At 40.7% G+C, this 141,752-nt stretch overlaps 13 protein-coding genes and 1 non-coding gene across 15 annotated transcripts; 8 read left to right on the top strand and 6 right to left on the bottom strand.

The window, feature by feature from the left end:
* Positions 1 to 21,324: 21,324 nt before the first annotated feature.
* tbcd (tubulin folding cofactor D) lies at positions 21,325 to 52,301 on the bottom strand. The gene is made up of 39 exons (XM_034089108.2): positions 51,761 to 52,301; positions 51,620 to 51,670; positions 51,072 to 51,169; positions 48,214 to 48,315; positions 47,929 to 48,075; positions 46,580 to 46,635; positions 45,450 to 45,582; positions 44,676 to 44,721; positions 43,479 to 43,611; positions 43,085 to 43,218; positions 42,945 to 43,005; positions 42,718 to 42,792; positions 42,446 to 42,540; positions 36,887 to 37,043; positions 33,721 to 33,778; positions 33,571 to 33,600; positions 33,199 to 33,284; positions 32,495 to 32,575; positions 32,324 to 32,397; positions 32,068 to 32,185; positions 31,667 to 31,727; positions 31,558 to 31,580; positions 31,451 to 31,482; positions 31,240 to 31,302; positions 31,080 to 31,147; positions 30,802 to 30,883; positions 30,600 to 30,718; positions 30,419 to 30,510; positions 29,739 to 29,879; positions 28,436 to 28,519; positions 27,875 to 28,033; positions 27,607 to 27,745; positions 24,129 to 24,250; positions 23,358 to 23,435; positions 23,190 to 23,276; positions 23,005 to 23,092; positions 21,933 to 22,042; positions 21,752 to 21,836; positions 21,325 to 21,500 (listed from the first exon to the last, which is right to left on the bottom strand). Exons 1-39 carry the CDS (start codon positions 51,927 to 51,929, stop codon positions 21,483 to 21,485), a joined length of 3,555 nt encoding a protein of 1,184 aa, XP_033944999.1. The 5' UTR covers positions 51,930 to 52,301; the 3' UTR covers positions 21,325 to 21,482.
* Positions 39,780 to 41,717, top strand: znf750 (zinc finger protein 750). The gene is made up of 2 exons (XM_034089109.1): positions 39,780 to 41,044; positions 41,159 to 41,717. The coding sequence occupies exons 1-2, from the start codon at positions 39,780 to 39,782 to the stop codon at positions 41,700 to 41,702; spliced, it is 1,809 nt and encodes a 602-aa protein (XP_033945000.1). The 3' UTR covers positions 41,703 to 41,717.
* A 456-nt stretch (positions 52,302 to 52,757) lies between the features above and the next one.
* On the bottom strand, positions 52,758 to 56,958 carry fn3krp (fructosamine 3 kinase related protein). Its single transcript, XM_034089670.2, has 6 exons — positions 56,731 to 56,958; positions 56,345 to 56,496; positions 55,839 to 55,930; positions 55,603 to 55,682; positions 55,363 to 55,485; positions 52,758 to 55,259 (listed from the first exon to the last, which is right to left on the bottom strand). The coding sequence occupies exons 1-6, from the start codon at positions 56,869 to 56,871 to the stop codon at positions 54,918 to 54,920; spliced, it is 930 nt and encodes a 309-aa protein (XP_033945561.1). The 5' UTR covers positions 56,872 to 56,958; the 3' UTR covers positions 52,758 to 54,917.
* Positions 56,959 to 57,087: 129 nt separating this feature from the next.
* On the top strand, positions 57,088 to 59,053 carry arl16 (ADP-ribosylation factor-like 16). Its single transcript, XM_071204033.1, has 5 exons — positions 57,088 to 57,255; positions 57,752 to 57,806; positions 57,901 to 58,017; positions 58,102 to 58,217; positions 58,390 to 59,053. Exons 1-5 carry the CDS (start codon positions 57,179 to 57,181, stop codon positions 58,553 to 58,555), a joined length of 531 nt encoding a protein of 176 aa, XP_071060134.1. The 5' UTR covers positions 57,088 to 57,178; the 3' UTR covers positions 58,556 to 59,053.
* A 106-nt stretch (positions 59,054 to 59,159) lies between these two features.
* epn3a (epsin 3a) lies at positions 59,160 to 69,989 on the bottom strand. 2 transcript variants are annotated; one of them, XM_034089244.1, is made up of 12 exons: positions 69,923 to 69,986; positions 69,706 to 69,794; positions 66,611 to 67,320; positions 64,458 to 64,576; positions 63,914 to 63,991; positions 63,350 to 63,445; positions 62,354 to 62,437; positions 61,936 to 62,065; positions 61,275 to 61,430; positions 61,084 to 61,161; positions 60,761 to 60,997; positions 59,160 to 60,147 (listed from the first exon to the last, which is right to left on the bottom strand). In XM_034089244.1, exons 3-12 carry the CDS (start codon positions 67,200 to 67,202, stop codon positions 59,852 to 59,854), a joined length of 1,866 nt encoding a protein of 621 aa, XP_033945135.1. In that variant the 5' UTR covers positions 67,203 to 67,320; positions 69,706 to 69,794; positions 69,923 to 69,986; the 3' UTR covers positions 59,160 to 59,851. The 2 variants fall into 2 exon arrangements, with proteins under 2 accessions (XP_033945135.1, XP_033945136.1); XM_034089245.1 differs by lacking the exon at positions 63,914 to 63,991 and having other exon boundaries at positions 69,706 to 69,989.
* A 3,841-nt stretch (positions 69,990 to 73,830) lies between these two features.
* Positions 73,831 to 76,608, top strand: rasd2a (RASD family member 2a). Its single transcript, XM_034088504.2, has 2 exons — positions 73,831 to 74,994; positions 75,111 to 76,608. The coding sequence occupies exons 1-2, from the start codon at positions 74,472 to 74,474 to the stop codon at positions 75,623 to 75,625; spliced, it is 1,038 nt and encodes a 345-aa protein (XP_033944395.1). The 5' UTR covers positions 73,831 to 74,471; the 3' UTR covers positions 75,626 to 76,608.
* An 837-nt stretch (positions 76,609 to 77,445) lies between these two features.
* On the bottom strand, positions 77,446 to 86,520 carry rsad1 (radical S-adenosyl methionine domain containing 1). Its single transcript, XM_034089451.2, has 9 exons — positions 86,200 to 86,520; positions 85,155 to 85,288; positions 84,865 to 85,069; positions 84,154 to 84,519; positions 82,189 to 82,252; positions 81,961 to 82,108; positions 81,657 to 81,711; positions 81,403 to 81,506; positions 77,446 to 79,294 (listed from the first exon to the last, which is right to left on the bottom strand). Exons 1-9 carry the CDS (start codon positions 86,347 to 86,349, stop codon positions 79,150 to 79,152), a joined length of 1,371 nt encoding a protein of 456 aa, XP_033945342.1. The 5' UTR covers positions 86,350 to 86,520; the 3' UTR covers positions 77,446 to 79,149.
* Positions 86,521 to 87,633: 1,113 nt separating this feature from the next.
* On the top strand, positions 87,634 to 89,947 carry LOC117451274 (GTPase IMAP family member 4). The gene is made up of 2 exons (XM_034089492.2): positions 87,634 to 87,807; positions 88,524 to 89,947. The coding sequence occupies exons 1-2, from the start codon at positions 87,789 to 87,791 to the stop codon at positions 89,549 to 89,551; spliced, it is 1,047 nt and encodes a 348-aa protein (XP_033945383.1). The 5' UTR covers positions 87,634 to 87,788; the 3' UTR covers positions 89,552 to 89,947.
* A 598-nt stretch (positions 89,948 to 90,545) lies between these two features.
* Positions 90,546 to 93,673, top strand: btr02 (bloodthirsty-related gene family, member 2). Its single transcript, XM_034089491.2, has 7 exons — positions 90,546 to 90,621; positions 91,464 to 91,736; positions 92,020 to 92,097; positions 92,185 to 92,436; positions 92,520 to 92,667; positions 92,771 to 92,797; positions 93,109 to 93,673. Exons 2-7 carry the CDS (start codon positions 91,467 to 91,469, stop codon positions 93,651 to 93,653), a joined length of 1,320 nt encoding a protein of 439 aa, XP_033945382.1. The 5' UTR covers positions 90,546 to 90,621; positions 91,464 to 91,466; the 3' UTR covers positions 93,654 to 93,673.
* A 1,655-nt stretch (positions 93,674 to 95,328) lies between these two features.
* Positions 95,329 to 96,227, top strand: cldnk (claudin k). Its single transcript, XM_034089493.2, has one exon. The coding sequence runs from the start codon at positions 95,329 to 95,331 to the stop codon at positions 95,974 to 95,976; it is 648 nt and encodes a 215-aa protein (XP_033945384.1). The 3' UTR covers positions 95,977 to 96,227.
* Positions 96,228 to 98,168: 1,941 nt separating this feature from the next.
* On the top strand, positions 98,169 to 108,674 carry hgs (hepatocyte growth factor-regulated tyrosine kinase substrate). The gene is given in 21 exon segments (XM_034089071.2): positions 98,169 to 98,349; positions 100,192 to 100,276; positions 100,433 to 100,508; positions 100,894 to 100,986; positions 101,904 to 102,027; positions 102,540 to 102,592; positions 102,774 to 102,842; positions 102,974 to 103,098; positions 103,757 to 103,868; positions 104,050 to 104,133; positions 104,135 to 104,149; positions 104,235 to 104,330; positions 104,430 to 104,468; positions 104,574 to 104,738; positions 105,183 to 105,396; positions 105,489 to 105,661; positions 105,749 to 105,889; positions 106,058 to 106,241; positions 106,390 to 106,526; positions 106,830 to 107,009; positions 107,310 to 108,674. Coding segments are annotated over 21 exon segments (2,328 nt in total). The 5' UTR covers positions 98,169 to 98,312; the 3' UTR covers positions 107,436 to 108,674.
* Positions 108,675 to 108,773: 99 nt separating this feature from the next.
* LOC117451003 (methyltransferase-like 26 B) lies at positions 108,774 to 110,460 on the bottom strand. Its single transcript, XM_034089073.2, has 7 exons — positions 110,414 to 110,460; positions 110,016 to 110,218; positions 109,447 to 109,609; positions 109,296 to 109,355; positions 109,120 to 109,187; positions 108,962 to 109,040; positions 108,774 to 108,872 (listed from the first exon to the last, which is right to left on the bottom strand). Exons 2-7 carry the CDS (start codon positions 110,213 to 110,215, stop codon positions 108,807 to 108,809), a joined length of 636 nt encoding a protein of 211 aa, XP_033944964.1. The 5' UTR covers positions 110,216 to 110,218; positions 110,414 to 110,460; the 3' UTR covers positions 108,774 to 108,806.
* Positions 110,461 to 111,258: 798 nt separating this feature from the next.
* mrpl12 (mitochondrial ribosomal protein L12) lies at positions 111,259 to 119,286 on the top strand. The gene is made up of 5 exons (XM_034089309.2): positions 111,259 to 111,459; positions 117,213 to 117,411; positions 117,522 to 117,593; positions 117,786 to 117,923; positions 118,682 to 119,286. The coding sequence occupies exons 1-5, from the start codon at positions 111,401 to 111,403 to the stop codon at positions 118,796 to 118,798; spliced, it is 585 nt and encodes a 194-aa protein (XP_033945200.1). The 5' UTR covers positions 111,259 to 111,400; the 3' UTR covers positions 118,799 to 119,286.
* A 9,500-nt stretch (positions 119,287 to 128,786) lies between these two features.
* On the bottom strand, positions 128,787 to 128,858 carry trnae-cuc (transfer RNA glutamic acid (anticodon CUC)). The gene has a single exon. It is a non-coding gene; the product is annotated as a tRNA-Glu (tRNA).
* Positions 128,859 to 141,752: the final 12,894 nt, after the last annotated feature.

Below are 141,752 nucleotides of genomic sequence, written 5' to 3'. Positions count from 1 at the left end.
CAGAGAGAGAGGGGGGGGGGGGGGTATATCCAGTCTCTGATTGTGTTACGTTATTATGAGAGTGCTCTCATACTTTAAATTGCATATATTTATATAAATATATTTGTGTGTGTGTGTCCGCATCTGTAGCCTGTTATTGTCTCATTATACCGCACTCTCAATGAATTCAAGGTAAATATGTGGGGGAACAATGTTCAGCTGATCTAACAGAGATTATAAAATATGACAAAACACTCGACAGCTGATGCAGCTGTTGCCACGTAATAATGAACGGACGTCGCTTTAATATGACCGCTCAGAGGAGAGGAGTTCTAATTTCTTTAAACGTCTGCTGCTTCCCCTCCTCTTTCCCCGGTTCCCCTCCTCGGTCCTCCGCTCGCATCTCCTGTGGGCGGGACTAAGTCTCGAGGAGGGGAGTCGAGGAGGGGAGTCGAGGAGGGGAAATTTGAGTATTGAGAAGCCTCTATGGTGTTCTTTTTAACCAAATATCTCTGAGGGGCGTGGGGAGTGGCTCCTTATTTTCATCTAAAGTAACAGACAGAGAATCAGCACTTTTGAAACAGGTCTGAAAACAGATATATGGGATGTTACAATGCATGATCTGTTTGGTATTTCGAGCCAAACATTTCAGAGACATGTTTTGTATATATCTGAGACCTATAATACATTGATGAAAAACAGTTTAATAGGGGACCTTTCAATTCCAATTTCTTTATCTAATAAAGTACAACTTGTACAAATGCATAATGTTTTTGGTAAGGAGTCTTCGGGTTTGGTAAGCACCGCAGCTCGTCCGACCTGAAGGACCAGATATCAGCACAAACATTTGGAAACGTTAAATATGTGACACCTGTTTGCATACAGTCGCAAGCCAGGCATGCTTTGTGTTGCTCTGACATTTCAAGGGTTGTTGTCTGTGTTTACCTTTGCTGATATGTATGCATTAGACATAAGAACACCCAGTTGTCTTGTTCTAGACCCAAGGTTTTGTGTATCTTTATTTCCTCATGGAGATTATGAAGGGAATAAGACCCTGACTGTTACCAACACTGCTCCTATCTGTGGCTGGGACTATTTGGATTATAAGACATGCACTTCCTTGTCGATCTAACAAGTGGAGAAACTTGTGATCTGGGCTTCAAAGCCTATTTGCCTATTTACGAAACGTTAATCACTTATAAATTAGTTAATATATAAGTCAATATAAGTTACAAATGGAAAAGACATGTAGACGAGGTAGAGGAAAAACTAAATAAAAGAAAGGAAGAGAAGAAGAATGAACCAATGTTAGGGGATATCACGACCCACAGTTTCACTGTGATTTCAGCAATTATATATATATTTCCTTCAAATGCAATAAACCAGTGCCAGTGATTAACATGTTTAAACCATGGCTGTATAAAACAATGATTTAGTTTCTGTGACACACCTTGTTTTCTGAAGAACCATTATAAAGCCCTAAGTCTCCTGCATCGCTATTTTGGTAGAACAGATTCCAGTTACATAACCTGCCTGCCTCAAGAAATGGGCAAAGTGGGCGATCGTCCAAAAGGCTGAGGCAGGCCTGAATGCTGTGAAGGCACCCACTAGCAAAGCAGTCTCACCTTTAATCATGCATAATTCAAGAGGGTGAGTTATACATACATTAAATCACCCACTGTTGTCATGAACGGGAAAATCTATCCCAGTGACCAAAAGTGTTTTTTGAACCAGGCAGTTTTTTTTTGGGCACTTTATAATGGGAGTCTAGGGAGATTCACTTGCTTTTGGAGCTAGCATCAAGAAGCCATTCCAGGATCTGCAGTTTTTTTTACACGTTGGCCCAATTTATTTTGCACAATAGGTTGTCACTTGTTTAAAATTGGCGATATCAGTGACACTGGCCGGGAGATTATATTCAATCTAACTATGAAATACTCTGCAGGATATGGAGCACAAATCTGCCCCAAAACTGCCATGGACTCTGCCAAAAAGACAATATAAAGGAACCATGGCTTCCAAAATAAAACATATCTTCAAATCATCTCATGGTGCTTTTTCTCTCTGGGAAAACATGTTAAAACATATTTAAAAAGTTAATACCAAAGCAAGTGTGAAGATGATATACTTTTGCCAAAACTGAGCCCAAAAATGATCTCAGCAAAGAGCAACGCAGCCTGTCCCATCCTCTACATCTGGTTCACTTTAGCTGTAGCATCAACAAGTGCCTCCACCTCCAGAGTGCATATACACACAGAGCACATATGAATCATGGAGGATGATGTGCTACAAAGCCTGAGAGCAAAGCACCCAATGTATATTTCATGAGGCATTAGACGCCGTATTATTCATGCTGCTCTGTTTTGTTTGGGAGACAGAGAGCGAACAATAGATGCATGGCATAGTGATGGGGGATTAGAATATCTAGAGTCCACAAAAGCCTGCAAGCACTCTTTATCCACTAGACAGGTCTATTCATAATTGTATTATGTGATTTTGTGTGTAAGAATTTTTGTTAATAATTTAAAGGAATTTTTCTACTTAAAAAACGAGTTGTATTTTGAAGGCGGGTATGATGAGGCGACTGGAAAGAGAGGAAGTTCTGGACTCTGGAAGATATCGTGGCTTGATAAAATGACAAACATGAGCATCAAACGTCCTCCAGAGACAAGGAAGTGTTTCGAAATCATCTTTGAACATAAAAAAAAAATGATATTCACTTTTGACGTTCAGAAGAAAAGAACACATTCGCTAAACCACCTTAACATTGATCTAACCCAATCCATAAACCTGCTTCTACTATGCTCTCCGTGTCCCGAACAACGCTCCCTTTGTTCCTCGTGTGAGGAGTGGAAAATGAAGGAGATCAATGCTGTAAATCATTTGAAACAGACAGGGTCACAGGTTTTGGTTGTACTTTATAACAGTTAGGCTTACGGAGCGCTCTCTGCTCGGCCAGCTGCTGCTTTCTGTGGAGCTGACTGCAGGTAGCTCGGCAGGAAGCAGCCGCTCGCTCCTGTGACATGTCAAAGGTATTTATTTGAACACACAAAATAGTTCCCTAAGGAGGATTCAGAGCTGCCTACATCTCCTGCTACATTCCAGTCTATGCATGGATGATGACAAATTGAGCGTAAGGCAGATTTCAGGGGGAATATTTACATCTTCAAAAAAAGTCAATTTAAAAGATGATGCTATGTCAGTGCTGTGTTCACAGTTTATGCTGCACCCTAATAATCATAAAACAAACTAAAGTAAAAAAAGAAATGGTGTTATTACTGGATTCACATCTCTCAGTTATCTTTTTTATTAACCGTTTTTGGTAGAGAAAAGACTAATTATGAATTGAATAAATCAAAAGTGTGATCTTACCCTGGTGATGCCCAAGAAGCAATTACATTTACATCTCACATTTTCTTTTCTATAAACACATGTAAAAACCTTAACATAAACACATCAACCATCATAATATTAATAATAATACATTTGATCTATCAAGCACTTTATCAAGTGCTCAAAGACACTTTACAGAGGTAAAAAAACAATAAGAAAAGTTTAAAAGTCTAATTAACCATCTACATGTTCCTGTATATCATTTTAAACTACACTTCAGAGCATCTTTTACTTTTTTAAACAGACAATACTGCATCTGATTTTAATGTATCCATCTATTATTAGACCCCCAATTTCTTGTATTTACTTAAAAAAATGATATGTTCCATATTCCAAGTATGTGTAACCGTTTTATTTCAGTGTTTTAGGAAGCAAGTAACACAGTTGGAGGTCTCAGAGCAAACTATGTATCTCTTGATACATTCCAGTGGATGAGTGCTTAGTGAGAAATAGTGCTTGGGGCAGATTCTTCCTATGTGTTTATAGCTTCATGTATAAATACGTTCTTTGTTACCTTCAATATCAATGTCACTTTTGTTTCTGTAGGATACAATTTGTTAGAGTTCCCGTTAGCCGGTGTTATGCCGTAGGTTGAAGCCTTGCCGTGGATTGAAGCCCTGTACGCGAGGACGCGCAAAGGTGACGTCATCGCCTGTATTGAGCGTTTGCCGTTTTCTAAGCTTTTTTCACCCTTTTCTAAGCTCTTTTCTCTCTTTCGAATGATATATCAGATTAAACCGCAAACGGCTGAATAAATAATGTGCATACAATTGCGAGGAGGCTTCCTACAGAACAGACAATGACAGGATAATAAGGTGATTTGTCAGTATAGTCCTATTTCTTAAAACCTTCTCTGTTGTTTAAGTGTCTGATAACCACGAATAGTAAGCAATGATATAACAGTAATCACATATATGATCATGTCAGACACTGTGTTATTTTCAATCAAGCCTAAAAGATAATGTGTTCAAACTGGCTTCACTCACTTGAATTGCTCCTTTGAATATCATTTTTATATACAACACATGTTTGTATTGTAATGCCACTCATATTTTTTTTAATTGTATTTTAAAGTGACATTGCAGGGCCCAGAGTTAAATGCTTTTGTGAGCACAAACTAGAGGGGGACAGCAAGCACCAGTGTGATTTTGGTGAAGTGACTATCCTGGACAAAGATATAGGGGGGGTTCCAAATCCGGCAAGAGAAATACCTGCTCTGAACATGTTATGTAGAGAACAGTGCAGATCTTCCCTATTGACACCAGGATTAAGCTAGTCTAAAATAAGGAACATTAATAGTGTGATAGAAAATGAAATGTAATATAATAGAGGCACAGATATAAGATCAATAATACACTTTATTTTAGGGCACCTTTCAAAGCATTCAATGTCACTTTAAAATACAATTAAAAAAATATGAGTGGCATTACAATACAAACATGTGTTGAGTAGGAATATATAAAAATGATATTCAAAGGAGCAATTCAAGTGAGTGAAGCCAGTTTGAACACACACTTGATTGAAAATAACACAGTGTCTGACATGATCATATTTGTGATTACTGTTATATCATTGCTTACTATTCGTGGTTATCAGACACTTAAACAACAGAGAAGGTTTTAAGAAATAGGACTATTGACAAATCACCTTATTATCCTGTCATTGTCTGTTCTGTAGGAAGGAGGAATATAACAGAGTGGGACTGTACACACAAAAACGAAGATCAATACGAAGATTGTGACAGATCTGAAAAACGTGTCCTTAAAACGAGCCTCCTCACAATTGTATGCACATTATTTATTCAGCCGTTTGCTGTTTAATCTGATATATCATTCAAAAGAGAGAAAAAAGCTTAGAAAAGGGTGAAAAAGGCTTAGAAAACGGCGAACGCTCAATACAGGCGATGACGTCACCTTTGCGCGTCCCCGCGAACAGGGCTTCAATCTACGGCAAGGCTTCAACCTACGGCATAACACCGGGTCCGGTACCACTATGACCGGTAAAATATGCTGAAGACCGGCAAATCTAAATCTCTCCGGTCAAAGTGTCCGGTCAAAAATAATTTCACTTTAGCGCAATACCGTATCAGTTGCGCAATTTGGGCCACTTATGTGACAGACAAAAGAGTATGTGACAGACAAGAATAGTCAATTATAATGTCTAACACTTAAAGGTGGGGTAGGTAAGTTTCAGAAACCGGCTCGAGTGCACTACAATTTGAAAGTACACAGCCGAAAAGTATCCGCCCCTTTCTTCAGACTTCCTTACAGAGCACCTCCTCCAACACACATGAACGCGCACATGACGTCAGCAGACTGGTGAAAGTGGCCGCCTGTTGCTGGCGAGTCATTAGGCTTGTTTGAGACACATTGCGGCTCGCCTCGAAAGTAGACGAGAGTAGCCGATCGCAGCCGGGGGAGGTGTCAAAAAGCTCGCCTGAAGTCGGACAGCTCCGAGTCGGCTTCTTCTTCTTCTTCTTCTTCTTCGCATTCTTCTTCTTCTTCTCTCGGTTTTTTGGCGGATTGCAAACAACTTTAAGGTGCATACCGCCACCTCCGGAGTCGGCTTGACTCGGTTTGCATTTATAAAGAATGCACACATGTGTTTAATCGTTAATGTCAGATATGTACTAAGTAAATACATTTGTTCCTGCTCAAGATTAGATTCAACTTTATTGTTATTGCACATATTACAGGTACTGAGACAACGAAATGCAGTTTAGCTTTTAACCAGGTGCAACAAGCAGTAAAGTGAAAAGTAATGTACACAATCTACAGAATAAAATATAGAATGAATTGAATGATGAATAAACAGTGAGGGGTATGAATACACTAGATATCAGCCTGTGAGCAGTATGAACAGTGTGTATGAATATGCTAAGATATATAAAGTATGAAAACGGTAAGCAGTATAGTATAAAATATATAGATATTAATTTCATGATGATAAACATTGTGGAACAATGATGAAAAATGGGAATGGATGTGGCGACGTAAAACTGACACAAAACAACAACAAACTTTTGCCAGCCAATTGGAGAGTTTCATCAGCAGCACGTGGTAAACACCACCAATAAGCGCTCAGCTCGAGATACCAGCGAGCCGTTTCCCATCAAGCATTTCGCTTCCGCAGCTCGTGGAGAGCAACTGCGCCAACTCGCCTCGCCTCGCTCTCAAGGCTGCGGGCGTCTTTGTCCCGCGAGATTTCAAAGTCTCATGTGGGCGAGCCTCCAGAGCAAGTCGGACAAAATGACTAACCATCATGCAACGCACGAGCAAGACGTTGATCGCAACTGCGCAGGTCTGCGCAGGTCTTGCTTGTCTCAAACAAGCCTAGTGAAGTACTGCTGCAATGCACGCCCAATGACGGCACGCCCAATGAGGGCTCTACATTTGTGCATGCACGAGATGGAAGGCTGACAGAAAGGGCGGCAATCCTTTTGTTGTACTTTTTACAGTATTACGGCTTCCACAGATTTTTATGGATTTTTTGTCAAAGCACTTAAGATATTCATTGCTATCGGGATGTTAAGAGCATTCCATGAAATATAACAAAAAGTGTATCTCAAGCCGGTTTCTGAAACTTACCTACTCCACCTTTAATATGGAGAAAGAGATGTCCTGTATGGGTTGATTGTGCGTTGATCTGTTGGTAAAGCCTCGGGGTTCCGGTGTGGGCATGTAAAGAAATGCATAATGCTGCGCTATACTTTGCGGCCTCATCCGGTTACATAGCGACGGTTATTGTTTAGGTGTCTTTTAATAAGCAGGTAGTCCTATCATTAGCTAGAACTAGCTAGATCTGATCGATATGGACATAAACGCAAGTAAAGTCTAATCTGACGGGAGAGAGAGATCAGCTGCTGCTGACGAGTCGACACGCAGCTCTGCATAATCAAATGCAGCGGTGAGCGGAACAAAACACACACTTCAGGTTAGAATATCACACGTAGCTATTTTAATTACCTCTCAAACTACCTAAACTAGTTATAGATATGTTTAGTTTTACTGTCGGGTCACTCATTACTGATCCGCAAGCTGCATGATACTGACGGGCTGTCAGGAGAGGGAGAGAGCGCTCCGTTTATTATTCCCGTGTTATTGTAAATTACTGTACACTTTTGAATAGTTACTACTACAATTAGTTTGTTTAATATCGAATCATATCAATTAGTTTTAAAGCTCAATATATAACAAAGAAGACCTTTGACCGGCACTTTTCAAATTTAGTCCAGAAGATTTCAACTTTAACGGATATGTTGACCGGCGAAAAAATATTCTAACGGGAACTCTGATCTATGTATCACTTTAACTCATGGCAGGTGTTTGGAGCCCATGTTTGTCCTTTTAGTATTGCATAACAGTAGGTCAGATTTTAAAAAGCAACATTGAGAAAGGGAATAGGCAATGATAGAGGGACTAATAATATCTATTATCCAGGAACTGGGAAGAAAAAGTGAGCAAATCCAATTTAGCCATATGTGATCCTATCTCCACAGCAACTCATTGTGTTTACAGTTAGTGAGCTTTGGCACCTGACTCTTCTCCCCATGCTAGCGCCTTCTTAACTGCAATCCCTGAAAAGATGAGCACACAGATAGAAAAAGAGACGTGAAGAGGGAAAGACATAAAATGCGGAGCGATGTGGAGACAGAGATGGACATAAAGTGAGGGAGAAGAGGAAAACTAAAGAGTGAGTGGGGGATAGGGAGGTGATGAAGTGAGTGGAGAGTTGAGAGGGGAGTTGTGGGACATTCCTGAGCCAGCTGTGGGTTGGAGGGGGAATTCTCGCTGAATGCCTGACAAATAAAACAAGACACAGGCTATTTCAGTATTCCAGGCAAAAACCCACTGGCACATCGCAGCAGAATGAGGGGGAAAGAGAGATTTTGGAAGGAAAAAGACGCAGGCTAATGAAAAACCCAGCAGGCAGCTTGGTCCTGTAAGGCCGGCCTGAAACCGCAGCAGCCCAGCGGTTAACCTTTCGCTGCCTCTCCCTCTCCCTCTCCTCTCTCCTTCAAAATGGAGGCAGAAACTGGCAGAGGCAGTAGCGGTTTCTTGGGTCCTAACAGCACACACATTCCTCTTTCGCAAACAGGTGGTGGGGCTGTTTAATAAATACGGGATTTGATGGAGGGAGTCAGCGAAGGGGAGGGGGGGCGAGTCAAAGGCCATCACAGACTGTAAACAGCAGAGTCGAGAAACCATAATATGACTACTGCTCTTCAGGGGATGCAAAACCCCGGACTTTACTCATAACTCCTCGTTAATGACTCACCCATTCGAGTGAAATGCTGAGGACTATCTAAACACTTTTGTTCCTCGGGAATGAATGACTACAAATGGATGACTTTATTAAGTGGTAGGCTACTCCACTACACAGCTATAAGGCTCAAGAGTAAGAAGGTCAAGTGAAGTCCTGGGGAGCGGCTTAAAAGCTCCAAATTGTTGTTAGCTGTTTATAAATTACTTTTTTCATGACTTTAAACAAACTATTGTAACGTCTCTCCTCACCGCTAACTACGGTTCACACACTCAAATGCAACACGTGGGTTTCAGGTGTTACTGACTCAGGGATGTGGGAAAGTACGCAGTCAGCTTATTGTAAGGGGATGGTTATTATGAATTGATTAGACTATATCCAAGAAACAAATAAACCTTTCCAAAATACATTATGATGATATAAAATAAAGTGTTACATAATATATAAAATGTAGGCTGCTGCTACATTTTTACGGTTCTATTTTTTCAACAGTAATTGTTCTTATAAAATGTGATTATGTGTGTGACCAAAACCCCTCTAATGAATACATCCTATCTCTTGAAGATAAGTTGTTGCTGGCACTGTATCAGAGAGAAGTTGAATTGATGGTTGTTGGATTGCATATATTGAGTTGTTTATAATACAAACAAATAGCTTCGAGTCACTGATAACCCTAAACGATAAAGGTTTCCTTTCTATTGGCGCATTTCCACTGCAGCGGGTAGCCCCGTTTAAGCGTCCTCAAGCGGCCAGGCCAGTTTTTGGTGTCCTTTCCATATAGCGTAGCACCGGCTAGCGGGTACTTTTTCCCTCTTTTTCCGGCCCTATAAAATCGTGGTTCTATCAGGCCAGGGCCAGGGCTGAACTTGTGACGTCAAGACTCTCGACTGCTGATTGGTCAGAGAGAATCGTCACAAGATCGCTCGAGATCATCCCTAGCATCGCATATATATCTAGAAGCAAGCTTGCAGCATTTTTATACACAGCATTTCTGTAAACGGAGGAGCTACAAAAATGGCAACGTCAAAGAAAAGCACATCGTGGTCGACCGAGGAGGTGACGACGTTCCTACATCTCATTGGGGATGATAAAATCCAGCGGGAGCTCGACGGAACAACTCGAAATGTGAAAGTGTTCCAGGATGTCTCTGCACAGATGTCCGAACGCGGATTTTTTACCCAGCGCCGCACCGCCCAAAAAGCCCGCCAAAAAGCCCGCCAAAAAGCCGATTGCCCTGCCTACACTGCGTTGCTACCCCAGGTCCTAAACTGTAATGCGATGCGCCACGGCCTCGGACAGCGAGGACGCTTAGGGACGCTTAAACGGGGCTACCCTGCTGCAGTAGAAATGTGCCATAAAAAGCCTTAGCGTGAGTGGATCGATTCATAAGCACAAGTCTCACATACAGCCCAGAATAGCAATGAAAATCCCCTTTTTTTTTTATTTCACACTTACTCACTTTTAGAATAATTTGCTGTTGTTTTCTGTATACGATTACAAATTCACATTTCATGATCTAATTACCATACCTCATTAGTCAAGTGAACTTGTGTTGAACTCAAACTGCTGTCAGGATGTCAGCTGAAGAACGTGGATGTCAGAGTTTCTTCAACATACTTTAAGTAATGAATAACAGAAAACTGAAAGGACCACACAGTAGAACAAAGTACTTTTTTTAACAAGGACTGTTGTGCTTACTTTTATGGATATTTTGCCAACATGACAAACAATAGTTATTGTTCGGTCCGCATGCAGAGACTTGCCATTTACTACAACCAACACATCATATGTCAGCGAGTGCGTTGGTAGGGGGGTTGAACTGAGAGCCGGTAATAAGCAATGACAGACTGATTCGCTTGGATGAATGCCACAACAAAATGTGATTGGCCAACTTCATCCATATGACAGCAATGACTAATTTCACTCCTATGAACAATGTAGTTTAATCTTTGGTCATGGGACAACCTGTTTTGGCCTCTATGCGTCTCACGGCATATGTAATCTGGACTGCTCTGCATCACCAGTTATCCAGATTGGTACCAGATTCAGGGACCATCCACGCTGTCTTTGAGTAACTTTTTGTTTCATGCAGCAGAAGGCCGGGGCTGTCCTGTGAGCAGCATTCAACTGTTGCCACCCAGGGACAGAATTGGTGGCATTGTGTGTCAGCGGGCCGCCACATCACAGCCACCCTCCCGCCAAAGTCTTTGTGATCTTCCAGACAGTGAAGCTCGCCTGCACACTTTTGAGCTTTTCCCTTCCTTTGCCCCCCATTCCACCCCCTTAACCACATAAATGGGGGATGATCATTTCATAGGGGGAATCCCACATCCTGCAATTGTATCTTCTCCTCTGTCTGAGGAACATCAGACATTTTTTTTATAATGTTGCCTAAAGAGGGGGTGGGGAAAAACCATGGGATGAAGTAGAAAGTGACAATACTGCTACTTTGACACTGGGCACATTAGATATTAAGTGGAGAACAAAATAACTGATAAACAGTTCATTGTAGAGTAACGTGCACACTTCCTTTTTAGACTGTATGTCAAAAGCCACTTCCTAGAGTTGAGTCAGTCATTTAGGATGACAGCTGCTGGCTAACCGCTGCAACCGCATCCAGTGTCCATCCTTCGTCTACTCATCCCAAATCTCCCCTCTCTCTCTTTCCTCAGCACTAAAATGAGTCTGATCACGCCACACCGCTCAAAGCGTGAGTGACGCAAATGATGGACAGTTTCAAAACGTTTTTTATAGCAATGGTAGTTGTGCGGTGATCTCTGTTAAACCTATTGAGGCCATTACTGTGGATAGTGGACGTGCCTCATGGAAACAGCCTTGTAGCTCTGAGGGAAGGTTCAGTCCCTGCTCAGTATCCCACATCACTGATGGAAATGATTAAGTATATTGGAGTGTAATTCCACCCCCCTCAGTCTGGCTCTTAAAATAGAGAAATAGAGAGAGGAGGGAGGCTGGCCTGGGCGGATGTCTGAATTCCTCTGATTGGAGCAGAGCGGCACACTTGTTATTAGGCTGATGTCGACCCATGACCGCAGCAGCAGGCCTGCCATGTGGGGGAGAGGGGCATGGCATCACTCACTCAGAAGCCCCTTTCTCTGCTGAAACTCTCTTTGCTTTGCCCGCATGCAGCATATTATTGATTTCAAAGACATTCCTTACATTTCAATGTAAACACCAACATTTGCACATGTGCTTGCAGCATACACAGATGTATTGAGATTCCAATAACAGAAATCTACCTTGAGACACATGTGATCAGTATGGTGAAACTTTAGGGGAACATCAATATGATACTGATATCAGGCCCCAACTGAATCAAACAGCTGGATCAGGTTGGTGACAATGGGGCTAATCTATTCAATGTTGTGTTAACTTCTTATAATAAGTGCACATACTAGGTCTTGTGTCAGCCGCATGCCGATAGACTGCATAGCTGAGGAAGCTAGCTTTTTAGCTGATTGATGGTGATTCATTAGTCCAATGTGTTCTATGGACACATGCAATAACTTTAGAGCCAGTGTGTTCCAATAGTAGTAGCACTACTACATTTCGCTGGGGCACAATCCATTATTTTAATCCTAAACAACAATTCAGAGCAATATTATCTTTGTATTTATTTCTTACAGTTTGATTTAAAAAAGAGCTGGAAAGCAGTGTGTAAGTCAAGCCTGATGTATGTTGCCGTACACATAAAAGAATGATCACAGTCACTTCCACTCTAAAATCTATTTCCTAGGGGTGGTTTATATTAAACATATGTTTAAGTGCTCTATTCACAACTGTAGGTAAATGGCAGTTCTGTAGCTAGTGTGATATTTATCATGTTAATAACCCACACACGTCTGGCACGGTGCAACTACTCTGGTCATTGTGTTCACCGGAGGCTGGAGGGAAATGAGGCATGAACAGCTGAAAGATTTCAAAGGAAGCAGAGGTTACGCCGAGTATGTAAACTCCAACCACCTGAAAGTCACAGCTTCCAGCCCTGTAATTTGGAGCACAATTACTCCAATAACAGCAGAAATTGTTGTAAAGACTGAGTAAAGAAACGGGGCTTTGGTGTTTTTTGAAAGCGGAGGCTGTCAGGCTTACAGAGAGACAGGCTGCTGCTTTTGAACAACAAGACATGGATTTGTCCCGCTGAGGTTAACCAGACAAGACTAAGCAGTGGCTTCAACCACATTTTAGATGTTTAAAAAAAATCGTACATGGACAAACAGAAATGGTTATTGAAGTGAGAGGTGTTGAAAACATATCAAAGATCTCTCAAAAGTTAGCTGTTAAGTCAAATGTAAGTTTAGATGCTACCTCTAATATATTCTGTAGCAGATGCAGCTAACCACAAAAGCATTTAGCTTTTGAAGTGGCTTGGATCTGTCTGTGAGGTCCACAGAGAAGAGTGATATCAAGACTCCTTTACTCAACCTCTTTTGAACATGAACTCCAAAGCTCTAAAGAACAAATACATCCCAACCATAACTTATATAAAGAACAGGATGCAACAGTGTTTCCACTAAATCACATATTGAAAAATTACTGCCCTACAGAAATATGGTGCATCACATGACGGGCGAATGTAACTGTGAAGAAGCTGTCAACACAACACGAAAATACTCTAGCAGCCACCGTATCTTCTGATTTGAGGGTCTTGTGATGATCTTTGGGTCCCGCAGTTGTGAAGTGTCCGTCTGTTTGCAAGTCACAAGTTCAAGACCAACCACGGTTCATACTCATGCCCCCGGAGAGCCCAACTGTGGCTCATAAGATATACTCAGTGTTACAGCCTCATCACATGCCCCAACCACACACGACTGACTGCCTCTGACCCAGTTCACACTGCTAATTGGTTACTTTTAAATGTTCCAGAAAAAATTAGCAAACTCTGTGTTGCTCCATGCAATCTGATAATAATCGTCTGAGACCACATGGTTGAGTCCTGCAGATGTGCACACAGATATGGAGGATGTGTGAGTGGGAAATGAATCACCTGAAACTTGAACTGATGCTATCTGATATGACTCTTCTGTTTTTCTCACTAATTAAAAATAATCATCATGACAACACATTTCTCTCTTCTCTTTTCTTGCCTCTGACACATTTCTCTCCAGTACAAGTTTTCCACGTATACTTCATAATACATTATTTAGTTTCGACAGGGGTTTTATGTTACTTATGGCTGCCATCAGAGCTGTAGATTTGTATGATCATATAACGTGGGGTTGGAATAATGGCTGAAATTTGTATCGACTGGGAAAAGGGAAATGGAATGCAAATACCCAGTTTAGCCAGAACCTAAAACAAAAAGTGTTCGCTGTCAAACACAATTTTAGAGACGTATGATTAACTCAATCTGACCAAGGGCACCTCTGTTGGGATAGTTTTATGATATTGTAGCAATAAGCTGCAATCCAGAGTTTCTGACCTACATGTCAAGCAGCCAAACTCTGCAAGCGGATCCAATTGGGTCCAGAGTTGACCCCATGGACCCAGAATAGGACTTACACTACGTGACAGATGTTTTTGATAGCTTTTTTTTTTTTTTTAAACCACAGCTCTGGGCTTCTCCAAACTGTACCCCAGAAGGAAGCCTCTTCAACAGCCTCTTAAAGACCCTCCCTGCATCTGTAATCCTAGCAACTTAATATGTCTTGTCCAATTGAAGCACATGGCTCACCAACATCTACCTACCCCCCCCCCCACCCCAGGCCCTTTACTCCCAGCCCTAGAGTCTCCAGAGCTCCCACCCACCTCTCCGCTGTGTCAGCCCTCCAACAGGCTGAACCCAGGGAACAGCCGTTAATCTGAGGGGGAACGTCTCCTTTTCATTATCTGAAAACTCAGAGTGGGGTTGGATAATGGATTCCAAATGGTGAGTTCAGGCAGGAGTGGCTTGCAGGGTTGGAGGAGGTGGCCACAGTAGAGCACAAGATCAGGAGGAGGAGAAGGAGGAAGAGCAAAGAGATATGCTTCCTTCCGAGGTCCTGACCTTTGGCTGCCCCCACACGTGATCTATGCCGCAGATTGAGACCAGATTGACTGTGTTAGCTCTGAGTGACGGAATAATCTCGCTAACCGAATCTTCTTAGCCCAGTGGAGATATCTCTCCCCCCCGGGGGCTACCTATCTGGCTGTGGATACCTTATATGCTCCAGAGAGCTCTAAGTCAGGCTGATATTACTGATAGCGCGGCACCGCTCCACTCAGAATGGTCATGCAGTCATCTCTTTGTCATTTAAGGAACGCTTCAGCAAAAATGTTACCGTTTCGGTTTAAATTACTCACCTGGTAACTCACTTGTTACCTTTAATTCTTAAAGAAAACTTTTTTTTCTCCGTGAACGAATAAACATCAAGTCTTGTTGAATTTAATTCATCTGGGGCCACATTTAACAACAGCAAAACCATATGCAAACAACTGTTTACAAACTCTTACACAACTTGTGCGGTATAATCCAGGCCTCGTTGATCGTATGCTTACTACTTCTCAAACACATGCATTATGACTAAAAAGACAAAACATTGCAACACTCTCACGCTTCTGTGCGAGTCCAAGCAAGACATAGGTTTTTTCCATAGTAAGGTTTTATTACATACCACTGGGCTAAGTGAGATTTGGATTATACAACACAAGAGTTTATTTAATGCATATTTCACTATAGTTTTGCAGTTGTTGACCAAGGCTCATACTTTAATTCATCTCAAAGACTTTTCTGAGTTTTTCAGAAAAACAAGGTTGTCTTCAGGAACTCAAGGCAACACGGTAAGTAATAGATATAAAAACTGTCATTTTGTGGGTAAAGTATTTATTTGACTAACTCTTATTTCCCTCAGGACCAGTAGCACGTCAGCGTAAACCTCCTTAGAAAAGTTAGATGAGTTGGAACCATGCCCTTTCATGTTCTGCCCTCCTCTCCATTCCCAGGACACTGCGAAGGATCGACAAAGACAGAGAGATCTTACAGCCCGAAGGCTTAACACTAAAGCAAAAATAATAGAATCACACAAAAACAAAAACACAAGCTCATCATTTTGGCTCCAAACACATCGCCCATGCACATACATTCACACACACTGACTACAAGACCACCCCTGAGAGCTGACCTGGCTATGCCCCCTGCCGCTCAGTGCTGGCGTGTGTCCAGAACAAACTGGGCCTCTCCATAGGGAACAGCGGAGGCCTGAGGCCGTGCTGCTGAGCAGGCGCCGAGGGGGCGGCAGGCTGCCAGTGGTCAGTCGCTGCTGGGGCTTCTGGGAACGCTTTCACACTCACACCAGCCCCTCATCCTCACACCAGCCGGCTCCTGGGTCCAGAGCCGGGTGCAGGGTTCGAGAAAAAAACAGCTGGGTTTGCTGTCATGGATGAGCTCATTCTGGCCGCGGTCCAAACGAGAGGAGAGCCAGGCCCCTGACATCCATGAAGTCACTCTCCAAGTATAGAACAACAGCAGAAGCACAGTCTCTGCACACAGGGCCAGAAACTAAGTCTTCAGACTCTCTGAAGTTCAACCAAGGCCAGAGTGATGACAGGAAGAGAAAAGAAAAGATAATTTGGCTATAGAAAAAAGCACTGAGACACATATGAAGGAGGCAAACAAGAAAAAAAACAGCACCGCATCAAGGCTACATTTAGTCTTATCAAAATATAACAACAAACCTTATCTGACCGAAATACCATGACAACCCAGAGTGATGCTAAGTAAGCAGTCCTCAGTTTCTTTAATCAAACAGACAAGGGAAGACGTTTCCCAGAAGCCCACCAGGCTCTCTCAGCAGGCCTCTTGATATCATTGTAACCCCAACAGACCAGCTGGCCGACAACCTCCTCTCCTGCCCCCCCCCCCACGCAACAACAACACAGGAGCATCTGTACATCACTACTCAGACATTGTATATAAGCTTATAACGAATATTGTTGAAATGAGTGGAATCTGGGAAGTGCTGAAGCTGATAATGGCTGTCAGTCTCCTACAGGACAGGAGCAGAAAGGAAGGAAGGCTAATTGGAGGCGGCCTGCTCTCAGACAAGGCCAGCATACCCTCAGAAAACACAGCCCAGATAACAGTTTATCAGGTCATAACCACATTCTCTCCCGCACAGACTACCAGACTGCTTCGATAAGGTGGTTAGAGGACATACAAAGTGCCTATTGTCTGAAAAAACTGAAACAACAACACATTTAAGATGATGTGATGTTAGGCTAGCCCGATCACTTTTGACAGACTTCTGGTATTCTGTCCAATAGGGATTGAGCAACAAAGTAACGTGGGTCAGCAGCAGAACAGGATATTCACTTAGCCAAATTGTTTATAAGAATATGTGTGTGTTGTTGATATAACAACGCACTCCCCATTAACCTGTGGTCTATAAAAGGACGCAGGCTTTGCAATTAACCAACAATGCCAAACTTATCCAGCTGCCTCCATTTCAAAATTACTATAATTCTAAACAACGTGGTAATTTCCGAGGCAGAGCGCGCATGCCTGGTGTGCTGCTGATTATGGCTTTTTGGAAACGTATAAATACTGTGGTTTCCTGGAGGGAGACCGCATCAGCTGTCATATTCATAATTATAGCATTTCTGCTATTTCTATCAATCATGTAATTATCATAGCTCTGCTATTTCTATCAGTCATATAATTATCATCTTCAGTCATTTCTACTAAAAACTTTGTTTCTGCAATTTCCTAAAGTGTATCTTTATGGTTCCATATCCACAATGTCCTTAGCATTCAGCAGAGAGTATATGCTGATATTCTTCTCGGTCTTATCAAATCATAAACTTAATGGTCCCCTATAGTACTGTTTTTCATCAATATATAATAGGTCTCAGATATATACAAAACATGTCTCTGAAGTGTTTGGATCGAAATACCAAACAGATCATGCATTGTAGTATTACCCACAATCCCCTCTGTTTCAGCCCTGTTCCAACAGCGCTGACTGTCTTTTACTTTAGATGAAAATAAGGAGCCCCTCCCAACGCCCCTCTGACAGATATTTGGTTAAAAAGAACACAATGGTGCTCTAGGAGGAGATTCAGGTGATAAGGTGGGGGGGGGGGGGTACCTTGGTTGGTGATTGGCTAATGGTTACACAAACCAAAAAAACGTTATGACATCATAAAGTGGCCAAAATCTGATCAGCTCATTTTCAGACAGGTTTTATATGAATGGATCAGGACAAAAAGTGAGAGAATCTTTTTTCCTGAAACTTTCAGAATCTCTTTACTCAGAGGGGAGGGGACACATGTTTATGTATAAAAGACATGAAAAAGTGGATTTTGTATAATAGGTGACCTTTAATATAAGTAAATAAAAACTAAAACCCTCAAAGTTGCATGTCTACCTTAGAGGCAGTTTATAATAATACGTTTAAACTTCATTTATAGGAGTCCTGAACTCAAAGCTAGTTGTAACAGGTGCTCCAGAGTACCCCCACTCTATAAATTAGGGCAATTAGGGCCCGAGCAACACTAATGAAGCTGACTAACAGGCGGGAGGAGGGTTGTTGCTCCTACACCAGGTGTTAAGGCCATACACAGGAAGTCCCAGCAGGAGTTACACCTGGCAATAATAAACTCTCAGCAGCTCCATCTCATAGTGAAGCTGAACTGAGACATTCAGTTTAACCATAGGTGTCAGAAGTACCTCTAAACTGTTATAAGGAACAACTACGATATGATTGTTTAAAGCCAGTTTTCATAAGCAAAGGTTCCACATTTCTGCATTTCAGTGTCTCTGCATAAGCTCTTGAATAACAAAGTGTGCAATCTTGCAACATTATCAGATTTAGTGTGCTGACATACTGATGAATGTAATGTTGTGATATAGAACGACATGCCTCAGGACATAAGATGTAGAAAACGGAATGATTAACAGGTTATCTGGAGGGCAATTAGTGTCACATTTGCCTCCGTGTCCACCACAGTCGAGTCATTGATTGTGAAAGCGGAAGAGCTTTTAATTATATATGCTTCTATGATGTTGATAACCATCAGTGGATCATGAGGAGAAATTAGAAACACACTGTTTTACTCTGAGCAATAACAACCCTTTACGGTACAACTGCACAAGCACTCACATTGTCCTCCGAGCCATCAAAAAAAAAAGATTGGACCATAATAAAAACCATGAGCTCAGAAAGGTCAAAAATCATATCAATTTCATATGAGAGAGATGATGGCTACAGAATGACTAACAACACTCTCACTTTTCTTTTTTCAGAGGTCAGATTGGATTTGTAGACATAAAATGAAATGAATCTAAGAAATGCTGTAGACCGTTGCCTGGCCTTGTTCTATATGGACAGATCTCGAGCCCTCTTCACTCCATCATCGTTACCTTGGGCAAATTGCTATGGGTACCACTTAATCTCATAATCACCAGAACAGTGGAAAGTGCACCGAGGTCTTTCCTAATATCACACTATACTGAGTCAATACGGGAGCAGCGCCCTCCCCTCCCCACTCCTCTAAAAGACCACCATTGTATGTGAAGAATCGCCATGGCTACTGCCGTCGAACTGTAAGCCTTTAAGAATTATTAGCATTCCTCTCCACCCCGAGCACTGTAGCAAAGCTGCTCGCTTTACCATCAATCCACCCTGAGAGAAACACACCATTTCTTTCATTAGAATCTACAGGAATTTCAATCTGGCTGGGAATTAATTAAAGTCGAATTATGGGCTGCAGCAATATTGGACTAGCCAGACAAATTCAACAACACCCATGGAGGGTAAGAGTGAATGTGGCCTTGTTAATGAGAATGGTAAGAGGCTAGCTAAGCTACTTGTCAGGGGCACAAACTCAGCGGCAATTTAGCGATATGACACCTAGCAACAGGTCATAGTCCATTATTCTTGGCCACACTTGACCGTTGTAAATTGGTAACTCCTGCACACCATTTTCTTTATACCAAAATGATGTCTCGTAGAAGCGTGTTCAATGTTCATTTCTATTGGATTTAAGCAAAAAAAAATGTGTACAAAGAACTGTAAAAACAATTAAATTCAATCTTAAAATGATTGAGCAATTATGCTAACAGAATCAGGAACTGTGATGCTCACTTGGAAGTCATGATCTGCAGTTCTCATTCTGATACTAATCAACCACAAGTTAGGGATGACCCATTCCAACAGTGTTTGGAATCAAAGTTGAAGTTTTCCTGATTATCCAGTTACAGGCAATAATCGTCAGATGTTACATATTATTGGGTAGCACACACACAATTAGAATAGCTGCTGCAATACACAAAGCCAAACATATGGGATAAAAATAACAACTTTTCTTCAACCTAATTTTATGAGCCGAAATACCCATGTCCATGAAACCTAGTTAAATTGATCATATTACAGAAAAATGTAATTCAATATTGTGATTATGAGCATGGGGAGTTTTCTGCAATGTACAATAAACAACCAGATTCCCAATTCCCACCCAATTCTTAAATAATGCAACGTTTGTGTCCGTGTCAGTGAGGCAGGGAAGCTGGCTGAGACAATGTGGCCACTATCAGCCCGTAATGAGAAGGCCTGGCCCGATAGTGACACAACAGGCTCTGTTCCACAGGCATCCAGGGAGGCTCCCCTATCAGCCTGGGACTCCTCCAGTCCCTGGCACCTCCACTGATGCAGAAAAAGTAGGTCTGCATGGGCCCCGAGGGGAAGCCGGGCCCCAGTGACATTCCACGGTTTGTGCCAAAACGGCTAAATGGCAAAGCATTTCCCCGGAGTCTACGCAAACCACAGTGTGACTTTCACCTTCTGTGTGGTTCCAGGTACAGGTTACAAGTAAACAACTCTATTGATACCATTTACATTTAAGCCTCACTAGACTGTGACCTCAATGGGGAATGTGATGAAGTTGTTACGCAAAGAAAACCACAATGAAAGCTTTTGGTTTGGAAGTTGTAAAAACACCAGAGAGAGAGAGAGAGAGAAACAGATCGAAGCACAAATGTTTATTTTCACGCACTTTTCTTCTTAAATAGATTTTTGAGAAAAGTCTACCCAGATTCATGAGAGGGTCTCAAAATGCATAATTGTCATCGTTTACTTCTAATGATGAATCCCATCGTCCTCGTTAATTAAAAAGCACAAGCCAGTTGAGCCAAATGAGCATTATGTAAACGCCGCGCCGGTGAGAGGAAAATCTGAAGACCGTCGGCCTTTTGACATCTCAAAACCCTTGAGGGCATACCGTAACATGATAGAATTTAAAGCATGTTGTAGAGCTACAAACGTGAAGGCCTCGGAGCACTTCGCCTCTCCTCCCTGTGAGGAAGGGGAAGTGAGTTTGTGAAGGTTTTTGAAATAACAACCAACATTTAGTGACTTTATTTTTGGTTTCTGATCGCTTAAGTGGTGCTGGTAACTCCTACGGGTTTAGCCTTCAGAACTAGATTAAAACATTTTAATCTGCTTTGGTTGTTTTGACATGAAACATGACAGCACAGTATGTTAGTCTTTTCTCTCCGTTCCCTTATTAAGTCTTGTATATTAATAATACAAAATGAACCAGAACTGGCACAGCAGGTGGTGTGTGGGACCCAGGGAGGCGCAGTTTGAAGTTGTTTGGATGAATGGTTTTTGAGAAAGCTGAATCATGAGCAGTCGGCTGGCTTTGAACAGGCCCATTCTGTAACTGCAATAGCGATAACACAAAAAGGGAAATATCTGATGTTTTTCTTCCATTTATTGTCATGTACAGCTAAAGACTGTGATTTATTACATGCATTGTGTTCTGGCAGATGGACTGACCAACTATTACAGGGCAGATTCAGAAGAGCAGAGCCCTTATTAGTTCTTACAGCACGGTGTCCTCCTACATGACGCTCAGCTGGGGACAGGGTTCTGGTGATGGAAGAGAGGGGGTAGAGTTAGAGTTGTGTTTGGCTGTTGGGCCACACGTATTGTTGACATTTATGTTTAGTGTTCCTTTTTTTGTTTTTGTTCTATTATAACGCCTTGTGCGGAATGCTTTGGGTACTATGCTTAAAATGTGGTCATGCCAATAAAGCCCCTTTGTATTGTGAACTCAGTCCAACAAGGTGAACAACACAACATTGTAATTGTTTGTATCTGCATACAGAAATCATAGTTACCTTGGTAATCTTCCTTGGCCGGGAGACTTTCAGCCAATCACAGAGCTGATTCCTGTGGGCTCGTACTGTTTCAAGGTCGCTCTCCCTGGAATAAACATCAAGCACATCAATGTGTCCTATACATACCAAGTGCATTTAACAACACAAGGATATTTATTAATCATCCAATGTGACCACTCACCAGTTAGCATCGCTGAGCAGAGTCGTGACATCATCCAACACTTCTGGATCTATGACATCTTCGTAGGTCAGCAGCATCTCGTACATCTGGCCGGCCGTCGTCTTTCTGATCTACACGTGACAGAGAGTAAACAAACCAGACTAGTGCTTTATCTCAGTTTGGATAACTCCGTTAGCACACTTCCATGTGGTACACCATCTCTCAAATCCAACACATCTGGTGCAAAATGTACTGTTAACAGTTTTTTCTTCAGTAAAGTAAAACTTGCAACGGGATGAAGCCTTTGAAGTGACTTGGCGACCATTGAAGTTAAGAAGTGTCCAGCGTTCTACACTCACCTTTTTAAGCGTCATGAATGCACCATGAAGGTACTCACACTGCTGCATTTTTCAAATGTGTCAGAGTTAACACACCTGTTTACTCAAGATAGCGCGAGTTAATACGGAATAACACTAAATGAGGCACGGTAAGCCATGCTGGTGGTTTTGTACAGTTTTGTAAATGCCCAAAAATGATAATGCTAACAGTCTCATGTAAAGCAGTTATACGGTTACCATGTTCACCATCTCCACAACATTAGCATTCGTACATTTGCTAATTAGTACTATACACAAATTAAAGCTAAAGGAACCAGTTGCCAAATTAAAATCTGATGATGGTGCTCACTAAAGAGCCCGGTGATCACTGAGGATGGGGGTTTATTTAGAAAGATACTTTTAGATATATTTTGCTCAATGATGCTAAAAAGAACCTACTCCAGCTTTAAGGTAAAAAAACAAAAAGCAAACAAATTAACAAGACAAACATGATGACGATGACCTAATATTTTATTTATAAGAAAAATATATGCTAGAGGGGGTAGGACCAGCTTCTTCTTGCCCCTGTTGAACATGACAGACTATTTGAGAATTATTGTTGTTTTTTATTATTGTTTTTGTTGTACTTTGTTATAATTATTCATTTGAGTGAGAAGAAAAAAAGAAATATATATATATATTATTGTTGTATGTTTTTGACATGTTCAATAAATTGACAAAAAAAAAAGAAAAAAAAGGCTGTCTAGTGAACTTACCACGGGGAAGGGGTGGCAGAGTAACATCAGCAGCTGGACCAGAACTCTCTTCCTCACCTCCCCTTGGAACTGGATCAAACCACAGAAGCTGGGAAACACAAAACAGCTTTGTCAACACGGGGGGGGGGGGGGGGTGACTTCTTCCTCAGTCGAGTAAATAATGTGTCACTGAGATGAAGACTTACACAGATATAGCAACGCTCAACTTGGCGATAACTTTGGACTTCTTGAATTCTTTGCAAAGATCCAAAATGTCGACACAGAACTGATGACTGTTGAAAAGAGACGGAACAGTTCAGCCCTCACATCACATTCAAACAAACAGTACTAATGGAAGCTGTTGCATTACTCACTTCTCTTGAGTGGCGAAGATTTCAAAGCAGCTGTTAGCAAGCATCTGATTGAGCATCCCAAGGGCAGGAATAGACACCCTGCAAAAAGGAAAGGAAATATCAGTTACTGAAGGCTAAAGACTGTTGTGAGAATATTAAACTATATCGCTGATGGCTTGCGAGAATACAAAAAAAACCTAAAATATTGCAATACATCTGGCCAAAGGTAAAACATAATAAACCTAAAAGACACAAAACAATTGTATAAAAGTTAAGGCTGACGACCAGAGCTGATGTGACGTCTTTACTAGCCTGAGCGCGTACACGGCGTAAGTTTGTGTAAATCGCCGACAAAACAAGACCCTGAGCCTTCATTTTGGGATTGTTTTTGGACACAGCAAAACTTTAACTTTATTACCAGGTTTGTGTAAAAGTTGACATCTACAGACTGCAGCTGCCAGCTGGTACTGGCAATATAAACGTCAACAGGGTGATCAAGAACGCAAAGTCAAAAGCCTGTTTGATAACAAATAGGACAATACGCTCTTTTTACTTGTATGATAGAAAACTATATTTCCAATAGGCTGATTTGCAGCCATGAAGTAATTTCCTGTATAGCGTAGGATCTATAAAAAAAGTGCATATACAGTATAGACACGTTATGAAGAGATCTTTGTGGTGCCATTTCTCCCCTGACTGGAGCAGCCACAACGCTAACGGTCCGCAAACATGTTCAATGTAGCCTGAAGTCCTGTAGCAAGGTGAAGAAGAAAAGGATGCTTGTTTGTTTACATGTCATTGCGGAGATTGTCTCTGAAGATGCTCAGCAGCGTGTCTCCAAACTGTGTCAGGGCAGCATTGTTCTCCTGGATCCCTCGCAGATATTCAAACAACGACTGGGAGGAAAAATGCACCTGGAGGGAAGCAGCGGTTCAATTAGAGCAGCCGGATGTTGAAACAGAGGACTGAAACACTGACTGGAGGTATGTCTGGTAATCTAATTCCATGCTTTTTAAGGACATTTGTGAATTTTCCTCAACAATAACGCTGCAATGATTACGAAGTGTGTCCATGTTATTTAATACTAAGTCAGTCAGTTGTAGTATAACATTCTGATAGTAACATAAAACCAGTCTGATAGCACAAGTTCATTATGCCTATGAGTGAGTGAGTGGGTGTGAACCTGAAGGGCCTTGGAAAAACAAAACTGTGAAAATGATATAATCAGCCAACAGGAAAAAGAAAGTGCTGAATCTCCACATCTGCAACATAGCAACACAATGTGCTATGGGTAAACAAAGTAACATGGAGACAACTTTCTCATATACATTAACAGGAAAATGTTATGTTTTAAGTTGTGTGTTTAAACGGTTTAATGTTTATTTCAAGCATTTAAAATATGAACATCAATAAATGAAAGCATGTCGGTACAGGTTCTTTAGTCTTGGTACTCTGACTGAATAACTGTAAAAATGATAACATCAAGCTGCTCTGGTAATATGTAATCTCAATACTTGAAATAACCTTTAACCATAGAAACACACGCACTATTTTCCATGTGAATGTAGAGGGGGAAATCATTTTGTTGTGCATGTTAGACACATAAACACTGTGATGGAATGATGTTTCTTAGTGTTGTGACTCTGACAGGTTCTGCTGTTTTACTTTGGCACGGCCTTATGATCTCTCTACACTGAGGCTGGCCTTGAAGGCAGTTCCTGGAAAGTCAGTGTACGCTCCGTCTCTCTGGCCTGTGTGAATATATGCCTGTGGTGTGAGAATGGTAATCTTGGCTCACGTATTGATGCAGTATTGGCTCAGTTTCCTGCATGCAACCCTGTACAAACAGATCAGTCTTCCCGTCTCCGAGGATGTATCTGGGGCAGAGAGAGGCTGGAGGAGGTAAAGCGAGACGAGAGCCAGGTCGGGGGAGGGGGAATACTGTCTGCAGCAGCCTCCACTGGCAGAGGAGCTCAACTTCACTGCTGCTATTTTAGGCTTTAAACTTATTTGCTTTTAAAACATCCAAAAGCCCCTAATGTTAAAAATAACCCAATCATCTTGTGAGTGATTGGTTTTACAAGGTTAGGTAACAATGCAGGGAGAACTTGACCAACCCTGATGTTGTTAGTGTTGAGCCTCCTGGGGGATGAGGTAAGAGGTCAGGAGTGGAAAATATCAGACACGCTTTTTAGCTGTTATTTAGCAAAGATTCAACTGTTGGAAACTTCTCGCATGCCAGGACCACGAGGGACCCGTCAGATACATTTGTTCTGGATACGTCTGATCATAGCCTCAAGCTAGGGGGGTTGCCAAAGCATCGCAAGGGTGGAGATAGGCCAGAGTAACAAAGCTGATATTTGTGATATTGTAACATAATTGAGGAGGAAGATAAGGGATTAGAGAGAAGAGGGTTGCGGTCGTCGAATAGTCCATTTAGCTTAGGAACCTTCCTAACGGAGTGAAATGACCCGGAAGTCCCTCAGTGGCAGCCATGATAAGAGCCGTTCAAATTCTCTAGATGAAAGGAAAGGAGGTTTCAAACTTCCTTTATAACCTCCTTTAGCTTAGGAACCACTGGACCTCTCTCACCGAAAGGAGAGGAGAAAATGCTGCCCCACAATGCCTTGCGGCCACAGCATTTGCCGTCACACAACAGTCGGCCGTTCATGGAAGCAACCGATTATGACCGAGAAATGATATCATGAAAGTTACGGTGCTTATTAAGCATTTTAAGACGTATGTGGTAAGTTGCCAAAGTGCTTTGTTTGGAACGTTCATCAGTATTATAATCAAAAAGAGAAATATGAACGTTAGTTTTTACTGAAATTATCAAATAAAGTCAACATTTCAGTCTTTTCGCTGTGTGGGGTTTGTTCAACTTTTAAAATATGTTTGAATGGTGATATACACAGTGATAGATATTAAGGACTAACGTTTATAATAAATACATTTGTATTGATTTTAAGATCTTTTCATAGTTCATACAATCATACGTATTGGGATCATTTGTATTAATGTGGACCGGAGAGAGAGGGTGACGTTTCACTTTCCTTTTTTATTTCAATTCCAACTTTGGTCATGAAGAATATGTTTCTCTGTTGTCCACGTTCATAAAGCAAAGCAGCAGCATCAGAGCACGGTGCAGAGTCTCTAGATGAGTCCCTCGTTCTTATTAAACATCCATGTTGTAGTCCGCTGTATAGAAAACTGTGGTTTCCATACTTTCCCCACAGCAGCAGACGCACATTCATGACGTCCGCTGGCGCATCATAAACACGTCGGATAGTGAAAGTGCAGTCGGATTCTCTAAAGTACCGCAGTCTCTTCTCCTAAATCCTTTTGAACTCTCCTATCCACTATCCCTTAACCCCGTGACGTTTCACACAGAGGTAAAAGGATAGACGATAGAGTTAGACGTTAGGAGCTGATTTTTGGACTATCCGACCACAACCGAGGATTGAGTAGACTTCTCTGGACTAATGGCTCCCCCTGTTGGCCCACACTGCTCCTCAATAACAACCTGACTTTGCAGACTGATGACTGACAGCAGGATTTACAACCACCCAAATAGTCTGGCTCTATTGTGTGATAAATATGTTATTCCTACAATGACATTTACATAATTGGGATCGATAAAGTACTATCTTATCTTATCTTAATGCATTTCGATTCTGTACATACTTACATCCCAGCTGTCTAAATAGCAAAGTACACCGTGAAGTGTCTCTATTTAATTGAATTTTTAGAAGTTCTTAATTTCAAACCAGCAGTAAATGTTGAAACAACATCCTTTTTAAGAGCTGTGAAATTAACAGATTAAGTTATTTTTCTATCTTTATTCCATGCACTTGTGTGTTTTATTCAATGTTCATCATTATGTGAACTTCTTGTTTATAGCATGACATTTGAATATATGTACGAAGTGAGAGGGACGTTTTCTAGAATACAAATAGGTAACAAACATCGATTGTCCTAATAAAGATGTGGGTCAACCATGCCGGAATACATTCAGTGCTCCTCATCATAGATTTTAAAGCTGCTGGAAAGATGGAAAACCATTGATCACATTTTTCCTCATTTAGTGTTTTGGTGACGACTGTGGCGTCCTAAATCACGCTTGGTGTTCAACTGGGATCAGATCTGATAAACGCAGAAGCAATAGCATATGATTCATACTTGTAGTATTCAGTAACTTGCGTCTGCTTTTGGATTTATGTTCTTTAAAATGTTTCACCTATCTGCACATCTGATTTGTGAGATGACCTACTGTGGACTGAGTGATTCCTCCCACTGACACGGTGAGGCCCAGCAGGGTGTGGTACTGATACTGGGGCAGTCCCAGCAGCTGGGTGATATACTTGAAGGCCTGGGATGGAGCACTCCAGTTTAGACTGGTTGTAGTCTCACTGAAAGACATATAAAAAGACAAAATATCACAAGTTGTTCAGACAAAGGTGCCACATCAAACAGTCCAGCATATACATTTGCTTCACTCCAGCTGTTGGAGCTATTAATGCAAGGTGGGGAGGACTCACAAAGGAAAGATGCGCAGCAGCTCCTCCTGGTGGGGGATGTGAGGCACTGCAGGCTCTTTGCTGTGGAGGAGGCACAGGAAGACGTTTCCAGCGTGGGCTCTGTAGCGGTCAATCTTCTCGGCCGCCTGCTGGGCCAGGAGGCACATCATTCTCTTCACCCTGCAGAGAACAGTTAGCACATTGTTAGCTAGTGTTCTGGTGTCAAATATTAAGATATGTCAACAAATGTACATAAGTAAATCACTCTAGTAGTTTGAATAAGCCAAAAGGCGACATTGGGTGTTAATTCTAGCTAGTGTTAAAGAAAATGTGACGCAATGATTACATTTGACACTGTTCCTCTATTATAATAACTTGATCCAAGCTGAATTGACTTAGGCTGCAAGTATTGCGGCCACACCTTGAGATATCCAACACTAAAGATTACTCAGACCAATGGATAGGTTAGGGTTTACAACTGTTGACTTTGTTGTGAAACACAGTGTGAAATTCCTCTATGGCAAAGTAAAAAAGAAAGATGCAGGATTTAGTGTTAATCAGAGTTTTCTGTTTGCTACTCACAGGTCTGGGAGGAGGATCTCTGGAGCGCTGACGGCCACCAGCAAGGTCACTTCCATGATACTCGTCATCGCTGCCTCTCTCACCCTGGGAACATCACAGAGGGTCAAGACTTGGTTTTACCTTGCAAACATTAACCCGGGTCATTAACAACCTCCTGAAGCTCCTTCAAAAGAATCCTTTGAAGCAAACATATCAAATGAATCAGGATCAGAATCAAGTTTATTAGCAGGTCGAATACACATGCAAGGAATATGGAAATATGTAAAAAAAATTATTTAGCCTTTATTTATACAGGTGTAAAATCTCATTGAGAGACCTGTTCAGTGGTAACACTACCACACAAAGTTACAGACAGACAGGACACTAAACACAGAAACAACACTCAAATACAACATCGTAAAAAAAGTAGTCATTAAAATCCATATACAGTAGTGAGATATAGCAGGTGCAAACACCCACAGATGATTTCTCCAGCTTTTTAAAAATGAGTTTAAAATCCGTGATGGGTATCAAACTGGCTTCAGTTCCTGCTGAAGTGTGTTCCAGGTCGAGGGGGCAGAGTATGATATGGCGTACTGAGGGGACGGACAGAGTGATGTCATTTTTAGATTGTAGTCTATAGCTGTACTGTTTGTGTGAATTTGCTTTGGTATCGGGTGGTGCGAACATAAACAATTAAGTATTGAGTAAAAAATACGTATTTTTAAGAAACAATTTAGCATTAGAAAAGGAAGCTAAAGACAAGTATTTACAACTTATTTAAATGTAACTATACAAATAACTGTAAAAGCTAAACAACTAAAACACTGGATCTGGCAGTGGTCAAATGAGCTTCATGGCTGCAGGGCACAATTTGTTTAAGTGAAATAGTAATGCACATATTCAAGAGTCACACCCTACAAACAGGTGCACAGAGGAGAGACACGTGTCCTGGTGTGAGCTTAACAACAAAAAGACAAAAAGTCTGGTATAAAACTGAAAACAAAGAGTCGAAATAATCGCATGTTAAAAAGAAGAAAAATAACTAGATTACTGGAGTAGACAGCGTACAGGAAGCCGCCTGGCCTATTGTGAAGACATGTGACAAGCTTGGTGACATTCCTGGCGAGTCGGTAAGCATGGCCTGGGGATACTAGTGACACAGGCAGTCAGGCACGCATGTCATGTCTTTGTGTCCCTAGGTTAAGGGACAGAAAGACACCAGAGGCCTCAGGTGGGGGAGCATTTGTAATCCTCGAGGCGAATTGAAAGGCTGCGGGTGTATTTTTGAGCTTGTTTATTATGTGCGGTGAAGTGAACTTACCAAGCACCTACGTCCCCTCTGCTGTCTCTCGTGTAGTCAGTCATGCAGTGGAGCAGAACGCCATACACCTCTGCAACATTCTCCGAGCACAGGGCAGAGTCAGGGGAGCCGTGGGCACAAACACCCACCTTCAGACACACTCTGATGGAGGTTGGAAAAGAAATACATGTTAAAAATGACTACAAGAGGAGCTATAGTAACTGATGACCTGAGATAATAAGAACTTATTTTGAGGGAAAATGCAACAGTTGTAAGAAGACCACTGATCGGACACGTCCTTCAGGTCGTGCAGGTAAAGTCAGGAATGTTTATTTTAGCATTACTGCCTACACAACTCCCCAGATAAGCTAACAGAGGAGGCCTTCACACATCAGGCATGAACGGTTGCTTAACAACTTAATCAAATAAGAATATATAAGAAAAAGACAATAGAAGGAAGTAGTTCCTTATAGCGTGAAGCTTTAAAGCTCAAAGCAAACATTACAATGCTTTTCCTTTAACAATTCTCTTTATTCTATTTACACCCAGTATGTCAGCACAGTTGCAGATAAAGGATACAGGATATATCCCTGTTGTGGCTGCAAAGTAGTGATGTGCGATCCACCCACCCACAGTTTGAGCAGGTTTGGGTAGGATGTCTAGAAAATATCTAAACATTTAAAACATATATAGATACTCACTGAGATATTGCTTTGACTGCATCTATCCGTGCCTCTGTACATTTCCCCTCATTCTGGCTGACTGTGCACATCTGCAGCAGGCCTTCAAGGATCTAACGGACACATGGTACACTCTGGTTTTTAAACACCGATGCAGTGAGATGTAAATTGTCTAGAAATTGTACACATCCTCCACACACACCTGCTTCACTTTGCCATGGATCATAAATCTTGGCAGACAGCCGAGGGCGAGGGCCGATCCGCAACAAATGAGCATCTGCGGACTCTTCAGCCCCTCGATGTACTGAGACACCAGGACATCTACACACAACGCCATGCAGAGGTTACCTTCATATTCAGATCTACAGAATAATTAGCTGAACTACATATGCATTTAAACTCACCCTGAATTTGTAAGTCCGCTAGGCCCGGCTCGGCCTGGTAGAACTCATCACACAGGGCGGACAAGGCCGATACCAAGGAAACCTGCAGACAAAAGAGGATGAAGATCATGACTAGTAAATTACAAAAGGTGTTTCTGAATGAAAAGCACCATGTTATATAATAGTGGTGTCAGTCACTTTGTTTATGCATTTGTTTAACTAGTGTTTAATTTGCAGGTGAAAAGGAAATTTGGCAGACTCCGTGACCCATGATGTGACACCCATTTTATAAATCTTACCACAGTGCTATCCTTCACACCAGGATGGAGGGTCTTTATGGTGTCGTCAATCAGCCACTGCCAGCCAGCTGAAACACAACGTCACAACATTAGAGACGTAAAGCTAAGAAGCTGAAGGAAACACAGACGTTTCAAAGCACCACATCAAGAATGAACTTACTGATCACAGGGTCGTTCTTAAAAGGCATTTTGGAGAGGGACAGCTTTTCAATAAGAAAGCACACTGTGGAAAAGACAAACGGGTCACATCTGCTGTTCAATGAGAAAATAGCATTTGCTTTTACAGAATGTCTTCTACCATAAACTCATGAATAACAACCACTCGTGAATATAATGAATTGCATTGCTTTCTGATCTGCTCTTAGACTAACCTGCTGGCCTCATTATCTCTCCACCAAAACCCCTACAAAAAGAACACATAATAATGATAAAAAGTCAACAGTATTTTGATTTATTACCGTACTACCTCTCCACCTACCTGTACTGCTTTCTGTCATTCAGCTGAAAGTAAATAAAAAAATCAACATCAGCTAAAGAGAGCATTTGGATTACAGTTCATCGACCCTACACATGTTGTGCTCACTTACCTTCTGGTGGATGTTTTTTAAAGCGTCAACACATTCTGAAGAAATCATGTCCACCACAGCCCTGTAGGACAAACGCAGGAGGAAAGCATATGAGATTCATTCACGGACAAAACGACAATTTAGAAAACAGAATTATAAATGACCTAAGAATGCACCTTTTCATTTGTTTCCTATAGTAACTGCATGATCATTTCTAAAATCAACATTTAAATGATACGCAACTTTTTGTGTGTGCATGCAGTTGCAGAAAGGTTTAACTGTATTATTACTTTTACTTCTTTCAATTTCACATCACACAAATTGCTAAAGAGAAGCTCTTCCTCTGAGCATATCACCATTGTTCAGGTTAAGGTTTAGAACAAATCAATTCAAAGTTTCATTGACTGGGTATGAAAGTCTACCTGTTGGTCTGAAGGCCCAGTTTGTAGAGAGCGTGTGTAATCTCTGCACAGGCCAGGATGGCTCCATGGCGACCATGAAGGTCAATCCCCACTGCCATGGGCAACAGCTTCGGCAAAACTGTAACCAACAAAGAAGAAAGTGCATAAATCTACTCATGATCAACAATTATAGGTTTTTGGATATTCCCTAAAGGCATTCACATAAGCCATTTTCTTTCTCCCTTGCATGTGAAACAGGTCAGGTGACATTGTTTACCTGTTGTTGCCATATAATCGGCGGCCTGAGGCGTCAGGTTGTGGAGCGCTTTAGTGGCGAGCTCTCGGATCACACTAAACAAGTCAAAAATATAGTTTTGCGTTTAAAAAGTTAGTATACATATACCCTCCCTCTTATTTGTCATGTATGAAGACTGGGACCTGTTCTTACCTATCCCAGTGGTTGATCTTCATGGCTATCAAATGATCTATCATGGCCTCTGTGTACTCCGGGAAACTGGCTATGAAGACACTTGGAGCACAAAAAACAAAGCTTTAGCTGCTTGGATGAACAGCAAATGAATACCAGTTTCAGACTTTCTCTCAAGTGTGTGTGGGGGGATCCATTTCAGCGAGTTCTACTTGTTTCCATACATCTTTATTCTGTTGTCCTTGTTTTGTTCAGTTCTATAGTCAGTCATATCCTGAGGCTAGCATCTTGAATGTTTGCTCAGCTGGTGGTGACACATTCCTAAAACGTATGTCTGTGTTTGTTGAGACGCACACATTTATTCTCTTACATGGCTGATGGGTTTACTAAAAGGTTAAAAACGTTCATTAATTGAATTGGAACGCATGTCCTTCTCAAGCGATAAACTACAAATATATAGCAGCAACATAACGGCTATATTCTGGGAGAGATTAAAAATCAATACCAGATTTTAAGAGTTTTATTTAAGAACCACATGTTGAATTAGTTACAAGCTGCATACTTCTGGGTACTTGACTACCTAGAATTCAGGATGGGACATTACCTGTCGTTCCAAGCATTTGCCAAGTGCAGCTTCACTTGAGTATTGTGTGGCTAAGAGCAATGTGGCTGGAAAGGGCAAGGCCTAAAGATCTGCTACTGTGTAAAAGAGCAGTTTTTCTTACGTGATGTTTAGATAGCAGTTGCTGATACTCCCAACAGCAAAGTAGTCTGCTGCAGTCAAGATGTCAATACCATGAGGAAACGTCCCCTGTTGATACAAAAGCAAGCAACACACAGCGTTGTGCATTGTATAAGACTTACCATTACTGAGCAGATAAATATGAGATGGATACAATTCTGATTTAGTGTGATGATGGCTCAATGGCTGTTGGCAAACCACTTGTTTGCTGGTGCCCTGTAGCTGCACTTGGAGGCAATTTCTTTGTTTTAATAAGCTTTGAGCAAGAAAATAGATGATTGGCAGCAAATATACGACAAATCACAGTCATTTAGTTACTCATCATACACAAGTAGTCAAGGCTGCGGTGACAAACCTGTCTGCCGACATTCTCCTGGAAGGCAGCCTGGGACAAAATGAGACAAATTAACTTCTGTCATGCTACTGAAAAACTTCAGAAAAAATATTTGGAGGGTGTTGTCCTGAAAATCTTCAGTATTTGTATGGTGTTGACTGGAGGACTTACAGAGGCAGCTCTGCGGCAGTTGACATTCCGGTCGAACACAGCAGTGATCAGCAGAGCGCTGCAGAGAGAAACACAGAGTGGGTTGGAAAGGAGACATTCACTGAGCAAAGAAGTCAACATAACATTTCTCACTGAATGCAATAAAGAGAGGATTACACAATACAAAAACGTGTTATGGTTTAGACATGATACTGTACAATTTGAAAAAAGCAAGTATCAGTGCTTCCACTAGCTTTGCAAGTGAAAGTTTAAAACTTGTTTTCTGATATTTAAAGGTTTCAATATTTCATTTTCTCATTCTGTTATTATAGTTTCAGTAAAAATAATTATCTTGGTTGTAGGAGAAAAGATGAAGGGAATAAGGTGCATCACATTTTGCAGCTTTAAAAACATATTTACACAACAAAGGTTTTTTAAACCTACATAGTAAGGTTTCACTCACATTCTGACATTTACCAAAGTCTTTTTACGGAACTTGTGCACACTCGAGCACACCTATGGACATTTCAGTGCCGACATGTTTGTGCAAAAATAATAGTTTATTGCTTTTTTACATTGATGTAATAAAGCATTTAAATATTTATATTATTTTATAATTTGTAATAATTCATTAAAGTTTTCCTAAAAAGCATTACGGTCTTTTAAAACCATACCTCGGAGAGCGAGCCCCTCCACTTAAGAACTGCACACTCTCAAAAGTCTGGGCATCCTTGTCTTAACTTTTCTTCATCATTTCTGGTGTGCACACGGCCCGGCCGCCGCATGCCCTTTTATAGTTAGGATGTCTCAAGAACAATTTAAGAAAATAATTACATTTGGAAGACATGGGTAAATGAAGCCCATTGTCTTCGTCTTTGAAACATTTATTTGACTGAGATCCTAACCTTGTATACCTTTGTTTTATTAGTACCTCAACATCTCAAAAGAGTATTTGACTCAGATTAAAGTAAGTTCTAAATCTAGATCACATCAACACCAGAACACTGATTTTAAATGAGGTGCACAGGTTCCTGGAACAGTATGTAGATTCAGCCAAAACATGAATAACAATGACTTTCTTGCAATGCTGGAAGTTATGCCTGACTATGATTGTTACCTCAATAACCCTCACACTGCCTCTACAAGTCTCAGGGGTGTGTGCGAATATCAGTTGTTAGAAGGGGGGCTTTGCCAACTGATACATCATACAGAGACAGCCTCAGACGCTGTTGGCCCGGTTTGCTCTCTTCCCAGGTTCCTTCCCTCACACAGCAACAGTCAGGCCTGGAGCGTTACTAACTGCCCTGCTATGGCTTCCCTGATTGCCCCAGCCCTGAGGGCTTCGAAACAAAAACAGCGCTCTCTTGATAATACAGGAAAGGATATGATGAATTATAAGTATGGCTACTACAATTAAGATATACAGTTGATTTGAACTGTGAAACAGAAATACAAAGGTTTGTGTGTGTGCCCCAAAGTCACACAATCTAAAAAGTGTGTTTTCTGATAATGTCATCAAGCTGTGATGAACAGAGCAGGAACCAGCTTGTCTGAGCTCTGCTGCCAAACGGCGACCGAAACCTACAGCAGCAGGCGAAACCTGGCAATCCTGTAGGCTAAGGAAAGGGAGGGTGTTGTCACGACTGCTGATGATATTGGTAGTCGCAGGGGTTCAAACTGACACTGCAGAGCTGGTCTGCACAGTCAGAGGCCGCAGGTTCATACATGCAAGCCGAGAGAAGAGAGATCAAGGAGGACGCAAACCGTTACTGTTGACTAAGACTGAGCGTACGTCACTGGATGATGTTGCACCTTAGTTTCTATACACTCTTTTACAATTTAGTAATTATTACGTTAGTCAGCATTTCTTATGCGCAAATTCTGGGGAAATAAGTTGTTAGATATTTTTGCATTATAGCATAGACCAAAATATATGTTTAAATATGTTTTTTGACCCTAATAAAAAAAAACTAAAATGACTGAGTCAGATCTCAGACAAGACTGGCAATTGAACCTGTCTGTCTCATGTCTGAAAAAAGCAACCTGGTCACTTTTACGCAATAGTCTTGCAGCAATCTAATATCATGAATAAGTGGCTGAATGTGCAAATAGGGCAATACTGTACTGTTCACTCCAAAGCTCACTTCCCATTTTATGCAACTGTTTTTTTCTAACACATTTTTAAAACAATGTAATCATGCAGTCACCACACTTACTGTAGACTAAAAAACACTCTTCTAAACTTAAATAATATTGTCTTCACCCCTGACTTAGTTCACATCTTACTTTCACAACATGGAGACCTTGGTTTTAGTCCAGTATTGGGGCTCTATGAAATCATTTGGTCTATTATTACAGTGCCAGACAGGGGGAAAGGGAACAAAAGAACAGCTGACACTGAGCCACAGGGTGATCAACGGTAGGGTTTGGCAGCAGTAACAGTTTTGTAGAAAGAGAAAATGTAAACAAGGAAATGTAAGCATCTCAAAATGATTGTCATAGAAGAAAGCCTTTTCTATTAATTACCTTCAGACAATTGTGTTAACCACTTCACTTCCTTGTGAAAATATAACCTACTGAAGCCTAATTCAATATGTAGGCCCGAAAGTAGCACACCCATATATCTGCTGGTTGTGTGGGGACATGTATGATTGATGTGCCACTGAAAACTGGTTTAATGAAGCAGTAATTAACTGCTCAGAGGCAAACCATGCAGCTTCTTGGCAATTCAAAATGACAAGTTCATTTAAAATCAAGTGCAACCTATTGAAATCTCACTGACTTACACAACGTTTCTCTCGCTCCTCTTGATTTTAATACAGATTAGGAACACATTCACAGTATGTACATGTTGATGTGTTTCCCCTGATAGTAGGCTTAATGTAAAAAGCTCTTTGTGGGCTGCAACTCCCAGTTATGGGATAATTAACATGTACCTGTGATGTTATGCTAATTTGAATAATGCTCTAAGAATATAAGTGATAAAACATACATAAGGAGGAAATGTGTTTGCACTATAAACTAACAGCAGCAGCAATTAATGAAATCAGTATTAATATTCATTTCAGCCACTTTTTCATCACACGTTTCACCTTCATGTCACGAAAAGGGTGAACTTGACGGATATAAATATGTCATTGGTGTGGTTTTATACCTGTGAAGTTTTCATAGCAAGGAGGGAGGTTACCTGGAAATCTGAGTCACATAAGGCTCGAGCTCCTTGGGTTCATAAGCCCGGGCGAAGGACCAGCACACGTAGCAGGCAGCGTCTCGCACATTGGAACCCACGCTGCACGCTCCTCGCTTTTCCTCGTAGGTCAGGGATTTGACAATGAGTGGCACAACTGCAAGTAGACAACAGAACCAGAAATGTGGTTTGATTTTAAGAATACAAAATACAAATGTCAAAAACCTATTACATATCCATCCATCTTCTCCCGCTTATCCGTGGTCGGGTCGCGGGGGTAGCAGTTCCAGCAGAGAGCCCCAAACTTTCTTTTCCCTGGCGACATCAACCAGCTCTGACTGGGGGATCCCAAGGCGCTCCCAGGCCAGCGAAGAGATATAATCCCTCCACCTGGTCCTAGGTCTACCCCTTGGTCTTTTCCCAGCTGGACGTGCCTGGAACACCTCCCTAGGGAGGCGCCCAGGTGGCATCCTAACTAGGTGCCCGAACCACCTCAACTGCCAGTACTGGCACTTTGCATATCTATAACCTATTTGGTGTGATTTATGCTAAGTAGGAAGTGTGGTTCCTGAAGTGAGATGGGCCACTTGAAGCCAATCCCCATCCCCATCCCTGGTTAGCTTCTGAGGGAGCCTGATTGGAGCGGCAGGCAGTCCAGTCCTCCAATCACAGAGATTCAATTCTGGCGGACAGGTTATAAAAACTTGGCCAGCTTTTTAGCCATTGGTGTTACTATTTCAATTGTGAAGCATGGCACCCGGTTCCTATTAGTGTTCAGCCCGATACATCTCAACCCATGTAGGGTTTGTGTTCAACTGGTTTTATGTTTGTTCCCTTTCCACATGAACACATTTTACCTTGAGCAGAAAATGGAGTGAAAGTCTGAAATAACAGGTGTCAATTATAATCAGTGGTATATATAATAAGTGGTTAGTAATAAAGTCATCTCAGTTAAGTTCAAGTCAAGTTTTAGATGTGTAACACTTCTTTGAACACTGCTCTAATTGACCAAGTTCAGCTAAAGGTTATCTACATGTGTCGAGCATAACACGTTATTGATAGAAATGATGCCTGTGTGGTCATTTCCACAAAAGACAGAGATAAGGCACTTAAGAGGTCGAAGGAGTGAGAGCCCCCGCCCCAAGCCATCATGTAAATCATCGCTCGAGGCTGGACTAATATCAGGTGCATCGGTGTTGCCTGAGGGCCCTGCTGTTGGAGCTGAAGCCCCGCCCACTGGTGAGACAACATCTTAGAGAGAAACTCACCACACAACTAACATTAACAAGAACAGCACACACATGCTTCATCACACACATACTCTGAACTTTTAGCACGTATAGGAGAGACATCCTGACTAACGCTGGCTGCGGACGGTGGAGCGGCTCTCTGCAGGCTGAACACTCAGGAGACGACACTGTTGCTACAACCAGAGCAGGTAATTTGAGTTTATTTAAATTCTCCCTTAATTAAAAAGGAAGCTGCATTGAGTTACATTCGTAGCAGTTGGCCAAAGCCTTTTTCGTTCTGTGTTATAGGACATGTCTATTTAAAAAAGTACTATTGACTAGTATGTAGTTTGTAATATTAAGGGAAGCTATAAGCTACGTATGCACCTGTTACCTATTGATTTAAATGAGCTCTAACTTGAACTGTAATGACTGATGCACAGGAAATGCTTAAAGTACCTGGCCTCTGCAGACCTCTCAATAAGTTAAATATACTTTGTAAGATGAATTAGTTGGATTACCTACTTTTTAAAATTAAAACAGTCTCAGTGAAAAAAGAAAATCATCATCTGAGCTCAAAACAACCAATAAAATATGTTTATGACAGAATAATAAAAGGTTCCTGGCTTAATATTTTCAAGGTGAGAATCACACGCTGTTAAAAATGGATTTCCAAATGAATTGAGTTCTTAAGAAAGGAGTGGCTTTGCATGCTACAACAGTTGGACAGAAACTTGAGTGACAACTTCTTGCGACAGCGCAAGACAAGCAGGTTCCTCGGCGCGGCACCCAGCAACACTTAACTCACAGCTTTAGGTGATGTTTCATTGAAGGCGAGCCTGCAGTGTTACTTCCTTGAAAAGGCTTGCTACAATTACTGCTTTACACTTACAATTATTAAAGAACAGCTCATTCTCATGCATCTACAACGCTAGTGAGCTCATGAAAGGATGATTTGGGAATCGAGTGCATCCCGCAGGTGTAGTCATGGGAAGCAGGTGGCTTGTGGTTCCCACGCCGACAGCAAAGAGTTGGGTTGATAGAGAAATCAAGTCTTGGCATGCCCTTGAGGTCTGTGTTAGTTAGTAAGCACCACGTCTGCACAACACCTGCCTGCCTGGTGCTTTAGCAGCTCTAACCATACAGGACAAATGAGTGATATCAAAACAAATATTCAGGTGAACAGGCAGGTACTGTCGAGGTGTCAGTAAGCCGCCGTCAATGAACCAAAACCATACTGAGACAGGAGTGCACCCCGGCAAAAAGGTCGGTACACATTGGACGAGTTTTCATATTTAATTATTTATCTTTGGGGTCCAGTCCACTGTGAAGTAACAGTTGTAGAAATACATTAGCCTGAGGGTGCAGTGTTTTGTGCAGATAGAGATTTGTGTTGGCGCAAGCAGTTAAGAAAACAGAGAGAAAAACGTTCCAAAGAGAGAAACTCATTTGCACTATGACTGAACCAGTCAAACGACTCCAACAGCCGGATGGCAGTCAGCTCAGTGAGAATCTGCTACAAAAGCTGCAATGATTCATGAGATTCTTTTCAGACTCCCTAGCAGCTTATGTGACTAGAGGAACCTTTAAAAACCTGAACTTCTACTAATTCCTTCACTGTAATGCGTTTATTTTCCTATCAGATAACAGCCGTTAGAATAAAGATGGAGACTGCTCAGGAACGGAAGCCAAAGAGGCCCCACTACATTCCCCGACCGCCAGGCAAGCCTTACAAGTACCAGTGTTTCCAGTGTCCTTTCACCTGCAACGAAAAGTCTCATCTCTTCAACCACATGAAATACAACTTGTGTAAAAACTCCATCTCCCTGATGTCGCAGAAAAATGGACAGACAGCCCGACAGGTCAAGGCTTTAGTAAAGGGAGTCCCGGCCAAATCCAAGGACTGCCCAAGTCCCGTGCCAGCAGCTGAGAACAATAGTCCTGAGAAACAGGAACATGAGAAAAAGGCTGAGGACACAGACACAGAAGAAGTAGAGGTTGGGTGTGACAGTGCGGTCAATAAGGAAAACCAGAGTGGGACCACATCAAATACAGAAACAGACGGAGGGAACAAGGAGAGCACTGAGGGCATGTCTCTGCCACGCCCTTCTGCCTTCTCCCCCGTCACACCCAAAAGTGACGGAGCAGAAGCCTTCGAGTCGTCTGTGCCACAGTCAGAGGATTCACAAGCTGCTGCTCCCACTTTCAGCCACCCAGGCTTCCCATGGGGAAAGCTTTCATCCTCCATTCCCTTAAAACCATTCCCCCCTCCCATGGTTCCTGAATACTCTCCTTATCTCCTTCATGACCGACCCCTGTATCCTCCATACTACCTCCCAGCTAACCACCCTGCGAGTGAGCCAAATTCTTCTTCTTTACGGCCAGAGTTGATCAATCCCCAAAGGCCTGTGGTTCCACAACCTATTGCCCCGTATTACACTTCTCTCTTTCCCTCGTACCTAAACAGATACTGCCTCCCTATTCACCCGAGCCCCCCTCTGCATTATACTCTGTACAGACCCCATGAGCTCTCCATGCAGATAAGGGAATCAAGATATCTTCCTTTGGGTCTGTATGGCCCGGCCCCAGGGCTTAAGGATTATGATTTATACATGCATTCACAGCCCAGTACCAACATCCTCAACACATCTACAGAAGAGGGGAGCAGCGACGGGCAAAGGGGAGACAAGGAAACAAGGCTGAGTCCTAAAGAGGGCTGTTCAGCCTTGGGGTCCCCCGACAGGCCTTGTCATGCACACAACATCCAGAGAGACGCAGAGGCCCCACATTACACCAGCAAGGGAGACTCACAGACATCAACGCGACTAGGACCAACAGCTACAGCCGTGCAACCCTTCAACTGTGACCAACGGCACGAAGAGTCTGCAGAAAGCGTACTGCAGTTGAAACACTTTCATGTGGATGGAGGGTATGTACACATCTGTCTTTCTTTGTGTGATTGGGCAACAGTTTATTGTTCTTTAAATGTGGTAATGTATGGTAGTCAGTCCTTTCATTCTTTATTTTGTCTGGTCTCTTTCAGATTAGCTGAGAGCAGCAGATATTCCTCTACACCACACCACGATGAAGAGGACAACAGAGAAGACCTGGCCCCCCTCAACCTCTCCACGAGGAACCAGGACAGAGAGCCTACAGACTACAGATTGAGGTGGTCAGACAATCAGACACTAAAGGGGGAAGAGTTACCTCTGAACCTCAGCCTACGAGCTTCTTATAGCAGTCCTGTTCCCATCTCTGCCCCGAGCACTTCTGAAGATCTTCAGCAGAGGCCAGACACTGAGCTGGACGAAGAACTATGTGACCAGAGGCAGACTGCAGCACTGGCACTGTGTCAACTAGCCATTGCTAGCTCCGTTGCCTCTTCATGCAAATTCAGCACGGCAGAAAGGCCCTCAGAGGACTCGGACAGCTCTTGCTCTCCAAAGAAAATCAAACACATAACTGAGGCTAAAACAACAAGCAAGAAAAGAGCAAACAGCAGCCAGGCTGAGAGCAAGTGCCATAAAGCCACCAAGAGGGCAAAAGCATCAGGGCGGGCTCTCAGGAGGAGGCCGCGCTGCTGCTGAACTCTGACTCTCATCATATGTGGTCACTTTCGCCGCAACAAGCATCAACTGATAAAGATCAAATTATTGAAAATGTATAAAATGTATATTACAGTGCCACAAGTTCAACATTAAAATGAAATGTAAAGATTATTTGCATATATTGTATATATATATAAAACTAAACTTTTATAAGGGCTGTTTATATTTAAACCTGGACATTCTTTGCAATGTTGACAATGTGACAATGAAATGTGGGGATGTACTGTAAATGTCAATAAATAAAGAAGTCATATTTTATGGTGTCGTCATTAAATGAAAACAGACTGCAAGAAAATCCTTCATTTGAATAAAGTGCTTAATCGAATAACAAGAGTAAAAACATTTCTTTATGAAAACAATATATTTAACTTGGTAGTTTCATCAACATAACTATGTGGTGGACTGAGCTCTGTTGCGTGTGACTGTTCGAATCACTACTATGCAGCCACCACTGAAATCTTTCGCCTAAAAGTATAACACTATTAATAATTTAATGTAGCCTACTTTCTATCTGAAATTCGGCAGCAATATTGTAAGTTCATTTCAAGTTTCAAACAGAATAAAAAGATATTTTATAGTAATTATTCAGATGTTGATAAAGATTCTGAATGTCGATGTTATACTACTCTGAAGCTTCCAACTTGTCCGTGCAGCACTACCAGTGCACGACAGTCCTGTAAGAGTATCTTAGGATAACATTGTCAGTGATAGATGTCACATACCATCAGTAAGCCTGGAAGGCAGCAGCAGGCCTCTCCTGCCGAGCTCTGCCAGTGCCAGGCAGCCTCCATGCCAAGCATTGTCCGTTTCCTGGAAACTGGAAACACACAACACAACATTACAAACTCAAAGTATAAAATGTATTAGTTCAAGGAGCATGAAAATGTGTCCCTATGTGACAGGTGCTTTGAGAAAAAAAAATAAACATTTAAAGAAATGATGGATGGCATAGTGTGACTGATGGAGAGCCAATGTGCCCCCAGCAGGAGCCTACCTGAAGCAGTCCAGCACTGATCCAACCACCTCATCTGCCAGCTCCTTGGGAAGCCTCCCAGTCACCCTCCCAATTCTGAAGGAGTGAATAAAAAGGATAATTATTGCAACGCTGAAACTCTTTCGCCCGGAGATGTTTTTGAATACAAATAAAAACTCAAACTAAAAGCAACAAGGACAACTTTTCATTCAAAGATGAGGCCTGGTGACATTGGAACAGATTGTTACCCCTTTGCTGCCGACCAGCGCACAATTGTTTCCTTATCTTTCAGTCCCACCAGCAGATACTCTGTAAAGAGAAATATGATTCAGATTGGATTTCCTGTGCAGAGGTCGTGCAATAAAACATTTTGGAGCCTGAAACTGACCAATAACCGTCTCCACTTCCTCAGGAATATCATAGTCTTCCTCCAGTTCTTGTATCTCCACTTCAGGAGTGGCAGCAGTGGCAGATTGGGAGGCGGACAGGTTTGCTGCGAGGGAGCGGTTGCCTCTCTGGTACCTGAAGAAAACATGGATATAAAGCTTTTTTAAAGGTACTTAACTTGGTGCTACAAAAGACCCATAATTGGATTGTTTTGTTATTAACAATATTATTTCAATTGCTGTTATGAATGCTTAAGGTTTAACAAGATGTTCTGTACGCATACATATTGGAATTCTGTATCAATGTGTTGGACAGATAAAGATTGTGACAGCTTATTTTAGTAGGAAGCATAGTTTTCACAATGTTGGATATAATTAGCTGTTCTTCTGACTGACCTCCAAGCAGCCAGACGTGGCTTCAGGAAGGTGAGGCCGAGCCTCTGGGTGAGTTTAACGCCCTGCTTCCGCAGCTTGGCCTGGCTGCTCTCCGAAAGATGTTTCCTCTCCAGACACTGCATTATCGTAGGAGCTGAAACCAATAAAGACATCAAAAGTGTCAACACTTTCATAAGAAATACATTGATTAATATACTAAGGAATACATTATATATATGTACATACATTTGATATTTTTAAAAAGGTAATGGGGCACTTTATTAGCGTGATTGCACAGTATATGTTGTCTGAGGCTGATGACGGTGTGCACCTGGTGTCCTGTGTTGTCTCCTCCCCCCTCACCTGTGTCTTGTTGTGCCGATTAGAGTGGGTGTATTTAGGCTCGGTTTCTCTGTCTGTTGAGAGGGCGGGGTGTGTGTGTGAAATCCTTGTGGCTACAGGATGTGTGAAAGGAGAACCGCAGGATTGAGGCGGTGAACTTTGTGCCCATGTTTTTAATAAATGCCCACGTCGGGTTATATTTTTGGACGTTCTGCCTCTGCCTCCTTGCTTGGTCTGGGCCGCTCAACGGTCAGTGTCACATGACAACTCTGAATTATTCATATTAACAGTGTGTCTATATCACAGGTAGGTCAGAAGAATGTGTAAAGACATCAAATTGCACACTTAAAGCTTGAAGTTGCATTTGGTAAAAGATTTGCAAATCATTTTGACATTATTATGATTTCTGAGAGGATTTGTACCAAACAAAGAGTGTTTTCTTAACACACACAGTTCCCTTTAACAAGTATTGTGACTTCTGCGATTACATAAATTGTAGGAGGCTATGTTGTAATTTTGACAACATTTTGAATGTTACCACCTATTTCCAGGTAACTTAACAACCCAACTGCTTTTGACCAGGTTCGCATGTCAGCTATGACTGAACAGTCTCTACCTAAGAGAGTTAGAAATGTGCATTGGAAAGCTTATATATATTTATGTATGGAAATGCTCTGTTTTCATACTAAAATGAACTTATCCTGCATTCAAATATCTCCCCTTTGGCAAAGGACATTTAGATAATGATCTGTAACAACAAATAATGATGTTACCACAAGCAAAACTGACCAAAAGCTACAAATGCAACAATGCTTCAATAACTCAGTTCAGAATTCATTACTTGCTGAATGTATTAACAGGGGAAAGGAAACCTACCATACTGCAGGAGGTCATCTCTTTTTCCATGTTTGAAAAGCTTCCCCTAGGTGGACATTAAAAAGGTGACCAAATCAATTCCAGATACTGAAGGGGAACCATGATTGCACTACACATTATTATTATCTCAAAAACCAATGCGTGCAAGTTATTATTCTTTTTTGGAATGTCTTGATTCTTTGCCACACTTTACGCTGAATCTACAAACACAAACAAACAAGCAAGCAAGGGTCCCGAAGCTTGTTGACTGAACACACCAGCCCTAAGCACCACATAGGCAGGGAGCAGGTTCACATCACAGAGTAACTACAAACACACTTTCTAAAACATGTCATTCAAGTTTATGTGCCAAGGTTATGAATGTAATATTCTTGCTTGAGGGCTGCATAACTTTACCTTAGGAAGTGACTGATAAAGAGTTATAGTGAGAACAAATGTATCTAAGAGTCTTCCAGTGGAAAAGGGTTTCATTTAAACTGTTTCGTTCAAAGTCCCCTCAATGTTGTTGTCATTTGATAAAGAACCGTTTAGCTTAAAGCAGCGGATACAACTGACGCAGGTGACTTGAAACAGCAGATCGCACACACGCAGCAGGTGCATTACACACCTGCCAAGACCACATTGTGTGAGGCATACCAGTCATGTCAGCTCTTGTAAACTATCACCTGCAGGCTTTAATACAGTGGTGAACACAGATTACACTGGCTACACACACACAGGCAGTCATGAATACATGCAGGTTTGAGTGGGATAGGGGAGTGTGTGTGTGTTTACCAGAGACTGCAGGGCACCATCCAGCACCCCAACGGCTAACGGTAACAGGTCATTAGTTTGGGTTATGGTGGTCAAGCTATAGTCCAAAAAGTCTCCAAGGCGCTTCATTTTGACATCAGGGCGTGTCATGAACCTGTACAGTCACGTACATAAGACAAACAAAGGTCTCTTGTGGGTAAACAAATGCAGACACCAGTGAAGACGAGGAAAGAACAACAATGCCCTCTATTGACTGGAAAACTAATTACAGTTAATGACCTAATAACTATAGTGTACCTTGTCTTTACTGCAAGTTGCCATATCTTTGTAATAACACCACCAGTTTTTGGTCATGCTTGATACAGGCTTTCCTAATAGACACACAGTAGACATTGTGTATGTTCACCATGTATGCAACAAGATTTTCTATTTAAAAAACAACAGGAATGTTGATGTTTTGTTTGTTTTATTAAAGCTTTTGGTTTATGTACACTTCATGGCAATTGTAAACAGGAAGTAAAAGAAAAAACATGGAGGTGGATGGCTACATCCATTTATCTGAGTTGAAGACTCTCATTACACAGCAGGTCTAAGAAAACCTGCTCAGTTTCTTTGTTGTCCAAGACTAAATGATATGTAATAAGTGTAAGAGCTGCCAGCAGGAGTGTTAGTCAGTTACTTACAGACGTCTGGATTCACAGACACGATGACTGAGACATTAGTGACACTGATGCAGTTCTCTTGCAGTCCGAAGTCTATCCTGTGACACTTATTTGTACCTGATTATGAGTTTACAAGGACTTTGTCGTGAGATACACCCAAAGTTCTGTGTGATCAGTTTCTTTTACAAAGAAATATGTGTAAAATAGAAGGTGGTCTAAAATCATATCAAAGAGGTGTGTCCCACTCTTGTGTAGTAATAGTAATACAATGCTGCATTGAGGAGGAGTCCTTGGGCCACATGACATGGAAGCTATTGAAAATAAATGTGACTTTTAAACAACAACAAAAAACTGCTGAATTGAAAGACTTGAACTTTTCTTTTGTAAGGAGCATTATTATTCAATTTGTTCAAAGGTAATACAAATTTGAATAAAACCACAACATCTAAATACAAGGTTATCGTTAATAGGAGAGGGTTGAGCACTTACTTTGATATTAGTACACACGCTGCATCTCTGGAGCTGTCAGAGACCAGGATATAGGACTGGAAAAGAATACGGTATGAAAACATGACTGCACAAGATGATAACATTCTTAACACTAGATCCGCCACATCACTCACAGAGATGTAGATCTTCTTGAAAGATTGACTTTGTTTATTTTCATCATTATGTATTAAAGGTAGGCTAGGTAAGTTTGAGAAACCGGCTTGAGATACACTTGTTGTTATATTCCATGGAATGCTCTTAACATCCCGATAGCAATGAATATCTGTGATATTCAAGTGCTTTGACAAAAAATCCATAAAAAATGTCATCTGTGGAAGCCGAAGTACTGTAAAAAGTACACACGCACACACTTATCTCGTGCCCTCATTGGTCATGTGCGCGTTCGTGTGTGTTGGAGGAGGGGCTCTGTAAGGAAGTGGCAGATTTTCTCCGGTCGTGTATTTTCAAATTCTAGCGATCTCAAGCCGGTTTCTCAAACTTACCAAATGATTGTCTTTTAAGATTTGTCTCATTAGAAAGTGCATCATCAAGGGATATTAATGGGGTCCCAAATGATAGAGTATCATAACCTCGTCACCTCTCACAACATGTTGTTGAGCCAGGTGGCCAACCTATTTTCTTAACTTCAGCTTACTCTCTCTCTCCACCCTCGCACTGATCTCTCTCCACCCTCGCGCTGATCTCTCCCTATTCTCATTCTCCTCACCACCAACAGCGTCCAGCTGTAGATGGCCCTGCACCTGCAGCAAACATGTCTGTCATTTTTACACAATCGGCAGCATCTGCCTGAAGGGCCTTCTTTTTCTTCGCCCGCAGTTTCTCTGCGCCTCCTTTATGCTTTGACTTCTTGATTTCTCACTCAAACTTTTTGTCGATGCACAATTTAATGATGACGCACGGAGCCCAAAGGGGAGGCGACAGATTATGTGATTTGGCCAGCCCAGCATAGATTAACAAAAAATATGAAAACAATTGGCAGGTCTACCTGAACGGGCGTCTTTAAGTTGTGTCTGCCCACCGGGAAAGTGCCCGGTATGCCAGATGGCCAGTCCAGCACACTAGCTAGTTGTTGATGTCATAATCATATAATGTATAATATGTTACCTTTGTGCCGTAATGGCGTGTGTGAATGTGTTGTACGCATCGCCAGCAGGTGGTGCCTTTGAGTAAATTTGCAATTTGGGGTGTGCCACAACAAGGGTGACAGAGTCAAACGTAGAGCTTCGCCCACATTGAGGTACACCCCAATATTGCACACTGATACAGATCTATATCTCTTACACAAAACTGCTAAACAACACCAACATAATTTGCTATACTTTACTTGCCTTTGCAATAGCTAGAATACGGTCCATGGTGGACTCTTTGGCCTTGCCGCCGTCTGAATCCAGGTGACCATCCAGACGACAAAGGTCAAAGGGTATGAGGCAGGTCATGGAAAGCCACAGCAACAACATGTAGCGAGTTTCCCAAGTCTGGAAAAAGTATGGAAAACACACTAATGTTAAATAGTTGATAAAGGCAACCACAAAAAGATTATACATTCAACCAATGCAGTCAATGCAGAGAGGTGTGGTTGTAAAATTCCCCAAGAGAAATAATATCAGTGTTACCTTAGTGTCTTTGGGATCCTGCCTGGACAGCAGGTCCAGTACTGGATGGACATCTGCCACTTCATGGGGCAAAAGCTGCATGAAGATTTTATAGCCTCTGACCTGCCAAGAAAAAAATATATTACCCAATTGCCATGAATGTCATATATATATATATATATAATATATATATATATATATATATATATATCTCTGTTGATTCCATAACATATTGCAATCAGTAAGGACAACCACTTTTTGAAGAAAACTTGCTCCTATCAATAATTATCTTTTGATTTAGCCCTACACTGTCGAGTATCTGATGCATCTTCTATTATATATTGTTGTTTAATGCAAATGTTTCCTGTGTGGATGTGATATGATGCTTTTATAAACCAGGGTTTCCCACACATAGACTTTACTTGGGCGGGCCGCACAGGTATATTAACGGCCGCCCAAGTATATTTCGCGACCCATTTAGGTGTTTTCGTTTCCGTCCGCGACGCCATCTGCGATGGATTAACTTGTGGACAATGATCCCTCGCTCTACGCTTCCTGTACCCAGGCCCGGACTGGCCATCGGGAGGACCGGGGGGTTTCCCGATGGCCTGGCCTGCTAATTGGCCTGCCTCACACAGGGTGACTGGCTGTCTCCATGATGTGGCCTGCCGACATGGCCAATGTCATACAGATCATAAATCAAAGCCCTTGATTGGTCTCTGTGTGTCATTCAAGCTCGGGATAACCTCAGCTCAGGTGAGGTTAAGGACTCTCAGAGTGTTTAGATAGTTAACTTAGGCTGCGGCCACACGAGGACGAATTCGGCCGTTTGCGTTACTGTTTAGTGTCATATAGACCGTTCGGCCACACGAGGACGACCGAATACGGCACTAAACGACTGAGGAAACGATAACGGGTCCCAAGGTGGATAGAAAGGCATACGCCACTCACTGGGGGGTCAAACGGCTCCGTATGTGCACCCTATCCGAACATTTTCAGATCACTGATAGTGATTGCGCAATAGCCCCGCCTCTCCCCACCTCTTCTGCTCCCCTCCGCTTACCCCGCACCATTGCTGAAGTGTTTCGCCACCAACAACAACAACAATGGCGGATCGCAGAGTTACTATCGTGCTCCGGACGCTATTGACCATGCTACAGTTGTTTGTGCAACATCTACAGCAATAATGATGAGGCAATAGCCCCGCCTCTCCCCACCTCTGCTGCTCACTCCCACGTCAAGGTAAACTGCACCCTGAATTCAGATTATTTATCTTTCTCTCGCGAGTGAAGTCTAATCTGACAGGACGGAGACACGCAGCTCTGCTCACCTGCAGCTCCTCCCGCTGCAGCAAAACACACACTTCAAGTCAGATCATCACCCTTAGCTATTTTAATTACCTCTCAAACTCCCTAAACTAGTTATAAATATGTTTATTTTTACTGTCGGCCGGGTCACTCATTACTGGATCAGATGCTGCATGAGACAGACACTGACGCTGTCCGAAGAGAGGGAGGAAAAAGAGAGGCTCCGTGTATTTTATTATTATATTATATAGAGTCGTTATTCATTTGTTTTAAAGCTCAATAAATAACAAAGAAGACCTTTGACCGACACTTTTATAATTTTGTCCGGAAGATTGAAACTTTAATACACGTTGACTGGCGAAAAACTCTGCCCGGTTCCCTCGGCCCCCACCGCGGAGAATAAACAGAAGGGCAACCATGACAACCATGCTTCTTCGCTGCTTTTGTGGAGGAAGTTACAGCGCCACGTACAGGCTCCTGCATATGTACTGCAGCTTCTCCAGCGGTTGGAGCTAAACGGAGCGGTCTCGTGTGGGCAGACACTATCCGGATAACTATTGCGTGTGGACGGAAGCTTGTTTGCGATTGCATTTACGTTAATCCTATGCGTTTAGCCGTTTTCGTCCTCGTGTGGCCGCAGCCTGAGTCTAAATTCTCAGTGGGTCTCAAACGGTTTGGTCACCACTTATGTAAACACATATTTCCATTTGGGGGGGGGGGGGGGGTGATTAATAAAAAAAGCATGAATAAAAAATAAAAAAGTCAACTAGGTGAAAAAAGGTAAGATACACTTTTAAAACTTGTTGAGAGCTAAAACTAGTCTTTGCTGCTGCCTCAAAGAGGAGCAGGGGGGAGAGGAGGGAGACAAGAGAGGCTGATTGAGGAGCACAGACACACTCACAACTATAAATGAACCAAAAATAAATAAACAAACAAGTTTCAGTGTTTTTTCATGAAATGGTATGTTATTGGTTATGGCCATGATTTTATGATTATTGAAATGTATACAGTTCTGTTTCATATAGGTGTTCACTGTTCCAATAGATCTAGTCTCTTTATTTTCCCCTCAAAGTGCACCAGAAAAATCTTACCGGGGGAGCATGCCCCCAGACCCCCCTAGAGGATTTGAGGTCCACCCCCACTTAAAATCACATGGATAGGTTCCTAAATACATTTACAATTTTATTTTAAATAGTAACCCATGTCCATATGTTTGTTTGTGGTAGTAGATTTAAACTATAGGGCTATCACTATGGGCCCTGCCTGTACCTGTTCGCTCTGCCATCGCGTGAAGGGTCTGCTAACAAGCGACCAACAGAAAGGTTAATGTTAATGTTGTTGCACGTCACAAAGGCACGTCCCCGCTACCACCACAAGTATATTTCAGATCTGTGGGAAACACTGTAAACCATTTCTGATAGCAGATTTTGCAAACAAATGACACAATTCAGCCTTTTGAATTCAAACAATAAACACAATTCTGTTTGTATTCTTCTCTTTAGTGCAGTCAGGTGGGTTTTCACTGACATAGTAGTGAAGACACCGCCAATGTGAACACTGTGTTAGACTGACCTTACAGATGATGTAGAGAAACTTGAAACTCAAATGGACTAACGAAGGCGGGGACGTATCACTCCTCACAAACTCCAGCGTCATGTTAACCATCCATTCTGAAACCAAGTTTGAAATATGTTATCATAAACATATTCGGGGTGTCAAACTCAATTTAATCGCGGGCCACATTAGAATTATGGTAGCACTCAAAGGGCCGGTGGTAACTTCAAGACTATATAAATATACATAGATAAATATATATAATATATATAAAATAATGTATTATTTTACAATATTTCCTCTGCGTCTGAAAGCAGAAGTCTAGGGCAAATAATTGCAAGTCTCTTCAGTGCGCATCTCACAAAATTAGATGCATTGTGGGACATGTAGTTTATGGGCAACGTGCTCCTGTAAAGCGTCACGTAACCTTATAATAAACTGATTATATTCTTTGCAAGCTCTTGTGGGCCACATCAAATGAAGTGGCGGGCCGGATTTGGCCCCCGGGCCTTGAGTTTGACACCCCTGATAGATAGTGTGTGTGCTGTCATCACAGTGCACGTTACCCAAGTGAGGGTCCAGGAGATGAGGCTGCTCTTGGTATCTGTCCATTGTCACTGTAGGAGGAAACAGTGTGATGAATTGCGAACAAGCCACGGTTAAAATGACATGCTGTGCTTCATGTTGTCTGTGGATGCCTGTCTCACCTACGAACTTCTCTGTGGCGCGCTCGCTGTCCCCGTGGACCTCAGGCAGGCTGGCTATGAGAGCTTTGGTCTCGCTGCTCTCACTGAAGCCCTCCAACACGCACAGTTTTACAAAAGACTCTCCTTCTTCAACACCGGGACACCCACTGTCTGTCTCCGATGAGGCCATCCTGTCAGACTTCTCACGTTGATGCAGATGCTAACGTTAGCGTTATAACGGTTCTAACACACTTAGCTAGCTGCTATTAGCATTCAACACAAGCAAACGTAACAAAAACAAACCAAATTGCTTGAGAAACGATGTAATGTATTGAAATCAAATAGCTACGACACGGACTTGCATAGCCAGTAATGGCATGAAAAAAGACTACACAAAAAATGAATTGAATAGCATTAAACTAAACCCAGTCATTAGTCTTCAGCTCTTCTGTTGTGATGTACGCAGTCACACCATGAGTCAAACTCGCGCCCCGCCCCAGAAATGCTTCTTCTTCTGGTTTATTTCCGGCAGAGTCGACACACGTTGGTGTATTGCTGCCTCTCATCGGTGTAGAAACGTCATTGTTCTTGCCCTTTGTGGTCTTCTTGAGGAAGTGTATTACTTTTCCTTTGATACAGCCGGTCGCCAAACCGTGTTATAAGGGGGAAACGTTTTAATCCCAGTTTTCTTAATGATATGAACAAAATCCTTCTTTCCCCGGCCTTGGCAATGTGATTTCATCCTTCTGAGGGATGTTTACATACCGACGGGTTACACTGGTGGTTGGATGTCATTTGTCATTTTTCTTTTTCACTGCCGTCTGCATCACACTTGTTCTTGCTATTTAAATCAATGAAGAGCAAACTAGCCTACATGTTTCAGGCGTTGATATTTTAGATTTTATTCTTCATATTTTATTGATTATGTGTGGTTTATGTTAATAAGTGCATTTGCTAGGAGACAAAACAGTAAAAAAAAACAGCCTGGGAGAGGAGATATTGATTCTGGTGGCACAGGTCCAAAAGACAGTAAGAAGAGCTCTTTATGACAAGGAAGAGGAAAGTGTTACAGTCAACTTTAATACCTTTCATTATCAGGTGGATAACAAATACAGCAGCTCAGAGCTAAGCCTTTTGTCCATCCAAGGATTAATTATTGGTTTAGCAGCCAGTGGACATATAATATTGCAAGAGTCTACTAAAATACAGATTTTCTAGTGAATGCTTCAGTCTGGATGTATCAACAGTCAGACTATAATGATCTTGACAAAGTATAAAGCATTGCAAACTCTGGGAATATGATCAATTCAATTGATTGTATGCAGGCAATGCATACGATAGCAGCAGACTAAAGAAGCATATAGAGCTTAGGACCCACTTGAAACTTCTAGGCATATATAATTATAACTAAAAAACGAGCTTAAATTCCCGGTACCCGTAGCCTGCCTTTATACTTTAAAGCAGGGGTGCCCAACCAGTCGATCGCGATCGACCGGTCGATCGCAGGGAGATTCCCAGTCGATCGCGAGATGTGTCTAAAAATAGAACAACAATATTCTGTTTTATCGTTAATGTCCTGTAACATAACTTTCCTGTGCCAGAATAATGCACTTGAACGCATCAAAGCTTTGTGATTGGCCGGCGTGACCCCATGTGTCGGGGCGTGGCTGGTGAGCAGTGGGCAGTGCACTAGTTCGCTAACGTTGTCCGTGTCAACAGGAGTGACAGTCCGCACAGACACACAAGACCGCAATTATGGAAGAAGCAAAACATATATAATTTTCACTCCGAGTGGGAGGATGATTATTTTTGTATCTATTCCAATTCAAAGTCCATCTGTCTCATCTGCAATGCGAGCGTGGCTTTATCGAAGAAGGGTAATTTAGGAGCGGCATTTCAAAACAGTGCACAAACGCTACGAGACGGAATTCCCTCCTAATTCTGCCCTACGCTCCAAAAGGGGAGGGGCCTGAAAGGACAGCTAAATGCACAGCAGTCCATTTTCACCAGGCCCAACAACAAGAGCAAGGCTGCTACCATAGCATCTTAACGTGTCAGTCACGTTCTTGCGAAACACATGAAGTCTTTCAAAGACGGTGAAGTTGTGAAAGAAGCATTCCTGGAGGCTGTCGATGCGTAATAAAAATAACAGTAGCATTTCAACAGGTTTTTGATATGATAAAAACTCAAGTTAGATACCGTTATTAATCAGCTTTGAGTTTGTTTGAACTTATTCATTATAATTATTGTACAAAATGGTGTAAGAATGCAAACTTAAATTGATTATAGTCTATTATCAATTCAGGTTAAGAAACTAGTGTTGCTTGCATCCTATTTTAAAGGCATTTCTTTTTATAATCTACTAAAATGCAACAAAAAAAGGGTTTGATTCTATTAATTTTGTCTTTTTTATTTCACTGTTGCAGCAGATTCCTGTGTAGCTTCAGATCTGAGTTGTCTTATTAGTAAGCCTAATTTATACTTTTGTAGCAACACTATTTGTATATAATGGCAAAGAAAGGGTTCACAGTCTTTTCTTTTCCCTGTGTCATATGTGGCAGGACTGTTCAATGTTTCTTGAAGACATTACCCACTGTAGTTTGTGACGTGTGAATAAACTCCAACTCTGTATCAACAACACTGTTGTGTAACTTCAGTTAAATACTTGTATGTGTGTAGATTAGAAAGAGGTAAGATAATGGATCTGCAGCATTTTATGAAGTATTAATCGTACAAAGGTCAGTTTTATACAAGTAGAAGTGTGCATTTACCTGGTAATAGGCTGTCAGTAATGGCTACGCCTCTCTATTTGGACTAGTAGATCTCGGCAGACTGGCAACTTCAAAAGTAGCTCTCGGTTCAAAAAAGGTTGGGCACCCCTGCTTTAAAGTATACAGTATATTCTTGTTCAAACATACAATGTAAGATAATTAGAAGATGTGAATTCTGTTTGTCATATTTTGGAAGCAGACTGGTAGGTGTAGCAGGCAAAGCAGAATTGTTTTGTGTTGTTGGTTCTGTATTGTCTACACAATATAAACATTGCATAGTTTGAATATAATGTATGTCTCAACACTTAGCCATACAAGTTCTCTTAAAATGTGCATCTGTCAAAATACAGTAGATACTTCAGTGTGAGTTTAACACTAACGTTTTCTACAAGTTATTGTTAATGCAGTTATTTCAGAAGGTCCTTCATAATACTTATTGCAGAGCCTCTGTATCCCCCACCAAAGTGGTTCCAGTGATTCAGATAGTGGAAGAGTTGGTAAAGCTGGTTTCTCTTTGCAAAACCTGCAGGTGCTTTAGGAATCTTTTCATGGTAAGCAGAGTAAAAAGAGCTGTCAAAGCCACCAAACATCCCGGCAATACCCAGGTCATATTCTGAATGACCATAGAAGGAGGCTGGGTCGAAGATGACTGGGCCTTCTGCACACTGTGCCACGTTGCCTCCCCATAAGTCTCCATGGAGGAGAGCAGGGACAATCTCCACATCTGTGAAAAACTGAGGGATCTTCAGCTGTAAATAACAGACACAATATGTAAGTTGCACTGTCAAATCATTGATACAAACATAGGGACATGTATACAATATAGTTTGCTCTTGATGGGGTCAGGTGCACCTGTAGCTTGGCCCATAGTTCACTGGCCTGTCTGTCTCCATAGGATTTCTCCACCATGTTAAGCTGGTGCTGCAGCCTTTGCTGGGAGTAAAACATCACCCAGTCATCCTGCCACTCATTTTCCTGTAGACATAAGGGGAAACAATAAATGCAGTAACACTTAAACACCACATAAATGTACTACACACAGATATTAGAGATTACAAGACAGTTTCGTTTTGACAGATTTGTATTTTTTACCTGCGGTAGATATCCACAGCATGTAGGTAAACTGAAGCCAAATGTATGCACAGCAACCTCCATTTGTCCAGCTCCTTTTCCTGTGTACAGTAAAATACATTATACAATCATCCGCATTAAAATAGCATCATATTTTGAGAAGCAACTGTTCAGTGTAGTAATGGAAAAAGGATGATTGATTTTACTTTGCGTGTGTATTTTTTTGAATGTATGAAGGTGATGTTAAGTTGAATTACCCACTGTCTGCTGCTCTTTATTTAATGTGTCCAACTGTCTCTTGTTGTGAACATGCAGGTTTGCCAGCTGTTCGCCTAGGTGCTTTGAGTACCTACAAATTACGTTTGGAAATAAGTAAAGTATTGTTTAAAAAAAAAAGATACTTTTACGGCTATATTTTCATGATGATCTAGCTTTTTGGCAAGATATGTCAGAAATATCTGTGTGCAAAGACAATGTATACACAGTTTGGATGGACTTAATGATGCGTTGAACTGATGAACTAGTGCTGTATCTTTGGTTCCATATACATATGGCTACTGTTCAACAGCGTGAATGGGAAAGGAGATATATTAGTGATATCATGGCAGGATGCTATGATTACTATAACACTTGTTAAACCAAATAAATACTACTATAGTATATCTTACCTAGAGTTAGTATTTGTATACTGGCCCCCACATTTTCATTTTGCCCTCTATGTTACTGATAAAGTACCAAACACATTGTCGGAGGTAGCTCTTACTTGGTGAGACCTCTCATGTCCAGATGTTCCATCACAAATGCACATCCTCCTGTGTCAAGCTCAATCACCTTCACAGGCTTGGGGACTTTAACAGTTTCTGTCTTTAAAATTGCTTCCAAACTGGCCATCTCCCCATCGAACATCAATTTGGCCTAAATAGAAAATGAGTTTAGGCTGGTGACAAGTCCAGTAGCACAGATCTAAACACTATATAGCATGATAAATAATTATTGTAGTCCTAATAATTTCACAATGTGTGCATAAAGTTTAGTGGCAGTCTGTCTAGCTTTAAGATGGTCTATCTACTGAGAACGTATTTGGCCAGACACCAACTGAATACAAGTCAGTATATTTAATTCAAATACAAAACAATGATAATCACATACCTCTTTCTTGTGATTGATCTTCACAAACACTCTCCCATTGTCAGTATCATAACTCTGGCCCTCGCTGATACATCCACCTCCCGAGTGACCCGTTGACTTCAGCATGGCTGTCCCCAGCTCTTTCTTTAATTTAGCTTCCATGGTTATTATTGCCACCAATTTGACAGGATAAAGTGTTGCTAATGCTAACAACAAACTGCACTTGCAGGGCCCGAAGTTAGGGGGGGGGCGTTTTGACCAGGGTGGGTTTTGACAGCTTCCGGGGACGGTGATCTTTTTTCTTCCGTTATGTTGGTCACCAATCAGAAAAACAGACAGAAGTGACTCATTCATATTTCGTCCTATCACAGCAACGAATCACGGCCACGTGAGCGTTGCCTTGGTGGCAAGTGAAGCTAGCTATAACGACTACATGCTAGCATTAGCTTCGGTATGCTCCTGAACAGAAATGAATAGCAATGACATTTGTCTGCTTCTTGGAGCAACTGGCGTCGGGAAAACGTTGTTGCTGAAACGTCTACAAAATATCCTTTGTGCACAGTAGAATGTTTTGAACTACATTTGAGAAAAGGTGGAATATAACAATTAAAGTTAATTGGTTTATCTAGCTAACGTAGGCTAATTTAGCCTGATGAGCTGGTGTAACGTTAGTAATTCCAATGAACTGTTAACTAGGCAAGTTACAGAGTAAGTAATTCATAAACTGTATACAAGCGTTTTGTAGGTAATTATTGGATGTGCCCTACTATCTAATCTTGCACCGGAAAAGTACGCATTTAGTTGTAAAACAATATTTGAAGACTGGATTTGAGCAAATACATGACACGATACTGTCACACTGTATTTAAATAGCATGCACATGTATCAAAACGATTAGTATAAACTGTCCCATTTTAACTGATCAAACATGTCGTACTATGATATATCATAAACTGTTTAAATATGATATTGAAATAAGTTGCTTTCTCTAAAGCTGATGGTTATCACCAGTGGATATCTTCCATGACATATTTAGTTTACAGCTCAGTTTGCATGGATTGGAGGAACTGGGCGAACCTCCTTCTACCCTGCCTACAGTAAGTGTTATTGAAAGGTAGTTTTAATATATTCGCAGTTTTTATGAGACAAAGCCATCCATGTAATGCTCTCGTTTTTTTGTAACCTCCACAGGTGGGAACCAACCTGACAGACCTGAAATTGAAAAAGAAGAAGATGACATTGAGAGAGCTGGGAGGCTGCATGGGTCCTATATGGCCGAGTTACTTCAAAGACTGCTCATCTGTAATTGTATGTTATTTTTACTGTGTTAATTTGCAACAGTTGACAAAAGACTGGTCGCATTATTTGTTTGTTTTTTTGGCTTTCTCATAGTTCATGGTGGACTCAGCCAACATTGCTCAGATATCCGCCTCCTGTATCCAGCTGCTGTCAGTTCTCTCTGCTGAGCATTTGCACAATGCCTCTGTGCTTATTCTATTCAACAAGAGGTGACATTCACACACACATTGTTCACTAAATGTACTTGCCATAGCTGTAAGTGGTCAGTGTCAGCAGAAGGAACACAATATGTATACATTATCTTAATTCCGTCTCTTGGTGAGTTTTGTTTGTGCCATTGTGTATTTTCTCATTTTATTTGTTGTTTTTCCCCTTGTCCAGGGACATGCCCTGCACTATGAGTCTCGTGGAGATAAAGTCGCTATTCAGAATGGATGACATCATTGCATCTGCTACTCAGCCGATCACAACACAGGAACTCAGTGCCCGCTCTGGACAGGGACTTCAGGAGGTGCTGAGCTGGCTGGAGTCCATCATAGTCAAGTGAAATATCATGTGTTATTTCCTTGTGAAAATATGCTCCTCCCACAGGACTTGATCTAGCTTCTTGGCAAGATATGTCTGAAATGTCTGAGTGCAAAGACAATGTACACACAGTTTGGATGGACTTAATGATGTGTTAAACTGACGAACTGGTTCTGTATATTTGGTTCTATATACATAAGGCTACTGTTCAACAGTGTGAATGGGAAAGGAAATATATTAGTGATATTATGGCAGGATGTTGTGATTATTAAGTACCATAACTCTTGTTAAACCAAATAATACTGTAGATCTTACCTACAGTTAGTTGTTTTTATACTGGTCACCTTTACCAATTAAATGCCACAGATACGCTGCTGGAATGTATGACTAACTGCAGTTAGATTCTCATGTCTAAGTAAAGACTTGTTTTATATTAAAACAAAATAGTCTGATTTCTGTAAGTGATGCAGCATGGTGGCAATGAGTCACTACCAGCAGGGGGCATACAGTTAACAAATACTGGAACCACAACTAGCTGTGAGCCTGAGATTTCATAATAATGCATTGATATCACAGAAAAATTAGAACATACAAAATAATAAAACCAAATAAAGAATGACGCAGCGTTGTGATTACACCCTTATATTTGATGATTCAGTGGATCACAAGCAATTAATTAAACTCTTAATTATTACATTTTCTCATGTTTCCTTGCTTATTGTGAATTTTGAAGCACTTCCAGTCCTCCAAAACTATCTTTTCATTCAGTTAAGCCCAGCAATTAATTTCACTTGAGTATAATAATGTACACACTGATGTTTTCATCAGTTCTGGCGCCAACAGAATTCCACAATCCATACAACTCTTGTCTCTTCACAGGAATAAAAAAAATCTTATGTGCCTATGACGGCAGAAGTAGTGAGCAGAAGACTTGTTGCCTTCTTCTAAAGCCATAGTCAATTTGCCTGGTAATTGTGGCTAAGTGAACAATTAACAAACTGCTTTTGTGTATGTTTTGTCTAAATTGAATTTGCAAAAGGTAGAAGGTTAACATGACACGAATGGTTTCTAATAAAAAAGGTGTTATCAATTGTATACCCTACTAATGCAATCATGACAAGAGTAGCAGGACAGATCATTGCAGAGAAGAGTCGAACCAGCTTGCATCAATCTAAGGGTAACTACATTATAAAAACGACTAAGAAGTCATACAAGTCCTTGGGGCTGAAGTTCAGTCTTTGATTAGAATTATATTTCAAGAGCAAAATCTAATAGCATTCCCCTTTTTCTTAGATTATATTTCCAGTTTAGTTGGTCCTCATAAGAAAGGGTTCTGGCTGCTGTGTGCAGCCTGTGATCCGTCGGTGCTTCCTGAAGAGAAGGGCAACAAGGGCTCAGGGAGGGTCCCCGGCAGGCCGAAACCTGGCTGGGTGGGGTGAGTGAGGGACATAGGGAGGCTAGTAGGCTGGTGGCTCATTGGCAGGGGCAAGGAGGCACTGTATGGAAGGGAAGTGCCCTGAGGCGCCGAAGATATCGAGCTAGAGCCCAATTGATTCAGAGTTAGTTTGGGCTGCTCAGTTTGGAATGGATTGTTGGGTGAAGGAGCACTCAGCCCTAGACAGAAAGAAAACAACAGAAAACTATTAGGTTTGCCCTATTCAAAAGTAAAAATTACATTTTTAATATAAATTATTTGCTGTGGCCAATTGTTTTCATTGCATTTACAGACACTTGTAACTCTCTAATTGTAGAACCACGCTATAAAAAGGCAAATAGCAACACCTATACAAACTGACAACAAATCTCTGCTGAGCCTAATAAATATATTGCAATGCTCAAAACAGCAGCATCCAACAGTCTGCTTGGATATTACATGCCACTGCATGCATTCACGGAGCACCTGTAGCGCGGAGATCATTTCTAAAAAATAAAAAAAGGCCTGTTCGCGGGCGCGAGCCGGCTCCCGTCATTCACTTTGAGCCGGCTCGTTCGCGACCGACACATCACTAATTTATATGGTTATGCTACTATCAAACACAGCCCGAATGTAATACATGAAGAATTACATTTTACTCTAGATTCTGCATAAATGTGAGAAAAATAACATTTTAATAGATCAGTCTACACAGAACTGATTTAAAGCTAGTTTCAGCTATTAAAGTCTCTTGAGTTCCCTGGTCTTTCCCAAAAATAGTATTGTATCTTCAGCCAATAGTACAGATATTACCTGATAGGAAGGGGTTCAGGATCTTGGCTGGGGGGTTTACTGGGATCAAGGCGTCCAGGTTCACCAAGGAAGCTGCTGTGGGGCCCAGGAAGGCCTCAGGTGTCCTGCATGAACGAGGGCTGGGGGCAGCCAAGCTTTCTCCAAGACGTGACAGGTCAAAAAGCTCAGGACTGCCCTCTCCTCGCCCATTCAAGTTCACCTGGCCTCCATCCATGGCCTCATCAAACAGATCGCCATCTAAAAGCGAAAAAATATGAAGTTTTTACATTGCAAATGTGTGGGATGCACAGAACCACAAAACAGTAAAATAATTCACTGTTTACCTGAGGGGCTTCCAGGTCGAGCACCGGAGTCCCTTGTAGCTCCCATGTGTGCTGAGAATGCATCCATTCGAGAGGAGGCTATAAACATACCCACATACATTTCATTATATTATTTTAAATATATCTTTGTAAATATCTATGTTGCACCTCCTATTTATTTTTCGGCTGAGCTGCATGGGAGCTTATATTACCTGTGCTGGGAGGGAAGGCCCATTCTTGGCCGGGGGCCTTCAGGTGGCTCTGAGGGTCATCCCAGGGGTCGACTGTGGGCTCCCATGGTGGAGGGGGGCTGTTGGAAGTTGGCGGTGCCATCCAGGGAGGATCTACCCTCGGGATGCTCGTGCTGCCTTTTTTAGTAACAGACAGGTGAATGAGAGAGAGAGTCTCCTGTTTTAGCATGAACTAAAGGCAGAACATGTTGTGCCTTAAATATGAAGAATGGGGGGGGGGGTTCATTCCAACACTGCACTCTAAAATAAGGCAACAAATGTTTCTGACTATTATTTACTACACAACTTGGGCTCAAAGGTTCAGTTGGATACTTTTAAAGGAAGATATTTCTTCATATTTGCTCTAACTGTCACATTTCCCTGACAGGGGGATTAGAGAAATAATAAGTAAAAAAACTAATTCTGGTTTCTCTGCCTCCTCCTGTTCTGATTATATATCTCATCACAATATGGAAGGATACGGTAACAGTTCCTTTAATGATAAAAAGTTACTTTTATAAAATATAGGCAAGGCAAGTTTATGTATATAGCCCTTTTCAGCACGCGACAATTCAAAGTGAATATACCAACTTATCCTTTGAACTCTCCTTCTTTAGTCATGGTAAGCTAACTCAAGTCTCACCCATTGTGTCCCAGGGATCCCTTATCTCCTGAGGAGCAGCTGCCTGGGGGGGGGCATTATTCCATCGTTGGTCACGAGGAGGCTGCGCTGAGGGCAATGCGAAAACATCTACAAGGTCCATGAAGGCAGTCTGACAAAAACAAGAAAAACTGGGTCAATTTAGTATATTGCTTCTACTCTCAGACGGTTATCAAATCCTCAATGACAAAGTTGAATTTAATTTTTCAAAAAGTGTAATGTTATTCTGGAGATGTAAAACATGATTCCACCAAATAATCAAGCACCTAATCATTATCATAAGTCAATATCATTTGTAATTTTATTTTAGTCCTCGAAGCATGAGAAAAACACTAATCTACAATGTATGGTTGTATTTCACCACCCCCAATGAGATATTCCATACCCCAATATTTCATACCCCGCCTTTAGAATCCATCTCATGTTTGCTTTCCTCCAGAGCTTTCTTGAGCGTCAATTCATCTCCTTGGCGACTGAGCTGCTCCTGTCAACAGAAAGACACATGGTCGCCTTTGGGCATGACAGCTTCCGGCAAAATTCCCATATTGTAATTTGTCACTTCATAGTGTATTTATGACTCAACCCATGCTCACTAGCGCCAAAGCCAGCTTGTTTTTTTTTTTCTGGGTAACGTATGACCCAGATATAGATGAGTGCGATGGGCACAAACCAACCAAATTCTGTGGTCAAACAGAAGAGAGATATCACTTTGATTTATAACAGAGCAGCTCTATTGTGGCATAGTTAGAGAGGAAACAAGGGAGGAAAAGGACTGAGACAGTGAGAAGTTACACCAGATAAAACAACAGTGATAAGAAAGAAGCAAGTTTGCCATTTTAAAGTGGTTGATCATTATTAGAGAAAACAATAAAACATGGAGGATGATTCTCTAATCTGTAACCTAAGATGAAAGGTAGGATCATATTACTTAATTCAAGGTAATAATATTGAAGATTTCCAATTGAAAAAAAAGTCTATCAAGTAACACAATGGTCATTGAGCCAAGGGTTCACCAATAAAAGCACTTGCATGTGTAGCATTTCAAACTTGATCTATGTGGGGACTTTCCCAGGAAAAATCCCAAGAGTCACACGATGAGTTTCATTCACCCAGCTGTGGTTGGTTAGGAGAGCCAGAAAGGTTCCCTGGAGCTAGTTAACCGTGAAGTTGCTTACAGTTTTTTTTGGTCTAGAAAAGTTAATAAACTATGAAACAAGCAATGACTACAGCAATAATTCAAAACAACTTCAAAAACAAAAAGTTGGGAGACCCATCATCATTTACTGTTTGTTGGAAACAGTGAACAGGAAACAGTGACATGAGAATGTAAGTTTAAATCTCAGCATCTCCAAAAATAAAAAGTGTCCCCCCCCCCAGTGACAACAACAAACCCTACCTGCTGGTGCTCCTCCTTGCTCAGGCTCAGGGCTAACTGAAGCTGGGATTCTTCATCCATTTCCAGTGCCACAGGTACAGGTACAGGTTTGACTGGCTGGGTGGGGAGGGGGACCAGGGAGGAAATTACAATTAGTATTTGGTCAACAAAAGGGTGAATAATGCTAGGAAAAACAGACACTACATTGCATGCAATTATAAAGGTGTCCCAATCAGGCAGAGTAAAAGGGTCCAATCTTCTGCCCTTCCCTGATGCCACACCAGGAAAGTGTTTGACATGATCTCATACTACTGAACTAAGAGGAGAGATATAATGGTTAGTTGAACAGAAGGATGAAGCCTGGTCCGATTAGTCGCTGTAAACAAAAAAAACATGTATTTTTCCTGTTCATGGTGAAGTGAAGCCGGATGTAGAAAGGAGAGCGAGTAGTGCATGCAGTAGTTTTTCTCAAAAGGGCTGAGACTCTATTGTGAGGTTGGTTTTTAGTGTGAAGAGCAACAGAAGATGTGCTTTAGAGAAAAGGATGCAAAGGAAGAGTCATCCTATATCCCAGCATACTTGTACCTTCTTGGTCTCCTCCTTGCTGAGAGTCATAGCAATCTGGAGCTGGGTCTGTTCATCAATATCCACTGTAGGAGGCAGCTAGGGTCAAGCAGGAAGGATTAGGAGGAAGACTTTTTCAAAGGGAAAGGTAAAAGCTTGATTTAGCTTGAATGATTCTTAAAGAAATCTAACGATTTAAGGTGATTCAGATCAGAGAAGTATCACAGAAACTGCTGTGCACACATTCCCATAGAAGCAGAGCAGGAGTCACAGTGGGCAACGCCTGTGCTTGCCATGGAGACGAGGACAGGCTGTAGGAGTGGATCAATGCACACATCCTGTCTGGCTCCTCACTCACAGTTTCCTCGCTCCAAAGCATTGCTCACACGGATTTGTCAAAGAGCCATTATTGACCACATCAGAGACAGAATTGATGAGATCACTTTCTGTTAAAGGTTTCTGTGAAATGGCGGCCTAGTAGAGACAGGCACTTGTAGTGTGCAGTAGGGATGAGAGGTTTGTGTGTGATCAGTGTGTGTGTCTGTGATATCTTAGTTAGAGGTACCTTTTCACTTTCTTCTCGGCTCATAGCCAGGGCCAGCTGCAGCTGCAGCTCCTCCTCTCCACTGGTTGATGGCAGAGCCTGCTCCATGTCTGGAGCAAGTCGAGGAGAGGAAGACGAGGCTACAGGGACAGAGGCAGAGAAGACGGGTGTGAACAGAAACATTAACAGATGAAGATAAACTGGAAAACAAAGAAGGAACCCTTTAGGCTGACACTGTTTTTGAATGTTAATTTGATTCCACTGCCCGTTGTTTAGGGCCTTTGCTGGCATTGCTTGCCACGGCCTGCCTAACTCTGCCTGCACCAAGAACAATGGGGCGCCTGTGTGGAGAGTTAGGGTGGTGGAGGGGCAAAGGAATGGACGGGTTGGAGTGGGGCCCACCTTATTACCCTGAATCCTTTGGGTGGGATCCAGGACGCATGTGCAGGTTTGGAGGAGGGGCCGGGCCAGGGGGGCCGGCAGTATGTCAGTCTGGGCATCAGGCTGTGGGTCATGGGACTAAAAGAGAGAAGCTGGCTACACGTTGGCAAAGTCAGGTCTCAGAAACCAATCATTTCCACTGTGCTGCCCCTCAATATCCCATTATGAGCTGGAATGCTTGCTGGCAATTAGCTGCTGCCAACCTCTTGCCCGCCACCCAAGCCATCAGTATACAACCATGAAATCTAAAAGAGATCCACCACTATCCTCCCTCTAAAATCTTAAAACGTACAATCCTCCAGGGCAAAACGACAAAAATGCGAAAACAAAAAAAGAGAGTTGGAATTACAGCAGCAGGCACAGGGCACGCATATGCATTACGATCACAAATATAAGGGTTTTTCTGAAAGCATTCCTTTCTGAATAAAAAACAACTCATTTCAAATATTTGCTTTGATTGTCAGAGTGTCTGATGATTTTAAACTTAGAAGTATATGTTTCTTCTGTTTACTACAAACACTGCTTATATTGTAACATTACACCTGGTAACTGTTTCTACCACATGTTTCCACTGGCGCACCCTCGTCTACAAAACATATGCAAGAAACTTGGTTCACGTAAAAAATATATTGGAGTTTTGAGGGATTATTATCTCCCCCACCTGAGGGCATTTCTCTGTTTACACCATGAAACAGGCCTCAGATTGTTCTGTTGAAGCCACAGCTCTGCTACTGACTAACACATTTTAATAAACACCGTAAACCACACAGACAAATGCCAAAGTATATAGTGCACAGCAGGCATACCACAGCTACAAAGGCCACACAATGCTTTTTCAAAATATGTTATACAAGTCAATGACATCAAATGTCCTAACCCCTACACCCTCACTGAGGAATCACTTTGCTCCTATATTCTAGCCACCTAACCAACATCTCTACCGTAGCAGACAGATCGTACAGTTATGTAAACATGGTATCCAGTTGTGTTTTCACATTTGATTGAGACATGCACAAACAGGGCCTCCTCTCTTTTGTAAATCCAGTTTAGCTGACATTGCTGTAAACAGGATAATGAAAGGAATGCAGTTGTCCTACCATCAGTGTTGAGCAAAACTGAAATAATGGAGGACAAAAAGGTAGAAATAAAAAAAACTCATCAGGGCTTATATGTTGGAAGGAGTTGCTAGTATTAAAATAGCGTCCAACCCATTGAGAAACGACAAGTGAGAATTCATTGATGTAGAGATCTCAAAAACTTGGCAGAGAGTGAAACTATTTAACTGAGGGGTGTAACGATCCCTTGATCTGGATTAATCCATAATAGTGTGAAAACATCAATCACATCACCATCTTAAAGATACACCTTTGTTTTCAAATGTCCATTGCTCTGTCATTATTTACAAGTCTTTTTATATATAATTTTTTTTAAAGAATATATTGATTTTCATTTAAATGTCTAGGCAGACCAATTTAGCCTAGTTAATTTAAAAGTAGAAATCCTATTTTAATAAAACTCATATAAACATGAACTGACAGTGTATCTATAAAATAGCTTTTTTGTTGGGATCAAATGGAAAACCTAGACGCGGAATGCTTTTAATCTTCATCATTTATAAGGTTACATTTACTTGTATCTGATTAACGTTGGCCTGTCATGGGTGCATTCCTGACAAATGACAGATCACATGCCAAAAAAAATAGTTATCATTCATAGTTATCAATGTTACTCACAGTTAAATGAGGATGGTGAGCCTCGGCACCTGCCAGCCTCCTCCGCATAGGCCCCTGCTGTCTGGCTTGTGCGACGTCCCGGGTATGGAGGAGGAATCGATCCGGAGCCTAAGCTACTGCTGGCCCCGGCCATGCGTGTCTTAGTCTTCAGTGCTTGGCTCCTCTCCTTCTTCAGCTTTTCATCATCCTTCAGCAGAGTCACTAGTTGCTTGGCCTTCTCCCGGACATTAACACCCTGGTCCCGTCCATCTCTATCCATGTACTGGAAGTCTCTTAGTGTCTGGATGGTGTAAATGTTTTCGCGGCACTCTTTGGACACACGCTCGGAGCCTGATTTGATCAGGTAGTCCAGCAGGGTCATTGCCTTATAAACGTGGCGCCAGTTTTTACCATGGTCGTTAAGCCGCTTCCAGATCATACCCATAACCTCCTGAAAAGCCACTACATTAAAGGTCAGGTCTGAGATTTCAGACATAAGCGAGCTGGGAGGACCCCAGGGATCGTTGGAGGTGGCCTCCCGTACCTTGACCTCAGCCTCTGTGAAGTTGTTGACCATGTTTTTCACTTGGCGGCGCAGTGATGAGGTCTGCATGATGGCAGTAGCGTTTTACAGGTGGGGGAATAAAATAGTCTAACAGCAGAAATCTGTTCAGTGGAGAAACACAATGAAGCAGAACTCCTTTACTTCAGTGATGTCCACAAGTGTGTTCCTGAGGAAAGAAGAAATATATATGGACATTAATATTCGAATGTCAAATATTTATAGAGAGAACTTTTTCACAGATAATACACACAACAATCTTCTTCAGTTACTCCTTTTGCTTGAGTTACAAACATCACTGCTGACTAGAGCTGAACTCTTACACATTGTTTCACTCAGTAATTGTGTTTGGAAGGAGAGAGAAACCACCCAGCACCTTCCAGCAATGTGAAACACAACACCTGGGCTCAGTTTTCCCTGAAACAACTTGGTGAGTACATACCGAGCACTGTTCATAAGCAATGAGTAGCTTGAAAGAGCTATTCTAAAAATCTATTTCTCTAAATAAAGCAAACATTAGTTTCAGACAAAGGGACTTCAACCTAACCTGTCCGTGTAGATATCTGTGTTTTACCTTTGAACAAAAAAAAACCGGGAGGGGTGGGCGCTCCAACTCCACTATATTTCTGACCTGATTACATTATCACAGTAGCAGTAGGCCATCGAAGCATTCAAAGACTGACAAACATGTAACTACTACACACATATCCACACAGTAATCCACAAGAAAAAGACAATTACTTTACTGTTTTTTACTTTTATTTTACATCAATAGTCATATCTATTTGAATGCATGTCACATTGTCCTGGACATTGGACTGCTTTTCCTCACAAAGGCAGGGCAGTGAGTCAGTTGAAAAGGTTTAACTCAAATGTCTGTCTTATCTATTTAATTTGGAAGTGAAATGCATAAACACAAAGAATCAATCCCCTTTACTTCGAAGTAAAGTGCTGTGTCATGAGTAAGTATTTCCACACTGTTACGAAGCCTGAGATGAGAGATATTAAAATGGTCGATATCCATCCCTATGACAAAACAGATTCATAACCGATGTAAAATACAGCCATGTTGATATTGTCACAAAATGTTTTCACTAAAAACCTTAGTGTTCAACTCTTTATACACCTCAACATGCTGTGGGCATGCTATGAATAAAAGGTGACAGCACTTGGGTGGCCTGCATTATCAGTCATATCAGAGAGTGCTGTAAATAGATTGGAGAGTGGTAGTAAGAAAGAAAATGCTTGTGGCTCAGCGGTTAAATCTCAAGAGGTGACCAATGCTCGCCTTTCAATCCCATTATCTCCTGATCTCTGGGGTCACTTGGCTGGAGAGGAAAAGATAACCGTTTCAAATGTTCTCTTCCAGTAATGAATTTAAATCAAAGAGGAACTGAGCGTGGAGGTTTAATGCAAGTGTGACAATGAAATTGCTTCTTTGACTAGATTTCTAACACAATCTGGATGCCTCCATGAAAGCTGTTCTTACAGACATAATATAGATAAACTAATGTCTGACAAATTACTATAACTTCAGTTGGACTAAAAGGCAGTGATGAAAGAAGTAGTCAGATGTTGTACCTTAATAACAAGTAGTAGTAATGCCCCAGTGTAAATGAATAAGCATCATACTATGTTAAGTACCAATAGTAAAAGTATACATGTTAAATCTAAATATAGCTACAGTATAATATAGTATTGTTTTACAGTTATACAATATTGCTTGTACAGCACTATCACATTGCCCTCGACATTGGATTGGAGCTGGTATTTGTTTGGCTTTGATACAGTTGGTAGCTTAATGTGTAATAATAATGTGTAATATATTACATTTTAGTTGGAATTTAAAGAACAATATTTCACTTTAAAATGTAGTGGAGTAGAAGTACACAGTATCCATTCGATGGAAATACTCAATGTAAGTAAAAGTACCTGACAATTGCAGAAGCATTATTGAGTTAATGTATTTAGGCCTACTTGCATTCCCCCTGCTAGATAAGGTAGATAAGGGAAGCACCACTCCCTCCCCACCACTACACACACATTATACTCCTATCAGTCACCCTATCTTTCATAACAAAACGAATATTTCTCTAGCAGCTTGAGTGTAACTTGTGACCTTGACATGGTTACATACTGGAGTAAAGTATTTACTTTGTCTTATTCCACCTGGAGACTGTATACTTTTGTAAAGCAAATTCTCCAGTTTAAAAAGTTTAAAGCGAGCCCATCAATTCCTAACATATTTCATCATACTTTTGGGAATCAAACTGTTCCCGGACCAGGCCTACTTGCCCTCCCAGGTGTGTTTGTTATGTCTTACAGATGTTTGGAATAACACAAAAACCGCTGGATGAAAACACGGGTCTCGATTTCACTCGTGTCCTTTTTGTCCCAAACTAGGACGAGTGGTGCACGTTGCGTCAAATGATATGATCGGGTCGGTGAAAGTGACCGTGACTCAGCTCTATGTTCGGGAGTTAAAAAAGTTGGAACCTCGACAGAATAACAAGAACACGACCCCGATCCACTCTGCGTCCACTTTCCCTCTTACCTTCATGTCAAAGCGCGTCAGTGGGGTCCCAACTTGGGGAGGCTTTGGGTGGAAAAAGAAACGCCTCCGTCTCTCGACATATCCCGTAGCTTTCGGGTAGAACAATTGAACTATAGTTAAAAAAGAAAGGTCGCCTATTCAAAGCAGATGGAAGACGTGTGTGCTCAAAATGAATGTAAAACTAAACCCGGTAGTGCTGTTTTGTTATCAAACTTACTTGAGTGTATATCCCAATCCAGCCTTGCAGATGGCACAGCCCTCCCCTAAAAAACACACACACAGTAAAAATGGATGGAAAGGGAGAGAAGAGAAAGGGAGGGAGGGAGGCCTGCTCGGCGAATGCAGAGTCAGACTTAACCCCCTCACTGCCTGATGAAAGGGCACCTTAGCTCAGTGGAGCAGGTGATCACTGAAGAACTACACACAGCTTAACATAATGACAGACTGTGAGGTCTAAGTGGAGACACACAGGTTCAATCTGATAATACCTATCCTAAAAAAATAATAGTTATCCTATACAAGGCAGGATTTCAGCAGATAAAAAAAAAATACTGCAAAATATTAATGTACCCAAAACATATAGGATATGGGAGATAAAAAGCACTGTGACCAGGTGGGCCCAAATCTATAAGTGAATACTACAAACCCTTTTATTTCCCATAGCTATGCTGTTAAGAGTGAGTGAACATCCCAGAGGGATACGACAACAGACCGCATTTCCTTTTCAGCAACTTCCTCATTGCATCTCTTTACTTATTCATTAGAGCTAATGGAACGTGTAATATTTTTGTGTGTTACCCTGGCTTACATCAGTCAAAAAGTGCTAAGTAATCTCTGTCTCTGGAGAAGGATCATGACGTCGAGGGGGTAATGATTAGATAACTGTGGGATAAGCAGAGAGCAGTGGGCTGGTTGACTGTGAGCAGGATATACAGGAAATACCAGCTCCACCTTGAAACAACAAAGTCACAACTCTTGGAGTCAACACAAGGAAAACATTTAGAGAATAAAAAAATTCATAAAGCAGTGAAACTTCTCAAACAGGATTGTTCTAGTTCTCAGAAAGTGTTTCAAATAAGTTTGTTGGGGAGTGTATGTCTTGTTGCAGCTCCTGTTTGTTTTTATGTGACTCTCATTGATCGGTCGGTGGAGCCAACTTCATATACCTCCTGCAGGCCCTCCTCCTCTGCCTGGCACCCTATGTCTTTATTTCTCCTGAAAACAGATGCCTGAACACTCTTTTGTTTCCCAACAAAGGCCTGATGAGGTCAGCGCAGGGGGGACATGCAGGCGAGGCTTGGGGAAATAGAGGGGGAGGAGAAACAACTGATAAATATCACCAGCCTGCTACTGCATGCCAGTGATGTCACATAGGAGAGGAAATCTGACTTGTGTGTTTGTGATTATGTGCCTAAAACCAACATTAGTGCTTGTGATGACTTTCTGTCCACTGAAGGATCATGTTTCTAAAACTTCACTGTATGGAATCTACCTCTCTTTGCTGTCCTCTAGTGGTTTTGTGTTTTATTTTCATGTGGGTTATGCAGTTTTTTTTTGGTTCTGTGATTAGAACATCAGTAAAGAATATCTAGGGCCCCAGGTTCATGACATATCAGCTGGCCCCCTATAATTTGATAAGAAATGTGCATCAATAAATTCATTCAAAACAAATAAAATAACCTTGAGTAAAGATTAATATTGAGTAGGAGTTTTGTAATGCAGCATCCTATGATACTATTCATAATCATTATGTCTGACAATCATTTTCTGAATATTAGGTATATCAAATGTCAGAAAATTGTAGAAAAAGCCAAAGAAAATCCCCTAAAGCCCAGTTTATCACATTTAAATATATATTTCTTGCCTGACCATCATCTAAAAACCAGGAGAGAGGGGGATAACTGTAATGTCTTTACAATCTCCTCATTCTGCAAAATAAACAGAAAAAATGCAATATAACAGAAGATATTTATTTTACTATCATAAGAATGTTACCCCACTGATTAATTGGCTTAAAAATGACAAAAATATTATACCAATTAAACTTTACTAATTTTCTGTCAAACAACTTATCCATTAGACAATAATTCCAGCTTTGGGGTAATAGTTGGTTTTTCAGTGCCTTGCTAAATAATGAGAAGAAAATATTTTCTACCGCATTTGCATGGTGTTTAAAAGCACCAAACAAACACAAATACAAGAGTAAAGCAGTCAGGTGAAGAAAGACTATGCCTGGCCCTGGAAACAAACAGACGGTCTGTTCAGATGATACAGTAAGTGTCAATAGGTTGATGACGTGTTCCAATCATTTCTATAAATACGAACATAGTAGAATATGTGGTTTTCTATATTTATACGTGTACCCATGGTGCGATCGAGTATGTAACAGCGTCTGTAAGTGTGATTACAAATTAAATCTAGGCAGGACGTTGTAGTGACGAAGAGTGTTCAGGAAGGGAAATTATAGCAACGGTATAGGATTAACCCTGGTTGATATTAGGTTTCCTTTCTGATTGTTAGGGTTCCCATCAGCGTACAACGAAATATAACAATTATTTCTGCATGTTTGAGTATTTTTTTATTTTCTTCTGACCTTAATATAATCAATATGTAGGATATTCAAGTTTATCACAAACTTAAATCAAATAACGTTAAGGTTTTACGTACAGAGTCTACATGTACAATTGTTTTAAGGAGAGTTCATCAGCACTCCAAGAGATATAGAGGTGAGCAATTCTCTATTATGTTTCCCATCACGACTTGGGATCTATTTTTGTATGATGTAGAGATTGCATTCTGCTATCAGTCTTTTCCTTTCTGTACTGTAAGTGACTTATCCTCTTCAGGTTTAGCAGAGAGAAAACCATTATGTGAAGTGTTCTTACAGAGTGGCCTTGGTTTGTAAAAGGGCTGGTTAAATGTAGAAAAGCTGCATTTATATAATATGTTCTGGCTTCTTGGTTTACTGCCAAGTACAGCTAAAATATTCAGTACTTTAAAGTCGGGGAGGAACATGTTCTTTAGCCGTATCACGACTAAACCTTCCCTCTTAAATATATATAAATGCATATTATTGACTATAAAGCAAAGGTAAATCTTTATGCCCTTAAAGTGATGTCTCTTGCTGTTTTCCAAACCCTTATATAGAAGGAAAAAAACATCCGATTGCATAACGAGGCATGTGAGTTCTAGAGTAGCTGTTTCTCAAGTCTTGATACTGAGAGCGTTGTGATGACTTCAGAAAAATGCAAGGTTTGCAAGTACTGTTCATGACAGCCTCACAAATAATGCAATCCCAGATTCATAGCTATGTCAGGCTACATATAGGTACATCTTTTTGATAGGCTTATGCAACAAACAAAAAGTATGAGGGTAATATGAACATAGTCAAATCCTAAAAAGTGACAAATGAACTGAAAAACATACAAAATGTTAATTGAAATCCTGGCAGCATTGTAAACAGAGAGGAAGAAGACAAGTCTATATAATGCTATCACATCCAGTGTCCATGGCAACAGGGGTTTTGTCAGTTATCTGTAATTCATCTTTTATTTATCATGTGGACATCTAAACGTGAGGTGCTAAAACATAGTAGCCTATGATGTACAGTAATTAAGTTTGAATACATCAGAATATAACAAGAATTTGTCTCAGGACAACATGCACAAAAGCATAATTTAAGTCTGATTTGTACTATTTTAATGTTTTTGTGCCCGCAACAAAAATTATTTGTCATTGAAACTACTTTAAACACTTGGAAAACCATCTTGCTTTTTTCCATGTCTGTTAAAGATTTAAAGACTCCATGACAATAAGAACTAAATGTGTGCAGCAGGGAGGCGTGTGGTGCAGTGGGTTGAGCGTTGGTGTTGGGATCAGGGGGTCACAGGTTCAAACCCCACTGCAGTCAGCATGTCGTTGTGTCCCTGGCAAGACACTTCACCCCAAATTGCTCCTATGGGGATTTCCCACGGTATTGAGTATGTAAGTCGCTTTGGATAAAAGTGTCTAACAAGTAACATGTAATGTGTGGCGTTTTCCTTATCATACTCAATAGACTCTTTGGATACAAATAAACACATTTGGACAACTCTGTATTTCCAGATTTTTATAGTCAGGCTGAGCAGGAATATACAAGTCTCTTTTTTGAAGAAACACTGTGATGGTTTTTAAAACATAATACAAACACATGAATAAAACAGGTTACCACAAAAATGCCAAAAACATTATTATTATCAACATGACAGCATTGTTAGGAGAGGATAACCACAATTATTAGGGTTCAAACCTTCAGTGTCCATCTTATTGATGCTAAGGACTGCTAATGTATCATCCATAATGACAACACCTGAACATGGCTAAAAATAGATCATTGATTAGGTTTGAACAGATCAGAATTGTTGCCTCAGAACAAACGTCTGATTTGGTTTATTTTAGTCTTTAGACACAAACATATAGATTTGGGAAACTCCTCTCTCCTTGACTCCTCTCTCTCTTCCCACACTTATCGACCTAAATCCTTCAAAGGAAAATTGCAATAGTTAAAAAAGGAGATCGTGTATGTTTTTTGTTTGTGGGCTGCATGCTTTGTCTTTCTATATAAGGAGCGTTTGCTCTGTGTGAAAGCATGACGCAGGCACTGCGCTGTTTGTGGGTGTATAAGAGGCGCCTCCCGGCTCTGTTTCTACGCACACATGGGGAAGCAACTTGGGTCGGTTAGATTTTGATAGCCTCTGGTGTCTGGGGACGCTTGAAAGAAAACGGAGATGAACGCAACGATTTACCTTTCTGTTGATGGCATCCTCGAAACGTTCAACTCTCTCACCAGGCATCAACAATCAGGCATCACGCACCCAGTCATGCAGAGCTCAGCCCTTATCCCAGGACTCACGCACCCCAAAGTCTCAAATATATCCAAGACAGGCATGGGCATCATCAAAACGGTGAAAGGGCACTTGAGACAACACGGGGTTGAAAGTAGATCCAGTTCTGGAAATCGGCAGGTTTCAAGTGATCGACTCCCCTATAGGTCCGTGGATCTGATGGAGCTGGGTCTGGCCAAGCCCAAGAACTGTCACAGAATAGTGGTGCTTGGCGCGCCAAAAGTAGGCAAAACCAACATCCTTCAACGATTCTTGGGGAAACAATTTGAAGAACAATACGAACCCACAATCGAGGACTTCCACAGAAAACTCTTCTACATAGGAGGGGAGGCATACCAGATCGATATTCTGGACGCCCCGAGTGAGAGGGACTTCCCTGCAAAACGGAGGCTATCCATTCTGACAGGTGAGGCACTTGATGGTTAATCATTGCAGATTTTGATAAACTGTAGAATTCGGTTTTGTTTTAGGAATATAATATAACATGACATGCCTTAACAATCTCAATCTCTTTCTCTCCAGGTGACACCTTCCTGCTTGTGTTCAGTTTGGATGACAGAGAGTCCTTCAATAAAGTCTGTGATTTTCTAAACGAGATCAAAGACGCTAAGGCGAAGTTACTGACATGTAAACATCTCCCGAGAGTCCCACAAGTCGTGATATGTGGGAACAAAGCGGACTTGAAGGCGCAGAGAGTCGTCAGGCAGTCAGAGGTAGCAGAAGCCCTCGGTGAGGATGTGACATTCTTCGAAACCTCTGCTAAAGATGGTACTGGGATGGAAGCTGCGTTCAGGGGCCTAGCCTCTGTAGGCAGACTACCTGACGAGACAATTCCGTCACGGCATGAGATGATATCCCTCTTCACCTACCAGTCGATGTGCATCGGCCGGCGGGGCAGGAGAGGGAGCCGGGGTCTCTGTACGCCCTGTGCCGCAGTGGACCCTCTGGCGTGCCGCCCGAGCTTCACCAGCGACCTGCGCCTGGTGCTGAAATCAAGCACCAAACACAACAAACCCGAGAGGTGTCAGATTCAATGAATTTCAAGACTTCTCGATCAAACCAATTGTAGTAGTATGCTGCAATATCATATTATGTAAGGAGTTATACTCTGCGGCACATGGCTGGACCAGTGCATTCATTTCTTGTTTTTGTATGTAACTGAATTTATATTATCTTATGTTAATAAAAACAATATTTCCAATTGTCATATGTGTTTCTGGTCTAACATTCACTTTATTTCAGACATGCAGTTTATTAATGAGATGCAGATATTCTTAGATTGCGTTCATGTACGTCAGCAATTAATTCAAGTGGATCTTGGGACATCATTATAGTGAGGAGATGACTCACACTGATCTTAAACTTCTTCTTATATTCGCTCACAACGCAATAGTTAGCTCTAATTTTAAATCCGCACACTGCTGTGAATGGCACCAAGAGCTGAGATGTAACAACGCTTTCTAATAATTATAAATAGCCTAAACACTCATGTGTCACCATAATGAGGGAAACAAAGAGTTAAAGCATCACGTATTACAGAGGGGAGAGGGTGAGAGACATGCTGGACTCTGAAATCAGCACCATGGAGAGAGCCCACACAAACCCTGATATACCACTGAGTAGCAATTCAATTTTAAAACACTCAGCCTTTTCTTTCCAATATATCTCCACGGGTTTCTTTGAAGAAACCATTGCGTAGGCTGTCTGTTCAGAGTGTCCTTCACTTGTGAAAAAGGATGGTGTGTGTCAGTTATCGAGTATACTGCATTGAACTGAAAAGGTACTTGTTTGTGCCATATCAAGAGCAGCATTAAAGCTTGGCAGCTATAACACATCCATTTGAACTTTCCCTATCAAACTATTTGACACAATTTTGCTCGCGTTCCCAGCTCTATTTAAATAAATGAAAACCATATTTCAGTTGCTGTAGCTGACAGAGGTGCTGCGGCAGACTCATCATCCTGCTTCATGAATCATAGAGCAGAGTGAGCTGTTCTTAACCCTGAGAGTCGTGACTACTGCACAGCAGAGACTGAATCCATGCACTCATCATATAGCCTCATGAGTAACACACTCCCTATAGCACTAAAGTGGCTACTGGTAAGAGAATACTGTATTCAGAACAATAGTTCATATGTTTAATTAGCTTCCAGGTGCTTCCTTTATTGCTACTCTGAGTCAGTCATTTCATTGTCATCTAAACATGATTACACAGGGAATTGTGTCTTCTTTGAAAAGACTCAAATTCTCCTTTGGAGCACAAATCCACTAATTCATCTTTACAAATATGAAAATGTTTTCTAGTTAGTTATTAAATAATCACAGAATGGGGTTCCTCTGGAAATCTACCACTGCTTGTTAACTCTACAAACTAAAGTGACTGTCAAAGGACAATAAATATAGTATCACACATTTATATGTTGGCATTAGTTGTAGTTAAAGATATACACGTTGAAATGTTTTAAAGAAATGATGGAGAATAAAATCCAGTGTTAACAAAAAGTTCCACTTGTGAAGGTGCATACACATTAACACTGCAACATTGTTCATTCAAAGTGAACTTTGCAAACTTCTAAACTAGATCTGTACATGTTCATGAATCTCTCTGGCTGTAACACTCATTTAAAAACAAATGTTCTTACCATCTTTCCTGCAAGATGTTTTTTTTAGCGAATTTAATTAAAATGTTGCTGAATGAGTCATACACATTTTCAAATAATAGCAGCTAATTAGATTTTACAACATTAATTTGATTCAGGTGTGTTGAACATATCAGCTGTAGATCTTCACTAATGTGTTCCAACACAAGGAAATGACAGACCAGGGAAACAATGAACTCACAAAGATGAATCTCAAATGGATCCATGAATTAAAACCTTTATTCTCACAATATCCTGTGTACTGGGAGAGGAATAATCATATTTGAATGAAAAGATCTATTAAGAAATGTTTCAGCGGAAGCAATAACTGCATGATAGCACCTCAAGGCCTTATGAAATATATTATCATCAAATGTTCTTATCCAATCAGAGTGATGACGGTACTTAAAGTGCGATAAAGAGACAATATAATATAAAAATATAATCCATACAAACAAATAGGGGATTGTTGTGCTGCCAACTAAACAGCAAAGCAGGGACGTGCACAGGTACGGGCTAATGTTGCCCGGGCAACAGCCCATTTGCCATCTTTGTCTGACCTGCCCCTCTGGAGAGAGCGAGAATTTTTTTTTGTTTTCTATTGTGGCCAAATTAACATGATAAGCCCACAATTAGTATTGTAGCCTCTCGCTGCGGGAAACACACCTTGTCCGCGCTGTCATCTGCCCCCAGTCACATGACTGGGGGCTCGCTCTCTTTTCTTGATCTCCCTCTCACAGGGGTTCACTTCATTGTAGGATTTCTGCCATGTCTCTAGCACTTTAGTTTGCCCATCTCTGTTATTAAGTTATGGAATACTAAATAAATAAGTAATTAGATACCTTACCGTTACTGCGCTCATAAAAAAAGATAAGAATAAGAATAATGCGTATTGAACTGGTTTCATTAATTTGTGAATTTATTTAAGGTAATTAGTTAGAAGCCCTATTTTATCAGTATGTCTGCACAGCAGTTACAATGGTCAAACTACATTGAATTGTGCCCATTTCTTCTTCAACAGTTACTAACATTAGATATTTTAATGAGATATGGACCGCAAAACAAAAAATGTCCCTGGTTTTCATTTTAAAAATCAAATCACCGAATGCAAGTAGTTGCATTAGCTTATTTTGTTATGAGATGATGACTGTTCAAATTAGTTAATGTAATAATCGTTTTGGTCTTATATTTATTTTCGGGAGGAGGCCCTTTGTCCAGTTTAGAGCAATAGCCCCTCCAAATGTCTGTGCACGTCCATGCAGCAAAGTAACACTAAAGAGAAAACACAGTGTAAAATATGGCAAAGGCTTAAATAATGAATTTCAATACACAACATAAAACCTAAATATGTGGGGTTGTTTTAATAAACATCTGCCTGTTATGGGGATTTGTTTTACACGTCCAGTCCGCCAGACCCTCAATAAAGCTTTCTCCGAAGATATTGCCTTTGTTACCTGTAACAGAGGTGATCTCTGGGCCCATAGATCTCGGCCTCCGTTACGGGTAATATAGCACTAAAAACATTGCACAGGAAGCATGGGAATATATGTAATTTATGTAACTAGTTTGTCTGTCTCTGTTTCCTGGTTTCATGTTAAAAGTGTTCCCCTTCCGCCATGTCTGTGGCTGTTGATTGTGTGCACCTGGTGCCCTGTGTTGTCTCCTCCCCCCCCACCTGTGTCAAATTGCTGATTAGTGTGTGTATTTAGGGTCTGTTGCCCTGTCTGTTTTGAGGTTGGTAGTGTGTGTGAGATCCTTGTGGTGGCTGGTGACTGTGTGCACAGGAACAGCAAGATTGAGGCTGTGTCCTGTGCTCAAGTTTAATACATGCCCACACCGGGTTATATTTTTGGACGTTCTGCCTCTGCCTCCTTGCTTGGTCGGGCCGCTCAATTGTCAGCTTCACATTACCAATACTGTCATCATGTGTTAGAGGTCCTATTTGTTTGTCCTTTAGCATGCTCGTCCTCCTGTAGCCTCAGACTGACTCTTCTCTCCAGCTCCACCAGTAGAGCTGGCAGCAGGCTGTCCAGTAAGGCCAGTCCCTCCCAGGAGCAGCGCAGGCCTCTGATAACGGGGAGAGAAAAACAAAGACAGAAATCAAAAAATCAATTATAGGCATGCAACTACTGATAAATCAGGTGTGTGGCAATGATATATTCTCTAATATAACATGTATTATTATTAATAATGTTCTATAATAACGTGCAATTACGTATCTGCCACTGCGGTTTTTTTGCACTACTAAATACTGTTAATATGTACATTAATGATGTGACCGTCTGTTTCCTGTAGATATTTAATTGCTCTTTTTACTGCACTGTCAGTGTACAGTTTTATTATTAAGCTGCTGTGTTTATTGCATTTTTGTAACTCTGGCACAACAATTTCCTTCGGGATAAATAAAGTCTTATCTTATTATTTCCAAAAGAATGCCAAACATTCCCTGGTTCCAGCGTTATCAATTTCCTAACTGAATTTGCAGTAAGTATGTTTTAGAGTGCTGAAAAGTAGAGCTGAAATGACTAGTTGATTAGTTGATCAACAGAATAATTATTACGAACTAAATGCCTATTTTGATAGTGTCAAAGAGGTTGAGTAGTTTGAGAGGTTGATGACGTGGTCCAATCATTTCTATAAATACGAACATTGTGGGATATGTGCAAGTGGTTTCTATATTTAAACATGTACCCATGGTGCCATCGAGTATGTGACAGAGTCTGTAAGTGTGATTGCAATTGAAATCTACGAGTGGTTTGGAAACCTTCCGGAAGAGAAATTATAGTAATGGTATGGAGGATTAACCCTGATGTTTTGTTGATATTAGGTTTCCTTTCTTATTGTTTCTTACTGTAGGTTTAAACATAATACAAGTATGTCTGCATGTTTGAGTATTTTCTTATTTTCTTCTGACCTTAAAGGTCCCCTATTATACTGTTTTTCATCAACATATCTCAGGTCTCGGATATATACAAAACATGGCTCTGAAGTGTTTGGCTCGAAACACCAAATAGATCATGCATTGTAGCATCCCATAATCCCCTCTGTTTCAGCCCTGTTTCAAAAGTGCTGATTCTCTGTCTGTTACTTTAGATGAAAACAAGGAGCCACTCCCCACACCCCTCTGAGAGACATTTGGTTAAAAATAACACAATGGTGCTCTAGGAGGAGATTCAGGTGATAAGGTGGGGGGGGGTTACCTTGGTTGGTTATTGGCTAATGGTTACACAACCCAAAAAACCAGCTCAATTTCAGCAAATTTTTTACAGTGTGTACTGTACATATAAAATGCATCAGTACACTAAGAGAAATAGCAGAGCAAATCTCTATTATGTTTCCCATCATGGGATCTATTTTCTATGATGTAGAGATTGCATCTCCATGGCAATCAGTCTTTCCTTTCTCTACAAGTGCGTTGTCCAACCCACTCTTCAGGCGTAGCAGAGAGAAACTATTATGTGAAGTGTTCTTACAGAGTGGCCTTGGTTTGAACAAGTGCTGGTTAAATGTAGAAAAGCTGCATTTATATAATATGTTCTGGCTTCTGGGTTTACTGCCAAGTACAGCTCAAGTATTCAGTACTTTAAAGTCGGGGAGGAACGTGTTCTTCAGCCGTTTCACTACTAAACCTTCACTCTTAAATGTATTTATAATGCATATATATATATATATATATTATTTACTATAAAGCCAAGGTAAAACTTTATGCCCTTAAAGTGATGTCTCTTGCTATTTTCCAAAACCTTATACAGTAGGATAAAAACATCAGATCTCATCACCAGGGGTATGAGTTCAACTGAAAAAGAATTACTGACTAAATAACTATTTTGATAATCAATCAACTGTAAATGTACATGCGAAATAAAAAACTGCTGTTTTTAGACTTGCAAATAAGCCGATGGTCTGCCTTTTACTTTTCTTTTTTATATCAATTAACTGATTATATTTGGGGTTTTAACTGAAAAAAAACGAGATTTGAAGACATAACATTGGACTTTGATAAATAGGCATTGACATTTTGAACTATTTGTTGATACATTTTAGACAAAACAATTAATCAAGAAAATAAGCAGCAGATAAATTGCCTCACACTCGCCTTACACAAGTCGCTATTGTGTTTCTTGTCAGGGGAAATTGCAAACTTCAAGTATTCAAAAATGATAATGATGAGTCACCTCTCATCAAGAATGAGTTGTCCTCTCTGTAGCAACTCTTGGACGTCGCTGGATGTACCAAACACTTCATGGAGGCCCAGCTGAGGGCTAAACAACTCCCAATGCTGTTGAATATCAGAAAATGATCAATCATACATTGTTCAAGATGTGTTGAACACTGAACATCCCTTTTGTTGACAAAGAATATAACAAAGTAAGTTGGCTTTTTAAAAAAAGTTCTAATAGTGCATTTAATGTAAGTACAAAAGATCCACCTTGTGATCGATGCCCTCCGTCATTCTCATTCCCATCACCAACACCTCCTCCAATCTGCCAGAGAGAAATCTTTGTGAACAGATTCTCATAGTCGCTTTGACAGTTATTAGGACGGAGTGAGTAAACAATTGGATAATAGAGTTTCACGAGGACAGAATATCTGAAAGAGCAAGAACATGTAAAATAACACCATGCTTCTCACACTGGGGTTGTTACATTTCACATGGAAATGACAGCCCCACTTTCATTTACTAACCAATTACACTCGTCACCAAACACAACACTATAGGTCGTGAAGCTTACAGTTCAAGATGGCTGAGTTGAATCCTCCTCCGTGTCGCATGTCCCTTCTGCTGGACCTCACGCATCCAGATGTCAGGCTCCAGAGTCTGGGTCCGGGCCTCGCGGAGGACCCCCCCCTCCCCCACAGCGACAAACCGTCCGTGAGCTCCTGCCAAAGATAACAATTTGAACTTTTCAACCAGTACAATATTCTTTATTGCACTGCCTTTATTGTAGGTAGTAGCTCACCTGGGCCGACCCCGATGTACTGCGTTCCCTTCCAGTAGCTCCTGTTGTGATGACTCACTGCGTTCTACGTAACAAGTGAAGTGTTATTGTGTTGGATCTGGCCCTTCCTACATCCAGGACATGGTTAAACTGTACACCCCAGCGCGTGCTCTACGCTTTGCATCAGCCAAACGACTCGCTGCACCCTCGCTGCGAGGGGGACCCAAGTTCCCATCAGCAAAAACACGTGGGTTTGCTATCCTGGCTCCAAAATGGTGGAATGAACTCCCCATTGACATCAGGACGGCAGAAAGCTTACACATCTTCCGGCGCAGACTGAAAACTCATCTCTTTCGACTCCACCTCGAGCGATAGAATTACTAACAAAGAACTGCTAACAGAGCACTTATATACTAATAAAGGACTGGCTTATCTATAGCCAGTTGAGTAGCACTTGAAATGCTTGGCTCTATGAAACCTGATGTACTTTATGATTCTGTTTTCTTCAAGGTTGTGTCTTCCTCCAGGCTGGACTACTGTAACGCACTTCTCATTGGGATTCCTAGCAAGAACATCCAGAAGCTGCAATACATCCAAAACACAGCTGCTAGGATCCTGATGAGAGTGCGGAAGTACGAACACATCACACCCATCCTCAAATCACTGCACTGGCTCCCGGTCTCACTCAGGATTGACTACAAAATCACCCTCTTCACTCATCAGTGCATATATGGAAATGCTCCTTCCTACATCAAGGAATTGCTCACCCCACAAACCTCCACGACGAACCTACGTTCAGTAAAGGCAAACCTCCTCATCCCACCAAGGACAAAACTGAAGACCATGGGAGACCGAGCCTTCTGCTCCGCTGCCCCGAGATTGTGGAATGCCCTCCCAAGCCAGTTGAGGACACCACAGACTGTGGAGGCTTTCAAAAAAGGCCTAAAAACGCATCTTTTTAGAATAGCCTTTAACTAGATTTTTAAATCCCCCACATTATGCCATGCGGGCATGAATGTCACAGCTTTTATTATGTTGTTTTAATTGTTTTTTTATTGTTGTTTTGTTTCACCCTTTTTAATTTTTAATTTTGTAGCACTTTGAGTTTTGTTTACGCAAATGAAAAGTGCGCTTATAAATAAAATATATTATTATTATTATTATTATTCCTGGTCGAATGTACTTATTGTAAGTCGCTTTGGATAAAAGCGTCAGCTAAATGCAATGTAATGTAATGTTATTGTGACTGTTTCTCTCAGACACGAGGCAATATGGCGCAAAACAGAACAGACATCTGCCCTGTTGATGGAGTGATGCTTGAGACATTTCATTAGGAACAAACAGAAACTGGACTATTAGTCAGGCGGATCTCTCCGAATTATAATCATTTGTTCTGAAGCAATGTCTTTTTTAACTCTCGCTTTACAACCTGAAGAACACTGAGTTCTTCAGTCTTCTTAAAATCCATATTTCTTTAATATTCTGTATTCTTTTCTTAATGTTTTGTATTTAAAAAGGTATTTTAAAGGTAAACTATTTTTATTTATTTTTTAAATGTACATTTGAATTACACATGGCTGATTTGTCAGAAATCTAAAAGAAAAATATTGACAGTTCAGAAAACACACATTTTAAATTATATATAATCATGTGCTACTACATAGAGGAATCTCCAACAATTAAAATAAATAAAATGTATCCAACCTTTTAAAATTGTTTTGGTTTTAGCTAAATAAATCAGCACAGAACCATATCACCTTAGGTACATTTAAATAAGTAATCATACTGTAGGAGCAAATTGTTTTGTCATAGTGCTGTCTTTACAAGGACCATTGCTGTCATTTGTTTACTCTTGGAGTCGATTTCATTCACTGTATCTAATTGTGTTTTTAACATTGCAAACTTTCCTGTTATGTTGATAAAAGTTGTAATGTTTCCTAAGGAGCGGAGGACAATGAGAGTGTTGTCTTTCTGCTGAGGACTTACTTGTCTGGCAAAGTTAGACACCTCGTACTGCAGGAGGCCGTGCTGGTGGAGGGTCTTCCTGGCACACAGGTACATCTCTGCTGTCTCCTCTTCAGTGGGCAGGGTCACCTCTCCTTCCAGCACCTGTTTGAACAGCTGTGTGCCTCGCTCCAATGTTAGCTGGTACAGAGACACGTGGTCGTCGCACACCCTTAACAGCTCAGACAACTCATTCTCCCAGGATTCAACGCTCTGTTTGGGACGTCCAAACATGACGTCCACCGACACCCTCCCGGGGCACAGCCTCCTGGCCTCTGCCACAGTTAGCAAAGCCTGCTGAGGGCTGTGGTCTCTTCCCAGGACTTTCAAATCTTCATCCTGCAAAGACTTGACCATGTACAACAGGTTAATTACAGTAAACTGAAAGTGAAACGCAAAAAAGCGGTGTAGAATATTGTTATGAAACTGTCAACTAAATAAAAAAATGCTAACTTCAGGCAAAATTCAGCTGAAACTATTTTGCCTGCTTAAAAAACGGTGACAAATAAAATAAGATAACACAAGCTAAATGTATTTCAGTTTTTGATGATTAACTAACAAAGAAAAGGGCACATTTTCTGTAAATGTACTTCAGAGATATTATAGCTGGACCTAAGGAAAAACAAAATAAATAAATATATAAAAGCTAAAATAATCTAATCTTCTGTGAAAAGCATTTTATAGAGTATTCACCTGGACCCCGATGGAGAAACGGTTCACCCCTGCATGGAAGAAGTCCTCTAACTTTGACCTTCCCACAGGAGTAGGGTTGACCTCCAGTGTGACCTCAGCTGTATCTGAGAGGTTCGCCTGCCTGGAAACGGTTTCAAGGACTGCAGCAATGGTAGAAGGATGAGCCAGGCTTGGAGTCCCACCACCAAAAAACACTGATGTGATGCTGCAGGGAGACATTTAAATGTTAAGGGGGGTGGAGTCACATGTTCAAAGCTGATTTCAAACTGGAATTTAACAAGTCACCATACCAGGATACCTGACTGAGCTGCAGCAACGTCTCAGTCTCCCTCTGAAGGCACTCGGTCATCATGTGATCATTGTTCTCTCTGGGTATGTATTTGTTAAAGTTGCAGTAGGAACACCTTCTGAGACAGTAAGGCCACTGTGGGAGAGGAGAGGAGAAAGGACACGTTGAAGTTAGTCTTAGGTGGAAAATTCAACAGACATTCACTCTGGATCATCCAGCAGTGTCTTCTTACTTTGTTTCACTGACTGTCAGTCAGAGGAGAGTTAGTTCCCTGATAAGAAACTCTGTAGTTCAAAGTGAGGGCTCGGGTGTGGGCTGACTGTCCTCTGACAGAGGTGGGAGAAGTACTCAGATCTTGCACTTACAAGATTATACTTCTTACTTAAGTAGAAGTAGAAGTGCCAGAGTTTAGGAATACTCTGTTACAAGTACAAGTCCGGCATTGCAAATGTTACTCAAGTAAAAGTATTCATTACACAAATGGACCCATTTCAGAATAATACATAATATATTTAGATTATATTTATTGATGCACACATGTGTTTATCAAAGCTGGTAAAGGTGCAGCTAGTTTGAATGGCTTTGCATACTGCAGGGTAGCTTAATTTTACTCCAGGTGTAACTAAAGTCTTATTTAAGTGTTGAATATAATTCAAATCATTAATCCAAATCTTCAAAGTAACTAAAGGTATTTAATACACGAGTTGTAGTGGGCAGAAGTACAAAGTAGCGTACACATGTAAATACTGAAGTAAAGTACTAGTATCTCAACATTGTACTTAAGTAGTATACTTGAGTCAATTTACTAGTTACTTTACACCACTAACTTTCCCCTGACTGTCGACAGTCAGCAACTGAGGAAGAAGACGCTGATGCATCCAGAGTGAATGTCTCCATTCTAAAACTAACTTCACCAAGAGGGAGTGACACTGACATGTGACAGTTTAGCAAAGGTTCTAGACATAGGTCGGTGAGTATGTGCAGTGGATTGGTGTGCACATTGCTTTGCATAGAAACATAAGGTACACTGATCAAAATCAGCTCACGTGCACGTAGAGAGACGCCTCGTTTGTGAGGCGTGCAGAGTCTGTCCTTTGAAGAACATCCTCAATGACCTCTCCTCTAGTTTCAGAGAAGCTGCGCAGACAGAGGGCTCCTCTCCCCGCGTGCAGCGCGTGTCTCATCATTCTGATCATTCTATCAGGGTTTGTCTATCTGTCAGTCTGGGTGTTTCCTTCACTTCAACACATGCTCCCGCAGAGGTGCAACAGGCTGGCTTCATCATGAAGACACGCTATGTCTCTTAGTTTGCACGACAGCAATGTGGTTAAAGTTACTACGGAGTAGCGTAATGTTTACAAAGTGCTTCCTGGTTTTGCCCGTGACGTTGCTCGAAACCGGAAATACGTACATGTGATTTCCTCTTTGTGTGTTACACAGTGTGACCACACAGTGGCGCTGTTTAATTGTTTTTTACTGGCGTGAGAGTCACTTGTTCACAAACACACACCACTGTGTGTTACTATGGGCGGTTTGCACTTATATAAAATGTTAAATGCTAAATCTAAATCTGATAAATTGGTAAAAGTGTAATTGCGTGGTGAGTATTGAGTTTATGTAAATCGAAAATGTTCTGCATTTTCTTTCCTCTATGATGGTTAATAACTTCTCATGCACACTTTACTCATGTTAAATGCTTGAAATTGAAAAGCACATTAATTACATTTTCAAAAAAACAAGACTGAATTTATGAATCTATATGAAAATATTTATTTTAAAACATAAAATAACAAGTAAAGTAAAGCTGATTAAAAAAACACAATACTATAACACCCATGGCCACAGAGCTTACCATGTTGTTATCTATTCATGTTGGACATGTTGCATGTGATTAGTTATTTTAAACACATTTTTTTGTATAAGTGACAACACATAAGGACTAGCCTATATTTAGAAAATACATGTGTGCTCTGCAGGATGAACTACTTTAATTAGCTATTGATTTCTCTGAGGCCATGAATAATACACTTTCTGGTTGGCTGGCAGTGAGATACGCTTGCAAATGTCACCTTTAAAATCAGTGTTTATATATTCATAAAATAATGTACTAATCAAGGTTACAGTTAATTAAATGTCGACGTCATTGTGAGGTAAGAGCCATATAGCTTTGCTGAAGGACCGACAACTCCTTAGGCTGTTCTTGTCCTCTTAAAATAATGACCTCTGATCAGTGGTGATTAACACTTGAGGGTTTGTTGTGATGACGATGATTATAAAAAAACACTTCAAAATTAGAAAAACACCTCATCCACCACAAAGAAAATATATAAATCCTGCTGTTATTTCTTCAGTTTTTCCAAAGTACAAAGGTACATAACGCTGTAAATTATTACGAACTTTTAATTATTTAATTAGGGATGTCAATAAATGTTAATGTGGAATGTGCTCACTGCCAGCTTTTGACCCCTGTGGCCATTTTCCACCTAATATTAAATCTGATAGGGAGAGAAAGAGGGGGGTGTGTTTTCATTGAATACATGGCACAGTTATGGTGATGACCTCAGTCCAGTGAGAAGCTGCAAACTCTGTGAGAATCCAATTTGAAAGAGCGAATCTGTGCTGTAAAATCTACAAAATGGATAAGAGGAAGAAAGGTAAGGTCACTGCATTACGATAAACAGGGGGTAAACAAATGACTCTGCTTAACTTTAACTAACAACGCTAAAAAGATGGGTTCATATCAGTATGCATGCGATTTATCAACCTTTACAAGAAGTCTTGGTTTTAAGCCAAGCAGCATGGCAGTGTCAGTTTGTTCTCGGTTTATGACCTAATATTTGTAAAACTAACTTGTGGCGTTACCATCAGTCAGCCATACTTTGTTTTGTGCTTATTAGCAACAGTTAGCATGGTGAGATAATCAGCATGTTCCGTTTGTGTGTATGTCAATAGCATTCAGCTCAAAGCACAGCCTCACATCATGGCTATGGATTGTAGAGAAATCTTAATTAGCTACAAAAAAATGTCTCTGAATAAAATAGGATTGTTAGAAAAGCACAGCCTTAACCAATATAAAATAAAATAAAATAAAAAGCAACCAAACAAAAAAAAGCTATTAACATAGAGGAACAGCAATAACTGGCAGTTTTAATATATGGCACACAACCTAGTATGAGTTACTCTTTGAGTGTTAGAGATATGATTCATTTTCACTTGATGTTTACAATATGTCAGCCTCTCGTGCGACCTATTGCATATGAGATTTATGCACTAAACATGTTCAATAACACTGATACGTGTAAACAAATACACATTGCATGTACTGTATGTGTTCTTACTTCGATCTCACTTTCAACTGATCTCTTCGCAGGATCTCCTACAGAATTAAGGCTCATGCTGATCAGTAGCTGTGGACCTTCGCAGTTCCTACTAACAAACTACATACTTGGGAGGGAGGCCTTTACTAAGGATATCACCAGTATTTCTGAATGCACAAAGAATACTGGAGTGCTGTCTGGTAGACGAGTGGCTGTGATCAATGCACCAAACATCTATGACAAGGGTATATGTCAAGTCAAGAGGGAGATGGAGCTGAGGAAGTCTAAGTGCTTATGCTCTCCTGGTCCACATGCCTTTCTTGTCACCTTTGACTTGGAAAAAATCTCCAAAAATGAAATGAAAACCCCCAAAATGATGATGGAGCGGTATGGAAGACACTTTCTAAGGCATTGTATTGTCCTCCTGGCCTACGGAGGAAACCTGGAGCTACCTGCCCTGGAAGACAGGGTGGAGAAGACTGACTGGCTCCTGAGAGATTTGATCGAGCAGTACGGCGGACGCTTTCACATTTTCAGCAAGAACTGGAGGGATCGACGCTCGGACAGAGAGCTGCTGAAGAAGATAGAGAGGATGGTGGCGTCCCTGGGAGGGGCATTCTTCTCCAGCAGAACTTTCCAGAAGGCAGATGAATACGTTAAGAAGGAGGAGAAGAGGCTGAAGAAGCAGAGGGAAGGGGAGATAGAGAAGGCGTGGGTTGAGATGGAAAAGCAATACATAGCGGAGGAGCTGTACCAACAGAAGGACGCCTACATCGCAAATGTAGGCGCAGAGATCAGAGCCATGGCAGAGATGGACAACGGATGGCTCAGAACATCCCTGGCTAGAGGACTTGGGACAGGTTTGGTTGTGGGAGCTGTCATGGGGGCACTGTTCGGGTCCATAGAGGGGCCAGGAGGGATGGTTCTTTATGGGATCATAGGTGGTGCAGTAGGTGGATCGGCCGGAGGAACAGCCCAGGTGGCTGTAGAGCACATGGAGGACAGAGTGGCTCCTCCTGCCAGACTCAACTTCAACTCAATCTTCATCAATCGCTTCTTTGCAAATACTCGTCCCTGTTAGCGTGCAGTAGACCAAGTATGAGTTTTACTAGCTTATGAAATACTTGAGAATTATGATTTTGTTCAACTTTGACCTTCTACCCCACACAATTTAAGAGGTAAAAATCTAAAACATTTTACTCCACTGCATATGTGTTATATATTTAGTTACATTTCCAATTACAATTTCTCATACTTGTAACGTGTACTGTCCAGTAAACAAACAGACAACTATTATCAGTAAGTGTTCCTTAAAGGTGGGGTATGTAATTTATTTCAGAAACACTTTTTGTTATATTCCATGGAATGCTCTTAACATCCCGATAGCAATGAATATATTAAATGCTTTGACAATAAATACATAAACAAATGTCATCTGTGGAAGCTGTGGCGCTGTAAAAAGCACGACCAATTATTTTAGCCGGCCTGTAGCTGATAATACTTAGATATTTACTTTGCAGGATTTTACTTGGAATACATTTGGATACTTTTTTTCAACACTGTAAGCATGCTGTTGACTTATTATGACCTGTTTGTCAGGACTAAAGTGACAATAAAATAGGATCTTCTCTTGTATCTACCTGTACTACATGTACATCTGAACAACTCCCTTTACTGTAGGTTGAAACTGGAACAAGACTTGTTTTATATGCAGCTGAGGGGAATAGTTAATGGATAACAAAAGTGAATCTAATGGCTGATTTAAACTGTACATTTGTATTTTGGATACATTTAGTTTTAATTTTATTTGTGATAGCACACATGAGAGTTTTATTCAGCCTCTAACATTTCCTAGTGTCTAGCCATAGGTTAGTCGAAGAGAAGCTCAGATGCCATTGTCTAAAGCACTGCCTCTTTAATAGACACACACACACACACACACACACACACACACACACACACACACACACACACACACACACACACACACACACACACACACACACACACACACACACACACACACACACACACCCTAATGCACCTGTTGAGTGTAAATCATTTGCAGTCTCTACCTGAAACTTGGAGTAGAAGCAGTGTGGATTGGCCGCTGTGTATCTGGACAAGATCGACTTTGAAAGGTTTTGAAAGGTAAGATCACACTCTGTAAATGTTGTAACATTACATTCAGTTTCATTTTTGGAAGAGCTGCCCTATTTTCTAGGAAATAAGACCAGATCAATCCTTCATGAATGTTTCAGAGGGTGTTTCCTGCTTGAATGTAGGAGTGCAATGTAGTCAGGACTTAACATTTCAGTAATTGCTTTGTGTTGAGTTGTATTGTAGCTCAGGGTGACAAACACATAATTGATCACTACTTGTTGGACCACATATTTCCAGTATATATTTGAGCTGCTTCCGTTCTCTGAAAGCATATCTGTACTTGATCACAAAGAAATACCTCTTGACACAAACATCTGTGACAATAACAATAAGAAGACAAGGGTAGGCTTCACTATGGGGAGCTTTTACACTGAATGAATGTAACTTCAGTGGATTAACAAGAATTTCCTGTCCTTTGTGTATCATTGCATAACACAACAGGAGGGCAATCTTCAAGAACATGGTGTCCCATTTATCTCCGGAAAGTGCATTTCTTTCCTTATGCTTTAAAAGAAATGTAAGCAGTCACTGACAGGTGATAGTTCAAGATGGAATGTAATAATTTGTCCACAAGTGATGTGTTTTCAGTAACAAATACGACATTGTTCAACTATTAGCTTTCTAATGTTATTGCTCTTTTCCATAACAAATTATATTTCCTCATACCATGGGAATCCATTTCAGAGGTACAGTACAACATCGCCCTCAGCTTACTGGTTCTTTATGTTTTATCTTTTTATCCAAACAAAACAACCCCTTAACTGCAAGCTTATCTACCAATACCACAATAACTTCCTCATACTTTGGTAACATGTCATCGATATTTACAGGGTATGGCCTCTACAATTAGCTTCCTGCCCGAAAAGCACTTCTTGTGCTCTCTGTGTAGAGACATCTTCACCAGTCCAGTGACCATACCATGTGGACACAGCTTCTGCTTGTCCTGTCTCTGCCAATACTGGACACGACACCAGTCCAAATACTGCCCGCACTGTAGGAGGCTGTTCTCCGACAGGCCCGACCTCAGTGTCAACCACATTCTGGCTGAGGTCTCGGACAACTACAGGAAGACTCGACCAGAGAAACCACCTGATGAGGAATTGGTACTTTATTGTGTTTTCAAAATTATTAATTAATGATCTGTCGGGTTTTGAATTGTTTTATTTAAAGCTGAAACGTGAGAAAAAACGATGTTTTCTTTAAGAATTCAAGGTAACACATGAGCTAATGGTGGTGAAGTATTCCTTCAATAAATATATCTGTGAATGCTTATATCCCTCTTTCTTTAGCCTCTGAATGGTCTAAGGACATACAGTATGCCTCATAATTGTAAATGTGTGATATTGCTTTATATTGCTTTATTTCTTCTTTTTTTATCTCATACAGGTTATAAATGTTGAGCTAATGATTCAGGAAAGGCTGCAGAAAATAGAAAGGTTAAAATATGCTCTTGAGCTTCAAAAGGTGAGTTAAACAACTTTAGATCTTTAAAATCTATGTTTAAAGCAAATGTATTTAGTGTAATAATGCTTCATGATGATGTCCAATCAGAACTCTTACCTCAGAGAGGTGCGAGAGAGCCAGAAAGTCTTCTCTGCCCTCGTACATGCTATGGAAAAGAATCACAAAGCAGTTGTTGATGCAATCGAGGGAAGGCAAAGGGAGGAGGAAAATAAAGTAGAAACACTGGTGAAAGAGATTGAACAGGAGATTCAGACGCTAAAGAAGGAGACCCCTGAACCTGATCCCCAGGTTCCTGGAAACAGTGAGCAGGGGGATGATGATACAGAACAAGTTACAGTGGTAAGCATCTTCTCCTTCTTCTACCCATATAATCATAATGGTAACTGTGTACCATTAGTTAAAACTTGGTTTATTTCATGCAGACCATTGTTCCCACAATGAGCCCGTCTGAGATGAAGGACTGGTCCAGGGTTACCATAGAAACTGACCCTTGTGTTGGGGTCACCAGACGAGCACTGGCAGACGTAATGGAAAAGATAAAGGTGGACGTCAATAGGCTCTCAAAATCTGGTGAGTAATGCAACTATTACCTTGTCTATTAAGTCATTAAATGAGCATTCTGCTATAATCTGATGGAGTTTCTTATTTTCTTGTTTCTACTCTTCTTTTACAGAACTTAAGAGAATAGAGAAATACGCAGGTAAAGCTTTATTTACACAGAAACAACGTCTACTCACATTGTTGATCACTGACACAAATGTTTGCTTTGACTCCCAACGATAAGCATGTTCAAAACTGCTACTACTACCAAGTTTCACTTTTGAAACGTGCAATTATTTGCTCTTTGCTCATTTGGCCCATCCAAAGCATTAGAATATAAATGATAGCGACTGATAGCAGCCATTTAATCAGCTGATACCAGGTTAGAGTTGAACCAACCCCAGTAGTTTCACAGTGCCAAGGGTGTCATGTTTGACCTATTGTTGACCTTTTGTCCTTTGTTTTTCTTAGTGGATGTCAATCTGAGCGCTAAGACAGCCCACCCCTTCCTCTCTGTCTCAGAGGACAGAAAACAGGTGAGACACACGGACAAGCTTCAGGAGCTTCCAGATAACCCCAAACGGTTCGACCGTGTGGCGAACGTGCTGGCCAAAGAGAGTCTCAGCGGCGGGAGATGCTACTGGGAGGTGGAGGTTGGGGAGAAGATCGAGTGGAACCTGGGTGTTGTCAGACAATCGATAAACAGGAAGGGCAAGTTCACCGTGTGCCCTGCAAATGGTTTCTGGACTTTAAGCCTGAAGGCTGGCGGCCAGTTTATAGCCAACACCTCTCCTGTCACGCCGTTGGCTCTAGAGCAGAGACCCAGAAAGGTGGGCGTGTTTCTGGACTACACAGAAGGCCGTGTGTCCTTCTACTGCGCAGAATCAGGAGTCCACATTTACACCTTCACACATACATTTACCGACAGGCTTCATCCATTCTTCAGTCCTGGTCGCCTGCATGGTGGAAAAAACGATGCTCCCTTAATCATCTCTTCTAGTTTCTGCAGCATCTAAACTTCACACTTCTTATTTTACATTTATAAATCTCCAGTATAATTATTATAATTTGTTGTGATTATCTTTTCAGTTTCAATGAAGTGTGTCAAATATATTAATTTAATAACAGATCCATATGAACAATGAAATACATTTCCCTTGTCAGAACAGTCAACAAGAGGTTGCCTAAGGACGGACTCCCTACACTCGAAAACTTCAATGAAACCCATAAACAGATTGAAAGGGAAAGAGGAGGGTAGAAGAAAAAAGAAGACTCTTATAAATGAACAAGTGAGTCAAAGTCGCGAAAAGAGGAGAAACTGGGTGGCAGAGTTGGATGGATGCAGGGTTACTTGGGACAGAGGTTGACGAAGAGCAGGGAAGGGAGGGCCGAGCCAAACAGCAGGGCATTGTGCTTGTACACCAGGCACTGGGAGACACACTCAAACACATTCACTCATTCACACACTTACATGGTCGTGCACACAAGCGCATGCTTCTGCCCACTGCCGCACAGACTTGCGCTGGCATCTCCGAGGGCAGCCCCATCTCCAGTCCAGTGCTGGGTGTCGAAGCTGATCGACCCTCTTCAGTTAAGCTGACCTCTGAGATAGAGCCTCCCCTGCTCTGCAGCCTTCCTGTGGACCCAACTGAATATCTCAGGGCCGTCATTCACAACTTTTGGCATCCAAACCCTCCACACAAGCAAAGGACCAGCAACAATAACCTGTGAACCAAGAGGAAGCGAGAGTCCGATACACTTCATTGAGGTAATTATATTTTACAATATTCGTACATCTGTGACATTTCAAATATTAATTTCACAAAAAAAACTATTCTTTTGTATCTAATTCCTGATGTTTAGCTATTTTGCAATTTGTATTCTTGGTGTTGGAGCCAGGAGTTTAGCTCCTGCTTGCCACATTTCCTGAAAGGACTTTAAATAGGAAAGTGACTTGTTCAAATGTAATAGAAATCCCATCAGATGGGTATCAATTGGTTGTACATTTATTTCAAAAAGGGTCTATTCAGTAAAGCTTATTCTTTTGGCCTTTTCCCATCAATCCTTGTCATGGAGCAACTCCTGGATTTATTGAGCTGGGAGGGTTTGATTCACTGAATTAGTCAAATGTGGACAACTGAGAGCTGTAATAAAAAGATGACATAGGTTCTCCTGGCCCACTCGACAAAGCCTTCATGAAAGATGCTTGTGTTCAGAATCTCCTCATGTTTTTTCTGAGATAATCCACTCACCAGGCAAGGCGTAGCTCGACACCCACAGCTGTGTCAAAGACAGCTATTCTCTGTGGTCCTCACTGGAATCCACTAAACATGGGCATTGTAACAAACATATTTATGATAAATATATGCTTTACTTAGTTCTTTCATGCTTCACTAATTAAATGCTTGTTGTTGTTAAAAGTTTGAAATAATTTGTACCCGATTTGTTGCACTATATGTTTAAATTGGTTCTACCTTTTTTGTAATTTCTGAATGTCAGGATACCTATCCTTGTCTCACCCAAGCTGAACTTCATCACCGGGAGACTGAGGACTGCAGTGGCGCACAACGTTTCCAGTACTGTAGACTGTCACATTTCGTCGTGGGACTATATTATTAGTCCCTCTGCAACAAACAAAGACTGAAATAAAAACAGAGACAAATCCATCTGATTCAAACAACACCTTTCGCCATGGCAACCACGGGTATGCAATTGCTGGGCCTGATCATGTCCATTGTTGGGTGGGTCGGTGGGTTTATAGTGTGTGTCATGCCCCTGTGGCGGGTCACTGCCTTCATCGGTAACAACATAGTGACGGCACAGATCATTTGGGAAGGTCTTTGGATGAATTGCATTGTTCAGAGCACAGGTCAGTTCCAGTGTAAGGTGTACGACAGCTTGCTGGCTCTGCCCAGTGACATGCAGGCTGCCCGAGGCCTCACTGTGCTCTCCATCCTGATGTGTGGCCTGGGTCTAGCTCTAGGGGTCCTGGGAGTCAAGTGCACCAAGTGCATTGGCGTAAGCAGTAGCAAGGCCCGTATCGCTCGTATCGCTGGCATCATTTTTGCGATCGCAGGTTTCCTCTACCTAGTGCCCGTCTGCTGGACTGCCCACTCCATCATCAGAGATTTCTACGATCCACATGTCGCAGCCCCACACAAGCGTGAGCTGGGCCCTGCCCTTTACATCGGCTGGGGTGCATCAGCCTTGCTTCTCATTGGGGGGTCTCTGATCTATACTGGGTCAAGCCCCCCTGGCCTCCCAGGCTCTCCCACCTTCAGCAGTGGAGAGAGTAGTCCTCGCAGGGCACCCGCCAGCCAAGTCAAAGGTTATGTTTAAGTTTCCAAAGTTTCTGAAAGCCTTCAAGTCCCACAAATACACCCCAAACGATGACCAACCCATATTTCTCTTCTTTTGATCTTGCTCCTTGTAATTATTTTATATTTAATGTTATTCCAGTCTCTCTGAAAAGCCACAGGAGGCTGTTTAGGGAGAATTGAACTTATTTTATTATTTCATATCTGATATCCTTCAATAACCTTGTTCTCTGTCTGTCACTGTAAAATACAATAAACGTTTTTGGTCCTCTACTGAGGGAAATTGTGTTTTTTCACATTTTTACAATACAGAATCTTATTGTGTGAGAGAAGTAGTAAGCTACAGTAGTTTTAAATAAAAATCTTTCTTTTGCTCCTTTGTTTAAACACTACTAGGGGTTCCGCTGAGTGGAGAGGAACAATAGAACAATGGAGATGTGTGTACATTCGCTTGTGGTGCCATATTGTTATGCGTCGTCCTCTATCTCCTATCTTCCATCTCCTTTTCCCTGCCTCGGCTACCCGTACCAGGGACAAAGAAAAACAAATTATCTTTCTTTCACAACATATAAATGGTATACCTTTCATTAACAGCTCTCATAGTACAAGTTATTGCGGTATCCCAGAGAACCTCCTATTCTTTGTCAAAAACACATTATTCAAGAATTTACTGATATTGCTAAAGATTACATCCAATCACCTATCTTGAATATCCAAAAAGTTATGATATTAAGTTAAATACAGATCAACACAGAATGTACAAGTTTGTAACACATGTGTGCGTGCCTATCTGTCAGTGTCTCTCTGTGTGAATGCATTTTATGTGGGATGTTACAAGCCACAGTGGAAAAAGCGTCATCTTTATTCATGAGACATTGTTCAGATCCCTCGGATTCTGTGCTCCTTGCTGTGAAATGATAACATTGAATACACATCTAAAGAGAGTTTCAAAATACATTTTCAGTTAATGTAAACCATTAGATAACCTTATAGTTAGCACACTGCATATTCTGACATGAAATGCTTAATTTTCATACTTTTACAATCTAGCATATCATCATTAACTGCATATAAAATATACCCTAGTATTTCCTTTGTAATTGGTGTAAACAATGAAACGTTTTTTTGTCCGTCTCTAACAGCAGAGGACAGAGCAACACAATGCCACATTATAAAGCACTACCGCACCATGATAACAATGGGCACCAGTGTACCAAGTGCCAGGTAGTGACTCATATATGACCTAAGCAGGCCTATACTAATGTAGAGTAGTGAATACAGTAAGGCGGACTGTGCTATTTTACTGAACAATGTAACGGGAAAATGTTGAGTAAGACAAATGCACTTACATTGTAAATAATCAGTGCAGTGGGTAAAAGAGCTAAAAAAGGTTTGTTACAAGCCACTTATAGTAATAATGTATCATACAAGTGTGCTAATAAATCATTAATGATATAATTCTTAGTGAGGTAAAAACCCCTCGACATCAATACTCCAGCTGATGAAGATATTATGTTCTACATAAAATAAAATAAACCTTGTATTAAGGGCACTGTCAGAGCAATGGTTACAGGTGTAAAGGGAGAAAGGGTTTGCTTCAAATAAAAAAAGTAAAAAAGAGATGTAAAGCCAAGGGTGGAAATAGTTCTTGTTTTGAATGTAATTGAACTAAACAAAACATTGTACATTGTAACAATAAACATATTAACCAAAAACCTAAGGCAAGTTTTTTCTGGAATTACAAAATGTATTACATAAACTGGCTACATTATATAAGTATTGTATTATCAAAGCAATTAAGGTATTAAGGTACACTTTAAATTCTTATTTTTCTATTCATATAAATGTACAGAGGACATGCCATGTGCCTTTTGTAAACATAATATATTCCACAAATAATAATAAAATGACTTAAGTGACATGATAATAAACAACAACACAATTAATAAGCATTTATGAAATAAGTTGTGACACATTTCCCTTGAAACCTGCTGTTTTTTATGTAGGCTTATTGTCTTTTAATATTTTTGATTTTATGTTTTATGTGCATCTATGTTTTACCATAACTATTGAATATAATGAATTTGTCAATTAACAAAAATAATAGTCAACATTATATACTGGAGCACATTTTAACTGTAGTCTTACTTGTTGTTGCATATATGAGTCGCTAGAGGGAGACATCCCTCCATGTTGTTGTTTCTGCGGCGGAAGTGGGAAGTAGGAAGAGCTGCACAGCTGTGCTGCTTCGTGGCTAACAGAGAGGCTAACAGAGGAGCTAACTTCAGCGGTGAAAATACCAGGATCCGTTCACTAAACAGGACGCCTCGACAGCTACTGAGAGACTCCGAGTCCAATATGGGAAAAGGTGGAGGTACCTTTGAACGGCTTCTTGGTAAGTTATCATCAGACTTGTTAAGTTAATAGTATTAGCCAACTGTAAGTCAAAGTGCGATGTTTTCCAGCGTATTGTTTTGACAGACGTTGGGCTGTGGCTCAGTCTCAGGCCAGCTAATTTTAGCCTGCTAACAATTCACTCCTATTGTTTGGAGGCCCAGGGAGACTTAACTTAGCAACCCGATTATTTAAGTAACGAATACCATCTCATTAGACCCTTATTTTTGCTTGAAATCAAATCAAGTTTTATTTATATAGCACATTTATAAACGATTTTTGGTCGAGCCAAAGTGCTGTACATAATAAAAATAGCCTACAGTAGAGACACTTTACAGCAAATACAACAGCACAGATTGTTCAGAATATCAGTATGACAATACGACACCCTCTGTCCTTAGACCCTCACATCGTACAAGGAAAAACTTCCAGAGAAAACCCACAGTTTAAGGGGAACAAATGGGAGAAACCTCAGGGAGAGCAACAGAGGAGGGATCCCTCTCCCAGGACGGACAGACGTGCAATAGATGCCGTGTGTAAATCGAAGAGATAATACATTTTACAGCATATAGACCTGAACTGAGCTTGAACTCTAATCAAATGTGCGTTATGTTATTATCTCCGTACTATCAGCCGGTTAATCCATGTTGTTGGTTTTCTTTTAGGTTCATGTTCACACACGATCAAATGTTAGCTGGTGAATAACGTCACTATAGCTGATGACATGGCTCGTCCAAGAAAGCCAAGCAGCCCAACACAACATTGTTATATAATTTCTGAGATAACATACTTCATGTTTTGTTTTAAGTTTTTTAAGTCAACAACAGGTTGATTAGCTAGCTTCTAATCGGCTCCCTGTGTAGATACACGTTACCTTGAATAAAATAATTCCCATTAACAGCGCTGGTTAAGGTCACTTTAGATAATTATCTTAGCCTATGCTAGCCTACACTAGCATAGGAAATAAACTAATGTGTCATTGAAATGTCTAAAATGGACATTCACACGAGATAACACCAATATCTTAATTTGTAATAACCAACTGGGAGACAACACTAACGCACTGTGTGAACATGCCTTTAAGTTGATACTGATGGCCGAGGTAAAAACAAAGCTACTGGCCCTCAGGTGATAAACAACCCTCTTTGCATTTTTCAAATTTCCTATTTGTGTCATTGTGGCTCCTCAAACTAGATGTTGACACAGGGCCTCAACATTAGGTAAATAAACATATTCAAACACATTTAAAAATAACAGCATGTTTCAGTTGAATTTAGTTTTTTCCCCTCGTAAAATCATACAAACAATCATGGTTGTTTGACATACAAATGAGGGTATTTTCTTATGACACAGTAATTACTGTAAAACTATTCACTAGAGAAAACATCACTGTATCAATTCAAAAGCACCCATAAACAGATGTTTGACATGTATGTATAGCTGTATGACATGTTTGTATAGTGATACATACACTGTATAAATACGACAACATTGAATCACCTTTTATACAATAGATATCAAGTTCACCACATATTAAAGCCTTCAAAATGATTTCAAAGGCGATTCAGTTCCCATCTAAAGCAGTTCTAACATAACCTGCATATTATAACCCTAACCCAGGGTTTATTACAGACTGTCATTGGATGCTGTCGGTGCGTATCTAATAAACTGAGTGTAGATATAATTGATATCTATATAAAGAGCAGAAGAACATTGTTTTCATTAAGCATGTTTCTAGGAGTGTAATGAGGAGAATGCAATGCCTCTTAAGAAATGTTGGTTGGTGTAGCAGATACTCTGTAGTACAGAATAAATATGTTATTCACCATTTGCATGATTGCAGATAAAGCCACCAGTCAGCTGCTGCTGGAGACTGACTGGGAATCCATCCTGCAGATTTGTGATCTCATCCGACAAGGAGATGCACAGTGAGTGATTCTGCCCACTTCCCTTCCCTCTATATTTCATATCATTAGTGGTAGTTGAATGGCGCTAATTCCCAAAGGTTTTATTGATTTTGTTTCGTTGCTGCCTTTATTTATTGATTATTTTCTGTTGAGCAATATTTGAATTTGTTCTTGCAGAGCAAAATATGCTGTTGGGGCCATCAAGAAGAAGCTTAGCGACAAAAATCCACATGTGGCTCTCTACGCACTTGAGGTATGTACAGCATTTTGATTGTTAGTGTGCTGTTTTGACTTTTGGGTGAACTTTTGAAACTTTATGGATGAAAGGCAGTGTGTATTTCCTGCAGAAATGAATTGACTGTTGATACACTTAGGAAAGACTCTTTAGTATAGTTTTTGGGAATACATCACTAAAAGTATAACTGCTGCCCAATGTATCATATATAGTATTTGATACATTTTCTAATAATAATAATGCATTTTATTTATAGAGTGCTCTAAAAAGACACACTGAACACTCTGTGATTTGAACAACAATAGAAGAGGTCACTGTTAATCATCATGCTTTAGCAATAAGGATTTCTGATCTGTCTTGCCCAAAATGGTTCTTTGAATGATCATGTGACCTCACGCCTCAGGTCCTGGAGTCAGTGGTGAAGAACTGTGGCCAGACAGTCCACGATGAGGTGGCGAGTAAAACAACTATGGAGGAGCTCAAGGATTTACTGAAGGTGACCTTTGTTCTATGCATTTCCTGCACTTCATCATTCTGCTCTGTTTAGTTTCCAATGTACTTTTTACAAATCTGCTTCTTTCACACATACCACATTTAAATGAACATCTCATGAGTTCTGACCAACCTCAGTTATGGTCAATACTTTCTTTCCATTGTGAAGCTGAATTTGCTGACAGATGTCATGATTTAGAGCTGTAGTTAAAGATATATTTTTCTATCAGTTATTCTGTTTATTCATTGTCAGATTAATCGACTAGGGTTATCTTAGATGTTTTGTTTTGTTCAAACGATGGTTAAAACCCCAAAGATAGTCAGTTTACAATGATATAAAACAGAAAATAAGCTCCAAATCCTTAAAAAAAGATATATTTGCCATTTCGTGGTTGATAAAAAAAATCATTCTTTTGGGTAATCGACTGTTTGTTTAACAAAATCTTGTACAATTATATCTAAATAACATCATTGCAGCTTTAAGTAAACAAGCAGTTGACAGTTTCTATACAGTATACATTTGTTGCCCTGTTAAATACACAGTGGGATCTGTCTGACCATATTTATGACAAGGAGCCACATCACGCCAGGCAGCTGGCTGCACTGCAGCGTGAGCTAGCACTATTTGATTGGATCTTTGCTGTATCATGTGACACAAGTGCCTCCTGCCCTGACGGTTTCCACTTCCTGATGATGTCATAGCCTTGTGACAGGAGGCTTTTTTCAGACCATAACAAGGGACTTCCCACCTCAGCTCTTGTCATCAAACACATGTTGTTTGCCTCAGTTTGTGTTGGAGGAGCTCAGTTATAACAATGTTTTTGACAGACCCCAAATGTAGAATATGAGGAGGAGCAATAATACAAGAAGCATTTCAAGGTGAAGAGACTTTTGTTCACTGTGTGGTTCCTTTACCACCAGACACAGACGGAGCCAAATGTCAGAAACAAAATCCTGTACCTGATCCAGGCCTGGTCTCACGCCTTCCGCAACGAACCCAAATACAAGGTGGTCCAAGACACCTATCAGATCATGAAAGTGGAAGGTAAGCAGACGCATGCTATATCCCATCAAGCTGGCCTAAAGGGAAGCCTAATATTCTTTGAAAATATAAAACCCAGATAAAAGTTCCTCATCCTCATTAGCACCTACATTTGTGGTATTACAACTACATAAATCTCAGGAATATGCCTAAAATGTAATATGTTCTTGTGTTTCATTGACACAATCACTCATGTAAACTAAAACTATTTGAGGTTTTTAAATGAATAATCCTGTCACCGTATCTGTTGTCACTTGGCGTCTCACACACGGGAAAACGGGAGCCAGCTAAGCACTGCATAATAATGATCAAGACATACAGTCTAAGTTAATAATGAAAGTATTTTCTGTATAGCAAAATCATTTGGGGAATTGCATTTATTGTAACAATTCAGGATTAATGCTTGACATGGGTGCTTTATCATGTATCATTGTTAACTGTTGTTGTAATGCCAGTGTAGTGCCAGTTTCATACTTTATGTTTAACACGCATGTTTTCCACTTATTTTCTTACAGGTCATGTGTTCCCTGAGTTTAAGGAGAGTGATGCGATGTTTGCAGCAGAGAGAGTAAGACATTTTGTGTTTCTTGTTCCATTGCTGTGTAGTTAGTGACTTTGACTGAGTTGAATATACACCAAAATGTTGGATGCTTGCCATTTCCACTGAACTAATGGGTAGAGAGAACGACTTGCCACTTAACGAAGCTGCAGTGGGCATATAGTATCTAACACTTGTCTGCTTTGTCCAGGCCCCGGACTGGGTTGATGCCGAGGAGTGCCACCGGTGCAGAGTCCAGTTTGGAGTCATGACAAGAAAGGTAGGCTGGGCTTTCTTTAAACTACGGCTCTTGGCGAATGTACGGTTTCCTTCATTCATTTACAGCACATTGCGTATGTTTATTGCGCATGTGCGGAAGTTGATCTCAATTTGTGTTCTTTGTTTTTCCAGCACCATTGTCGAGCCTGTGGCCAGATCTTCTGTGGCAAGTGTTCGTCTAAGTACTCCACCATTCCCAAGTTCGGCATAGAGAAGGAAGTGCGTGTGTGTGAGCCTTGCTTTGAGCTGCTTAACAAGTGAGTCCCCGAGGCTGGTATGGTATGGTAGTATGGATTTCCTTCTCAGAGTTTGAAGTAAAGTGTCAACAGTGCGTCATATCTGCAGAGGACTTCATTAGCTGCAGTATGGCACTGGCATTGTAAATCATTCCCTTGCTCTCGATCCTAAGCATCATATTGTTGATATGTTCCTTGACTTATTCTGTTTACTACTTCCACCAAGGAGTTCCTGTTCTGTTCTATCTCAATTTAGTTTTGTTCTTTTAATGTTAACATTAGATAACCTGAAAAAAAATGGTTTCTTTTAATATGCCAGCTTTTTATAACTGCTTGTATGAGCAACATGCTTTTGATTTGCAAACTCATTTTCAATGTATATATATATCTACTGTGAGCAATGCTTGAAAATTACTTTTAGCAATGTGAACAATTGAAATGACCATCATGTTGTAGTAATGGTTCTGACTGACTGACCTAAACCTTTTTAAAACCTGAACATTACCCTGCTTAAGCATCTGTGTTTTGATGATGATTCAAAGACACATCTGATTATCATCATAGCCCATGTAGAAGATGTTGCATCATTTTCTCTGTAGAGATCTCGGTGTCTCAAGCAGCAGAATTCTCTCTCCTAATTGACACGTTGTTTGTCCTCCCTGTCCCTTCTCTTTCCCAGCCACCCCTCCCTCTCTCCTCCTCTCAGGAAAGCTGAGGGGAAAGCCCCCACCCCAAGTGCAGTCGAGCTGCCTCCTGAGTACCTGACCAGCCCGCTGTCCCAACAGTCCCAGGTAGAAGTGGAAAATGTAATGGCATAGTCATTCTGGTTACTTTTGAAATAAATGTATATATGATGCTTTGACACATTTTCTTGTTCTTTGTGCACTCACCCTGCACTGTATTTGAATGATTTTGTTCCACCATCCGTTAATGGATTTTTGTGTGCTGTTTCTGGGTCTGCTCTCTCACCAGATGCCCCCGAAGAGAGACGAGGCCGCTCTGCAGGAGGAGGAGGAGCTGCAGATGGCCATCGCCCTCTCCCAAAGTGAGGCGGACGGAGAAGGAGCGCATGGTGGGTTGCACAGCTAAAACTCTCATTTGTATTTCTTCATCCTGTTTATAGACAGAAACTCATTCCTACATATGTCTTCTTACAGAGGCATAAGAGCTCCTACTCAATGTATCCCAAAGCTGATCCCACTCCAGTGACTTCCTCAGCACCGCCTGTCAGCACCCTCTACACCTCCCCTGTGGTAAGACTCCTTCCCAAGCTGCCTTTCTCTCTGGCAAACTGAATTATTTACCCACATATGTTTTATCACTCATCAATGTGATCAATATGCTTTCTCCAGAACTCCTCTGCTCCATCAGCTGAAGATGTTGACCCTGAGGTACTATGATGTGTTGTCTCTTTCCCTACACCCATATTAAGATATACTACTATAAATGTTGCATTGTGTTCAAAATACTGATGGTAGCATTTCACAATCTTCCAGCTGGCCCGCTACCTGAACAGAACCTACTGGGAGAAGAAACAAGAAGAGGCTCGCAAGAGTCCCACCCCCTCAGCCCCGGCCCCCGTGCCTCTGGCTGAGCCTGCTCCACCCATCAGTCAGCCAGTAGAAACTCATGTCCCTGTGCAGCCAGTCAGCATAGTGGAGGTATGTTGTAACTCTGAGTTTAAAGCAAATGTGTGTACCGTACTTTTCGGACTATAAAGCGCACCTGCATATAAGCCGCAGCAGCTAAATTGTCCGTCTGTCTTGCTCTCGTTCTGTCTCTCGGTTCCACTTTTACTTTGGCGCGCTACCTGTCTCACTCTTTTCCGGCCTCCAGCTTTTCCTGCTGGAGCCCGCCGCTTAAAGGTGGCGGGCGCGGACTGGTCCTAGAGCCCATAGCGTTAAAGGTGGTTAATTTTACCTGTACAATCCATAGATTTAGGAGGTTCCCTAGTGGCCGTTAGCTGTACAAAAAAAATGGGGGAAAAAGTCTCGGCTTATAGTCCGAAAAATACGGTAGTACCATTCTTTACTTCTATCTAAACTTGAATGTGCAGACAACGACTGACTTTCTGCGTTTTGCCTCCCGCTCGTCCCCACCTTCAGCAGCCCTACCAGAACGGGGAGTCGGAGGAGAACCATGAGCAGTTTCTGAAGGCTCTGCAGAACTCTGTCACCACCTTCCTTAACCGCATGAAGAGCAACCACATGCGTGGGCGCAGCATCACCAACGACAGCGCTGTGCTCTCACTCTTCCAGTCCATCAACAACATGCATCCTCAGCTGTTGGACATCCTCAACCAGCTGGATGAGAAGCGATGTGAGTGTGCATGAAGTCATGTTTACCAATTGAATCGCACACATGCTTAGCGTTCAGTCTCTGACCCATCACATCATGGTTGTTGTCCGCAGTGTATTACGAGGGGCTGCAGGACAAGTTGGCTCAGGTGCGAGATGCTCGGGCTGCCCTCAACTCACTGCGGGACGAACACAGAGAGAAGCTGCGCCGTGCCGCCGAGGAGTCAGAGAGACAGAGGCAGATCCAGCTGGCTCAGAAACTGGAGATCATGAGGCAGAAGAAACAGGTATTGAAATGAGCCTCTCCATTTATAATGCCCATATTGTTAGACTGTTCATTATCATGCTCACAAGTGTTTGTCTTTGATCTGCAGGAGTACCTGGAAATGCAGAGACAGCTGGCCATTCAGCGCCTCCAGGACCAGGAGAAGGAGAGGCAGATGCGTCTGGAGCAGCAGAAACACACAATCCAGATGAGAGCACAAATGCCTGCTTTCTCTCTGCCATACGCCCAGGTACACACCGCGTGCTCCATGGTCAGCTGTCAGGCTAATTCACTACAGTACATTTCATTTCATTGGTCATGTTTTCACATTCCAATGAAAAGCGACTAAGACAGAATATTCACCTCTTCATAAGTATGTTGTTGAGTAAATGTCTGATATGATATGATTTTGCTGCAGATGCAGTCTTTGCCCCCCAATGTGGCGGGAGGGGTGGTGTACCAGCCTGGTGCTCCACCCAGCTACCCGGGCACCTTCAGCCCTGCTGGTTCTGTGGAGGGTTCACCAATGCACAACATCTATATGAACCAATCAGGGCAGAATGCACCTCCACAGTACCAGGCCATGCCCAATGTTGCCCCAGGTGAGGAGATGTGCTTTTGATAGCTTAAGAAATAAAAAAAATCTTCTATTATTGTTTGCCTGACTGCAATATATTAATTTACAAATGATACTCAAGTGTTTTTAAATCAAGTGTTCTTCTGTTTCTGAATTATTGTCTTCTTTCCCAGATCCAAATATGGTTAATGCATACATGTACCAGGCTGCAGGCACCAACGGGCAGCCTGCTCCTCCTCCCGGTCAAGCTCCGCCCACTACAAGTCCACCTTACTCCAACTATCAGCCCACACCCACACAGGGCTACCCGGTAAGAATCACTCCCAGTTAAAAGCAGAAACGGAGTGTTTACTAATCTCTTTCTGTTTTATTTTATACCAACTGCACACAACACACTGTATTTGTTTCTAAATAAATAGTGCAGTGATACATTGATACATAGATGATATGCATTCAGCTTTTTCCTGTAGAATACGCATAATTAAACAATTATTGAGCTGTTGCAAACTTACGTTGTTGCTGGTATGAAGAATGTTTTGGCAGCTGAGTAGTTTCATGTTGTTTCATTTTTTTCATTCATAAAGCCTACTAACTGTTGTCCTCTTTTCAGCAGAATGTGGTCTCGCAGGCACAGAGTTTGCCCCCCATGTCGCAGCCTGCTCCCACTAACGGTATGGGCTACATGGGCTACCAGCCTTACCCCATGCAGAACATGATTTCAGCATTGCCAGGACAGGACCCCAACATGCCCCCCCAACAGTACATGCAAGGACAGCCGCCCATGTACCAACAGGTCAGCTCCTTTTCTTTATTCTCAGCCACCAGCAGTAGAGCTGCAATGATTAGTCGATGAACAGAAAACTTATCCACAACTATTTTGTTTATTATATAAACATTTTCAGCGTCTTAGATATGGAGATTTACTGCTTTTCCAGTGACAAAGACATCACCTTTGACTTTTGGACACTGGTTTGTCTTCTAAACGGATATAAGCAGTGCTATCTCAATGATTTTGGGGTATCTTTACTTATTTTCCAGGTTACTTTAAGCCAAACCTTAATTTGTATCCATATGAACCTTCTTTTCTTACTAGGTGGCCCCCCCTGGAGGCCAGCAGCAGCAGCAGCAGCAACAACATCAGCAGCAGCAGCAACAGCAGCAGCATGTTCCTCAGGCTGTGCCCGGCAGTGCAGAGGCTCAGCTCATCTCCTTCGACTAAAAGCCTGCAGGCTGCAGTCCCACCCACTACACCCTCTCCTCTCCTTTGGTCTTTCACCTCACTCTCTGGACTCTCTGCCCCCTGGAAACACACCCCCCTCACCTCCGACCTTGCTGTGATGTTGTGGCAATGTAAAATATTGTGATGATGTTGCAGAACTCTCTCCCTCTTTGCATCACCTCCATTGAAGAATGGAAATGTCGGGTGACGCTGCAAAAAGAGGGCACCATAACCCCGACCCTTTCGACCTCTTCTCCCCTCTTTCCTGGTGATATGTATGTCGTTTTTCCTTATTAAATGAATAACTGAAGCTCAGAAATAGTCAGTGGTGTCAAGGTACAAATATAATAATTGAGGAGAAAAAAGGACAAGACTTAACTATCCTTTGTCTCATATTTTTCTAAATCAAAACTGCATGTTCAATTTTCATTATTTTATGGAATGGAAGTGAATTGCTGCAACTACCGAACAGTTTAGGCAGTGATTGAGAAAAGCTGTCTTTAAGAGATTGTGGGTGTGAGGATAAAGGGGGATGTTTAGGGATAGGAAATAACTCACATCTCCGTCAGTTCGCCATTCCAGCTGAACTAGTTTTATTTCCATCCTTTCTCATGAGTACACAAACTAGGGTTATCTTCTACTGTTTTGGCATTTTATTCGTTGTGCACTGCTTGGAATTTCGGATGTCGTAATGTAGTTTCCTAAATGACAAAACACGTTGCAGGGATTGTACATTGTATGAAGAGTGTCTTAAAATGACTTGGGTGGTTGTTTAATCCCCAATAAATATATACTTTCATATAGTTTAATAATTGAAATGACATAACTAGTGACTAAAAAAGCTACTAAAGCTACACAGCAACTCTAATATAATTCTGCATCTGTTTATTAAAATGATTTGTGATGCCGATGATAACGCACCGTCACAAGATAAGACCAGACTGAAAGAACCATAGGATTTCAAACCTAATAATAACTGCAAAGGGCCTCTTGGCACCCATCCTTAGAGCAAATGTCCCAGATCCTAATATACATAGTAAGTACAATTGGGGACTCTATTCTAAAGTGTACTCTGCTCTCAACAAATGTGGAATTGCTTGCTGAGGGAAAATGATGTGCTGCATGTATGTATGTATTCAGTTGCCACCTGTGAACTTCTTTATTCCATCATACTGATCTGTCTGACTTTAAAGGTAATTTTAAAACTATATTTAATAAATATCTGGTTCTTATTGTCCACTTGCTTTATCGTCTTTGTAACTTTCCATAGGATTGTGTTCCATGTCATATTCAAACATGTTCCAATAAGAGGGGTAAAGGCCATAGCATTACATGGACTCATGATGAAAAATAACATTTTGTTTTTATTCTTCAAGCTGTTTGGTTCTTCTCAAGTTTTCTGAAGATGAGGCATTTGTAGAATTCTTCCATCTCAATCTGAAAATTTGAAAAAAATCGTTGTTTAAGTAATTCATAGTAGTTGTATTAAAAATATAGATACCGCAAGCTACAGAAGTGTGACTCACAATCCGCTCCATACGCATCTCTTTCCCATAGGCCAACTGTCTCAACACGTCGATATCTGGAAGACCCCACTCTGGATTCCTGTGTAACAGCATTCAATAAGTATTTACTCTAGACATATTGTTGCCATGTTGTACTGGAGGGAAAAAACGTCACTCACTTTTTTCGAATCTCTGCATCCAGGTGTTCGTTACAACTTGGTGTAATGATGCCATTAATAGCATACACCTAGAACATGTTTAGGATTGTTAAAGGTCTCAATTCACAGTTTCATGGTGACATATATAGCCATTCTGAGTGCATAATAAACGTAATAACTAAAGGTAGCCTACTTACCCCGTATGTAATCAAAAGACCATTTTGTCGAAGGATCTTCCCTGCTCCATTGAAAACACCCTTGGAAAATAATCAGAAAAATGAACGCGACATTTTGATCATTTTGAGATCTGTGTTTTAGTAATTTTTTTGTTTAGTTAATCAGACGCACCTGTGCCGTTTTGAAGGAGCTGTATTGCAGTAAGTTGATGGCAACAACAACATCACAGGAGTTATTAGAAAGGCCTGCCCATTTCTCCCACGGTTCGCTGGCATCCAGGTGAACAGGCTGCAGCACATTCTTTGCATGGGTTGCAGCAATATATGCCTTAATACTGTAAATGAGTATGCAGAATTAAGCTTACATTTTGTTTGTAAAATCACCTTTTAATATATCTCTTGCTGCTATTTCAGATCTGTTTTTTGGTCTGGAATATAATAAATTAATATATGAAAAAAATGTTCTAACCTGGAAAATGCTGGATTATTTCAAAAATAAAATATTAAAAGTAATGCACTTTATATACTAACACTGGACGTAGCCACAAAAAAGTTACGTTTCACGAATGTCCTTTCTCAAAACTGTTTCAGTGCAACAAAAAAAGGCATTGAGCATTCAAAGTTGGCCAAATCAAGTTATCCTTATCATTGTTAATCCTAAACATTACTGGCACAAACTACAGGTGTAGGCCTACTGTGCGAGCAAAAATGTCAGAATACTTTTTTCTATAAGGCACAAACCTGTCCCTTGACTCTTCATTGACGTCTGATGGCTGCCAGGTAACAAAGGGCATCTTCGGGGCAAAGCGTATGACGTGCTGCCCAGTTCCAGAGCCCAGCTCTAAGGCAAACAGCTGCCTGTGGGACTGGTCATCCAGCACCTCTTCAAGCACTAAACACAGATCCTCCCAGTTCCTCTCCGCCAGAGGGGAAAGCAGCATGGTCTGTTGGAGAAAAACAGAAGGACATGTTACCCTGTCATCTTGTATTTCCAGCCTATGCAATGATATTGTGTCTCAGAGGATTCCTCTTACAATAACTTGTGCTGGTTGACAGAGACTAGCTGGGAAATGGCATATGTGTGGAGGCTGTTTATGGTTTATGAACGTGACAGCAGATGGGTAGCCTACAGAGATTACCTGGTTAAGAGGATTCCCTATGTGCTCATCCCCGGTGTTCAGCACTTCACTACAGGTAGGACAGAGAAAACACAGGGAGAAATCAATTAATACTATAAGTCTGTGTCTGAAAAGCAGTCAACATGAACACGTCATGAAACGTGGTATCATATTGTCATGTGCTTTATCATATTGAACCCGAATGTGTTTGAATCATGAGTTTTCATTGCCAATGTGTGGTCATGGTCATGACAAGATACAACATCTTAAAATATGCTAAGAATGCAAAGGTAATCAGAACCAGACTGAATTTACCCAATTTAACAGGAGAGCAAAAACAACAAAAATCTTTCCCTGACTTTATTTAATAAATCCAGTATTTATTTTGATTTCCATTTGGTAATTTTAAAATTATGAAACTTCGTTTATGATAAAAAACAATACTATAAATTAAATACATGCTAAATATGCAGCATTATTAACATTTTCTTTTTAAATGTTTTGAGCTTTTTAGTGATAAAAAACATTATTTTTTAGCTCATAGGTGCAATATTTTCAATGTTTGATTTTTAAGTAATCCAAAATTATGTGTGATTAGGTGATATTGCTTTCAACCAATGAATTATGTTACTTACTACAAAAAATGCCAAGTAATTTGTTCTCAGGAACTGCATCATTTCAGAGTCACCTCTTCCGAAAATACGTGTATGTAATTAATGCAGGTAGTATTCATGAAAGAACTTCCTTTAAATAAACGTATACACCTTTAAACAGTATTACTTTAATCTGTACAATGTCAGCATTACATTTATTTACATATGGTTTCTTTTGTCCCTCCGCGGTTCCCGTATTTTTTTGAGCAGGTCACGACTCCCGCAATGCATTGTGGGTAAGTCAGAATTGGAAAGGACGCCATGTGCTTTTGAGGCAGAGGGACTGAGAGGAGACAGCGAAGTGACAGACTTGTTTTATTTTTTAGGGACACCGGAATATACGGCTTCAGCAAGCATGTACTGCACCAGACGCTGCCTCCGGACCGCGCTGCGGGCTGTGGCGACCACTCAACGGTACGTAACGTTACAGAGCAGCAGGCAGTCTGTCGCGTAACACCGGCAGCGGTTAACTGTACATCAGGGTCTGACTGCCTGCATCTTCAAGGGCAGACAGCCGGTGACTGCTGCCGGTTAATCTTGATGTAACACATGCATTGGTCACCGTAGTTTGTCTGAATGCTGAAGATGCATGGCTGTAAAGTCCGTAGCAATGCGCTAAGTAAGTCAGCTAACGTTAGCTTTAGCCAGCAGTAACTTAAACCTTACAGCCTTAAACTGCTTTAACACAATAGTAAGCATTTAGTGGCATTAAGAAGCGTTGTCCTCGTCTTAAGTGTGGTTGTAACATCTAAAAGTAGCAGCAGTTTGACATTTTCTTCCGGCTAACGTCACCAAGGTCACACTCGTGTGCCTTGTAATTTGTGTTTATGATGGTCAAATAACCGCAAGCGGCATCTCCTTAGTAAACACGATTAACAGGCTACATGATCAGCGATCAACCGTGTGCAAGTGCAGCCAACACAACTATCAGTAGTAGATGATGTCTGTACAACAAAGCGTTCATCTCAGAGAGCATAGCTTCCCATCCTAATGTAGCTGTAACCCCCCCCACCCCCCCCCACCCTCTATAAAGAGTCAAAGGGTATATGTGAGTGGTCACAAGGGGGTTAGCAAGTTAGCATAACAAAGTAATTCTGGTTTAATGGCAGACTTTCTTCTAATATCTCTTTTTAGGACTTTAACTCAAACACTTACAAGTGCATTTACTCTGTCCTGTTCTTAAGATAACATTTGAGTACTTCTATTTTCTATGACTTTTTTTCCCACTGCATCTCAGAGTGAACCATCTATCTGAAAACCAAATTATTAATGTAAAATAATCTAGTACAGTATGGTGTTACTGTTTTTCAAATTGAACTATCTATCAGCATAAAAAGTAGACAAAATAAGCTCCACCATTGATGAAGACATTAATGCATCACAATTTATATTCCAGTAATTACATTTACATTATTCAGAAAGGAGGCCATTCTGAATTCAAATTAGTACTTTCATTTTTGATGGTTTAAGTATATTTCCATGCTAACACTGTTGTATTTCACCTTCTATTATGAATATTAATGCAGGACCTTTTCTTGTAACAGTATTTATTACAGTGTGGTGTTGGTATTTTAACCCAAGTAAATTATCTAAATATTTCATCCACCTCCGAAAGACACGGGAAAAAGGCAACTTCTCATAACTCAGAAGAAGCTTAGGAATGTTGGTTATTTTTGCCTGAAATTAAAAAAAGAAGAAATAGATGGTCAGTAGCTAGTAATCAGAATAGGTGCTCATTTAATGATTTGTCCTACCAACAGTCGATAAGCTAATACACATTTGGTTTCATTAATACTTGTGTCTTTTAAATAACTGCATTATTTCACCTCTTCAACCTCTTAAAAGTATTCAAATCAGTTTTATAAAGAGTAATCATTTAAACAGGTCTTGTATAAGGTTTCTCTAAACTACACTCTTTTTAAAGGGGTCACAAACATACATAATGTGCAGATATAAATAGCAAGATTGGCATTAACTGGTCAGTGGTACATTGGTAATTCAAATCAGTGCTTCCCACAGATCTGAAATATACTTGCGGGGCTGGTGGTAGCGGGGTGTGTGGGGGGGTTGAGGTGACGTGCAACAACATTAACCTTTCTGTTGGTCGCTTGTTATCAGACCCTTCACACGATGGCAGAGCGAACAGGTACAGGCAGGGCCCATAGTGATAGCCCTATAGTCTAGTAAATCTACTACCCACAAATTAACATATGGACATGGGTTACTATTTAAAAAAAAAAAAATGGTAAATGTATTTAGGAACATAAGTGATTTTAAGTGGGGGTGGACCTCAAATCTTCTAGGGGGGTCCGGGGGGAATGCTCCCCCGGTAAGATTTATTTTGGAGTTAAATGCATCAATCTGGTGCACTTTGAGGGGAAAATAAAGATAGATCTATCTATGGGAACACCTATATGAAACAGAACTGTATACATTTCAATAATCATAAAATCATGGCCATAACCAATAACATCCCATTTCTAATATGAAAAAAACACTGAAACTTGTTTAATTATTTATTTTTGGTTCATTTATAGTTGTGAGTGTGTCCGTGCTCCTGAACCAGCCTCTCCTGTCTCCCTCCTCTCCCCCCTTCTCCTCTTTGAGGCAGCAGCAAAGACTAGTTTAAAGGCCCTGACACACCAACCCGATTTTGGGAGTCAGAGGCTGTCAGGCATTCGCGGCGCCGTAGTCAGGTTGGTGTGTCCCGCACCGTCGACCGTGACACGCCTTATTTGGACTGCCAGACCCGATGCATGGCCGATTCAACATGTTGAATCGGCCATGCATCGGGTCTGGCAGTCGGACCAAATAATCACTCTGATTGGCTGTTCAGCTAGCAAATCAGTGCATGAGAAGCGAAGCGGAAGTGAGGGATGTAAACAAACGATTTAAGAAGGCACACACAGACTGCTATTCATTTTCATCTCATCATGGCGATCTGGAATGATGCAAACGAAGACCTGCTCATCACCTTGATCCAGGAGAGGCCAGCTCTGTATGATATTACGGAGAAAAGATACTCTTCTTCTTCTTCTTCTTCTTCTTCTTCTTCTTCTTCTTCTTCTTCTTCTTCTTCTTCTTCTTCTTCTTCTTCTTCTTCTTCTTCTTCTTCTTCTTCTTCTTCTTCTTCTTCTTCTTCTTCTTCTTCTTCTTCTTCTTCTTCTTCTTCTTCCGGTTGTTGCCTCTTTTGAATGACGAATACACACTACCGCCGCCTGCTGGTAAGGAGAGTTATTGCCACTCACGCACTGAAGTCGGTGCGGTGTGATCCCGTGCGACACATGGCCAAAACGCAGGAGAACACGGCCAGGCAACAGCCGACTTCAGCGTCGGCTAGTCCTCTGGTGACTGCTTGGTGTGTCAGGGCCTTTAGCTCTTAACAAGTTTTAAAAGTGTATCTTACCTTTTTTCACCTAGTTAACTTTTTATTTTTTATTCATGCATATTTTACTAATCACTATCCTCTCAAATGGAAATATGTGTTTACATAAATGGTGACCAAACCTTTACCTCACCTGAGTCCTTTACCTCACCTGAGCTGAGGTTATCCCGAGCTTGAATGACACACAGAGACCAATCACGGGCTTTGATTTATGATCTGTATGACAGTGGCCATGTCGGCAGGCCACATCATGTAGACAGCCAGTCACCCTGTGTGAGGCAGACCACATCATGTAGACAGCCAGTACACCCTGTGGGAGGCAGACCACATCATGTAGACAGCCAGTACACCCTGTGTGAGGCAGGCCACTTAACAGGCCAGGCCATCAGAAACCCCCCGGTCCTCCCGATGGCCAGTCCGGGACTGGGTACTGGAGGCGTAGAGCGAGGGATCATTGTCCACAAGTTAATTGATCACAGATGGCGTCGTGGTCACGGACAACAAAAATATATATTTATTAGGGCCGGGACTTTAACGGGTTAATTAAGATTAATTAATTACACAAAAATTAACGCGTTAAAAAAATTAACGCATTTTAATCGCACTTTAATCGCACTTATTTTTGCACAGCGGAACGTTTCTCACTGGATGAGTTTCAGGCGTACCGATTATACTGGAGCACCAACTAACATGACTTCATGACTTCAGCATGGGACTTCAAACAACAACAAACCACGGTGAACAATAGTCAAACATGAACGAACAAGCTGATGAGACCGCTTTGGTTGGCCCCATGGATGGGAAATTTTGTTTTAAAAAAACGGACGGATGGAAGCGTCGACAAGAGCACGGTTGTGTGCAAATTATGCAAAAAAGAATTTGCATATCACCGCAGCACATCAAGCCTAAAGTATCACCTAAATGCAAAGCATGTAGCAGCTAGCGTGGATGTTAGCCCGACTCCGAGTGCAAGGAACCACACCCTGACCCAACCCACACTCAACCAGATGACTGGTTTCAGGGCCAGGATAAGTAAGTCCACGTCTGAGAAAAGATTACAGGGCTCGACATTAAGGACTGCCCGATGGCCCGGGGCCATCTAGTATTTAGCTCGGGCAATGAAGCCTCACCTGCTGGTTGCCCGATCGGGCAATCTATTATGCCAGTATCATGCAGTTCGCGGATCCAGTAATGAGTGACCCGACAGTGAAACTAAACATATCTATAACTAGTTTAGGTAGTTTGAGAGGTAATTACAATAGCTACGTGTGATATTCTAACCTGAAGTGTGTGTTTTGTTCCGCTCACCGCTGCATGTGGTTATGCAGAGCTGCGTGTCGAGTCTCGACTCGTCAGCAGCAGCTGATCTCTCTCTCCCGTCAGATTAGACTTCACTCGCGTTTATGTCCATATCGATCAGATCCAGCTAGTTCTAGCTAATGATATGACTACCTGCTTATTAAAAGACAACTACACAATAAGTGTCGCTATGCAACTGGATGAGGCCACAAAGTATAGCGCAGCATTATGCATTTGTTTACATGCCCACCGGAACCGCGAGGCATTACCAACAGATCAACGCACAATCAACCCATACAGGACATCTCTTTCTCCACATTAAGTGTTAGACATTAGAGTTGACTATTCTTGTCTGTCACATACTCTTCTTGTCTGTCACATAAGTGGCGCAACTGAAGCGGTATTGCTCTAAAGGGAAATTATTTTGACCGAAGATATTTAGATTTGCCGGCTAACGGGAACTCTGACGTGTGCTTCGCGGATGCGCTCGGCTCCTCTCGACTGCTGCTCGGGTCTGCTCGGTCAGCTTCCGGATGAGGAGGCATTCGTTCGACCAACTTACAGTAGTTAACATTACAAACATTTTTAACAGGGGCCATAATAGTGTAAATAATGTTTGTTTTGGCAGTTATAACTGAATGTAATGTTTTCTACTTTTTTCCATCTGGGAAGGCATTTGCCTTCATCAGATGGAAAGTGTTTTGACCAACAACTTAAGTATTTCTTATAGCTATGCAGGGCATGCAAGCGAGCAAACACAAACAAAGAACAAACAAACAAGTGAAATGAAGAATAAAATTGAAATTGTACAATATAATATTGTGGTGGTTCATCTTATAATTCAGTCTAGAGAATGCACCAGACAGCATCTAAGACCTGCAAAAATCAAAATTCTCTAGGGGGACGGAGGCCCCCCAAACCCTTCGTGCCATTTCGTCCGCGTGCATTTTTCAGGGCAATCTCTATTGGGCTCAGGGTCATCTGTAAATTAGCTTAGATGGCACACAGGGCCATCTCCCAAAATCCTTAATGTCATGCACTTGGACTGTAGACCACTTGGAGTAAAATCCATGTGAAAATTGCTTCTCACTGTTCTCAGGTCAAATATGTATATTTGATTAAAAATGCGATTAATTTCGATTAATTAATTACAAAGCCTCTAATTAATTAGATTAATTTTTTTAATCGAGTCCCGGCTCTAATATATATATATATATATATATATATATAAAACCTAAATCGGTCGGGAAATATACTTGGGCGGCCGTTAATATACCTGGGCGGCCCGCCCAAGTATAGTCTGTGTGGGAAACCCTGCAAATGCATCCATTAAATACATGTTGGAGTGCATGTCTGGCATGTGAGATGCATCCCAAATATTTGGTGTGCCGATTCCAGATGTTTTGCTGCAGATGCTCTCAGTTGACTCTGTCCTTCATCTGAAACTCTGAATAATTGTTTTCAATATATTGTATTTTTCCAGGTCACAGCTTCAGCGGCAAACACCAGCCTGGTGTGCTCTCAGACTCCTGAAGACCAGTCCTGCCACGCATTCAGAAACCATCGCCTCCCCTCCACTAGACGGAGCGCCCAAACTGTACCCTCCCAAAATCCAACAGCTGGTCAACGACATAGCCACTCTCACTTTATTAGAGGTGTCGGACCTTAATGAGCTCCTCAAGGTTAGTGGAATAAGTCACTGAATCTAACCCATCTTACCCCCCTGTCAGATATTGTTTGTGATATATCTGTGGTGACATGTTGGGTAATGATCTGTTTGTGTTGGTTGCAGAAAACTCTGAACATTCAGGATGTTGGGATGATGCCGATGGGGGCGATGCATGCCTCAGCTATATCTGCGCCAGTAAGTACAGAGAGTAGAGGAAATTGAAACACCTAACAGTATAACTTTGTCTGCTACAACACAATCATAAACTACTACTTTGAATGAACACTTCAGACTTGTTATGGTAAAACATGTAGGTCCTTTGTCAGATTTGTTGTCATGTAAGAGATCTAATACATTTGCTATTATTTTTTCTTTGTGTGAAACTAGGCCGCAGAAGAGGAGGACGTACCAGTCAAGAAAGAGCAGACTCACTTCATAGTAAAACTGACAGAATTAAAGGCAGCTGACAAAGTGAAACTTATAAAGGAGGTGAAGAACTGCATCCAAGGCTTGAATCTTGTGCAGGTAAGTCTCATGACCAGTCCTCAGTCCAGTCTGACCATAGTCTTTAAAGGTTGGTGCCCTGTGGAGCTTTGGTCCACTGGTAAGGTAACGCTACCCAGCGGTGAGGTTCATGGTGAGGCACTGACTCTTTCAGAGTCAGATTTACAAATATAGCTTTTTTTAGTCTGATGTTTCGATTAATTTTAAACAGTCCCTTCAACAAAAGGATACCCAACATTTAAATATTGGATTGCTCTCTCTTAGTAAGATCCCATTTTCTTTACAATTGTTGTCTTACCTTGACTTGAAGATAAAGTCCATGCTATCCTTTTTACTATAAAAAGCCATTGGAATCATACAGAAATCACATTTACAACACAGATCAGTGGAGACATTTTACTATTATTATTATTATTAAGGCTCTGCCTCCCCTGACTGCACGTCGCTGCTACCCAGTCATTCCTGCAGATTGACAGTAGATGGCGATAACGTGCCAAGAAATGCAGAAAGGAACCAACACACCAAGAGGAGGGCTACATGTTAGCAAACAATGAAGGATCTGTCATTTTCATTAGTTTTCTTTGCAAGTACAAATAAAGTAAACAATTTAGTTAGACCTAAGGTCAGAAACTTTAGCTTCAAGAAAACTTTGCAGGGCACCTTTTTATTAAAAGTATAAAATATATTTTGGAATTTGGCTCATGACAATGCCATATTTCCGGTTTTCACAGATTGGGTAACCGTTTACTAAATCTTTTTCCTCTGTCATCCCACACCAGGCAAAAAAACTAGTGGAGGCTCTCCCCCAGGAAATCCGAGCCAATGTATCCAAAGAAGAGGCAGAAAAACTGAAAGCATCCCTGGAGGCAGCAGGCGGCACAGTTGTGTTGGAGTAGATCTGTGTGGCCACCTATTCTCCAAAATGTCGCTGCTTGTGCACTTCATCCTTCGTTCTCTTCAATCTTTTTTTTTTTTACACGACAAAGAGGAGGATCCCTGGAAACAAAGAAATGCCTTCTGACTTTAACATTGTCTCTTGACAGCGTCAGATGGGGCGGTTCAACTCGGACTGAACTGTCAGGCACACTGCCTGCACAAGTGGCTGCCCCGCTGTGTGCTTGTCCTTTGTCTGCTCATGTGTCTGTCTGATATTTGTGTAGCCAACAAGCTACAGAAATAATGGCCGTGGTGCCAAGTTATTCAGTTGGTCATTCTGTGTGCGTACGTTTAACTTTTCACAGAAAGAAAGATTATGCTGTAGGGATATGGAAACCATTCCCTATGTTAAAGAATACCAGATACTGTATCAAGTTCGAGGGATGAATGGGCCGAGTCTTTATTACTTATAGAATTGTTAATAATGTGATTAAAGTTGAAAATTCCACTTTTGTCTTAATGTTTTCTTGTGGGTGATTTTATGCATTATGTTGTATATGCAAACTTAAAAAACGACAGAATTAAATTGAAATATTAATGTAATGTGTGATGCCTTTAATAATACGGAGTTATAGGACTGAACATCTTTAATACTACATTTTTCCCAGACATGAAAATATCCATATATTGTGTCATCAGTAACCCTTTGAAAAAATCAATCATTGTTTTAAAAAAAATTGATGGAAAAGTAGTTAAATTATTTTGTATTGCCGGTCACAATTGTGACCGGTGGGATTGTGTTGCCGTGAAAAAATAATAATATGGAATTTGCATACTTCTCCTATGCAGTCATCCAAATTTGTATACATCCAAGCCTAGTTATCTACACATTTAAAACTCTGTCACTGGCGATCCCCATCAAATTCTAGTTAGACTTTTTACATAACAAAATTCCTGATGCAACACAAATATGAACAACCATCAACGTGTTTCAACATTTCTATTTTAGTGCAACACGTATGGAAACATTAATATTATACATCTGTTGTAACATTTGAACTTTTACTTTAGTACAATATTTGTTGTAACATTGTATTTCTGTTATTTTACTGCAACATTCACAAACAACTGTCCAGCCACTTGTGTGATTCATTCACATTGAACATAAAAGGTAACATTTAGAAAAGGTAGCATGTTGAATAGGCGTCCTACACTGAACAAAAATTGCAAAAATGCAATATTATATATATCATAGGCTTGAGATTTGAGAACCAAGTGCACGATTAGTTTGTGCATCACTATTTTGAACTACAATCTACTGTTTGATTAACTTGAACTTCTTTTCCAAAACCATCCAGTCATTTTGGACTTTTCCCCTTTGTCATGGACTTGTCCTTCGTACTGCATCTCCACAGCCTTTATTGTGTCTGCTTTGTTTTTAAAAAAAATAGCTATTACAGCCTCTTTGCATTCACTTATAGTTCCCTGTCTACTGTCCATGGTACATCTTGAAGCACTGAATGTGCAGTGGTGCTTTGCATTTCTCACATGCATAGGCAGTGTGATTGTCACAGTGACGACATCTCTGGAACCGATGCATCGTGTTGATTGGCCAGTGAGAAGCTTTGTCATATCTTGCCTGATATTCAACAGTAGCTGCCAGCAGAGATCTCCTGCCCTGGCTGGCTCAGTGGTTTTGTGCCAAACTTTTGCATAAGTGACTGTGCCACTATCCTTGAGAAGGTGGGCAGATCAATGGGCGCTTTCACACCGGAGTACTTTTCCCAGGAATAGTTCCGATAGTTCTTGGGATTTTGCTTTCACACCAAAAAGATCTGGAACTAGAACCTAGTTCATGCGAAACCTTTCACCCCTTTTCAGTCCCTGCTAGAGAGGTGGTACTTTCCTGGGGAGGAAAAGGTTCCAAATTCTGATTGGTTGGGCGAATTACAAAACAAGCCCTTTAAAACTCCGAAAAGTTTTGTGAAGCCGCCATTTTATTTGCTTGCATTAGCATTATTAGCATTAGCCCAGTGCACCAGTGGAGAGAGACTAACTTATGGCAACACAAAATAAAACGTGGGAGCGGTGTAGTGAGGAGGTGTTGGCACTTCTGGCGATTTACCCGGGACTTCGGGTGGCAGTATACGCCGTGAAGTTGTTTTCGGCCTGCCAGTAAACCCAAAGCAGAAGAAGAAGAAGTGACATCAGCGGCTTCATTTGCGTAATCCTCGCTCAGGGATTTACTCCGGTGTGAACGCGATCTACTCTTTAGTTCCAGGAACTGGGACATCAAACAGACGATTTTGCCTCATTGTTCCAGAGCTTCTTTTTGTCATTTCATCAAGGAGTCCAAGAGAAGTGAAGAGGTTGTCATGGATGAATTTTCAACCTTGAGGCACCTGAGCTTGCTCTGCAAGATTAAGGGCAACACTGGGTCCCTGACCTAACCCCGTCTCAGGGAGGAGAGTGTGGGATCCACCATATGGCTCCATGTGATGCATGTAACCACTGGACGAGGCAAGGCTCCATAGTTTGTAACCAAAGCGGATTGGTTTACCTCTTATGAATTGCTTACATCCATGGCGACCATAGTATCTGATCATGCTCTCATCCACCGACAGCCATTCCTGAAATGGCATGACTTTGTATGACTGATTGAGCTCGGAGAAGATGGGTCTAACCTTAAAAAATGGGTCGTCATTGATCTTTGTGTTGTCAACCACATGAATTGAGGCCATTATTTAATCAAAGCGATTTCTCTGCATTGCATCTGAAATGCTTTCATTGTGTACATCACTCACTGTCAAGTGACCAGTACATGTGTCTTCTTGGAACAGAGCTGTACCCAGAGGTGATAAGGATCCCATAAAATGTGAGGAGCTCCTCCATACTCAGATACAGTTGCTGGTCCTTGGTCTGGGTGGAGTAGAGGTTGGACATTTCAATGGTGATCTCTCTTAGGGTAGGTGGATACATTAGTAAGAAAACATCCATTGGATCAGGGCAACTTTGTTTTATACATTCTGCAGCATTTGGGCAGTGGCGGAGCCAGGACATTTTCAGTGGGGTGGCCAGGATGGAACCAGTGATCATTTTGGGGTGGCATTGAAATCACTATTATATGAACATAATAATACACCTCACTAGAAGATAAGGGGTTATTTAAGGCACCTACAACACACCTCTACATTATTTGGGATTAAGTGGTGGAATAGATCAAATAATATTCAGTATATCTAACTATTTTTCTCGTATTCCCGCAGGCAAAGTATCAACGAAGCTTAAATTATACAAATGTAATGCAATATACAGACTGTTTAGTTTATGATGATCAGCAGCACTATGAGCTCATTCTCTCAGTGTGTCATCAGGAATACAGAGACACACACACATCAGTTAAATAAGAGTTTTTAAATTCAATGATAGGTTAAGAATAAACATCTTAAAGTAAATAACAATAAACAATAGCCCATAACCCTGTAAGGCCCCCGGTTGTAATTTTACAACATTACATTAAGCTATCCTAAAAAAGTCAGTAAATGTTTTTGTTTTTTTAAAAGACTACATTTACGTAGTCAAAAGGTCCTTTTGTTCAGCCTCACAATGCTATTCGGTAGTAAATGTGTTTATAGGTCCTGTCCTCTGGCCATACACTCACACAACCAGGGGCGCCGCCAGGGATTTTGGGCCCCATGAAAATATATCATATTGGGCCCCACCACCAGGCCCAGGACACGCCAACCAAGCACAATTGCTGTAACCACACCTCCAGAACCCAACCAACTCATTTTTTACATTACATGTTACTTGTTAGACGCTTTTATCCAAAGCGACTAACATACTCAATACTGTAACAATCCCACAGGAGCAATTTTGGGGAGAAGTGTCTTGCCCAGGGATACAATGAAATGCTGACTGCAGTGGGGTTTGAACCTGCTGTGACCCCCTGATCCCAACACCAAGGCTCTATCCACTGCGCCACACGCCTCATTTATGCTTTAAATAACTCCTACTACCTGTACAGGGTTGCATCTATCTTGTAGTCCAATACTAACCGCACACTATTTACTGACACTGAGCTGTGAAAATATAACACTTATGGGGGGACAGGGCTGCTGAGCCTCGAGATGGATCTGTTGGTCCTGGCACCAGGGGGAGGGACAACTGATTTAGTATGAATAGCTGCTAAAAATCTACCTGTATTTGTTAAATGTCAGCTAAAAGAGCAGTGAAATTAAAAACCTCTGCATTTTCTTTATAGATATTAACAGTACTTAATGTCAGCTTAGTAAAAAAAACATAACAATTATTATTTACAATGGACTACGCTTAGCTAACAGACACATTTCCACCACTCATGGACCACACTCACATTTTCTTTGAAAAACTGGGTGACATACTGTCGCCTTTTAATCCCTCTCTCTTGTCTTTCTCTCCTTTCTTTTCTCTTTTGAAAGCCTGACTTTGTGAGTCGTTGAGACATGGCACACACGTATGTACTAGCATCCCTGCTCCTAACATGCTCTCACTCTCTGCTAGAAAGTGCCGGTGGTGCTGTACCGCGTTTGGAGGCAGGACCAAACCATTACATGTAAATAGAAGGGGGTGTACAGAGGCTTTGGATAATTAACTTTTGGAAGAAAATAAGCTAAATGGATTGTAAGTTTAGTGATTACATTATCGATATAACGTCCTATTAATGTTAATTATTGATGAATGATGAAAGGTTACTTAAACATTTTTTTCTTAATGTGTTTGGGGTGGCCAATAGGGTGGCCAGGATCCAGCCACCCCCCAGCTCCGCCACTGCGTTTGGGCTGTATACTGTGTGTTTTGGAATAACAGTGGAGGCGGGCCTCTTCGATTGTTTGAACAATCGATCTTTATGTTTGACAACCTGCAGCTTTGCTCTTGGCTTTTCTGACTGGACCTTCTGGCTCATAGAGGCCACTGGCTCTTTATCATGAACAGTGGAGGGGTGTGTGGAAGGAGTAGTGGTGAGGGGGATGTAATCATTATTTACAAGTAGTGGTATCAGCATTCCCACTACTTGTTATGCTACGCACAACATTCTTTATTATTCCGCCGGGTTATTTTGCACCTCTTCTTCTCCCACATTCCACATCGCAGAAATTCCGTTCAAACATCAAAACGTTCAGCTCGGTCGGGAATCGATGGCTATTTCTTTTCTTATTCATAACTTTCATAATTCCAGAGGTACATCCCATAATTCATCAACTTTTTTACATGGAGGTCAATGGAGAAACTCTTGAACAATCTTCATGCAACTTCAACTGCTAACTGTTCCTTCATACTTTCACCTCATTCCAACTTTAAAATGTTACACATCTTTCTGACATTATTCGTGTAACACAACTTTTAAATCTGATTCGTACTTTTAGAGATATTAAACATTGTTCAGACCTTGGTAAGGCAAGGCAAGGCAAGTTTATTTATTTTGCACCTTTCAGCACCAGGCAATTCAAGGTGCTTTAAAAAAATGAAAGACATTCAGACAAAGGCATTTAAAAACAGTAAAAGATAATAAAAGAAACATTAAAAGAAAAACAAAAAATGAAAGACATTAAGAAAATGGCATTTCAAATCAGTCATTAAAAAGAAAAGCTAATAAAATAAACATTAAAAGATAAAAGTTACAGTGCAGTCTAAGATATGAATAGTTCAATTATTTCGGTTCTTGATTTTTTATTTATTCACAGAACCTCCCTTTGGAAATCCGAACATTTCCGTCCCAATTGTTAATTTAGACTGATTGTTTTCACCATGTTATGCTCGCATGACATCCACAATCGGACACTCAGGAGGGTGTACTAGCCCCCTACTCTGCTTTGCGTACCATAACGAAGTCTTTAATTGTTACCTGAACACCCCGTGTTATCAAAACACTATTTTTCACCCGTCGGTGATGTGATACTTGTTCCTGAGTACAAATCACCCAAAAACTGATCGTAAACCCTGGCTACGATGGATATCCCAAATATCCTACTTTCGAGCAGTCCCTATCATAAATGTCATGGAGAAATTAATTAAGTTTAAATTTAAAACATTAAAAGAAAAAATACATTACAGTTACAGTGCAGTCTAAGATATGAATAGTTCAATTAAAAGCAGCGACAAAAAGAAAAGTCTTCAGCCTGGATTTAAAAGTAGTAAGAGTTGCAGCGGACCTGCAGGTTTCTGGGAGTTTGTTCCAGATATTTGGAGCATAATAACTGAACGCTGCTTCTCCATGTTTAGTTCTGACTCTGGGGACAGAAAGCTGACCAGTCCCTGAAGACCTGAGAGATCTGGATGGTTCATAATTTAGCAGGAGGTCAGAAATGTAATTTGGGCCTAAACCATTCAGTGCTTTATAAACCAGCAGCAGTATTTTGAAATCTATTCTTTGACACACAGGAAGCCAGTGTAAAGACTTCAGAACAGGAGTGATGTGATCCACTTTCTTAGTGTTAGTGAGGACTCGAGCAGCGGCGTTCTGAATCAGCTGCAGCTTCCTAATAGATTTTTTAGTGAGAACTGTGAAGACACCATTGCAGTAGTCCAGTCTACTGAAGATAAAAGCATGGACAAGTTTTTCCAAATCCTGCTGTGACATTAGTCTTTTAATCCTAGATATATTCTTTAGGTGATAGTAGGCTGATTTAGTAACTGTTTTAATGTGACTGTTGAAACTCAGGTCAGAGTCCATGACTACACCTAGATTTCTGGCTTTATCTGTTGGTTTGAACATTGCAGACAGAAGCTCAGCGCTCACTTTTATACGTTCTGACTTTGCTCCAAAAACCATTACCTCAGTTTTATCTTTGTTTAATTGGAGAAAGTTCTGACACATCCAGTCATTGATTTGTTCAATGCACTTACTCAGTGTTTGAATTGGAGCATAGTCTCCTGGTGGAATTGTTACGTAGATTTGTGTGTCATCTGCATAGCTATGGTAACTTTTTTTTTTTTTTTTTTTTCATTATCTGAGCCAGTGGTAGCATGTAGATGTTAAAGAGAAGAGGCCCCAAGATGGAGCCTTGAGGAACCCCACATATCATATTTGTCAACTCAGATGTGTATGTACCTATAGCAACAAAGTTGTTTCTGTCCTTTAGGTAGGATTCAAACCAATTTAGAACTGTTTCCGAAAGTCCCACCCAGTTTTCCAGTCGGTCTAGTAATATGCTGTGGTCAACAGTGTCAAACGCAGCACTGAGATCTAATAATACTAACACTGAAGTTCTGCCACTGTCTGTGTTTAAGTGGATGTCATTAAAGACCTTTACAAGAGCAGTCTCAGTGCTGTGGTTTGGACGAAAGCCTGACTGGAACACATCAAAACAGTTATTTAAATGCAAGAAATTACTCAACTGTTGAAAAACCACTTTTTCAATGATCTTACCTAGAAATGGGAGGTTTGATATGGGCCTGTAATTGTTCATTACTGAAGCATCTAGATGATTATTTTTTAAGAGCGGTTTAATGACTGCAGTTTTCAGGGCCTGTGGAAAAATACCTGAGTGAAGAGATGTGTTTACTATATGAAGTAGATCTGAGGCCATGCAAGGCAAAACATCTTTGAAAAATCCTGTTGGAATAATATTTTCATGAGAAACGTAGGAAGACATCTCATAGCTTGAAAAATTGAAAAAGCAAAATAATTAAACAAAATAACTCTTGAGGGCATGAAGTGACAAAAACGTTCAACATGTCTCTATTAAACCCCATTGTAAATTCAGCCTCATCTTTCCCCACCACAGCAGCCGCACGCCTTTAGTTAATCTGCCAAAAAGGCCACATTATTAACCTGAAAGTACACAACAGATGCTCAAGTTCCTTGACATGCTTCACACTTTGAAATTTCACAGATATCTGTTACGGTTCTTCAACAAAACGTTCACATGTAAGAGGTGTATCTCTCATTCAGAACAATTAAAATGCTTTCCTCTCACTGATTACTGCACATCACCATGGAAACCTTCGATCTCTGGACACGTCGTTAGCTCAAATATAAACACCTGTGTCATAGAACACGATGATGTCATAACTCCAACTGACAGGCTCAGAGCAGCAGACTTCAGATAATGGTTAATGGTACTGCCCTCAACAGCTCTACGTCAATTATGGGGTGTCATTATGGGGTGTCATCCATGGAAACGCATTCCTCGCCATAAAACACGATGTCGCTGTAACTCCAATGGACACGGTCCGATTGTCCCACAATCTTCACCTGTATATCACCTCTCCATGCCTTAACAGCTCTATGTCAAATCTGAGATCTCACCATATGCCGTTTCTATAGAAACGCATCCCTCGCCATAAAACACGATGTTGTCGTAACGCCTATGAAAAGGGTCAAAACCGCACCAGACTTCAGATAATTGTTAACGGTCTAGCCCTCAACAGCTCTACGTCAATTATGGGTTGTCATCATATGCTGTTTCCATGGAAACCCATCCCTCGCCATAAAAGACGATGTCGTTATAACTTCTATGAAAATGTTCAAAAAGTGCTCAGATTTCACATGTGTGCTAACAGTCCAGCCGTGAAGACATCTACGGGACAGTTGTGAGATTTCTTAAAATGCTGTTGCCATGGCAACACAATGCTCGCCATTAAACACGGTTTTCTCATAACTTCAGTGGAAATGCTCCAAATGGCCCAAAACTTCACAGGTTTGGTAACGATGCAGCCATCAACGCATCTAAGCGTATTATGGGATGTCATCAAATGCCATTGGCATGGGGACAGATCATTCACCATCAAGTTAGTTCAAAAGTTTGCAAATCAAATATTCTGCTGCTTTTCCAAGCCTTTTTAATTTCTTTTCTTCTCCCATCACACATTCAAGCCCCCAGTGTTCATGTATCATTTCAATCTAAATTCTTCACTTTCTTCTTACACATTACATTTCAGCATAGCAGTTTAGCGTCAGCTTTTCAGCATAAAGCAATCCCACATAGCAATTTCTTCAGGAATTGCATTCTCTAGTTGATAACGTTGTTCCCGTCATGATCAGTTTGCTAAAGTTCAGCTTTATGCATTCAACAGCTTGGCTGGCAAATGACCTGACTCCCCCTCATAGTCCATATCTGACCCATCGCTATCACAATCACTGAGGAAAGCATCTTTCTCAGTTTGAGGGATAACTGTAATGTTGCATGCCTTATCTGGGCTGTCGCCTAGATCCAACATATCCAGTACTTGACTCAAGGTAAAGCTAAAAGAAACAACACAGTAAGAAATTAGGTTAACAGACTATGTATGTGTATACCTAGATGCACTGTGTTATCCCGCCGGTCACTATTATTGCCGTCAACATGTTTTATCTTTCTGTTTCCACATTGAACAAAGTTAAGTTATTGCAAATCCATTTATCAATACTAGATACCTTAAAGATTATGTTGACCAAAAATCATTGTTCTATCTTTACGTTAACATTCTTTACATTCTTAACATTCTTTGTTTTTCTGGGAGCTTTGAGGCAGCCATCCTCTTCACTTGGTGCAACCAGGAAGTGAACAGCTCCAGTCAGACAATTTACACTAAACATGTGACACTGCACATATTTCTTTGAGACCCTTTATTTATCCAATATTTTCTGGAAATACATTGATATATAATTCAGTAACATTTATCGAGCTTTATAAGTGAAAATATGTTTTACGGTCATTTTTGTGACCAATGGGATTAAATGGGTTAACTAGATTTTTTTGACTACTATAGGTTATAAAATCTCTCTTAATCATCTCAGTGATGTTTGAACCACTAATTGGTCTGATAATGACTTACAAATGTGTATTAAATTATGCTATTTAGTTGAAGGAATCCAATTGGTGTCCTGGACGAAAGCAGAGTAATTCCATGCGTTGAAAATACCTATGTGTTGCTTCATTCACATGACTATATTTCTCGAGGGAACTTCGGTACAGAAACCTCTTCAGATATCACCTTCTTTCAGACCACGGTGCTAATTCAGAAACTTTCGGCCCAAAACAGTCGTTCCCTGACCGGGAATCGAACCCGGGCCGCGGCGGTGAGAGCGCCGAATCCTAACCACTAGACCACCAGGGAAGTGATGAAATAGGCCACTTTTCAGAATATTTTGTACTTTACTATTTATAAATGGAGGAGTTTTGTTTTGAATTCCATGATCGGCCACAATTAGCCATACAATTTTCACATCATGTAGTGACAAAAGTTCTATGTGAAATAAAGGCCTACTCGTCATCATTAGTAAAAAAGAGAACAAAAGATATAATTTAAAGGCCCTCTTCAGCCCTGTGTAAACCCCCAAACATGTCCACAAGTGATTTTGATTGATCGAAACCATGTAATAATAATAATAATGAGTTCCATTTATAAAGCACTTCATATTTGAATGCAAATCCCGAAGTGCTACAAGTAGTGAGCATGAACAGTATAAATAAACATTACACAACACGGTAGAATTAATTAAAAAGCAATACAAAAATAAAAATAAATAAAAAATAAATAAAAAATAAAAGGTGATAACCGATTATTTTACACAGTCTATGGCAGGTTAAATACTTGATATTGGTGGTTGAACATCTAGCCTACTGACCTCACGTTTTGTAGATTTCCACCAGGTGGTGTAGTAGTCCATATTTAAGGATGTTTGGTTTTGTCTATGAACTGGCAACTTGAATGGAAAGGGACATTTGGAGAATTAAAATCAAAGTACTCAAATAAAAAGTGAAATGCAAATTCATAATCATCAAAAATTGCCAAATGGCTATAAAATGCTAATTGAAGTGGAAAGTTTCAAAAGAGCATTCAAATAAATCCTCAAATAAAATGTTGAAATGGAAAGGCTTGTATTAACAATTAGTAACATCCTTTCATTTTAATCAGCAAATACCTATTTCACAGTTACACTAAAAATAGTATGGCAAAAAAACAGGCACTCATATTGTTAAGGATACAATATTCTCATTGAAAGGCATTACGGTTCACTTTTTTGACCACCATTATTGCATTGAACTATTTTCTTGACCTTTCTCAAAAATGTAAATCTTTGAAATGTTACAACGGACTGAGTCGTGTTCTTATGTTTGCCCTGTGGGGGCAAAGCATGCTAGTTGCTATAGTCCACACTAGAGGCATTGCAGCTATTAATTGATTTAAAAGATTGAACTCAGTGAAAGAAGAGAATGATGTGTATGGCAGTTCTTCGGCACATTTTTTGACGTTTTTTGTCTTCCACAACTTTAGAGTCGGTTTTCTAAAGTGAGGCACAAGGGTAAATCATAATATAATTGGATATGACAGATATCATCTGTAATCCCTATTGTGATTGGGTCTTGCAAAAAGTATAGATTTAAAGCAGTAGTTTTGTGTGCAACAACAAAGTTATTGTCTGGACTTACGGCAACCCAGACTCAGGAGAGAAACCTGATTGAGAACACTAACCATCATTAGCGGTTATCATATATATCTACACAGTGTAAGATCCTACAGCAGGGATCGTTTGCTAATGTCTTGCCTTTGCTCTGACTTGCAGCCTCCTTAACTCCAGTTACTGTTTCAGTCTTCAGTCATGAGCCCCCCTCCCTCTATGTGAGTCAGGACACAGTGCCGTGCCAGGCTGCCCATTCATACCATGCTGCACTACTCATTTGAAATCATGTCATCCTTAAGAAACAAAAGAGACACTTGGGCTTCCAGAATCATTGTATGCACTTGTATGACCTCATATCCCTTATTGTAACCCTGAGTGTAAAATTGGAAGGCAGCATCTATTCTTGATAAAAATGCATTTGAACTGAATGACCTTTTGATTTGTGTTCGTTAATCCCTGGGATGCTGGCAGATCATGTTCACAAAAGAATAGCAGCAGTCAAACTGTTTTACTAATTTTATATACATACACTTTCTTCCACAAACAAACAACACCTCTTCCTTGGCACAGAAAGAAGGAGAGAGTATAGGAAGGCTCTGCACTGACTCTTTATGTTGATCCACAATGTATAGCTCTTTCTGAGATACAATAATGAAGGTTTACTGGCACTAAATGTGTATATTTGGCGTTGAATGGAGCAGCATCAAACCGACACAAGCAGCAGGATAAAGAGTGCAGCCAAAGTTATGCCAGCAACCAGCAGGAGCTCATTTTTCATTGGTAATTTGGTGAATTTTCCTTCAGCATGACTGCGAAGAACACCCACTGGATCTATTTAAGGTCAGAAAGAATTGTTTTTTAATTGAATTACCACTGCAGCATAAATATCACTTTGGGAAATTAGAAAATAATCAAATTGTGCCTCATCGATCCATCAGGCGTGCATCTTGATTGCATTGTGCATTGTGGTAAAATCATATTTTTTATTTTCCTGTTGATACTGACTTTTTAGAATAGCATAATGTTTTATGGTAATGTTTAAGTTTACCCAATTTCCTCAAATATTAATAAGTTGGGGAGCCACTTTGGGCCATGGCGTGCCTAAAAGGGCTTGATAATGACTGTAAATGTGTTTGTTTGGATGCTTTGAAAGGCATACAATTATGATGGAAACATCTACTGGTACAATTGTGTATTTCCTACAGATATTATCTGGCTATTGAATTGAGTTTCTTTAATTCAGCAGGCTAGCTAAATGTTAGTGGTATCGCTTAGAAATAGGCTGCTGAATATCCATTCAGTTTGAATATCACCTGAAGTTTTTCAGCTATAATTTTACACTCACCAATTCAGTTTTCTTGACTGATTGTGTTGCTTGTGATAGTAGCATTTATTGAAATCATTACCAGGTGCACTTACACACGCTACAGGAGGTGAGGGTGAGGATTATTGGGAGGTCTGTTATGTGGTGAGGTGAGAAGGTTATCTGTCTCTGCTGACAGGTGGAGAACCACACACAACAGATCACTTCTGAACACCTGAACATCAGTTGTTGTATTTAAAAGATATTTGTAAAGAAACATGTTCCGCATGTCAGTGCAAGTTTAAACTGACTCTCTAAAACCTCTCTTTTATTTCAGTTTATTAAAGTCTCTGTTTAATAGACGGAATAAAACCTATAGAAAATGTATTGTCTTTAATTGTATCTTCTTCCAAGAATATGTTAAATGGATGGATGGATGGATAACATCCAGAAATGAGAAAAATACACAACCAAAACAGACATTAATCATTTTCAGTGAGAAAAATTATGTTTTCTCATAATGGCATTCAGTGATTCTCATTTAACACACACACACACACACACACACACACACACACACACACACACACACACACACACACACACACACACACACACACACACACACACACACACACACACACACACACACACACACACACACACACACAGACGCACACACACACACGCACGCACAGAGACACACACACACACACACACACACACACACACACACACACACACACACACAGTTTGATAGACTGTTTATTTCTTACTCCTATTTATCCATTCTTCATCACAGCTTGCTATTTATGAATCTGTCAGGAATGAGACGAACAGGAAGAACAAAGGACTCGTATGTTGACAGTGTCGGGTGTTGTTAGTCTATTTTTTATTTTATTATTTAATGTGTTTGCAGCCGGTTTCATAGGGACACCAGTGATTGAACAGTTTGTGGGTGGTTTAATTACTGTAATTAATTGTTTTTTTTAAATGTTTTTCTGAAACACTCTTTTGTACATTTCTAGTATTCACCTTCACTGAACAATGCAGTGCTGTTCTGCTTTTGACACAACACTCTGCATTGGAGACCAGAAAAAAATACATAAATTCCCCATGACTGTCATCCTTAAGTCTTTTTAAATTATATTTTAATTGCAGGTAAATCCTCCCTCAGACTTCTCATATTTCACACTCTTCTCCGTCCTATATTATTGAATATCATCAGACTTCCATAATGGGCAAATAGGATTTAAACATTTCTAAGTAAAGAAAATAACAAGTAATATATCAATGTGAAATGCAGTATTGGGCCAGTGTTACATTTGGTAAAAGTAATAGAAGAAGCTGCAACCTTTTGTGCTCCCCCTTGAAGTTCAAATAGCCATTTTTCAGTAAATAGCAATTATTCTGACAGAGAGTTGGAAATATGTCAATCTTTCATCTGTGCAGGATGCAGAATTAAGTCAAGCTGCCAGGAGAGATCAGGAGAAAGTAATTGAAGATGGGAATTTATTTTATGTGATGAAAATGTTCCTTATTATCTAAATCAACGAATTGTGAGACTTTTTTTCTTCATGTACGTGCAAGACCAACATTTATGTGTTTGGAAGCACGGTAAAATGTATCAAAGCTTTCTATCTTAACATGAATGCTTTCTTCGTTCATTGCAGAAAAAGCCTGCGCACTCACAAATTACCCAAAAAAGGTTCCTCAACTGCATGTAAGACTTTTTATAACTATACCAACATTTCAAAATGTGAGAGAAATTGAATGAAAATTGAGCATTTCTTCAGCAGAATACTTTTAACCTGTGTGTTCTCTTTTCATGTCACATGACATGTCAGCACTTGAGAACCTTACATTACAACCCTACATTTTCTCAAAAGCATCTCTTGTAAATATACTCAAATAAGCTCACCTGAGAGTCTAGAGCTGTAGGTATTTTAAGTTTCAACATGTTCAAAGTTAAACTGGTTCTGTTTTCAGGTCTTGTTTTTCAATGCAGGTAATACATTATTTTTTCTTGGTCACATTGATTTTATTGCCTTGTTAATTGGACACCTTGTTGGAAGGGCTTTAGTGTGGCAGGCGGCTTAAACTAATGTTTAAAACATACTGACAGTTTCTCTGTACACTCTGTTTTGCTTTGGGAATCTCTTTTGGGTTCCTCTCATCACTCTGACATGTTTGATTTATTCATCAACTGAGTTAAACAGTTGTCTTAGTTGTTGTGTCTCCTTGTTGCAGGGTGTGCTTCACTGTCGGAAACAGCAAAATAGGCCCCAAAGCGTTTTGCAATGTAGATGTCATTTTGACCTTGGTGTTTCCCTGCTTACATAACTATAATCTTATGTGTAGATGTTTGCTCTGAACGATTTACTAAAATGATCCTTTCATATTTGTTGAGGGTCTTCATGCAGCTATCCATCTCATCCCTCAAATAGTTTTCTCCTTAATATTCTTCAAACAACTATTGTAGGACCTCTCTAGATCCCTCAAGGACAAGAACCAAGAAGATAACACCTGCCAATGTACCTCTCGAAATACATTTATTCATCTATTACTCAAAATGAAAGTGACTCTTGTTATCAAACAAGACACAGATAAGACATTGCAATGACATATAATAATATGTCATTGCAAGGCTGTGTCTCCCCCAGCAAAACAAACAAAATATGACTTGGATTATCAGCGTTGTGTACCAGGAAATTACACTTTTCAATACTAAACCCTCTTTGCCCTCTGGGGGACAGTGTTACACTAAATACATAATGCCTATATGTATATACAGTGTAATTGTTTGTAGAGATGCAGAATTATTATTGGACAGTTTTTGGTAACCACTGCCAAAATATGATTTATTTTCATATTTTAGAAAGGATTTAAAAAAAGGCAATTTGGTGTCTTAATAATCTATTGATAGGATGTGTCTTAACTGTTTCTTAGGAAGAAATAGTGTAGTCAATACAACAATCTCTTATCTGCTTGAGGTCCACAGCCTTGTGGATTATTGGTTTGAATTTTTAGAGACTTTACCGTCAGTGTGAGCGCTGTGAGGGGCTGTCAGGTCCTCTATCTCTTTAACAGAAATAACTATTTAAACTGGCTGGTTCAGCACGTACAGATTAGGAACACTTCAATACAATGTTAAAGGGCTTTTATAAGGAGACTCAGAGGCTTTTTGTTCATGTAAAGATTCATTTTTCGCTCCTAAATTATGAGAAAAGCTCTACAAGTCTTGGTTTGGTAGCAGTATGCTGATGTGTGGCTTTTTCTTATAAATTGTTCCAGGTGCTTCTTTCCAATTAATTTCTTTTACAGTGAAGAAACAATCCATCATGTTCAGCTTAAACATCATGTTCAGACACCTGATATTTTCCCATGCCCCGTGAACAGTTTTCGTGCTATATATACCGATGTCAGTGTTTGAGTGATGATAGTCGTTTTCAGGGTCAAACTCATGACAGTCCTCTTATTTTATTTAAGAAAAAGGAAACATTTCCTATATTGCAACTTGTTGAAAGACAAATATCTAAAAGAGATGGGTGGCCATGCAGGAATATTGATCCAAAGCAGATCTGTTGTTGCTTATACTTAATGGAAAAGTTACATAACCCGCAAAAAAAGCAATCTAATGGTGAGACAGTCATCATCTGTGCTTATCATGGGGCTCGGTAAAATAGCCAAGACATAAAATGGGTTCACATAGCAATGTATACATCCTTCTTTTTAAGTGTACGCTCTGTTTTACTTTGTAGTGAAGCCACAGACGCAGGTTTTTGTTTGTAGTTTGTTCTTTATCAGGCACTCTATCAAGGTTAGAATACAGACTGACCACCTGGAAAAAAAGTCCATTAGGGATGCAGGTAATGATGCACACACACACACACACACACACACACACACACACACACACACACACACACACACACACACACACACACACACACACACACACACACACACACACACACACACACACACACACACACACACACACACACACACACACACACACACACACACACACACACACACACACACACACACACACACACACACACACACACACACACACACACACACACACACACACAAGAATATATCTTCTTTCTCTCTATCGTTGTTTCTGGCAAACGAGAAGAAAGAGACCTCAAACTCTGACAAAATATTTTGGAAGAGAATTTGAGCTTTGAAACTGGAATACTTGATAAACCAGGTGCTGCTGGAACATAACCAAGAGGAAGGAAAATGTATTTCTACCTTTTACCGTGATATAAGTGACTAACATGCTTTGTAGCTTTTTTTTATTACATTGCAGCTATACTTGTCTGAAAACGTTTTAGTCAAGGTCTTATCAAACAAAGCACATTTCTCTCTCACACAGAAACATGGCCTGTACAAATAGAAGACCACAGTGTTGAAAACTGTTTAATGATAAACATGGGAAGGGCAGGGATTTAATTTCATGGTAGAGATGGCAGCATTAAGAAGGTTTACTGTTCCACTGTTGTAATGGTAAACACTGGAGATACTTGTCTTTTAATGGAAAGTCAACACCAAAACAGCATATGACGCATGTCTCGCAGCAGTATGTCACAGGCTTAGAAGAGACGGAAATGTAATCTATAAAAGAAAATATTGAAAATACTTATTTTAATACTACTCATGCTAATCATTAGGATCAGCTGTTTTAAGCTACAGTTATACTTAACCTGACCTTTTTTAATTTATATGACAATATAATTTGTATAATACAAAAAAATATATATATTAAGTTAACTTCTTTAAAAATGGCAGAGGGACCTCTTAGTTAACTATCCCCTTCAAACTCCTTAGTAGCCCTTAAAGAATAACATTTGCTGCTAAGAACACAATGTTTGTCTTGTGACAATTTATACGATTCTCCATCCGTTTATAAATGTTTGTTTACTTTTTGTATCCACATGTAAAATGTTCTGGCTCACAAAATGTGTTTTAAAATTAATGAGAAAGCAGCATGTGGTTTTATGTTTTCCACGTGTGTGTGTGTGTGTGTGTGTGTGTGTGTGTGTGTGTGTGTGTATTGTAATATCATGGGTGTGAAATTACAATACATACTGTGAAGACATTCACAGTAAATTGCTGTGAATCTTACTGTGAAAGTCATGCAAAATTTGGCCAGGTATTTATTGTGAATTCACGGTTATATTTTTACAGTGTGTGTGTGTGTGTACGTGTGTGTTTGTGTAATGTTGCGTTTGTGTGTATTGTGTTTGTTTCCCGGGGAAAACTCTAACGAGAAACACCGGCTGTTGTTATGCCTGCTGTGACGTTAAGTTACTCCGTTCTCCGCTTGCCATTATGTCGTCACAAGCTTCAAAGTTGTATTTATCATCTGAATTTTCCGAAACAAGTTTAATATTCTGAAAACCAAGACTTTGTTTATTTGAAATCAGATGAAAACAAACTGTAACGGACCCTGCCGTGTTATCCATGATTATACGCCTTACATTCATAATTTCAGTCAGTGGGGGCGGCGCTGCGGAACAGCAGAGTGGTGAGTGAGAGCTGTCATCTTCCCTTTACAAGCTTCACAAATGTATTTATCGTGTGATTTTGGAAATAAAAGTTTCATATTCTGAAAGCCAAGACTTTGTTTATTTAAAATCAAACAAAACACCCGAACCCCGAAAAACTATTTTTTTACGCAAATCCACGTTTATTTTGAAATGAGCCGTTGCGACTTTCGACTGATTTCGATAGAGTGGTCATTTACATGGAGCAATTCATATTGCTACACAAACTTAATTCCCTGCAAACATAAGCTTGCTAATATAGCTGCTACTTGTTTGTGTGAAAACTCTCTGGCATTGCTTCCTGTTTCACCTCAGATGGTGCCGTTAATACCAGGCTCATTAGCAAGGGGCAGACTCTTCTGTTCCTCTCAGATGCGGCTTTCACACCAGCGCTTTTCAGTTTCTAGCTCCGAGCGGGAGCTTTTCTGGTTCAGCTCCAGTTTCCCTTTTCAGCTCCCGCTCTGTGCACACCGCCCACTGGCGCCCCAGAGCTGCCCTTGCTGCGTCATGACGTCACCGTTTACATCGCTGATTTGCCCCCCAACGGCAGCTCACAACAACAACAACAACAACAACAACAACTGCGTCGGGTCGATGATCGTGTTGCTTTTAATCACACGAAGCCAGAATAAATTGAATAACGACTTCTCCAACCTTATACTTTTCTCCAGAGTGCCGTGGTTCATTGTTTATTAATGTGTTTCTGCAGCATTTACCGACCGCTGCAGGGCTGCTCTTCCACAGGAGTTTATTCTCCCGTTAGCTCCCGGTTAGCTCACACTGCAGCGGCCGCTCTAAAGTATTCACTGTCCGACTCACACAAGCAGCTGATGCATATCCCCAGTTCCCCTTAGCCTAAGTGAATGTGTGTCAGTCTGAATTGACACTGTTTGGTATCACAACGCTGTTATGAAAGTTTCTCTGGTATAAAACGGGTGATGTTAGCATAGCAACCGAAGCTAAACTGACTATTTGCATCCGATAGCTGCAATAATACAAAACAACACGTCTGCCTCTCTCCACAATGATCGATAACAGTGAACGGATGGTCAAAGTAAGGCACAAATAAACAGAATCACACGAAGCCTGGTTAGTGTTGCCTGACTTTATAAAGTGTGTTTATAGGCACTACTGCTTGTAGGCAGGCATAACAGTCGACCCATGGGAGGTGGGTTTAGTTTCCTGCACGCCTCGACGTAAGAGAGACGTAAGCGACGTCACCTCTTAGCTCCAAAGCTCTTGCCTCTGGACCGACAATTTTTTGGAGCTGGAAATGAAGCGGATTCCGGAGCTAAGAGCCGGCGCAGCTCCGGTGTGAACTGGAAAACCCAGCGCTTTTCAGGCTCTAGCTCCGAGCCGGAGCTGAAAAGGCGCTGGTGTGAAAGGGGCCAGAGAGATAATGGGTCATAATGTCAGACCTTAGCGTGGTTAATCAGTTTAATAGCCATCTGCTGAACATATCCCTAAGAAAAGTTAAGCAAAAGTAAAGCCAATAAATAAATGTTTTTAACTTTTATTCTGATTCTGATCTTTTCTCATTGCAAAAGTCAGACTGTACAGAAACCCATGGGGAAATTACCTTTCTTCTTTATATATTAAACAAATATTTATTTTAAAAGTATTTTTACTTGTGATGTTAAAAGTAAAAAAAACCTATTGAAAATAAAAACAATAAGGCATCAGGTCTTATTAATCCATTTATATAAGTTAAGCTTCTGAACACAACATCATTAAATAACACTCTTACATTGTTGTTATTTTTCTACTAACGAACTAGCTATCTGCAGTGTATGAACACTTCTTTGTTTCCATATATTCAACAATAATGTAATTATTTTGCGTGGGACATTCAGCGTTAGCCTCAGTCTTTTTGTAGAAAATCATCTATGTCAGAGCACGTGCATATTTAAAACATCTTTACCTGTCTAGGACCTGTAAAGTCAAAACGAGACCGATTTTAACCAACTCATAAAGCTATCATTAGCTTCATTAGCTAGCTACAGCCAACATTTTTAGTCACTAGCTAGAAAAAGAAGCATGCCAGTGTCTACCTTTGACTACAATGATGGTACTCCATCAGTAGTCCAACTTCTAATATTATCGTTGCTCTGTATTCGGTGAGAGTACAGGCATAACGGTAACTGTAAGCAGAGTCAATCGAGGCTAGCTTCTCTATTAACTTTATGAACCCCTACCTTGTCATCCCAATGTTCTTTGTGGCTCGAGCAGATCTTAGTCTTCCTTTTTATCCACGTCGGCAGTATCTCTACTTGTGCAGGACTTTGTCATAGCAACACCTGTATGAATGCCTTGCCACTTTTCCAAAGTGTTTTAAATTGGCTTGGATGTGTGCAATGGCAACCCAGTCTCACGGCATTTCGTGTTCACCAAAACGATTTGCCCCTTTTTTGTTCGTGTTGCACAGCACGATTTTAAAAGCAATGTATTTCTACTGCCTGCAGCACGTCTTTTTCTCCGGTCGGGTCGTGGGAGACCGGAAGCTGTGTGGTTCATAAAAACATGTTCTTACTCAATATCAAGCCACAATTATTGCTTTTATTGTAAATCGTATAATTTCGGACTTGTGTTGCCGTCTGTGAGGAAAATAAATGGGGCTCAGACAATAAATGGGGCTCAGAGCCTCAGAATACGGAAATCTGTATTTTTAAATATTTTTTTCCTTCTAATTCGTTATTCTTTTCAAAAATAACACAGTGTTATTTACTCACCAATAACACACAATTATCCTTGCTTTTATTTATTGGTTTAATTCCATAATCTCGGGCTTTTTTGGCGTCCGTCAGGAACTGAATTTCAAAATAAAAATAACCGGAAACAGACGTAGGCCTATAAGGGACATTTCGAGCATCATTGCGATTGTCAACATTTCTTAGTTTAGGATGGCCGAAGACACTACACTACCCATAATCCCCAGCTATCGTTTAGGACTACAGTCCCCGTAAGGTTACGCAGAGCGTCAAACAGCTGTGTGAAATGGAACGAAACCACGCCAGACTATCCAAAACTGGAATCAAACGCCACCCCAGAACTACACATGCTGGCTATTGTGTTTCGCAAAATGTTCTATGGGACGTCTCTACTGAACGTTTTCGTTTTTCCCACAATTAGAAGTTGCCAGTATTAAACACATTGTTGTTATCAAATGTAAAACATATAATTAATAAATGGGTGAAAATTGCTTGTGTCCATAATGCGCAGCATTAATATATACCCACATGACAGCTCATTGTTACTTTGTACTCCACGACAATTCAGAGGTTAACCTGGTATTTTTACTCCACTGCATTTATTTGAGTTACTTTGCAGATTCTGATTAATTATGTGAAATATAAACAACCCTTAAATCAGATTTTAGTTACACGTGACCTGAGTAAAATTCAGGTAAGGTGATTGTCAAGTGCCAACAATCAGGAGAGATATTTGATAGTTGTTGCTTGAGAAGACTAAACATGTATCTGCAATTGACATGAATGGAAACGAGTAATAAAGTATATTCATTACTCGTTATTCTCTACTAATAGTTAATTAAAGACTGTATATTATGGCTATTTTGCACATCCCTTTCAAGATTTTTAAAGGTTTATTGACATATCATATACACAACTACGGTGTAGTTATGCAATGAATGAAACACTTGGGTCACAGGTTCCTCAACAGTGCATTACAAGACATCTATCAATATGTGTGTACCTCCACCATTAAACATATTCATATTCTGCACATTTCTTAATCTATCTACATAGATAAGAGTATAATTCATATGTATAATATCAGTTAAAATAAGTGCTTCAACATAGTTAACATTGCAGGAAAGCAATATATTAGACGTTAAGTACTTTGTCAGGCTTAATATTTATCTGTAGATATAGATACCCCCAAAGTTTTTTTCTTATTTAAAAGAAGACCTTAATCTGTTATTTAATGTTTAAATAAAGGTTCATTCGTTTTTCTGTTTTGCACCTCCTCCTATTAATATCTTTGTACATCCTGCACTAAACTGTTTTATTGTAGAGATCACTTATAGTATCTTCTTGATTTTTTATATTCTATATTTCTATCACAGACCTTCTACGTTCCCCCTATGAAAGTATGTAATAATAATAATAATAATACATTGCATTTCAAAGCGCTTTTCCAGGTGCTCAAAGACGCTTTACAGTGGTGATAAAACATGATAAAATAGAATTTAAAAGTTATTAGAACAAGATAAAATAACATTTAAAAGTTATTAAAACAGCAATACAGCATAATTCACAGATTAAAAGCCAGTCTGAAGAGGTGTGTTTTGGTCAGTGTTTTGAAAGTGGGGGGGTCAGTGCAGTCTCTGATGTGTTGTGGGAGGGAGTTCCAGAGGGTGGGGGCAGCGATGGAGAAGGCTCTATCCCCCAGGTTCGGAGCTTGGTTTTCTTGGGGATAGAGAGGAGGTTCGCTTCTGATGAGCGAAGGCTGCGGGAAGGGGTGTAGTGGTGGATCAGGTCGGAGAGGTAGGGGGGAGCCTGGTTATTGAGAGCTTTGTGTGTTAGCAGAAGGATTTTGAAGTGTATTCGTTGACGAACAGGGAGCCAGTGCAGGTTTTGAAGGACGGGGGTGATGTGGTCTCTGGAGCGGGTGTGGGTGAGGAGGCGGGCAGCGCAGTTCTGGATGTATTGTAGTTTATTTAGGATTTTGGATGATGAACCATACAGGATGCTGTTGCAGTAGTCCAGTCTTGAAGTGACAAA

This window comes from Pseudochaenichthys georgianus, chromosome 8 (assembly GCF_902827115.2).
Source record: "Pseudochaenichthys georgianus chromosome 8, fPseGeo1.2, whole genome shotgun sequence".
Lineage (NCBI taxonomy): Eukaryota > Metazoa > Chordata > Actinopteri > Perciformes > Channichthyidae > Pseudochaenichthys > Pseudochaenichthys georgianus.
This window is presented reverse-complemented; position numbering and strand designations above follow the sequence as displayed.

Excerpts from the sequence above, each read along its gene's own strand:
- LOC117451003 (XM_034089073.2), bottom strand. The coding sequence starts at position 110,215 with ATGCTGCTTTCCCCTCTGGCGGAGAGGAACTGGGAGGATCTGTGTTTA. Across the intron at positions 109,188-109,295 it reads GTCTTTTGATTACATACGGG|GTGTATGCTATTAATGGCAT; the intron begins GTAAGTAGGCTA and ends AACATGTTCTAG. Across the intron at positions 108,873-108,961 it reads AGATGCGTATGGAGCGGATT|ATTGAGATGGAAGAATTCTA; the intron begins GTGAGTCACACT and ends TCAAATTTTCAG.
- cldnk (XM_034089493.2), top strand. The coding sequence starts at position 95,329 with ATGGCAACCACGGGTATGCAATTGCTGGGCCTGATCATGTCCATTGTT.
- btr02 (XM_034089491.2), top strand. The coding sequence starts at position 91,467 with ATGGCCTCTACAATTAGCTTCCTGCCCGAAAAGCACTTCTTGTGCTCT. Across the intron at positions 92,098-92,184 it reads ATGCTCTTGAGCTTCAAAAG|AACTCTTACCTCAGAGAGGT; the intron begins GTGAGTTAAACA and ends ATGTCCAATCAG. Across the intron at positions 92,668-92,770 it reads CAATAGGCTCTCAAAATCTG|AACTTAAGAGAATAGAGAAA; the intron begins GTGAGTAATGCA and ends CTTCTTTTACAG.
- arl16 (XM_071204033.1), top strand. The coding sequence starts at position 57,179 with ATGAATAGCAATGACATTTGTCTGCTTCTTGGAGCAACTGGCGTCGGG. Across the intron at positions 58,018-58,101 it reads AAGACTGCTCATCTGTAATT|TTCATGGTGGACTCAGCCAA; the intron begins GTATGTTATTTT and ends GCTTTCTCATAG. Across the intron at positions 58,218-58,389 it reads CTTATTCTATTCAACAAGAG|GGACATGCCCTGCACTATGA; the intron begins GTGACATTCACA and ends CCCCTTGTCCAG.
- tbcd (XM_034089108.2), bottom strand. The coding sequence starts at position 51,929 with ATGGCCTCATCGGAGACAGACAGTGGGTGTCCCGGTGTTGAAGAAGGA. Across the intron at positions 33,601-33,720 it reads ACTGCCGCAGAGCTGCCTCT|GCTGCCTTCCAGGAGAATGT; the intron begins GTAAGTCCTCCA and ends ATTTTGTCCCAG. Across the intron at positions 30,884-31,079 it reads GTGTGAAGGATAGCACTGTG|GTTTCCTTGGTATCGGCCTT; the intron begins GTAAGATTTATA and ends TTTTGTCTGCAG.
- rasd2a (XM_034088504.2), top strand. The coding sequence starts at position 74,472 with ATGAACGCAACGATTTACCTTTCTGTTGATGGCATCCTCGAAACGTTC. Across the intron at positions 74,995-75,110 it reads GAGGCTATCCATTCTGACAG|GTGACACCTTCCTGCTTGTG; the intron begins GTGAGGCACTTG and ends CTTTCTCTCCAG.
- epn3a (XM_034089244.1), bottom strand. The coding sequence starts at position 67,202 with ATGCAGACCTCATCACTGCGCCGCCAAGTGAAAAACATGGTCAACAAC. Across the intron at positions 63,446-63,913 it reads GCAAGGAGGAGACCAAGAAG|CCAGTCAAACCTGTACCTGT; the intron begins GTACAAGTATGC and ends CTCCCCACCCAG. Across the intron at positions 60,148-60,760 it reads CCTGAACCCCTTCCTATCAG|GGCTGAGTGCTCCTTCACCC; the intron begins GTAATATCTGTA and ends CTTTCTGTCTAG.
- mrpl12 (XM_034089309.2), top strand. The coding sequence starts at position 111,401 with ATGTACTGCACCAGACGCTGCCTCCGGACCGCGCTGCGGGCTGTGGCG. Across the intron at positions 117,412-117,521 it reads ACCTTAATGAGCTCCTCAAG|AAAACTCTGAACATTCAGGA; the intron begins GTTAGTGGAATA and ends TGTTGGTTGCAG. Across the intron at positions 117,924-118,681 it reads AAGGCTTGAATCTTGTGCAG|GCAAAAAAACTAGTGGAGGC; the intron begins GTAAGTCTCATG and ends ATCCCACACCAG.
- znf750 (XM_034089109.1), top strand. The coding sequence starts at position 39,780 with ATGGAGACTGCTCAGGAACGGAAGCCAAAGAGGCCCCACTACATTCCC. Across the intron at positions 41,045-41,158 it reads CACTTTCATGTGGATGGAGG|ATTAGCTGAGAGCAGCAGAT; the intron begins GTATGTACACAT and ends GGTCTCTTTCAG.
- rsad1 (XM_034089451.2), bottom strand. The coding sequence starts at position 86,349 with ATGATCAGAATGATGAGACACGCGCTGCACGCGGGGAGAGGAGCCCTC. Across the intron at positions 85,070-85,154 it reads CAGCTCAGTCAGGTATCCTG|CATCACATCAGTGTTTTTTG; the intron begins GTATGGTGACTT and ends GTCTCCCTGCAG. Across the intron at positions 82,253-84,153 it reads TGTCTAACTTTGCCAGACAA|AACGCAGTGAGTCATCACAA; the intron begins GTAAGTCCTCAG and ends CTTGTTACGTAG.
- fn3krp (XM_034089670.2), bottom strand. The coding sequence starts at position 56,871 with ATGGAAGCTAAATTAAAGAAAGAGCTGGGGACAGCCATGCTGAAGTCA. Across the intron at positions 56,497-56,730 it reads AGATCAATCACAAGAAAGAG|GCCAAATTGATGTTCGATGG; the intron begins GTATGTGATTAT and ends TTTTCTATTTAG. Across the intron at positions 55,486-55,602 it reads GCTGTGGATATCTACCGCAG|GAAAATGAGTGGCAGGATGA; the intron begins GTAAAAAATACA and ends TTATGTCTACAG.